Here is a 134,979-nt window from a genome sequence, read left to right on the forward strand (position 1 = left end):
TGGGCAACAGAGCGAGGCTCTTATCTCAAAAAAAAAAAAAAAAAAAAAAAAAAAAAAAAAATTAGCTGGGTGTGGCGCACACCTGTAATCCCAGCTACTCAGGAGGCTGAGGCAGGAGAATCACTTGTACCCAGGAGGTGGAGGTTGCAGTGAGCCGAAATCATGCCCCTGCACTCCAGCCTGGGTGACAGCGAGACTCTGTCTCAAAAAAAGAAAAAAAAAAATTAAATCCCCATCATACTCCCTGCCTGCTTCTCTGCTGGACTTTTCCCCTATTTTCCAACACACTGTTTTTTCTACCTACTATTTTGTTTATTATTGGTCTCCCCCTCCTCCTTCCACCTGAACACAAATTCTATGATATTGGGACTTTGTCCTTTTGTTTTCTGTATGGGTGGACATTTTTAAAATGTTTAACTTGATGAGAAAGGAAGAATGGGCTGGGCGCAGTGGCTTATGGCTGTCATGCCAGCACTCTGGGAGGCCGAGGCAGGCGGATCACGAGGTCAGGAGATCGAGACCATCCTGGCTAACACGATGAAACCCCATCTCTACTAAAAATACAAAAAAATTAGCCCGGCTTGGTGGCGGGCGCCTGTAGTCCCAGCTACTCGGGAGGCTGAGGCAGGAGAACGGCGTGAACCCAGGAGGTGAAGCTTGCAGTGAGCCGCGATTGCGCCACTGCACTCCAGCCTGGGCAACAGAGCGAGACTCCATCTCAAAAAAAAAAAAAAAGAAAAAAGAAAAAGGAAGAATGGTTTTGACAAGAGCGCTGATTCTTCCATCACTGGGAGTTGGTGGGCTGGCTGCAACCTCCAGGATGACCAGCAGAGAGCAGGGCTAGCCAGGCTCAAAGAGGGGGCAGATTCTCTCTGTAAAGATCCTGGCCTGGAGCCCTGAGCTCTGGCAGGAGATGGGGACATTTGTCATCAGTCCTAGCTCCAGCCCGAATCAGTTCCCTTGTCCCCAAATTATCTATCCTTTCATCCATCCTTCCACCTCCCCATCCACCCAGCCACATATCAAATCATCCATTCATACATACATACATCTACCCACCCATCATCTATCCATCCACCAACCCACTCATGCATCCATTCACCCACCCATCCATCTAACCATCCACCTACCTATCCATTCACCCATCCACCGATCCACTCACCCAGTAACCCATCCATCCACCCACCCACCCATCCATCCACCCACCAATCAACAACATTTATTGAAAAAAAACAAACAGGGCCGGGCACGGTGGCTCACGCCTGTAATCCCAGCACTTTGGGAGGCTGAGGCCGGTGGATCACGGGGTCAGGAGATCGAGACCATCCTGGCTAACACAGTGAAACCCCGTCTCTACTAAAAATACAAAAATTAGCTGGGCGTGGTGGCGTGTGCCTGTAATCCCAGTTACTCGGGAGGCTGAGGCAGGAGAATCGCTTGAGCCTGGAAGGCAGAGGTTGCAGTGAGCTGCGATTGCGCCATTGCACTCCAGCCTGGGCAACAGAGCAAGGTTCCGTCTCAAAAAATAAAAAAATAAAAAAATAAAAGCCGGGCATGGTGGCATGCGCCTGTAATCCCAATCCCAGCTACTCAGGAGGCTGAGGCAGGAGAATCTCTTGAACCTGGGAGTTGGAGGTTGCAGTGAGCCAAGATCGCACCACTGCACTCCAGCCTGATGACAGAGCGAGACTCCGTCTCAAAAAACAAATTAAATAAATAAAACAAAACAAAAAACAAACAGCCACCCACCCATCCACCCACCCACCTATCCACCCACCCACCTATCCATTCACCCATCCACCTATTCACCTATCCACTAATCCATCCATTTATCCATCATCTACCCATCTACCCATCAACAAGGTTTGTTGAAAAAAAAAACATACACCCATCTATCATTCATCCATCCACCCATCTATCATCCATCCATCCATCCATCCATCCATCCATCCATCCATCCACCCACCCACGCATCCACGTTTCTTGAAAAAACAAACATCTACCCACCCATCCAGCCAGCCATCCACCTATCCACCCATACAGTAATGCATCCATCCATCCATCCATCCATCCATCCATCCATCCATCTATCCATCCATCCATCCATCTACCCATCTACCCATCCACCCATCCACCCACCGACTCATCCATCCACCAACCCACTAACCCATCCACCCACCCACCCATCCACCCATCAACGTTAGTTGAAAAAAACAAACATCCACCCACCCAACCAACCCTATCCACCCATCCACCAACCCACCTATCCACCCATCCATCCATTCAACAACATACTGAGTATCTACTGTATGCCACTTTGGCAAGGAGCAGGAATGAAGAACAAAGCTGTAGACAGCAGCAGGATTGGGGAAAAGTGATCCAGGCAGATGTCAGGACAAATGGAAGAGCTTGCTCAAGTTTGTCATGTGGAGGAGCAGAGAGGAGACTGGCAAGGCTAGTGGCGATGGAGGAAATTGAGCTTGATGGGTTGATAAAGGACACATTAGACATCATTTTACATAAGCATTCATTTAGCAACTATGTTGTACCCTACATGTGTTCTTTTTTTTTCTTCCCTCCAGGGCTCAGCCTCTCCAGTAGCTGGGACTACAGGCGCCCGCCACCACGCCTGGCTAATTTTTTCGTATTTTTAGTAGAGATGGGGTTTCACCACGTTAGCCAGGATGGTCTCCATCTTCTGACCTTGTGATCCGCCCGCCTCGGCCTCCCAAAGTGCTGGGATTACAGGCATGAGCCACCGCGCCCAGCCTGTTTTGTTTTTTTTTTTTTTTTTTTTAGAGACAGGGTCTTGCTCTGTTCCCCATGTTGTAGTGGAGTGGCACCATCTGAGCTCACTGCAGCCTCAACTCCTGGGCTCAAGCAGGGGCCCAGCTACTTTTTGTGTATTTTTTGTAGATAATGGATCTCACTATATTGCCCAGGCTGATCTAGAACTCCTGGCCTCAAGTTATTCTCCCACCTTGGCCTCCCAAAGTGCTGGGATTACAAGCCTGAGCCACCGAGCCCGGCTCTTTTGTTTTTGAGATGGAGATTCGCTCTTGTCACCCAGGCTGGAGTGCAATGGCGCAATCTCCGCTTACTGCAACCTCTGCCTCCCAGGTTCAAGCGAGTCTCTTGCCTCAGCTTCCCTAGGAGCCACCACCACACCCGGCATGAACCATAATTTCTAATCTTGTTGCTAATCTGTTAGTCCTGCAAAGGCAGTCTAGTCCCCAGGCAAGAAAGGAGTTTGTTTGGGGAAAGCTGTTACCGTCTTTGTTTCAAAGTTAAACTATAAACTAAGTTACTCCCAAAATTAGTTTGGCCTGAGCCCAGGAAAGAACAAGGACAGTTTGGAGGTTACAAGCAAAATGGAGTTGGCTAGGTCAGATCTCTTTCACTGTCAACATTTTCTGTTATACTTTTTTTTTTTAATGGAGTCTAGATCTGTCACCAGGCTGGAGTGCAGTGGTGTGATCTTGGATCACTGCAACCTCCGCCTCCTGGCTCAAGTGATTCTCCTGCCTCAGACTCCCGAGTAGCTGGGATTACAGGCGTGCACCACCACGCCAGGCTAATTTTTGTATTTTTAGTGGAGACGGGGTTTCACCATGTTGGCCACGATGGTTTCCATCTCTCTTTTTTTTTTTTTGAGACAGAGTCTCCCTCTGTCACCCAGGCTGGAGTGCAATGGCGCGATCTCAGCTCACTACAACTTCCGCCTCCCAGGTTCAAGCAATTCTCCTGCCTCAGCCTCCCGAGTAGCCGGGATTACAGGCGTGTGCCACCATGCCTAGCTAATTTTTGTTTGTTTTTTTTTTTTTTTTGAGACGGAGTCTGGCTCTGTTGCCCAGGCTGGAGTGCCGTGGCGCTATGTCGGGTCACTGCAAGCTCTGCCTCCCGGGTTCATGCCATTCTCCTGCCTCAGCCTCCCGAGTAGCTGGGACTACGAGTAGCTGGGACTACAGGCGCCTGCCAACATGCCCAGCTAATTTTTTGTATTTTTAGTAGAGATGGGGTTTCACTGTGTTAGCCAGAATGGTCTCGATCTCCTGACCTCATGATCTGCCCCCCTCGGCCTCCCAAAGTGCTGGGATTACAGGCGTGAGCCACCACGCCTGGCCATTTTTGTATTTTTTTAGTAGAGACGGGGTTTCACCATGTTGGTCAGGCTGGTCTCGAACTCCTGACCTCGTGATCTTCCCACCTCAGCCTCCCAAAGTGCTGGAATTACAGGCATGAGCCACTGTGCCCAGTCTTCTAATTTTTGCAAAGGCGATTTCAAACCTGTAACAGGAACTATGTGAATGACCAGAGGAAATGGCTCAGGAAAGAGATGTACAAAAGTGGGAGGAGGCCAGGCGTGGTGGCTCAAGCCTGTAATATCAGCACTTTGGGAGACCAAGGCAGGGTGGATCGCCTGAGGTCAGGAGTTCGAGACCAGCCTAGCCAACATGGTGAAACCCCATCTCTACTAAAAATACAAAAATTAGCCGCGAGTGGTGGCGTATGCCTGTATTCCCAGCTACTCGGGAGGCTGAGGCAGGAGAATTGAATCGCTTGAAACCAGGAGGCGGGTGTTGCAGTAAGCCAAGATCACACCATTGCACTTTAGCCTAATGACAAAGTTAGACTCTGCCGTCTCAAAAAAAAAAGTGGGCGGAGATACAGGTTGCCACACCTGGAGTCCAGTCCATTCTCCACCAGCTCCCAGTAGCCTATGGGACGGGCACAGGCATTGGTCCATTCATCCCCAAAGTGTGTCTTAGCCCGGATAACCTGTGCTCAGTGATCCTGAGGATACAGAGGATAGAGTGCCTGCCCACACAGGATTCTGGAGAGATCAACTGCTCAGAATAATGTTAGACCAGGATCTCTCCCCTAGAGGACCACGGACATCAGGGCCAGATTGTTCTCTGGGGTGGGCTATGCTGGGCACTGCAGGGTGCTAAGCAGCGTCCGTGACCTCCACCCACTCCATGCCAGGAGCTTCCTTGCACCTTAGCTGTGACAACCACAAATGTTCTCAGACATCGCCCAGTGTTTCCTGGGTGCAGAATCACCCCTGGTTGAGACCACCTGGGTTAAGGGATTCCAAGAGCCCCCAAGAGACTCTGTATCCCATGATCCACCACCCTGCTGGGGTCCCAGGAGGCTGCCCACATTGAAATCCACACCCTGAGTGGGTAGGGAGAGAGAGGAGGTGAGCCCTAGGAGCTGGGGGTCCTCCTGGTTTACACTGTCTGCCCCATCAGGAGTTTCTCCTAGTTTTTTTTTTTTTTTTTTTTTTTGAGACAGAGTCTCGCTCTTGTTGCCCAGGCTGGAGTGCAGTGGCAGAATCTCTGCTCACTGCAACCTCTGCCTCCCAGGTTCAAGCCATTCTGTTGCCTCAGCCTCCTGAGTAGCTGGGATTACAGGTGCCTGCCACCATGCCCGGCTAATTTTTGCACTTTTAGTAGAGATGGGGTTTCATCATGTTGGCCAGGCTGGTCTCGAACTCCTGACCTCAGGTGATCCACCCACCTCGGCCTCCCAAAGTGCTGGGATTACAGGCGTGAGTCACCGCTCCTGGCTGTCTGGGCCTGATAATTAAAAACGACTTGCATTCCTCAGATAAAAGTTCTTTTTTTTTCCACAAGGAAAATAATGTCAAGGTCAAAATAAGTATGTAGAGATGAATCTCTAAAGTTAATGTTTTATTTGGCAAGAAAGAATTGGAATTTGAGGCATACATGCAGACCAAAGAGGAGTCTGGGGTTTTATAGAAAAAGATGAGTGTGGCTGGGCATGATGGTTTATGCCTGTAATCCCAGCACTTTGGAAGGCTGAGGTGGGAATATAACTTGAGATCAAGAGTTTGAGACCAGCCTGGCCAACATGGCGAGACCCTATCTCTACTAAAAATACAAAAATTAGCTGGGCACAGTAGTGGGCACCTATAATCCCAGCTACTCGGGAGGCTGAGGCGGGAGAATCGCTGGAACCTAGGAGGCGTTGGTTGTAGTGACTGGAGATGCCAGTCACTATTCCAGCCTGGGTGACAGAGTAAGACTATGTCAACAAATAAATAAATAAATAAAAAGACCAGCCTGGGTTACATAGCAGGACCCCATCTTTCCAGCAACAAAGAAAAAGCCCATTGAGTTTTTTTTTTTTTTTTTTTTGAGACGGAGTCTTGCTCTGTCGCCCAGGCTGGAGTGCTGTGGCACGATCTCAGGTCACTGCAGCCTCTGCCTCCCACGCTCAAGTGATTTCTCCTGCCTCAGCTTCCCGAGTAGCTGGGACTACAGGTGCCCACCACCACGCCCGGCTAATTTTTTGTATTTTTAGTAGAGACGGGGTTTCACCGTGTTAGCCAGGATGGTCTCGATCTCCTGACCTTGTGATCCGCCCGCCTCGGCCTCCCAAAGTGTTGGGATTACAAGCGTGAGCCACCGCACCCTGCCCCCATTGAGATCTTGATCAACACTAAAGGGGCCGGGTGCGGTGGCTGACGCCTATAAATCTCAGAACTTCGGGAGGCTGAGGCGGGCGATCACTTGAGTTTGAGATTAGGAGTTTGAGACCAGCCTGGCCAACATGGCGGAAATACATCTCTACTAAAACTAGAAAAATTAGCCGGGCGTGGTGACTCCTGCCTGTAATCCCAGCTACTCGGGAGGCTGAGGGAGGAGAAATCACTTGAGCCGGGAGGCAGAGGCTGCAGTGACCGGAGATCGTGCCACTGCACTCCAGCCTGGGCGACAGAGCGAGACCGTGTCTCAAGAAACAAACAAACCAAAAAAAAAAAACAAAAAAAAGAAAACCCAAAAAACAGTACAAGGCACTTGTACTTGACACTGAAAGGCTTTAATCACCAGGCGCTGTGGCAGTGACTGCGGGACTCCATTGCTGAGAGGAGGAAAGCATCAGAGGTCAAGTGACTCTCCCAAGGTCACCCAGCAGGGAAGGGGTGGGGCAGGGCTGGAATCTGGCTGGGCAGGGAGGGTGTTGGTGTCCCCCGGGGACTTGGGGAGGTGCTGGTAGTGAAACCGCCTTTGCAAAATTATGACTGAGACAGTTAAAGAGATCTAACTTCCCCGACTCCCTCTTCCTTCTAATCTGCAAGCTGTCCTTGTTCATCTCTGGGCATAAGCTGAACTAACTTTGGGCAAAACTTACAGTTTAATTAATTAATTAATTAATTAATTTTTTTGAGAAGGAGTCTTGCTCTGTCGCCCAGGCTGGAGTGCAGTGGTGCAATATCGGCTCACTGCAACCTCGGCCTCTCCAGGTTCAAGCGATTCTCCTGCCTCAGCCTGCGCAGTAGCTGGGATTACAGGCGCGCCCCACCACGCCCAGCTAATTTTTGGATTTTTAGTAGAGACGGGGTTTCACCATGTTGGCCAGGCTGGTCTCGAACTCCTGACCTCAGGTGATCTGCCCACCTCAGCCTCACAAAGTGCTAGGATTACAGGCATGAGCCAGGGCGCCTGGCCATGAGAGGGGGTTTCTCCATGTTGGTCAGGCTGGTCTCGAACTCCTGACCTCAGGTGATCTGCCCACCTTGGCCTCCCAAAGTGCTGGGATTACAGGGGTGAATCACTGCGCCTGGCCTTTTATTTTTTTTTTGTACCCAATAAACAGCATTGTTGTCGAATGAGTACTGGACTTGGAGCTACAAGTCCTGGGCCTTGACTCTTACGGGGGGAAATTCGGATTTTTGGTTTTACTAAGCCGTGTGTGGGGAGGTGTCCGGCGTCCTCCTCCTGGGACGGGATTCGAACTCGCCATCCGACGGGCCCGCCCACAGGGTCTCCCCGGGTCCCCGCTTCGGGCCGGCGAGTGGGGGAAGGGGTCGGCCGAGGGCAACCGAGGACGTGCGTGCGTACGTGGATTCGGGCGGGCGGGCGAGTCCACGGGGCGGGGCGCCGAGGGGGTGGCGCGCGCGGGTCGGCCCGCTGGGCGGCGGGCACGCGCCGGCGTCTTCGCTCCGGGCCCCCCTCGCGCGCGCGGCGAGTGGTTCCGCCCGGCCCCCGGCTCATTGTGCTCGCCTCACGCCGGCCCAAGATGGCGGAGGCGCTGGAGGCCCCGGGCCTGTGACTACAAAGAGGGAGCCGGGGGCCGGGCCGGACCGGAGCGCGGCGGCGGCGGCGGCGGCGGCCGAGGCCGAGGCCAGGCCCCCTCCCCTCAGCCTCCCGCCCCTCCCTCCCGCCCGCCCTCCTCCGCCCACCGGCGGCCCCGCCCCTCCCCCAACCGCCCGCCTAGCATGGTGCGGCGGCCGCGCGCGCGGACATGGGGGAGAAGCTGGAGCTGAGACTAAAGTCGCCCGTGGGGGCTGAGCCCGCCGTCTACCCGTGGCCCCTGCCGGTCTACGTGAGTGCCGCCCCCCACCGTCCCTACCTCCCGGCCTCCCCTCCTCCGCCGCCCCTGGGGACACCCCAAACCCCCCCAAGCCGCGCTTGCCGGTCCCTCCTGCGGAACGGAGCCCCCGGACTCCACTGTCGCTGCTCCACCCCCGTTGCTTCCCAGCCGAGGGCCCCGCGGCTGTTTCCCGCAGGTTGGGAACCCCGCGCGCCTGGGGTGGGAGCGGGAGCCGGCGCCCCCGAGTCCTGCCGCGGTGCCGTTGCCCCCGCCGGGCTGTCCCGGGCGCGGAACGGGAGGGGTAGCTCGTGCCGGCCGCGTTTTGACGGGAAGCCCGCCCCGCTCGTTCCCGGCGCTGTCAGTGTGCTCCGCCGCCTTATTTCTCTTTTTGAGGGCACCCTTTCCTGTCTCTTCTCCTCTTCTTTTTAAAAATTAGGCGTTTGTCACGCTTTTCGTACTCGGGCACGGCGGGCCCTACCCTGCGAAGGTGGGAGTTAACGTCCCCTTGAGTGGGCGGGAGCGGTCTGACCTTTGGAAATGGGGAATTTTTGTCCCCATAATTTTCAGTGGGTATGGGCTGCCCTGGTCCTGGGAAATTAGGAATCTTTGACCTGTTAATCGTAGTTGGGGGGGACAGGCTTTACCCTTGGAAATTGGGACTTCTGCTCCCCGATCTTGAGTGGGCAGGATTGGGCTCACCCCGGGAGTTAGTAAATTTTGTCTTCTTCATCTTGGTGACCGTTGGAAAATGACAGGCTGGGTGGAATGTTACAGAGGCACCCCACGGGGTGGTTCCAGAAACCCGCGTGCGGCTCCCGGGGTGCGAGTCCCGGCGTGGCCCCTGGGGAGGCGGGGCTCGTGCGTCCGCGCTTGGGATCCTCTGGCCACGCTCCGGGCCGGGCAGGGCGCGTTTTCGGGGAAAAGTGAAGCAGGCGCTGTCGGCGAGCGTGTCCGGGGCGCGAGTTTTGGGGGGCGCGCCTGCAGGGCCCGGCCGGGCATCCCCGCGCGCCCTGGGACTCCCGCGCGCGCGCTGGGCTTGTGTCAGTTTTTGGAAACGTGCTCGCTGGGGGCGGGGTCAGGACGCGGAGAGCGCTGGGGAGCCCGGGCTGGCTCACTGCCCCGGGTCGGTGCGAGTGGACGGGAGAGGGAGCGCAGCTTCCAGCTCGGCCACACGTCCCGCGCGCGGGGCTGGCAGGGTCGGGCCCTGGGGCTCTGGCTTCTCTGGTTGGGCAGCTCCGGGTGTGCGCCTGGGCGGCCTGAGCCGGGACCCGGCCGGGAGAGGTCCTAGGACAAAAACTGAAAGCAGAGGCCGCGCTTTAGCGCCCGGACCGGTTTCCTCCCTCGAACGTTCAAACTTCAGAACCCTTCCAGCCTCCACTTCTCTCTGTTGGGCTCTCATCATTTTAGGTGGTAGAAGGTATATGACCATAAGAGTTCTATCTGACTGAAAATCAATTGAGGTGGCTTACCCCACCGTCTGACCAGCCCCAGTACATGGCTTCACATTTTTTTTTTTTTTTTTGAGACGGAGTCTGGCTCTGTTGCCTAGGCAGGAGTGCGGTGGCGCGATCTCGGCTCACTGCAAGCTCCGCCTCCTGGGTTCACGTCATTCTCCTGCCTCAGCCTCCCTAGTAGCTAGGACTATAGGCGCCCGCCACCACGCCCGGCTAATTTTTTTTGTATTTTTAGTAGAGACGGGGTTTCACCGTGTTAGCCAGGATGGTCTCGATGTCCTGACCTCGTGATCCACCCGCCTCGGCCTCCCAGAGTGCTGGGATTACAAGTGTGAGCCACCGCACCCGGCCCACATTTATTTTTTATTTTATTTTATTTTTTGAGTCGGAGTTTTGCTCTTGTTGCCCAGGCTGGAGTGCAATGGTGCGATCTCGGCTCACTGAAACCTCGGCCTCCCGGGTTCAAGCGATTCTCCTGCCTCGGCCTCCCTGGTAGGTGGGATTACAGGCATGCGCCACCACACCCTGCTAATGTTGTATTTTTAGTAGAAACGGGGTTTTTCCATGTTGGTCAGGCTGCTCTTGAACTCCTGACCTCTGGTGATCCGCCTGCCTCGGCCTCCCAAAGTGCTGGGATTACAGGCATGAGCCACCGCGCCCGGCCTCACATTTATTTTTATTTATTTATTTATTTATTTATTTTTTGAGAGGGAGTGTTGCTCTTGTTGCCCAGGCTGGAGTGCAGTGGTGCCATCTCTGCTCACTGCATCCTCTGCCTCCCGGGTTCAAGCGGTTCTCTTGCCTCAGCCTCCTGAGTAGCTGGGATTACTGGCATGAGCCACCACGTCCGGCTAATTTTGTATTTTTAGTAGATACTGGGTTTCTTCATGTTGGCCAGGCTGGTCTGGAACTCCCAACCTCAGGTGATCCGCCCGCCTTGGCTTCCCAAAGTGCCGGGATTACAGGGGTGAGCCACCGCACCTGGCCTCACATTTATTTGTATATCTTCCTCTTTCAGTTCACCTGGGGCGTAGTTCACTGTTTGCAGGGTACAGTTCTACACGTTTTGACAAACTCATTGGGTGGTGCCCTGACCAGTGCCGTCGTCCAGGTGCAGAACCCCCAGCTTCCCTGCGGCGCCCCTGTCCTCAGTTTGCCTGGGAGCTCCTGGCTGCTCCCCATCTGGCCTTACCTGTAGTTCTGCTATTCTCAGAAAGTTGGCTGAATGGAATCAACAGGACGTTGCCTTTTGGTCCTGGTGGCTTTCAGGCGGCCAAATCCGTGTTGCTGCAGGTTTCAAAAGTTACCCCGTTTTTTTGCTGACTGTAAATCCTTTGGACAGTTGGACCACAGATTGTTTATCTGTTTGCCTGTGGGTCACAGGACTGTGGGCTATTTCCAATTTTTGGTGATTAGAATAAAGCCACACTAAACACTACTGGCAGGATTTTTGGTGAAAGTCAGTGTTCACATGGCGAGGTTCTCAGGAGTGGACTGCACGGCCTGTGCCAAGCGTCTGTTTAACATCTGCATCCCAACAGTTGCCATTTGTCAGGGCTAAGAAACCCACTGGAACCCGGCATCAGGGTCTGGGGTAGGGGTCTTGCCAGGGACTCTTTGCCTTTTCCCTGATACCGAAGTGAACATTCACGTGAAGGCAGCCCCGGTGTCCCCGCCCGCATGCCTGCTGCCCTGCCTGGCCAGTGCCCCATTGTAAATAGTAAGGGCGAGGGCTGGCGGGAGCGGGCTTTCTAGTGGTGGGCGGGTCTGGGCCGCATCTTTCCCTCCCTGGCCAGGCCCTGGCTTGGCAGGGTGTGCTGGTCCTGGCGCCGTCTGCGGCCTGTTCCTGCTCTGGTTGGCCCACTGCCGGGCCCAGCATCTTCATTTGCCCAAGTGCCAGAGGCAGCCTTCCGACAACCTCGCCGTGACATTTGTCATTTTCTGTGTTCCCGTTGAGGAATTTTGCTTTCTCACAAGAAGTGAGGGTGGTTCTGATTTTCTTTTCTTTTTTTTTTTTGAGACAGAGTCTTGCTCTATCACCCAGGCTGGAGTGCAGTGGCGCAATCTCTGCTCACTGCAAGCTCCGCCTCCCGGGTTCCAGTGATTCTCCTGCCTCAGCCTCCCCAGTAGCTGGGATTACAGGCATGCGCCACTACGCCTGGCTTATTTTGTATTTTTAGTAGAGACAGGGTTTCACCATATTGGCCAGGCTGGTCTCAAACTCCTGACCTCAGGTGATCCGCTCACCTCGGCCTCCCAAAGTGCTGGGATGATAGACGTGAGCCACCGCACCCGGCCGCGGCTGCAGCAGCACATTTATTCATGATTAATTCCAACAGCAGCTACTGAATACTCAGTGTTGTGGGGGCACAGAGGACAACAGGACAATATTCTCCCCCCGCCACTGCTCCAGCATTCTTAGTCTGAAGAAACCTGTCAAATGAAGACAGGCCGGGCACAAGGGCTCATGTCGGTAGTCCCTGCGCTTTGGGAAGCCCTGGTGGGAGGATTGCTTGAGCCCAGGAGTTTGAGACAAGCCAGGACAGCATAGTGAGACTCCATCTCTACCAAAAAATTTAAAACAGTGAAGTTAAGTAGATTATAAATAGAAGTTCAGTAGAGATACTGTGCTGAGTACAAGGTCAGCTGAGGTCCCCAGGGAGGGGCTGCCACTTCTGCCCTGGGGGACCTGTGGGTGGCTGCTTGGAGGAGGGGCCATGCGGAGGAGGAAGCAGAAATAGCCACAACTGTCCACACTCGGAAATGAGCAGTTCAGAAGGGGTTTGCCCAATTGGCAAACGCAGGGGGGAGGAAGGGCGATTTTTCTTATATGACCTGTGAGTTCCTGGATAACCGCTTTTCTCAAGCCCCGCGTGGCATTTCTTATTTTTTTGAGAGGGAATCTCGTACTGTTGCCTGGGCTGGAGTACAACGGTGTGATCTCGGTTCACTGCAACACCTGCCTCCTGGGTTCAAGTGATTCTCCTGTCTCAGCCTCCCCAGTAGGTGGGACTTCAGGCACCCGCCACCACGCCCAGCTAATTTTTTGTATTTTTAGTAGAGACGCGGTTTCTCTATGTTGGCCAGGATAGTCTCGAACTCCTGACCTTGTCATCCACCTGCCTGGGCCTCCCAGAGTGCTAGGGTTACAGGCGTGAGCCACTGCGCCTGACCCTGCGTGGCATTTCTAGGGCAGGATGGCCCTGCCCTTCTTCTAGTGGGAAGGGCACAAGTGGCATTATTGGTTGTTTGCTCAGAAAGAACCTTCAAAGGCCACAGAACGGGACCTTCCCCCGGTGACTCACGGGCTGTGGGCGGGCAGGGGCGGCCTCCACTGGCCAAGGGTCCCGACTCTCTGACTCTCATTAATGAGTGAGTACATGTTCCGCCTGACAGCCTGGCCTGGAGCCCGGCTGTGGGCGGCGGTGAGTGGGCAGCCAGCAGTGAGTAGCAGCTGGGGCGGGGTGAGCCATCCCCACCATGAGTCAGAAGGTATTTTCTGCTGCTGACCTCTGAGCTTGAGTGTCCTGAGTAATCCCAGCTCCCCCGGAGGCAGATTAACCTTTAGGCAGCTTTGTGTGAGTAAAGGAGTCACTTTAAATAGTAAAGAATAATAGAAAAAACCCAAGTGTCCCATTTTATAGCAAAGGCACACTGCTTTGTTCCTGGTGGCCCTGAAAGAGGTCGCAGGGGGCACGGGGCGGGGGGAGGGGATTGTCCAGAAACTCTGCAGATGATACAGGGACACTCCAGCCTAGCTTCTAAGGAGAGTTTTGTTTTTTTTTTTTTTTTGAAACGGACTCGCTCTGTCTCCCAGGCTGAAGTGCAGTGGCCCAATCTCAGCTCACTGCAACCTCCGCCTCCTGGGTTCAAGTGATTCTCCTGCCTCAGCCTCCCAAGTAGCTGGGATTACAGGTGTGAGCCACCATGCCCAGCTCTTTTTTTCCTTTAAAAATCCGCTTGTTAACTGCTGCTCATCAGAGTGTATATTTGGGGTAATTCGAGTCTGTGCTCTCAGGTTGCAGTCCTCAAATGTGGCCCAAATAAACGCTCCACTTATATTAATTTTGCTCCAGTTCCTTTCCTTTAGCTCGACAGTGTGAATCTACAATTTTTTTTTTTTTTTTTTTTGAGATGGAGGCTCGCTCTGTCGCCCAGGCTGGAGTGCAGTGGCGCGATCTCCGCTCACTGCAAGCTCCGCCTCCCGGGTTCAGGCCATTCTCCTGGCTCAGCCTCCCGAGTAGCTGGGACTTACAGGCACCTGCAACCACGCCAGGCTAATTTTTTGTATTTTTAGTAGAGACGGGGTTTCACCATGTTAACCAGGACGATCTCTATCTCCCGACCTTGTGATACGCCCACCTCGGCCTCCCAAAGTGCTGGGATTACAGGCGTGAGCCACCGCACCCGGCCTACAATTATCTTAAAATAAAAAGTTTGATTAAAAAAAACACATGGTTGCCCAGGCACGGTGGCTCATGCCTGTAATCCCGGCACTTTGGGGGGCCAAGGCGGGCAGATCACCTCCGGTCAGGAGTTCAAGACCAGCTTGGCCAACATGACGAAACCCCGTCTTTACTAAAAATACAAAAATTAGCTGGGCGTGGTGGTGGTTGTCTGTAATCCGGAGAATCGCTTGAACCCGAGACGGGGGAGGCTGCAGTGAGCCGAGATCATGCCATTACACTCCAGACTGGGCGACAGAGCAAGATTCTGTCTCAAACAAACAAAATTAGATAAAGGAAAAAAGAATTTGTGTTCAAGTAATATTGGCCATTGATGGCTGCACATCGCTCTTGGTGTTAACAGATTCCAGGAACAGGAAGATAGTGGCCGAGACCAGGAGGCAGGAACAGATAGATGCCTTTCCACGCTTGCCCCTGGTGTGGTTGGGAGGCATGACTGAAATCCTTGCTCTTGTCTCTCTGGACCTGATGCATTTTGCATGCCTCACTGGGCACGGACTGCTTGGAGCTGTTTTTATCTTCCAGCACTGTGGGGTATAGGAAGGACCCAACACAGTTTCTCCTGTGCTCTCCAGCAGTCAATACAGAGGAGTTCCGGAACCAGATACGTGTACCCAGGGATTCATCAGTTCTGTGTTTCCAACTGGGTAGCCCCGATTCAACTCACTTCCAACATGTCTACCTCGACACAGGCTCAGATCCCACGGGGTAAGGGCTCAGTCCCCAAGACTCCCCCACTTTCCATGCCAATTAGAGGCCCCACGTTGTGACCTGTGCTTCTGAGTGACCGGCTATAAATCCAGGTTCCCATCACCCTTACCTCGGCTTGATTACATTGCCTCAGTGGCTCACAGAACTCCAGAAACACTTAGGTCATCTGGTTAATGATAAAGGACAATCCATAGGATGCCCATGAATACTGAGAAATGGACCCTCAGGGCAAGGCATGGGGGAAGGGCCCACCCCCTCCAGGAGTCTCCCGGAACCTGTCCCCTTCCAGGAGTCTCCCGGAACCTGTGTCTCCCGGAACCTGTCCCCTTCCAGGAGTCTCCCGGAACCTGTCCCCTTCCAGGAGTCTCCCGGAACCTGTCCCCTTCCAGGAGTCTCCCGGAACCTGTCCCCTTCCAGGAGTCTCCCGGAACCTGTGTCTCCCGGAAGCTGTCCCCCTCCAGGAGTCTCCCGGAACCTGTCCCCCTCCAGGAGTCTCCCGGAACCTGTCCCCCTCCAGGAGTCTCCCGGAACCTGTCCCCCTCCAGGAATCTCCCGGAACCTGTGTCTCCCGGAACCTGTCCTTTTGGGTGTTGTTTCTCTCATTATTTTTGAGATAGGGTCTTGCTTTGTCACCCAGGCTGGAGTGCAGTGGCTCAACCTCTGCTGACTGCATTCTCCGCCTCCTAGGCTGAAAGGATTCTCCTGCTTCAGCCTCCTGAGTAGCTGGGATTACAGGCGTGAGCCACCACGCCTGGCTAAATTTTGTATTTTTTGGTGGGGCCCTGCTGTGTTGCCTCAGGCTGGTGGTAACTTTGATAAGCTTTGGGCCTCAGCCTCAGGCTGTGTGGTGGGGCCTGAGGTACAGCAGGGGCCCCAGAGGAGTCCTCCAGGGGAGGACTGTGAGAATGGTGTGGCACTGGTGGAGCCTTTTACCTGGAGGATCCTTGCATTGAGCCCTTCTGGTCCCGATTTGTACTGCGCCCTCCTCTTCTTGCCTGTAGGCTGAAAGAATGAATTCCTGGCCCTGGAAGGTTCAAACAGCAGTTCTCAGGGGTGGAGGTGGCTCTGCCCCCAGGGGACACCTGGTGGCGTCTAGAGACCTTTGCGGTTGTCACCACCAGGGTGGGGGAAGCCCAAGGATGCTGCTCAGCACTCACAGAGCTTGGGGCAGCCCCACCACCGAGGGCGGGCAGGAGACGCCGAGAGCTGTGCCTTTCATCGCCTGGGGTCCTGGGCACAGACCGCCGCCGGGTGTCGCTCGGTGTTCGTGTAGATGCCTTCTCCTGGGGGCAGCCCTGCCTTTATTTCCTGAGTGCTTCCTGGGACCGTGCGGGTCCGGCAGGCCCTGGCCAAGATCCAGGCTTGCTCCGTGCAGTCCCCGCCCACTGTGTCTCCCTGAGGAAAGGACCTGAGGTGAAGTTAGCGTAATGGGAGTGTATTTGGGCCACGTTTGTGGACTGCAGCTCTGGAGACACAGACTCAAGTGCCCAGAATGTATGCGCAGCAGTTAACAAGTGGGGCTTCCTGGAGAAAAGAAGGGGGCGGCTTTTGCATTGGAATCACAGGAGTGATTGCGGGGCTCCACATCCTTCCTGGTATCTCAGACTCCAGGGACGTGAAGACAACAGACGGGTCACGGTGTGCAAACAGTGCTAACCTTGTAGGTAATTCATCAGCTAGTGAAGATAACAGACGGGTCACGCTGTGCAAACAGTGATAACCTTGTAGGTAATTCATCAGCTAGTGTGGAAACCCCAGGGGAGGAAAGAAGGCCCTGGGAGGGCGCGACCGAAACTCACTTGGAGGCTCTCTGGGCCTGTGGAGTTAGGCACAGCACGCAGCTCCCGCTCCTTGGACGCACTTTTCTTTTTTGTTTTCTTTTCTTTCCTTTTTTTTTTTTTTTTTTTTGAGACGGAGTCTCGCTCTGTGGCCCAGGCTGGAGTGCAGTGGCGCGATCTCTGCTCACTGCAAGCTCCGCCTCCTGGGTTCAAGCGATTCTCCTGCCTCAGCCTCCCGAGTAGCTGGGACTACAGGCTCCCGCCACCACGCCCAGCTAATTTTTTGTATTTTTAGCAGAGACGGGGTTTCACCATGTTAGCCAGGATGGTCTCAATCTCCTGACCTCATGATCCACCCACCTCGGGCTCCCAAAGTGCTGGGATCACAGGTGTGAGCCACCGTGCCCGGCCTGCCACTTTTCTTTCTCTCTCTCTCTTTTTTTTTTTTTGGAGACAGAGTCTCACTCTTTTTACTCAGGCTCAGTGGCGCCATCTCGGCTTACTGAAACCTCCGCCTCCCGGGTTCAAGCCATTCTCCTGCCTCAGCCTCCCGAATAGCTGGGATTATAGATGTGCGCCACCACGCCCAGCTAATTTTTGTATTTTTAGAGATGGGGTTTCACCATGTTAATAAGGCTGGTGTCAAACTCCTGACCTCGTGGTCTGCCTGCCCCGCCTCCCAAAGTGCTGGGATTACAGGCGTGAGCCACCGTGTCTGGCAATATTTTTCCTCTTTTTTTTTTTGAAATAACAGCCTTGTTGTGACAGTTTACGTATCATAAAGTTCACCTGTTTTAGGCTGGGCATGAGAATGGCATGAACCCAGGAGGCGGAGCTTGCAGTGAGCTGAGATCGTGCCACTGCACTCCAGCTGGGCGACTGAGTGAGACTCCATCTCAAAAAAAAAAAAAAATAGTTCACCCGTTTTAAGTGTACATTTCAGTGTTTTTTAGTATATTCACAGATTGTGCAGTCATCACCATTGTCTAATTCCAGAACATTCTCATCACCCCAAAAGGAAACGCTACCGCCTCAGCAGTCAGTGCTGGTCTCCCCTAGCGTCCTGGGGCATTTTTCCGTGCGTGGAGGCTCACGAGTCCCGTGCTTTCCTCCTTCCCTGTCACACTGTGGCTTTGGCCTCAGGCTAGAGGGTCGGTGGCTGTCAGCCTGTGCTCAGAAAGCCTGTGCTCAGAAAGCCTGTGCTCAGACAGCCTGTGCTCAGAAAGCCTGTGCTCAGACAGCCTGTGCTCAGAAAGCCTGTGCTCAGAAAGCCTGTGCTCAGACAGCCTGTGCTCAGAAAGCCTGTGCTCAGACAGCCTGTGCTCAGACAGCCTGTGCTCAGAAAGCCTGTGCTCAGACAGCCTGTGCTCAGACAGCCTGTGCTCAGACAGCCTGTGCTCAGACAGCCTGTGCTCAGAAAGCCTGTGCTCAGACAGCCTGTGCTCAGAAAGCCTGTGCTCAGAAAGCCTGTGCTCAGACAGCCTGTGCTCAGAAAGCCTGTGCTCAGACAGCCTGTGCTCAGACAGCCTGTGCTCAGACAGCCTGTGCTCAGAAAGCCTGTGCTCAGACAGCCTGTGCTCAGACAGCCTGTGCTCAGACAGCCTGTGCTCAGAAAGCCTGTGCTCAGACAGCCTGTGCTCAGACAAGGGTGAGGAGAGTTCTGGTCAGCGCATCCAGCCTCCCTCCTGTGTTGCTTTGCTGCTGGAAAAAGAGGGTCCTGATGCAGATCCCAAGAGAGGAGAGAACTCGAGGTGAGCCGCAGATCACAGTGAGAGCAGCCACGGAGCCGCTCCCTTACACAGCGGGGCTCCCTGACAGAGCACGGCGTCCTCGGGGAGCGGGCAGAGGGTGCCTGCTCTTCCTTAGCGCCTCTGTGTGTGAGAAACGGCTGGGGTTGCGAGTAAACCTGGAACGTGCAGACACTCACTGGAGGCCAGCTGGGTGGTGCCATCTGACCACCCTTCAACCCCAGCCTGCTCACCGGCCCTGTCAGTACAGCGGTCAGTACAGCGGGCATGGGTTCTGCGGGCTGCCCGGAAGACCTCCCCCAGACCCGTAGATGCTCTGTGTCCTTGGTGGTCAGCTCATAAGTGTGAACCTTCCCGGTACCTTGCGAGTGCCTCGCTATGCACTTTCAGATGAGGTCGCTCCGGTCGTGTTTTATGAAACCAGAGGCCTGGTGAGCCGAGCTTCCTCTCACAGCTTCACAGCAGCCTGTGTGGGTGGCCTCAGCCCTCCTGAGCCCCTCCAGTGTCGAGTTGCTTTGCATGGGTGGCCTCAGCCCTCCTGAGCCCCTCCAGTGTCGAGTTGCTTTGACTGTTTCCAGGGAGCTCCTTTGGTTGTTGGGTAGCTTGGGCTGTTTGTTTGAGACGAACTCTGTCACCCAGACTGGAGTATTGGAGTTTAGTGGCGTGATCATAACTCACTGCAACCTTGAACTCCTGGCTCAAGCGATCCTTCCACCTTAGCCTCCTAAAGTGCTGGCACTACAGGCGTGCACAGCTGTGCCCAGCCAGCTGGGGCTGTTGCAGATGGGCTAGTTATTATCAAGTCAGCTGAAGCCTTGTCAGCCATCCTTAGTCTGAGCTCTCCCTGGCTCTCGGGCAGCACCGTCTTCCTTCTGTGGAGGTCTGAGTCCCCTTTTCACACTGCCCTTGATCCTGCAGACAGATGCTCAGCCAGGAAGCAACACGCTCTGATATCCAGGCCCAGCTCTGCTGTGAATTAGCTGCGTGGACTTGGGCCAGAGCCTGTGTGGACCTTGGGTTCAGGGTCAAGTCTAAAAATGCTCTGTCAGGTTGGGCACAGTGGCTCACACCTGTAATCCCAGGACTTGGGGAGGCCGAGACAGGCAGATCAGATGAGGTTGGGAGTTTGAAACCAGCCTGACCAACGTGGAGAAACCCCGTCTCTATTAAACATACAAAATTAGCCGGGTGTGGTGGCGCATGCCTGTAATCCCAGCTACTTGGGAGGCTGAGGCAGGAGATCGCTTGAACCCAGGTGGCAGAGGTTGCAGTGAGCCAAGATTGTGCCATCACACTCCAGCCTGGGCAACAAGAGTGAAACTCCATCTCAAAAAAAAGAAAGAAAAGCTTTGTCAACTAGAGGAGTAGAATGAGGTCCCTTGGGGTAAGGCTGCAGAAACACCCCATAAGCTATGTGTGTGATTTCACTGTTCTAGTAGCCACATTTTTAAAAAGCTAAAATAAATTTTGTTTTTTTCTTTTTTTAGAGATAGGGTCTCACTGTTCACCCAGGCTGGAGTGCAGTGGTGTCATCGCAGCTCACTGCAGCCTTGAACTCCTTGGCTCAAGTGATCCTCCCACTTCAGTCTCCCAAATAGCTGAGACTACAGGTGTACCTGCCATGCCCAGCTAGTTAAAAAAAAAAAAGCAAAAACTTTGAAGAGATGAAGGTCTCAATATGTTGTCCACGCTGATCTCAAACTCCTAGCTTCAAGCAGTCCTCCTGCCTCAGCCTCCCAGAGTGCTGGGATTACAGGCATAAGCCACTGTGTCTGACCTCTTTTTAAATTTTTAAATATATTTTATCTTTTTTTTTTTTTTCTTTTTTTGAGATGGAGTCTTGCTCTGTTGCCCAGGCTGGAGTGCAGTGGCGTGATCTCGGCTCACTGCAAGCTCCGCCTCCCGGGTTCATGCCATTCTCCTGCCTCATCCTCCCAAGTAGCTGGGACTACAGGCGCCCACCACCACGCCCGGTTAATTTTTTATATTTTTACTAGAGACAGGGTTTCACTGTGTTAGCCAGGATGGTCTCCATCTCCTGACCTCATGATCCCGCCCGCCTTGGCCTCCCAAAGTGCTTGGGATTACAGGCATGAGCCGTCGCGCCCAGCCAATATTTTTTATCTTTGTAAGAGTTGAGATCTTGCTATGTTGCCCAGGTTAGAGTGCAGTGACGATCATGATTCACTGTGGCCTCAAACTCCTGGGCTCCAGTGATCCTCCTGCCTCAGCCTCCTAAGTTGCTGGGACCCCAGGCATGGGCCACTGCATCTGGCCAAGGAGATAAGTTTTCATAACTTATTTAACCAAGTATAACCGGAATATTATCATTTTATCATGTAATTAAAAAATTGTTCTGGCTGGGCGCAGTGGCTCATGCCTATAATCCCAGCACTTTGGGAGGCCGAGGCGGGTGGATCACCTGAGGTCAGGAGTTCAAGACCAGCCTGGCCAACATGATGAAACTCCATCTCTACTAAAAATACAAAAAATTAGCCGGGCGTGGTGGCTGACGCCTATAATCCCAGCTACTCAGGAGGCTGAGACAGGAAAATCGCTTGAACCCAGGAAGTGGAGGTTGCAGTGAGCCAAGACTGTGCCATTGAACCTGGGAGGTAGAGGTTGCAGTGAGTCGAGACCGCACCACTGCACTCCAGCCTCGGCAACAAGAGCAAAACTCCATCTCAAAAAAAGAAAGGAACTCCAACACGAGCTGGAAGCCAGCGCTGGGCTCTTCCGCACAGAGGCTCCCACCCATAGACCAGGAGTACGAACCCAACCGTGCTGCTCTAGACATGGGCCCTGGGATGATCACCCAACCTCTGTGTCCCGGCTCTGCCTGTCCCTTGGGCCCTCCAGGAACAGGTCTGTGCTGGAAACGCCTCTTGGCTGAGGCTCCTTTTACTAGACATCCACTCTCAGTTGGGGGTCCTCCAGGCCCCGCACACCCACCCACCATGAGAGGGAATGTCACCGCTTGGTCTTTGGAATTCAGAAAATCCTGGTGAAGTCTGCACAAAGCCCTGGCCCCCAGCCCTCGGTCCACACAGCATCCCACACCACAAGGCACCTCTGGACAGGAAGCAGCACGAGCAAGAGGAGATGGGGGCAGTAACTCGGGGTGCACTGCCTGGTGGGGACACTGTCTCCCTAGCTGTGAATGACAGGGAATGAGGCACCAGGACAAAACAGGCGTGGGGCAGAGGGCACGGCTCGCGGGAGTTGCAGAGCGAGTTCACCCTGCTACTGCTTCTGCGGGGCACTCATTTTTAGAACTACACTTACGTGGCCCCCAAAATAATGTCACGCTGCCAAGGAGAGCAGGCAAGGGCAGGTGACACCGCTGTAAATCAGAGCGTTTCCAGCCCTCACACCCGTGAGTCATCTGGCTCCCGGGAATGTTCTCTGCTCCAGTAAGGCCTGCGCCTGTGAGAAGCGCTTGGCTGAATCCCAGGAAGGGGAACTTGGGCGGACAGCCCCCTCCAACCTGCGCAGCCTCAGGACACTCAAACCACAGCCGCAAACACTCTGCCAGCCAGACATGCAGTTCCCGCGGCCACCACTTCGAGACAGCGACTCCCTGTGACAAGAAAACTCCGAAACCAGGCGAGGCAGGGCCCTCTGTCGGATGATCACCGGGGAAGACGCTGTGGAGAGACAGGAACCGCCGGGACCACAGCAGGCTGGAATTCCAGCTTGAGGAGGGAGAGGGGAACCCTGCCGTGGGCCCTGACTGTGAGCAGGAGGAAAGGAGTCTCACAGAAGCAGGACCCCGATATGAGGGAGCAGGCCCAGCACCCCTTCCTCCCACCTCCAGCCCCTGACCAGAGAGCAGGCCGGCCCTCTGGGTCTCGCTTCAGATGCGCAGAACCCAGCGCTTCCGGCTGCATCCTGCAACATTCCACAGCACTCCGTGGGGGTCCGCAGGAAGAAGACTCCCCCGTGAGGGGGAGCTGTATGGAGCGGCACCGTCCCGACAGCAGCCACTAGCCGCTCAGGGCTATGGGCACCCGACATGTGGCTGGCGGGACGGAGCTGTGCAGAGCACAGAATATACAGGGAACGACCAGGCGTGCCGCACTCGCCCCACACGCGCAGTCAAATCACGCAGGAACAATTTTTTTTTTTTTTGAAGAAAAAATTTTGCTCTTGTCGCCCAGGCTGGAGTGCAATGCCGCGATCTCGGCTCACTGCAACCTCCGCCTCACGGGTTCAAGCAAGTGTCCTCTCTCAGCCTCCCTAGTAGCTGGAATTACAGGCACCCGCCACCACACCCAGCTAATTTTTGTATTATTAGTACTACTAACAATTTTTATATTATTAGTACTAATAATGTTTGTATTACTAGTAGTAGAGTTAATATTTGTATTATTAGTATTCGCCATGTTGGCCACGCTGGCCTCGAATTCCTGACCTCATGATCTGCGCCCAGCTCGTGTTAAAGTTCTTTAGCCACCTTTGAGCAAGGGACCCTATTTTTGCTCTGTCCGGGGCCTGCAAGTTCTGCCTGCTCCCTCGCCACCCTCGCCAGCCCTGCTCTCCGCTGTGCCCAGCCCCAGCTCCTGCCTCCTCCTATTTCTTTTTCTTTTTTTTTTGAGCTGGAATCTCACTCTGCTGCCCAGATTGGAGTGCAGTGGTGCGATCTTGGCTCACTGCAAGCTCTGCTTCCTAGGTTCAAGAGATTCTCCTGCCTCAGCCACTGAGTAGCTTGGATTACAGGTGTGTGCCACCACACCTAGCTTTTTTTTTTTTTTTTTTTTTTTTTTGAGATGGATTCTCACTCTGTATCCCAGGCTGGAGTGCAGTGGTGCGGTCTCAGCTCACTGCAACCTCTGCCTCCTGGGTTCAAGTGAATCTCCTGCCTGGCTCAACCTCCTGAGCAGCTGGGATCACAGGCAGCATCACTGCGCCCAACTAATTTTTTTTTTGTATTTTTCATAGAGATGGGGTTTCACTGTGTTAGCCAGGCTGGTCTTGAACTCCTGGACCTCAAGTGATCTGCCCGCCTCGGCCTCCCAAAGTGCTGGGATTACAGGTGTGAACCACCATGCCTGGCCTTTTTTTTTTTTTTTTTTGGTTTTTTTTGTAGAGATGGCGTTTCACCATGTCTTTGGGAGGCCAAGGCAGACAGCTCACTTGAGGCCAGGAGTTTGAGACCAGCCTGGCCAACATGGTGAAACCTCGTCTCTACGAAAAAAAAACCAAAAAACAAAAAATCTCCAAAAAACACTTCACTTTGAAAATTTTTTTTTTTTTTTTTTGAGACGGAGTCTTGCTCTTTTGCCCAGGCTGGAGTGCAGTGGCGCGATCTCGGCTCACTGCAAGCTCCGCTTCCCGGGTTCATGCCATTCTCCTGCCTCAGCCTCCTGAGTAGCTGGGACTACAGGTGCCCGCCACTACGCCTGGCTAACTTTTTGTATTTTTTAGTAGAGATGGGGTTTCATTGTGTTAGCCAGGATGGTCTCGATCTCCTGACCTTGTGATCCACCCGCCTCAGCCGGCCTCCCAGAGTGCTGGGATTACAGGCATGAGCCACCGCGCCTGGCCACGCCCAGCTAATTTTTTGTATTTTTAGTAGAGACGGGGTTTTACCTTGTTAGCCAGGATGGTCTCGATCTCCTGACCTCGTGATCCACCCGCCTCAGCTTCCCAAAGTGCTGGGATTCCAGGCATGAGCCACCACGCCTGTCCCTAAAGTGGTTTTAGACTTAGAAGAAAGTTGCAAAGCACCGCACAGACTTTCCAATGTGGCTTTATTTCATCACAGTAGCCTGATCCGAACCAGGAGGCGGGCGGAGCTGTGGCCTCAGTGGTATATACGTCCTATCCCGTCATTGCCATGAGCCCTTGTGTCTCCTGTCTCCCCTATCTAGGCTGATCCCTCAGTGCATAAGGAAAGCTGGGGGTCTCCTATGGTCTGGCCTTTGGAGGAGAGCCAGCTGGGTTCTCTGTGTGGCACCCCTCAGTCAGGCTTGGCTGCTTCTCTCAGGGTTATGCTGAGGTTCTGCATCCTGGCAGGAGCCTCACAGATGGGGTTGCGTCCCGCTGGGCCTTGGGAGGCTCGTGGCAGCTGCGTGTTTCACTCTGGTGACGCTGGCCTTGTGTTTCGTCAGGTGGTGTCCCCAGGTGCCCCGTTGGTTGCTTTTTCTCTGTCCTGGGAGAAGCTCGCTGAGGCTGCACGGCTGCCTGGGCAGCCTCTGATGCGCCCTGTGGACTGCAGCATCCAGTGGATCGCGTCTGCAACTGTTATTGCTTTGACGTTTACCTAATGGGGATTAAAAAAAAAATTGTTCATTTTTATAAAAAAGACATGGGCTGGCCGGGCGTGGTGGCTCAGGCCTGTAATCCCAATACTCTGGGAGGCTGAGGTGGGCGGATCACCTGAGGTCAGGATTTAGAGACCAGCCTGATCAACATGGAGAAACCCTGTCTCTACTAAAAATACAAAATTAGCCGGGCGTGATGGCTCATGCCAGTAATCCCAGCTACTCGGGAGGCTGAGGCAGGAGAATCCCTTGAACCCGGGAGGTGGAGGTTGCAGTGAGCCGAGATCGCACCACTTCACTCCAGCCTGGGCGACAAACAAACAAACAAAAGACATGGGCTCTTGCTGTGTCCCAGGCTGGCCTCCAACTCCCGGCTCAAGTGATTCGCTCCCCGCACCCAGCCTGTTGTGGGTTTATATCAGCACGGTAGCACGCAGATGCGACGTGGAAAGTGCATGTGTCTTGGTGGCCTGCGCTTGGTCTCTGATTCTCGGTGATGGGTGTGGAGTCGGAGAGGCTTGGGTGGCCCTGCTGGATGTGAACCTGCCTTTGACGTTGGCCTTGTAGAGGGAGCGGAGCGCAGGGTGCTGGATGGGGAGAAGTCTGTGTCAGGCCAAGGACCTTGGTTTTAGTTGTGGCAGGTTCTGGGCTACGGCGAGGCCGCCCATGTGGGCTAGCCCAGTGGTTTTTTCCCATGGTACGGCTGGGGAAACAGGCCCCGTGGAGGCTCGGGATCACCTGCGGTCACACACCAGGCCTTTGCCGAAGCAGGACTCCCAGCCAGGCTGGAGCTCCCTGGCTGGAGCAGTGTCGGGAGAATTCCCGGTGGGCCTGCGGAGCGCGGTCTGAGGGGCTTGGGGTGTGTTGAGGGATCAACTGACCTCCAGGGAAAAAATGGGGAGACACGTGGAGCAGAGCTTGGGGCAGCTGTTTGCTTTAGGGTGGGAGAGGAGCAGGACCGGGGGCCATAGACTCCATCCCAGGCCTCTCCCTGCTCGCTGCCTGTGGTAGGACACAGCATGCCAGGAGTAGGCCCCTGGCAAGGTCTGTGTTCCCTTGGTGGTCCAGGGTCTGGGAGTGTCTCTGGCGGTCCCCGCTGGATGGGGGGCTTGGGAGCTGCACCAGTTGGGAGATGAAGAGATGGGAAGTTGACGGCATCGCTTGTCCGGGAAGAGAGCGATGGGCTCACGGGGTGGAGGATGGCTCTGCATCTCAACCTCTCTCTCTGTTTCAGGATAAACATCACGATGCTGCTCATGAAATCATCGAGACCATCCGGTGAGTGCACGGCCTGCAGCGTGCTGTCTTCACAGCCCTGGGCCGCTTCCGTGGACACCTGTGCCCTGCAGATTCTGTTGTGGGGATGGTTCCCGCAGGGGTGGACTCCTGGAGGTGTTGCGAAGTGGATCGGGGTGACCCAGGGACGGGTAGAGCTGCTTCTCCCAGCTCCATTCCTGGCCAGTGGCTGCAGAAGTCCTGAGCTGCTGGGGTGTCCAGTGGGTCCTCCAGGGGCGTTGCCCTGTCTTCCTCTGTGTCCTTGTCAGTCTCCCTGCTGTGGGTTTTGGGCTGACCTTCACCCTCACGCGCCCTTGACGGCCTCCTGTGTCTGTGCCCCATGGGTGCAGAGAGGAGCGTTCCGGGGGTGACTTGGATGGGCAGGAGGAGGAGGCCGTCCCGTCCTCGTGAGCTCCAGCCTGGGCTCTAGGATCTGCAGCAACAGTGCAGGGAGGCCCTCCGGGTGCCTCTCTGCTGCCCACTGGGAAGCTGCCCATGGTGGCCGGCATTCTGCATGTCTCAGGTGCTCAGGGTCAGAACTCTCATTGTGTGGCACCTGCAGGGAGGCCACATGTGTCCATGTGGCCCTGGCATCTTGCTGGGCTGTTCCTTAGTATTCTGGGCTGTGAGGACACCGCCCGTGCCCAAGCCCAGCATCTGCCCAGGCCTGCAGCTGCCACAAGGGCCACGCTGAGCTCCTCTTGGCCGGTTGGCTCTGTGCTAGGCCTCTGGCTCCTGAGGCCCTGTGGTTCACTGTTGGGGCCCAGAGGCACCTCCCTGGCCAGGTTGTTTGAGGATTAAGTGAAATCGTTTGTGTAGGTTGGCCAGGGTGGGCCTGACCCAGGGTCCGTGCTTAGAATGTGGGATCTGCTTTTTTTAATGTCATGATCCGTGGACCAGGCAGTGGAGTAGGGGCCCCTCTGTTCTTTGTAAAAGAAGCCTGGTGTTATGGTTGGAGGGAGGGCTCTGGATCAGGCAGCTGGACCCCAGCCCAGCCCCCGCCCATCCCCAGCTCCAGCCCCAGCCCAGCTGCAGCATGCTTCTGGCAGCCAGCCGCCTCTCTCTGCCTGGGTTCCTCCTGTTGCAGCTGGGGGCCAAGACTGTGCTGGCGTGGGCCTCTGTGGGTGCTCCTCACAGAGGGCCGAGCAGTCTTTTTAAGAATGCTCAAGCTGTGCACGGTGGCTCACGCCTGTAATCCCAGCACTTTGGAAGGCCGAGGCAGGGAGATCGCTTGAGGCCAGGAGTTCGAGACTGGCCTGGGCACCTTGGGGAAACCCTGTCTCTACTAAAAAAATACAAAAATTAGCCGGGCGAGGTGGCGGGTGCCTATAGTCCCAGCTACTTTGGAGGCTGAGGCAGGAGAATAGCTTGAACCCAGGAGGCGGGGGTTGCAGTGACCCAAGACGGTGCCATTGTGCTGCAGCCTGGGTGATAAGAGTGAGACTCCATCTCAAATAAATAAATAAATAAGTAAATAAATAAATAAATAAATAAGAATGCTCAGCTGGGCATGGTGGCTCACACCTGGAATCCCAGCGCTTTGAGAGGCTGGGAGGGTTGATCACTTGAATCCAGGAGCTGGAGATTGGCCGGCCAACATAGTGAGACCCCATGTCTACAAAAAAGTAAAAAAATTAGCTGGGCATGGTGGTGCGCACCTGTGGTCCCAGCTACTTGGGGGGCTGAGGTGGGAGGATCACTTGAGACCAGTGGCGCTGTGATTGTGCCACCGCCCTCCAGCCAGGCAACAGAGTGAGACCCTGTCTCAAAAAACAAAACCCAAACAAGAAAGAGTGCTCCAGGGCTGTGGCTTCCTGGGGCTGTGACTGGGCAGGTTCTGCCAGTGCTGCCCAGACGTGGTCTCTCTGGGTTAGGATCTTGGTACAGCAGGTGTGGAAGCCCCTCTCTGACCAGGCTCTTGCTAGTGTGTCTGGAGGTGCTCAGCAGCAGGGGAGCTGCACCTGCTCCCCATGGGAAGGGGCCCGCACAGGCTTCTGGGGTCAGAGGAGACCCCAGGCCCCCGGATCTCAGGCACTGACGGTGAGGGTGCCTGCCTGGCTGCATGCTCACCTTCTGCAGGGCTGGGAGCTGACTGTCTTGTTTGAACCTTGTGTGTTTTCTGGGGCGCGCATCTGGATCTGGAGCTTAAGCGTTGTAGGGAGCAGGGGTCCAGGCACAGGGGCATGCACCAACACCTGGGCATCTGCGACGTAGGCAGAGGCCTCGAAACTCGAACCCCCCGGAGAGGCTGCTTTCTCCTGTGCATCCCCAGCACGTGGCCAGGGTTCTCACGGTGTGAGGCTGCACAGACCTTTTCTGTCTCACTTCCTCCAGAAACACTGACGATGTTCTTACACAGCAAACACCATTCAGTCCCCATACGGCCAGTGTCCCAAGCACGTCCTCCCACAGTGTTGTTGCTTTTTGAGTCAGAGTCTCGCTCTGCTGCTCAGGCCGGGGTGCAGTGGCGCTGTCTCAGCTCACTGCAACTTCCACCTCCTGGGTTCAAGCAATTCTTCTGCCTCAGCCTCCCAAGTAGCAGGGATTACAGGTGCCTGCAACCACGCCCAGCTAATTTTTGTATTTTTAGTAGAGGCGAGGTTTTGCCACCTTGGCCAGGCTGGTCTCAAACTCCTGGCCTCAAGTGATCCACTCGCCTCGGCCTCCCGAAGTGCGGGGAGGGCTGTTGTTTAAAGATGATTGGGCTGTCTTAGGCTCTCCTCGTTTGGATGTCCAGTTGAGAATCAGCCTTTCCATTTCTCCAGAAAAGCCAACTGGGCTTTTTTAGAAGTTGGTTGGAGCCTGCAGTTCAGTTTGGGGAAAGGGGCGTTTAAACAGTGTCACTCCCAGGTATTCCTGCTTCAGTGCTTTCTTTTTTGAGGCGGAGTCTCACTCTGTTGCCCAGGCTGGAGTGTGGTGGCGCAACCTCGGCTCACAGCAACCTCCATCTCCCAGGTTCAAGCGATTCTTCTTCCTCAGTCTTCCGAGTAGCTGAGATTACAGGCGCCCGCCACCGTGCCCGTCAAATTTTTGTGTTTTTAGTAGAGACAGGGTTTCACCATGTTGATCAGGCTGGTCTCGAACTCCTGACCTCGTGATCCGCCTGCCTCGGCCTCCCAAAGCTCTGGGATTACAGGCATGAGCCACCACACCCGGCCTTCGGTGCTTTTTTATGTGGCATTTTGACAATCCTTTGCTGCTAGTATGTGTAAAGACTGCTCTCTTTTGCCTATCGGCCTTGCCCCTGCTGAGCTCTGGCGGTGTCCGCGCGTATTCCTCAGCGTGCTCTGTGGCGCAGAACCACGGGACTGAGTGAAGACTGTGCGGCCGCTCCTTTCAGGCTCCGTGCTGCTTGAGTGTTTTTCTTGCCAAGTTGCGCTGGCCAGGACCTCCTGGACGATGTGATGAGAAGTGACTGCAGACTGCCTTGCTTGCGTTGCTCTGGGGCCTCACTCGGTGCCTGGGGCTTTTGATGATCTGCATTGTGAGGTCCCCTGCTGGTGTTGGCCAGGTGTGCAGGCATTGACCATGCTGGGGAGGGGTGACGAGAGGCACCAATAATCACAGAGGGTGGGTGCCACAGCCCTTCTGACAGGATGCTGTGTCTTTCAGTGTGGAAGGGTCTTGGGGGGCACCCGGACCTGAGGTCAGGTCCTGGCCAGCTGGCTGGGGAGTCTGGGGACTTGGCGTGGGGTAGGGGGCAATGAAGCTGCTCTCGGAGTTCTGGGAAGCTGCCAGCTGGACTTAGCAGGTCGAGAGGAGTGGGGAGCAGAGGCCGAACCCCCATCCCTCCCTGACCCCTCCTACAGAGCCGCAGGCCAGGTGGCTGGGGAAAGTGGGCCTGCTGCTGTCACAGTGGCTCAGTGACTGGTCCCGTGCCCTTTTCAAGCGGAAGGCGTGTCCTTCCATTTCTGGCCCCTTGGGGGGTACTGTCCTGATGGCACCCAATGCCATCCTGTGCGCTTTCCGTACTCGCCAACACGGGGCTGCTCAGCTCTCCGTCCTGGTTCCTTCGGTGAATTGCAGTGACTAATTTTAGAGTGAAGCAGCTTTTCCTCCCCAGGAGGTGCTGTGCGTGGTTGTGAGGTGCCACTGCGCAGTTTCCTCACGTTTTTAAGGGATAGTGGGGTGTGTTGGTAAGGGATGTTGGTCTGCTGTTTCCTTTCTTGTCCTTTCTTTCCAGCCCTTTGCATCTCTATGGTTTCGGTGTCAGGATGACGCCGGTTGCATAAAACTCTGAAAAAGTTTCTGTAGGTTTAGTGTTATGTCTTGTCAGTGTTTGATGGAATTCACCAGTGTGTTTTTGTATTTTGTATTTTTAGTAGAGACGGGGTTTCTCCATGTTGGTCAGGCTGGTCTCCAACTCCTGACCTCGTGATCTGCCCACCTCGGCCTCCCAAAGTGGTGGGATTACAGGCGGGAGCCACCGCGCCCGGCACCAGTTGGCTTTAGTTTCTAGTCAGTTGGTTGCTTTTCGAGCTCTGATGTGGCCAGTGGGTCCCTAGACCAGCCCTGTAGCAGGTGAGTTCGCTTAGGTCCCCAGAGCCACTGGTGTGTGGCCTCAAAAGCCACGTAATATCTGTGTGATTCAGTAACAGCTTCATGGTAAATATCGTAGCCTTCGTTTTGAAGTCACGCCTCCCTTCTCTCTCCACTTTGAGGGGAGGGGTAAGGATGTTTGCTTTCTGTTGGAGAGAATGCAGTGTTTAAGAACATGTGTGGTAATACTCAAGATTGTTTTTGCCTGTCATCCCAGCACTGTGGGAGGCTGAGGTGGGCGGATCACTTCAGGTCAGGAGTTTGAGACCAGCCTTGCCAAAATGGCCTAACCCCATCTCTACTAAAAATACAAAAATTAGCCAGGCGTGGTGGTGTGCGCCTGTAATCCCAGCTACTTGGGAGGCTGAGGCAGGAGAATCGCTTGAACCTGGGAGGTGGAGCTTGCAGTGAGCCAAGATCACGTCACTGAACTCCAGCCTGGGCAACAGAGTGAGACTCTGTCTCAGAACAAAAACAAAACCAAAACATAAAACAAACAAAAAAAACCAAACCCCTCCTGATCGTTTCTGCTGCTGTGTTTCAGATGGGTCTGTGAAGAAATCCCGGATCTCAAGCTTGCTATGGAGAATTACGTTTTAATTGACTATGACACCAAAAGGTAAGCAGAGTCCTGCCCGGCCGCTCCGCTCCGAGGACAGACTCGGCTCTTGGGGAGGACAGGAGGACGCATCCTGTAATTAGTCTTCTTAGATGGTGCAAGCTGATCTGAAGTTTCCTTTTAGAGTTGGCCGTGGCCCCCATGAAGTTATTTTGGTAGGAAATGTTTATCAACTCTTGGCAAAGGCTGTCAGAGGCCGGACAGAATTGGAAACTCCGGTTGTGGAAAGTGGGATTGGCATGTGTGGAGTCAGCCTGCGCTAGTGATCGCTCTTTTTATAGCGGGCGGCTGACGGCCAGAAGTCCGCGTTCCTGCCTGAGGCTGCTGGGAGGGCCTGGGCGGCCTTAGGCTCCTTGGCAGCTCTGTTTAGGTCTCAGCTGGGTTTGGTTAGTCCCTCTGTCTCCAGCCCTGTGGCTGCGTTAGCAATTTCGCCCTGGCAGCTCCTGGGTCTGGGAGGAGGGTCTTGTGGGTGGAGAGGGGCAGGGCTGTCTCTGGAATGCTTGCTTGGAAGTGTTTTGTTTTTCTTTGAGAAGGAAGACATTCCAGACTCATGCCTTTTTCAGGTCTTGAGAGTCTAAAATCAACAGAGTAGTCCTCCGTCAAGGGCTGTGCTGTCGTGAGCTTAGATGAGTCCCTCTCCACAGAGAGTCAAGCCCAGAAGGCCACGCGGCTGCACTTTACCTGGCTCTCCGGCCTCACTGGCGTGTGGGAGGGACTCTTGTCTGGGGTCAGCGGTCTCAGCCTCAGTAAACCTCGAGATCCTGTGCCTCTCCCTCGAGCCCTGCCCATCCCCTGGTCAGCACCCTGGTGCCCCCCAAGCAGACAAGCGCGTTGCTGGCATGGGCCTCCATGCCGACCTGCTGCTGTGGATTTCACGCCACCTGCCCCGCACGCCGGGGCCTCTCGCCATGCCCCCTCATCGGGCATGATGGTGTGCTGGGCCCTTCCCTGGTTTAGTATGAAGGGTGTGATGCAGCGTGCAGATAAACAGCCGCATGGCAGGGTCCACAGGGAGGGGCCTGCAGGGCCCGGCACAGAGCTCTGTCTCCGTGGAGTTGGGGTGCACTAACCCCAAAGCTCTGCACCCTGTGCTTTCGGGTTTTCACGGAGGCTTCTCAGAGACTTGCTTGATGATTGCCTCCATCTCCAGTCCCGTCTTTCTGAGCTTCTTACCGCAGCTTGGGCTTTACCTCACCCAGGAGCCCCCCACAAGTTGCCTCCTTACAACAGAAGACGCTCCTGTCACCTGGAAGTTCCCAGGGATCAGGAGCTTTGTTAGGAACTAGAGTCCCCTCGGATGGGTGGGTGTTGTCGGGCTGAGCCCTTTCACATTAACCTGGGGCGGTTATGGCGCCTCACTTGTGTGTGGCAAGCTTCTGCCTTAGCTCTGAGCAGCGAGCGTGTCAGACGCTGTGCTCATGGCGCCCCTCCACGTGGGTGTGTGGTGTCCTTCCTCTTCGCGTGGGATGGGCTTAGCCAAGGCTGGAAGGACATCAGGGACAGGCTGGGCGAGGCGTCTTCGTTGGAGCTGGCAGGGCCACCTGAGGGACCGAGCCATTAGGGCTTCAGACCAAGGACAGCCCCAGCTCCTCTGAGCACCTGCATTTGCACATCCTGCCAGGGAAGAGTCTCTTCCCAAGAGCATGCAGAGGTGATTTTGGGAAGGTCTGGTTGTCAGGGTTGAAGGTGGCGTGTAGAAGTGAAAACACAGGGGCCGGGCGCCGTGGCTCACACCTGTAATCCCAGCACTTTGGGAGGCCAAGGCGGGTGGATCACGAGGTCAGGAGATCCAGACCATCCTGGCTAACACAGTGAAACCCCGTCTCTACTAAAAATACAAAACATTAGCCGGGCGTGGTGGCGGGTACCTGTAGTCCCAGCTACTCAGGAGGCTGAGGCAGGAGAATGGTGTGAACCCAGGAGGCGGAGCTTGCAGTGAGCCGAGATGGAGCCACTGCACTTCAGCCTGGCGACAGAGAGAGACTCCATCTCAGAAAAAAAAAAAAAAAAAAGAAGTGAAAACACATGAAGGGCCAGGGCTGCTCCCCTGGAGCTGCGGGGAAGGTGGGAGGCAGCAGGCCGGCTCTGTCGGTTCATCCGGCCCCGACCAGATGCTGCTCACGGACCCAGGCCCGCACGGTGCCTGCTGGCCCTTTGCACCACCTGGGCTCCTTCCACCCCGTGTCCTTCGTCCTCTGGAAGATCCAGGTCCTGTGTGGCCGTTCTCCCGGGGCTGTCGGCAGGCTCTTGTTCTTGGTGTTTGCTCCTCTTAAGTTCTCTTGCTTTATCCTGTGCAGCTGCTGCTTAAGGAAAACATGAACTTGGCCTGTGGAGCACGGGTTTTCCTATGAGGAAGGGGAAGTGTGACCCTCGGGCACATGCAGTGCCCAGGTGAATTCAGGGTGGCCAGGGCAAGGCAGGAAGAGCATGGGGCTGGGGCTGGGGTGGGAGCAGGGGTGCGATTGTTCAGCCACATCTCGGAGCATCTGCCAGGCTCTTGGGGTTGCCATTGGGAGGAAACTGCCTGCGTGCATGTGGAGGCGGTGGAGGAAGGAGGCGGAGGAAAGAGTCCCCAGCCGCACCCCCCCCCACCCCCCCCCCCCACACAGGTGCAGGCCCCCTCGGCGCTGGGGACGTGGAGGCCGGATTGGTCTCTGGGAGGGGCCGTCCTGGGCACTGTAGGGTGCCAAGCAGGGTCCCTGCCTCCATGCGTTGCTTGCCTCGCCACGTTCCTGGGGTCCCCGGTGAGAGCCACTGTGTGTGACAGTGTTCACTGGACAGGTCACCCCTCCTCCTCCTGTCTCATGCTCTGCTCTGGACACCTTCTGAGGTGGAGGGACAGACGCTGTCGTCCACATTTTGCCGGTGGGTCCAACAGACTTGGAAGATAAGCAAGTTATCCCAGGTGGCGACTGGACAGACTAGGCCAGGCAGACCCCGCAGCAGGCCTGCCCCCACCCCGGAAGCCCCTCTGAGCCCAGGCCTGGCTGGGCCGCGTGGCCTGTGTTTCTTGTGGCTCACGTGCCCCATAGACAGTGGGCACTCCCTGGAGCCCAGGTGCCCCCTGCTGCCTGGTGGGCTCTGCCCTGGGTGCTGTTGGGCGTGGGCACTTAGGTAATGAGGGATTGCCTTGCGGCTGGGGCTGAGGGGGGCAGAGCTGCTGCGGGGGGACTGAGTCTCACTGTGGACCCTGCTGTGCCATGTCTGACATGACACACTGCTGACGTGACACACTGCTGACGTGTGAGTGAGTCGGAGCTTTGGAAGGACACGCTCACAGAGCAGTGTGGGCGGGGGTGAGGCATCTTCCTTTCTGCAGTGCTCACTCCTCCTGCACCTGCCCAGGCAGAGGCCTGGTGGTCCCTGGGACCCCAGCCGTTCACCTGCCTCTGGTGATGATGGCTGTCCCCAGCCAGGGCAAGGAAGACCCTCTAAGGCCGGCCCCAGGGGTCCCCAGTTGGGGGGGCTGGCCTCGGTCCCCCTCGAGCCCTCTTTCTCTCCTCACGCCTCCAGCACACGTGGACCTCGGCTTTGCGCGGGAGCCTGGGCAGGTCCAGACTGCCTCAGGGCTCCGTGCTTCCCTGCACCGGACTCTCGGCCGGCCTCCTCGCTTGTGTGTCAAACCTGAAATCTCCTGCATCGGGGTGGAAAGTGAGGCTTCTGCCAGAAGGGTCTTGGCCAGCTGGCTGGGGGCTGTCCAGGCAGGGACCACACCTTGGAGCCTGCCCTGTCCACGTGCTGTCCCCTCCCATGCACGCGGCTGGCTCCAGCCCGCGTGACCAGGGCCTTCCCTTGCCTTTTTCAGCTTCGAGAGCATGCAGAGGCTCTGTGACAAGTACAACCGTGCCATCGACAGCATCCACCAGCTGGTAGGTGGTTTGCCCCTGCCCGGGGGGGCTAGTAGTGCCAGGCTCCCGGACCCTTCCAGACCCCTTATGTCACCACCTCGGGACACAGAGCTCCCCTTAGAGCCCCCGGGGATTGGAATGTGCAGCGTGGGGGGACCATGGGCTGTGGGTGAGTGGTGTGGGGGCTGCCGAGGCTGGGCTGTGTCCTCGCGGGCCAGGCCAGCTGCGTGCTGTGGCCGTGTGCCAATGCAGAGCCGTCCGTGGTTTGTGTGCTGAGGCAGGGCCCTGAGGGTTGTGGTGTCTGCACACGCCTCTGCAACCCTCGGTTGGTGTCCGCAGGTCCCAGCAGAGGCGGGGTCCCTGTCCTCCCCGGGCTGTGTGAATGCCGGCCTTCCCCCTTGGACCTCCCCCACACCGCCTGCCTTCATCAGGCTGGATGCTGGCCTGGGCTGCACCCTTGGGCACCCCGGTCCTGCCGTGTCTCGTGAGGCTTTCCTCACAAAGGACGGGGCACACAGTGAGCTGGGGTGTAGCAGGGAGGGGAACGTGCTGCTTCCCATGTTCTAAAAAGCGCCGGGGGCCCCTGGTGCATGGGGGCAGGGAAGCTCTTTCTTGAAGGTCTTGCTGTGGAGGGAGCCCTGGTGGGGGCGGCATGGGCTCACTCTGCCCTCCTGAGTGGGGCTGGGCTGGGCTGCCCCATCAGCCTGCCACCCGGCTCTGGCTTCCCCTCAACCTTGTGCATGCAGCTCTGTGGGCCCCTGAGAACTGAGCTGGCCTGGGCGAGAGGGGACCACCTCAGCCTGCTGCAGGCGGTGGGGAGGAAGGCGGGGTCCCAGGTAGTCGAGTCAGATGAGGTGTGGTAGGCTCAGGGCTTTCACGGGGCTCGTGGCACCTGACGGGGGTCCCTTGGTGTCAGCGCCCCACCCTGCTGCCTCGGCCCAGAGGAGGGGTGGTGGTCTTGGTGGCCTGTGTGGTTTTGGTGGTCTTGCCAGTGGGGAGAGAGGCCTGTGGCAGGAGGAGGAGCCTCCTGGGACCCCTCTGAGATGGGGCCTGTCCCTGGGGGTGCTGCTTTGCCGCTTGTAGGAAATGGGGCTGGGTTGGAAACTGACCTGGGAGCCTGGCAGCCACCCCGCAGGGGGACAAGAGACCATGCGGCTGGCTCCCTGCTTCTGCTGGGAAAGGTCCCGGGTCTCAGTGGTGGAGGGGCTGGGCTGTGAGGTTTATGTGACATGGCCGGGCCACCCTCCGTCCGCAGTGGAAGGGCACCACGCAGCCTATGAAGCTGAACACGCGGCCGTCCACCGGGCTCCTGCGCCACATCCTGCAGCAGGTCTACAACCACTCGGTGACCGACCCCGAGAAGCTCAACAACTACGAGCCCTTTTCCCCCGAGGTGTACGGGGAGACCTCCTTCGACCTGGTGGCCCAGATGATTGATGAGATCAAGATGACTGATGACGACCTGTTTGTGGACTTGGGGAGCGGTGAGTGTCGCCCGCCATGCCCGGCTCCTGTGCACTTCCAGGCCACACACTCTGTGCCTGCCCCATTCCTGCTTGGAGAAGAGTTTAACAGGGACTTGCGATGTTGGTATGGCTAGTGCTTCCTTTTCCCAGCGCCTCTGTCCCGCTGTGGGGCCGTTCCTTTCCCCAGCCCTGACCGGGCTCCACCCAGAGGGGAGAAATCGCCGGAACCCAGTGGTTCCCACACCAGGCCCATCCTTCCAGGTGCCTGGAGACTCTGCTTGTGTCCTGCTTCCTACCAGCTGGGGAGCTAGACCTGTGCACCCTCTGCCGCTCACTCCCAGAAGCTGCCACTTGCTAGCCTGGGCCCCAGCCCGGCCCCCACCCACGCCTGCAGCCTGCTGCGGGTCTTCGCTAGGCACACCTGCTCCCTCCGCAGCGGCTGGAAAGGTCCCATGTGGAGGAAAACCCCAGGTCCCTGGGCTCCCGGAGGCCCTTGTGCCCTCCCTGCATCCCCAGTCTCCCTCGGTACCCCTGCGTCTGGGCCGTGCCCTGCCCCTCCCAGGTTGGGGCTCCCACCTGCTGGCATTCTTTCAGCCTCTGCCTGCACTCAGACTGACAGGCTCTGCTTGTGAGGTGTCGTCCCCTCTCAACCACGGGCAGGGCTCCGTGAAACGAGGCCCCAGGTGTGTCTTCAGCACCAGTGTGGCCTGGCTGAAGCACAGATGAGCCGTCAGCACATGAACAGCCTCAGTAGCCTGACTAATTTCTGATAGGACCACCCCATCCAGGCTGCAGGGCTGACAGGGCCACCCAAGGGTCAGACAGTGAAGGCCCCTTCTCCGCAGTGTCTAGGCTGTCCCTGGGCTCCTTGGACCTCGATGGACATGTGAACCTTGTGCCTGCAGGCACGCGAGCCCCACATCTGCCCCCATTCCACAGTCCTGGCTTTGACGTGGGGGAGGGGCCCCAGGGGCAGGGACCAAGAGGACTTTGCACAGACCGGCTGTGGCAGCTCATGCCTGTCATCTTAGCACTTGGAAGGCTGAGATGGGAGGGTCGCTTGAGGCTGGGAGTTCAAGACCAGGCTGGTCAGCATAGCAAGACCTCGTCTCTGTTTATTTATTTAAATTTATTTTCAAATTTAAAAAATGCAATGAAAAGAATGTATATTGGTTGGGCGTGGTGGCTCACGCCTGTAATCCCAGCACTTTGGGAGGCCAAAGCAGGCGGATCTGAGCTCCTGAGGTCAGGAGTTTGAGACCAGCCTGGCCAACATGGTGAAACCTTCTCTCCACTAAGAGGACAAAAATCAGTTGGGTGTGGTGGCGCGTGCCTGTAATCCCAGCTACTTGGGAGGCTGAGGCAGGAGAATTGCTTGAACTTTGGAGGTGGAGGTTGTGGTGAGATGAGATCGCATCACTGCACTCTGGCCTGGGTGACAGAGTAAGACTCCGTCTCAAAAAAAAAAAAAAAAAAAAGGCATATCTGGCCGGGCTCGTTGGCTTCTGCCTGTAATCCCAATGCTTTGGGAGGCTGAGGTGGGAGGATCGCTTGAGCCCAAGAGGTTGAGGCTGCAGTGAGCCAGGATCACACCACTGCAGTCCAGCCTGGGTGACAGAATCAGACCCTGTCTCAAAGACAAAAAATTGAAAAGGCTTGTATGTTTTAGATGATGACGGCCTAGCACTTGTGGGCCCGGCCCTGGCCTCCTGTCTCTGTGTGCTTCTCTTCCCACTGGTGCGGTGGCGGCGGTCTGTGCCCGTCGTGGTCGCTCCGTGGTTCCTGCCTGTTCCCTGGAGCACAGAGCTGCCGAGCAGGGGAGGAGAGGCGGCTTGACACCCCTGGTGTGCGCCGCTGCCTCCACCCTCCTGGCGCTGGCATATCTGCAGCCCCTGTTCCCTCCTTCTCCCTTAGAGCCGGGTGTTGCTGGGTTGTGTGCTGATGCTGTGAAACCGCAGCGGCCGGGAGACTGTCCTGGCTGCAGGGGACTCCTCACTGCCTCTCCCACCCCACACTGAGCCTCAGTCAGATCCCGCTCATGAGCCTTCCTGGGGTGCCATGAGATTTTATCAGCCAGGTTGCTGTGTGTCTGTGTGCTGGTGATGTGGGGATAATTTGAGGTGGACGGCAGCCTTTCCAGACCTGCCAAGTCTCGGGCAGCCCTGTCTGAACAGTGAACATCACATGGGGCCCTGAGACTCCAAATGGATTCTGGTTTCGGGGGCCACCAAGTGATGTCCATGGATGACGCGTTGTGATGACCGTCCCCTCGTGGGGGCTCTGCCGGGGGCCCGGTCTCTGGGAAGGATCCTGAGTGGCCTCGGAGCATCAGATATGTGTGGAGACTGTGGCCTCCCCTGTGGGTCTTCATAGCCCCATTCTTGTGGCCTCTGTCCCCGAGCTGGGCATGGCCTCCCGGGTGGCCTCTGAGCGCCGTGTGGTATCTGATGGATCTGTCTGATCACAGGTGTGGGCCAGGTCGTGCTCCAGGTCGCCGCTGCCACCAACTGCAAACATCACTATGGCGTCGAGAAAGCAGACATCCCGGCCAAGTATGCGGAGGTGAGCGGATCTGGGGGCTGGGGTGTGTTGGAGGCAGGGGACCATCAGAGAAAGTGACGCCCTGGGTGCCTGCACCCCACTGCCGTGGGACTTCCGAGTCTGGGTGGCATTCTTTCCGGGCCCGAGACGTCTTGGCTGCCTGCAGGGTGTGCCTGTGAATAGGGCACCCGGTCGCCCTCACGGCCCATTACAGGCCGGCCCTCCAGGCCTGTCCAAGCGCTGCGGGGGAGTCTCCGAGCCTGTTTCATGGCACATGCCACAAGTGAGGCGGGAGGTGCTCAGCTCCACCTCGTGGCACAGCCCTCCGAGAAGCAGGGTGTTTGGGTGGCCTGCCCAGGCAGGCGCATGGAGGCCCTGTTGCCCTGAGAGTTTGTAACGGGCGTTTGGTTTCCTTCCTTCAGACCATGGACCGCGAGTTCAGGAAGTGGATGAAATGGTATGGAAAAAAGCATGCAGAATACACAGTGAGTGCCATCGCTCCGCCCCGCCCCCACCCTCCTCTCAGCCCCTCCTTTCTTGCTGATGTTGGCACATGGCTGTTGGCACATGGTGTGCCCCCTGGAGTCCCCTCTGGTTCTCGTAGGGCTGCTTGGGTGTGGCCTCCGAGCCAGCAGCAGGCGCCTCTCTTGGTGCCGTCCCTCCCGTCCTCTCTGACATGGCTTCTGTCCCTCGGCGGCATGCGGTGCACAGAGGCGGTGCAGGGAATGGGCTCAGGGCTCCACGGAGCGGAGGCCTGTGGGACGGGCTGGGTTCTGGGCCAGCTGCGGCATCCTTGGGGTGTCATCCCTCACTGGGGACAGCCTTGTTTGGACGGGTTCCTGGTCCTCAGCGCCGTGTTCTTCATGACAAGCCGGCAACCTCGGGGTGGGCAGTGTTTTCTCCCGCCCTGTTGTAATGCGGTCTGAGGCGCTCCTCCCATGGACCCTGTGGATGGCGCCGCGTGTGGCCATCCCTCCGCCCTGTCGTCATGCGGTCTGGGGCGCTCCTCCCATGGACCCTGTGGATGGCGCCGTGTGTGGCCCTCCCTGTGGGGTATGTGCTCTCCTGTCGATGGCTGAGTGGCAGTGGGATGGGTGTGGGGGTGGGAAGGGGATGCTCTTTAGGGAGCAGGAAGGACAGTTTTCCTGACCCAGGTTGGGTGATTACTGGGCCAGAGCTTCCAGGAGTAGCCACCGCTCCTGCATCCTCCTGGGAATTCCTTCCCACCCCATGCTGAGTCCTTAGACACCAGGCTCCGCCCTGGTCCTTTCCACACAGAGGCCTGCAGAGCTGGGTCCTTCCTTGACCTGTATGCTCCTCCTCACAGTCCCAGCTGCTCAGGCGCCCACCTGTGGTGGAGGCTGACGGCGCCCCGGGCCCATCGGCTCTGCCTCCCAGCGATGTCCCAGACCTGTCGACTCCATCCCCTCCCCGCCCTTGTGGGGTGTGGGTTTGGTGCTGGTGCAGCTGCTCCTGTGATGTGGATTGGAGGGTGGCTTGGGATCTGGGGACTGCAGGAGGGTGGATGCTTCCTGTTCTAGACCTGGAGCCCCTGGAGTACAGAGCCCACAGCCCCTCGAGCCCCAGAGCCCGCAGCCCCTTGAGTCCTGAGAAGCTTCCCTTACAAGGCAGAAGGAGTGCTGGGTGGGGTGGGCGCCAGGTCACCACCCTGGGAGGACGATGGCGCAGGGGTCGCTAAGCTGCCCAGCAGAGTGGCTCAGGACGGAACATGGCAAGGCCAACTCGTGATCCCAGGTGCCTGTGACGACCCAGTTCCTGGGTGGAATCCGCAAGTTTGCAGAAGCAACAGAAACAAAGTGTTCAGGGGTCCTGTTGTCATTCGACTGTCACAGTTCAGAGGGATGCATGAGGGACACAGGTGGCATACAGTTCCAGTCCCCTCCCAGGTGGTGCCCGCCCCTCACTGTCTCCTCAGCAGGATGCGTGGAGGTGTGGCCGGGGCTGTGTGCCCACCCGCCCGTCTGTCTGGAGCTCCCTGCTGAGGCGCCCTCTGTGGGCCTGTCAGCCAGGGCCTTCCTCGGATCTCTGTGAGGCCTCAACATTCCTGTCATTGCCACTAGTGGGCGTGCGTCCTGCCTAGCATGCGCCCCTGGCCCCCAGCTCAGACCCCTCCGCACTGTCCCACAGCACAAGTGAAGGCCAGTGTCAGGGTGCGGGGCCCCGATCCCTGGTGGCCCTGACCGGGGTCAGGAGCCCTTGCCAGCTGGTTCTGCCCTGGGTGTCCTGGCTATGGTGGTCTGGCAGATGAACCTTTTGGAGGAGCCCAGGAGTTTGGACGCATTGTGTGTGTGTGTGTGTGAAAGAAAGTCTTGCTCTATCGCCCAGGCTGGAGGGCAGTGGCGCGATCTCGGCTCACTGTAGCCTCCGCCCCCTGGGTTCAAGTGATTCTCCTGCCTTAGCCTCCTGAGTAGCTGGAATTAAAGGCACGTGCCACCACGCCCAGCTAATTTTTGTATTTTTAGTAGGGACGGGGTTTCACCATGTTGGTCAGGCTGGTCTCAAATTCCTGACCTTGTGATCCGCCTGCCTCTGCCTCCCAAAGTGCTGGGATGACAGGCATGAGCCACCGTGCCTGGCCTCCTTGGGGTTTTCTACGTTGACAGTTGTGTCGCCTGCAAACACGGAGCTTTGCCTTTTCCTTAGCAGTCCATGTCCCTTTCCTCTCCCTTTCCCGTCCCCTCGTGCTGGCTGGCGCTGGCATTTCCCAGCGATGTGAGTCGCGGGGGCAAGATGGTTACCCTTCCCTGCCCTGCTCTTGGCGGGCAGCTGAGCCCCTGGCCGCGGAGCACGGTGTTAGCGGCAGAGCACGGTGTTAGTGGCGGGCTTGTGTGGATGCTCTCCCTCGGGTGGAGGATAAGCCCGTGGTCCTGAGTATGCAGCGCCCGTTTTTTCGTTGCTGCTTTTGGTGTCAGCGCGGTGCTGTGGTTTCCATTCCTCATCCTGTTGCTGTGATGGGTTTCCAGTGTTGAATGCGTCCCCCTTGGTCGGCGTGCGATTCTGTTTATCCAAGGCGGGATTCTGCTGGCTGATGGGCTGCTGAGGGGTTTTCTGCCGTGGTGGGAGCCATGGCCTGTGGTGCTTCCTTGCGGCCATGCCTGTCTGGTTTGGTCTCTGGGTGGCGCTCCCTCGGCTTCTGTTCTGCTGTCTTTGACCAGGACTTGCGCACCCAGAGCTGCGGGCCTGGCTCTCCTTCCCTTTCTCATGGTGATTGTTCCCAAATGCCGTGCCCACAGGGGAAGCTGTGTGGTGTCCTGGGTTCTGGGTCCACCTGCACTCTGGCCGGAAGTTCCCACGTGGGTTCCTGGCTGTGGCAGGAGGGCCACACAGATCCCAGCACAGAGGATGGAAGCCCTCGCCATGGTTCCCAGTGATGGCCAGGAGGGCGCCATGGTGCCTTCCTCCGCGTGGTCTGGCTGGGCTGAGCCTTGCTCAGGAGAGGGTGGCTGTCGGGTGGTGGGGCTGCCCCAGCACTGCTCCCCCTTCTGCCTCATCTTGTCAGGGTTGGGGTCAGCACCCTGCCTCCTGGGGCCTGGGTCCATGACACGGCTGAGCAGCGTGGTGTCTAGTGTGGCGCAGGCGCTCCTGGCGTGGAACTGCATTCGTGGTCTGGATTCCGTGCAGGTTTAGGTGCTCATGGTCAGGCCAGTGGCTCCTGAGATGTGTCTGGGAGCATGATTTGGGGGAAAGGATGGCATTCTTCTCTCTTATGGCTTTGGCAACACCTGTCAGAAAGAACCCGGTGGTGGGGAAGGCAGGTGTCAGTACCAGCCTCTGCCTCTGGCATCCGTCCTGTTTACAGCCAGCCCTGCTGCAGAGGGTGGGTCAGAGGGGCTTCCACCTGACTGTTCCCTGCCCTTTCTGATGGAAACTTGCATTCTGATGTTGGAGGAAACCCTCGGAGCAACTCTCTGTGGCTTTGCCCGTGCTCCGCTTGGGAGGCTCCAAGTCCTCCTGCCTAAGCAGCGTCACCAAGGAGGCTCCTAGAGACTCAGACCCCCGCTTCCTATGGGGCCGGGATTCCAGACTCCAGAGGGAAGCAGGGTTGCGTATAAACCATGGTGTTTGTAGGAACAGTTTTGGCCCCAGAGCCTGTCCTGTCATGGAGTGTGGGGGACCCCAGGGAGGGTTCCCAGCCCCAGGCCTGCGGTACGAGCCCGGATCTGCTTAGTGCTGCTCAGGACTTGGGATTTGAGTCATTTCCTGGGTGGCTTGTCCACGGAGAATGAGGGATGTTCAGAGGGTCTGTCAGGTGTGGAGAGGGAGGAGATGGGTGTGGGGGGTGGCCCAGCACCTGCAGAGGCTCAGGATGGCTCGTCTACACACCTCCCATCCCGTCTCCTCCCCTCCTGGGGGCTGCCCCTGGCCTTGGAGAGCGGAGGATGTGCAGCTGCTCCTGGCCAGGGCGGGTGGCCCTGCCCTCTGGATCTGCGTCTGGGTGGACGAGTGGCCCTGTCCTCTGGGCCTGGGGGGGGGTGTCCCTGTCTCTCTGGGGCTGGGTGGGTGGGCCACCCTGTTGCTTGGGGCAGCGGCTTGCTTGTGTTACCCTCTCTGCTCAGGGACTCCCTCCCCATCCTGAGAGACACTGGGTGGGACACCAGGCCTGTGGCTGTTGTGCGAAAAGGAGTGTCACTGGTCCTCCCTCGGCTCTTGGGGTGCCGGTGTGGGCTTCTACCGTGACTCAGGTGCCCTCACCCCCAACTACTCCAGCCCCCAGCATGAATCCCCTTCCTGTCTCTGGATGGGCCTATCCTGGACATTTCACAGAAACAGGATCACACACTGCGTGGCCTTTTGTGTCCGGCGTCTCTCACTGAGCGTGACGTCCTCAAGGTGCATCTGCGCTGTGGCCTGGGTTGGAGCCTAGTGGGGTCCTGCTTCCATGTGTGCGCGACCTCACTGTGCTGTGTTGATCTTTCGTCTACTGATAGACACTGGCTGCTTCCACCTTTTGGCTGTGGTGAGTTGTGTTGGCTTTTGGAGGCATTTGTGTCCGGGCTTTTGTGTGGACATGTTTTTATTTCTCCTGGGAGTGGAGATGGTAGTATTTTTGAAGGATTTGAAAGGCAGTGTCTTGGTTGTCCAGATGCTACCGTGTTGGACAGCTGGGTTAATAAGAGGTGTTTTCTCCTGGACGGTGCCAGGTCTTGAGGTCTGGAGGTGGACTGGCGTCGGGCTGCAGCTGGCCTTGCTGTGAGTGTGGCGTGGAGCTGTGGGGACAGCGCTGCTCTTAGCAGGCTGTCAGCGGTGCTCAGGGCAGACACCCCCAGGGACTGGCGGCTCAGCTTCCCTGTGTGCATGTTGCTTGTGGTTGGTGAGGGAGGGACAGAGCTCGGTGCTAGGCTTTTCAGCCTGGCCAAGTGTCGCTGCCTGCCGTGGAGAGTGCCCCCCAGCTCCTCGCGGCCTCCCTCAGGCCCTGTCTGGAGCCCAGCATGGTGGGGACTGCAGGCCCTGCCTCGGGGTGCCCCTGCTGGCCGCCTCTGGTCCTGGGATTGGCTGCAGCCCCTGATTTTGAGCTTACGTTTCTAGGAGACTGCAGCGTGGCTTCCAGGTGTGTGTTGGTGTGGTCGCAGTCCCCTTGGCTGGGCCTGGCCTCCCCAAGCGGATGCTGGAGCACGAGGATCTGTCTCGGCTTCTCAGGAGGTCCTGCCCGTTCTCTGCGCATCCCTCTCACGGGCCCTTCTGCCTGCAGCTCCCAGGGCTGCAGCTGGTGGGGCCTGGGCCTCCTCCTGCTCCTTCACTGCAAGCGGAGCTGTGTTCATTCCATTCTTTCTTCACAGGGGCTGGGCGGGCTGGGGGTGCCAGGGAGGCCAGGGGTCCGCGCTCACGCCTGTTTCCTCTTTCAGTTGGAGAGAGGCGATTTCCTCTCAGAAGAGTGGAGGGAGCGAATCGCCAACACGAGGTATGGCCAGCGTGGGGCATGCAGGGCATGTGGGGTGTGCACTCACAGGCGGGTGGTGGCTGTGGCGCCGGGGACCGGGAGCAGTCACTCGGCTCCTGTGCTGGCTGTGGCAGGAAAGAGGCCGGTGGGGACAGGAAGGGTGCCTTCAGGAAGGGTGCCTTTCCCTCATGCTGGATCTCCCTCTGCGGGCGCGCAGAGCAGACGTGCCCAGCAGAGCCCCTGTCGGCCCTGCAGACCCTGCTGGCAGTGAGCCCGTTCCTGCTGCCTGCCCCCTTGACTTTGGGACACTGTGGGCCCCTCTCGCCTGGGTTCCTGGGCCTCCTCCCCGCCCAGGCTTGGTCTGGGGGTCTTCCTGTCTCCATCCATCCCTTCTGGAGTGGCTTACACCCACACAGCGCGATGAGGGCTGCTCGAGGGAGTGGCCCCTCCTGGTCCCAAAAGCCATCTCTGCACTGCCTGGGCTTGCCCTTCCGCGCCACCTCGCACCTGGGCCCGGGAGTTCAGGGCACTGTCCAGGTCCGTCCCCACAGCCACCTGTTTGTCCTGGTGGCCACCGGCTCTGTGTGGCTGGGCTGGGCCCCCGTGCTTTCCACTGCCCAGCCTGGGTGTGGCCACGGCGCTCCAGCGTCTGCCAGGGACCCTGGAGGCCCAAGGCGCTTGTGAGGGCAGCCAGGGAGGTGGGGTCAGCAGCTGGCTGGGCCCTGCTCCCCCAGTCCCGCCATCCTCCCTGCTCCCCTCATCCTCCCAGCATTCTTTGTCCTCCCTGCGCCCCTCGTCCTCCCCGCATTCCTCGTCCTCCCCGCGTTCCTCGTCCTCCCCGCGTTCCTCGTCCTCTCCGCGTTCCTCGTCCTCCCCCCGTTCCTCGTCCTCCCCGCGTTCCTCGTCCTGCCCGCGTTCCTCGTCCTCCCCGCATTCCTCGTCCTCCCCGCGCCCCTCGTCTTCCCCGTATTCCTCGTCCTCCCCATGCCTGTCATCTTCCCTGTATTCCTCATTCTCCCTGCATTCCTCGTCCTCCCTGCGCCTGTCGTCCTCCCCGCTCCCCTCATTCTCCCCGCGCCCCTCCTTCTCCCTGCATTCCTCATCCTCCCCATGCCCCTTGTCCTCCCCGCACCCCTCATCCTCCCCGCCCCCTCGCTCCTGCTGTCTTCCCTGTGCTTTTCTTCCTCGGGTGTGCTCGTGGCTTGTGGTTGAGTGTCCCCCACGGACAAGGTTTGGGGAACAAGTAGAAAATGGGGGTTTCTTTTCCCAAAAGGTTCCTAGGTTTGCTTTCCTGTGTGAACTTCCATTTGGGTTGGGGCGCTGTGCCCGCCGGCGGGTGTTCTGCCATCTGGAGGGAATCGTGCTGACCATGGGGTGGTGGTGGGAGCGCAGGGGCACCTGCAGCGGTCAGGCTGTGATTGCTGTCTTGTAACAAACTCTTAAGAAGCCGAGAGATTTCTGGCGTCCCGTTGACATCTGGGCTCGGCCCAGGCTCTCACAGTTCCTCTCCAGGAGCTGCCAGCCTCGCTGCCTTGTCAGGCAGACCCAGCCCTAGGCTCAGCCTGCTCTGGCTCTGGGCACAGCGTGCAGGTCTTGACCAGGAGGGACTCCTCCCACAGGCTACCCACTGGTTGTGGGACCTTGCACTCTTATCTGGCCTCATCCTCTTTTCCCTTTCCTGGGTCTGAACCACGATGGTGGTGGCTTTGGAGATGGGCATCATGGAGCTTCCTTCTCTGAACACCCAGTTACCCAGGTCTTTCTGGCTCACACCGCTCAGCCACCTTGGCCACCTGAGCTCAGCCGACCTCACGTCTAGCCTCCCTAAGTGCGGTCCTGAGTGGGGAACACAGGCAGCCCCGGGACCCTCATTTGAGGATGGGAAAGCTGTGCTGAGCCTGCAAGGGAGCCTCTGGTTCCCCTGTCCTTGCCAGGGTGTCTGAAACGCTGCCAGGGGCGCCTCACCTGGGGCCCGTTGTCTGCGGTCTCTGCAGCAGTTGAGCGGGAGCCTCTGCTTGGCGCCCCCTGTTGCAGTCCAGCCCCGTGCTGGGCCTCTGTTTTTGGCCACCCGCCTTCTTCCCTTGGCCTGTGGGTCCTTCACGGCTGCTCTTCCCACCTTGCGTGGGCTGCTCGTGAACCTTCCCAGATCACTGGACTCCAAGATTCACAATAAGAGACTTGGTCACGAATCCCGCCCCCTCTGTTTTTGGCCCCACTCAGAAGAGGCCGCAGTTGCCTTTTCCCTGCACCTGAAACCCACGGCGTGCGCTCGGCTGCGTGGGCTCAGCCCTGGAGGTGGCGGGCGGGTGTGGGCAGGGCCTAGCACCGACAGCAGCGGTTGGTGGCTGCGCCGGGTGGCTGTGCCCGTGAGAGGAGCCTTCATGGCACTGAACTGGAGTATTGTTTTGCAGTGTTATATTTGTGAATAATTTTGCCTTTGGTCCTGAGGTGGATCACCAGCTGAAGGAGCGGTTTGCAAACATGAAGGAAGGTAAGGCGCCCTCCTTGCCGGTCTGTGCTGGTGTGACATGATTGAGGAAGGGCGGCCAGGAGGTCCCCGCAGGGTGTCCTGCAGAAGGCAGCTCAGACTTGGGGTCTTTAGTCCCCTTGGAGCCAGGTGGTCTTCCTTCATGCTTTTTTTTTCTTTTTTTATTGAGACAGTTTTGCTCTGTCCCCCAGGCTGGAGTGTAGTGGCACAATCTCTGCTCACTGCAACCTCCGCCTCCTGGGTTCAAGCGATTCTTGTGCGCCAGTCTCCCGAGTAGCTGGGACTACGGGTCTGTGCCACCATACTCAGCTAATTTTTGTTTTTATTTTATTTACTTTTTGAGACGGAGTCTCACTGTGTCCCCCAGGCTGGAGTGCAGTGGCACGATCTCAGCTCACTGCAACCTGCCTCCCAGGTTCAAGCAATTCTCCTGCCTCAGCCTCCCAAGTAGCTGGGATTACAGGCACATGCCACCATGCCTGGCTAATTTTTGTACTTTTAGTAGAGACGGGGTTTCACCATGTTGACCACGCTGGTCTCGAACTCCCGACCTCAGGTGATCTGCCCGCGTCGGCCTCCCAAAATTTTGGGATTACAGGCGTGAGCCATTGTGCCCAGCCCTGGAACCTTCTTGAGTTGAGCCTGCAGCTTGCTTATGGCCAGCTGACCACCCAGGGGCAAGAGTCCCCTTTATTCTTGACCTAAGCACATGGAACTCGGTATCCGTACTGAGCAGGAGTGGGGCTCTCAGCTGTTTTGTTTTCTCCCTCCGGAGAAAGGTCACCAGGCCCATGCAGGGCCCTTCATGCTGTTTTCTGAACCCCAAGCCCTGGCGTAGTTTCAGGAGCAGAGAACTCAGCCCATGACATCGATTCCAGTCTTGCAGTTGAGGGTGGGACCCAGACCACACTCTGTGGATTGTCCCTTCCCTAAACATGGAGACTGAGCCTGCCATTGTCTCCCAACCCCCGCCAGCCCTCCAGCAGGACGTAGGGCAGGTTTGGGGTCTTCTTGAGGAGATTGTGCTGCCTGCCTTCCTAGGCTCTCCACCAACCCCTGCAGCAAGCACCACCTCCTCTGTGCCCTGGCGGACGTGGCTTCCAAAGCCACTGCTGGGCTCGAAGACAGGTGCTCTGGGGGTACCCCCTCTTCCTCCCAACTGCTCCCCACCTGTCCTCTCTAGGGAGGCCTCCAGAGGCTAGGGGAGAACTGTGGTGGGCTCCTCAGGCCTCCCAAACAAAACCCAGAGGGTCTGCAGCTGCCTTCAGCACCAATGCCCCACAACCTGGGGGTTTGAGGGGTGCTTGTGTGCCTGTGTCTGTGTGTGTGTGTCTGTGTCTCTGTGCATGCCTGTATCTCTGTGTGTGTGCCTGTGTGCCTGCGTGTCTGTGTGCGTGTCTCTGTGCGTGCCTGTGCGTGCGTGCCTGTGTCTGCATGTCTGTGCCTGTGTGCATGCCTGTGTGTGTGCCCGTGTGCCTCCGTGTCTATGTGTCTGCTTGTTTGTGTGTGTGCATGCATGCCTGCGTCTGTGTGCGTCTGTGTGCCTTGCGAGTTTGTTTGCATATCTGTGTGTGTGTGTGTGTGTGTGCGTGTGGCAGTGGTGTTTCTGACTTATCTTAGAACCACACGAGGACACCATGCTTTCCTGCCCAGTTGCCCCCACACCCCAGCAGCACTGCGGGCCTCCCTGCACCCTGCAGGCAGCTCCTGTCACCCCCTCCATGGTCCCCGTACCCGCTGCCCTAGAACGCCTCTTCTGGCTGTTTCTCGCCAGCTTTCTCTGCACGCTCAGATGTGGTGGCTGAGTCAGGGTACTGCAGTGGCGTCTTCTGTCCGGCCCCTCCCTGTTTTGAACATGTCCAGTGAAGGGCAGGTGGCCAGCAGCGCTGATTCTAGGGGCCCTGATGGTCCCAGACGTGCCCATGAGCATTTGTTAGCCTGGCTCTGCAACCATTAGACATGGCCCTGCTCATGTTTGAGGTCCTCTCGTAGGGATACTGGCCTAACCTGTGTGCCCAGCCTGGCCCTGGAACCGCCCTTCCTGCTCCTCCTGAGGGGAGTGGTGTGTCGAATGCCAGGCCTGGGCTGGCGCAGCATCCAGGGGAGGAGAGCTGGGATGGGGTGGGGTGTGCGTGTGTTTAAATGGATCCATTTTGACTTTTAATTTTTTTTTTTTTTTTGAGATGGAGTCTCGCTCTGTCGCCCAGGCTGGAGTGCAGTGGCGCAATTTCTGGTCACTGCAAGCTCCGCCTCCCAGGTTCATGCCATTCTCCTGCCTCAGCCTCCCGAGTAGCTGGGACTACAGGCGCCCACCACCACACCTGGCTAATTTTTTTGTATTTTTAGTAGAGACGGGGTTTCACCTTGTTAGCCAGGATGCTCTCAATCTCCTGAGCTCGTGATCTGCCTGCCTTGGCCTCCCAAAGTGCCGGGTTACAGGCGTGAGCCACTGCACCTGGCCCACATTTTGACTTTTATGATTACCTTCTTTATATATGTAAAAACAGAAGGCTCTGTTTCTCTCAGTCCTGCGAAGTTTGGCTCCTAAAAGCATTAACACGAAGTTCTTCCTGCAGCATACACAAAATGGCCCCATAGTGACTGTTGATAGTGATACTGACACTTAGCAGCAGCCTTGCAGGTGCCTGGCTAACATTTTTGTATTTTTAGTAGAGACGGGGTTTCACCGTGTCGGTCAGAGTGAGGCTGAAGGTGTCCATCCGGTCTGTTTGTCTTTGCATTTATCACTGACAGTCAGGTAGAATCCCAGGGTTCACAGGTATTTGAAATAATTCTTTTCGCATGACTCTTTCCAGTTTGCATCTACAGTTAGGTTTTGTTCCTGTTTGTGTACAGCTTGGGGGTTTGCTCTTTCTGCCTCTCAAACCTTAGTTTTTTGTGTTTTTGTTTTTTTTTGAGACAGGGTCTCTATCCTTGGCCCAGGCTGGAGTGCACTGGTGTGATCATAGCTCCCTGCAGCCTTGACCTCCTGGGCTCAAGTAATCCTCCTGCCCCAGCCTCCCGAGTAGCTGGGATCACAGGCATGCACATCATCATGCCCAGCTAATTTTTTATTTTAATTTTTTGTAGAGATGGGGTCTCCCTATGTCCCAGGCTGGTCTGGAACTTCTGGCCCATCTGCCCGTCCTGGCCTCCCACAATGCTGGGTTTACAGGCTGAGCCTCTGCGCCTGGCAGCGTAGTAGGTTTTTTTTTCTTTTGAGGCAGAGTCTCTCTCTATCGCCCAGGCTGGAGCGCAGTGGCGCGATCTCGACTCAACTGCAGCTTCCACCTCCCAGGTTCAAGTGATTCTCCTGCCTCAGCCTCCCGAGTTGCTGGGATTACAGGCACAAGCCACCACCCCTGGCTAATTTTTGTATTTTTAGTAGAGATGGGGTTTCACCATGTTGGCCAGGCTGGTGTGGATCTTTTGACCTTGTGATCTGCCCACCTTGGCCTCCCAAAATGCTGGGATTATAGGTGTGAGCCACCACGCCCGGCCAGCGTAGTGGGTTTTGAAGAAACTGCTGTACACACGTTGGCTGGCCTTGCCTTCCTCGTTTAACAGGAAATCCTGGGAATCACGTTGGACAGCGCAAGCTCCTTTCCTGGACACATCTCGTAGCAATGGCTGCCCAGGGCTCTTCCACAGCCGCGTCCCCAGCTGGGCTGAATTGCTCCTGTTTCGGGAGGTTCCTCTGCAGAGCCCATTTCACGTGGGGAAGCCCTGGCTCAGGGTCCAGGCTGCTGCAATTTTGTGAGGACCTGAGAACCCCCCCACCCTTTTTTTTTTTTTTGAGACAGAGTCTTGCGCTATCATCCAGGCTGGAGTGCAGTGGCGCCATCTCAGCTCACTGCAAGCTCCACCTCCCGGGTTCACGCTATTCTCCTGCCTCAGCCTCCCGAGTAGCTGGGACTACAGGTGCCCGCCACCACGCCCAGCTAATTTTTTGTATTTTTAGTAGAGACGGGGTTTCACGGTGTTAGCCAGGATGGTCCTGGTCTTCTGACCTTGTGATCCACTGGCCTTGGCCTCCCAAAGTGCTGGGATTACAGGCGTGAGCCACCGCACCCGGGGTTTTTTTTGGTGGGGGAGGATTGAGTCTCACTCTGTCATTCATGCTGGAGTGCAGTGGCGCTATCTCAGCTCACTGCAACCTCCGCCTCCCAGTTCAAGTAATTCTTCTGGCTCAGCCTCCCGAGTAGCTGGGATTATAGATGCGCGCCACCACACCTGGCTAATTTTTGTATTTTTTTAGTAGAGACAGGGTTTTACCCTGTTAGCCAGGCTGGCCTCGGGTGATCCACCTGCCTCAGCCTCCCAAAGTGCTGGGATTACAGGCATGAGCCACTGCATCCCGCCGAGAATGTTTTTTAAAGAAGCATTATTTGTAGGAGGTTGGGCGTGGTGGCTCACTTGAGGTCAGGAGTTCCAGAGAAGCCTGGCCAGCAGGGTGAAACCTGCTCTCTACTAAAAATACAAAAATTAGCCAGGTGTGGTGGTGCGCACCTGTAATCACAGCTACTCATGAGGCTGAGGCAGGAGAACCGCTTGAACCAGGGAGGTGGAGGTTGCAGTGAGCTGGGAGACTCTGTCTCAAAAAAAAAAAAAAAAAGAAAGTTATTTGTAGGATAGGCTTAAACTTGGAAGGTGTTTCCTAGTGTTGCTTGTAGGCAGGTGGACAGGACCCGGAGCCCAGCGTGTGTGTGTTCCGTGTAGTCGTTCCTTCTCTGTCACCTTGAGTGGTGTCTGCTCTTCTGTTTCCTCTCCCCTGTGTGGCAGTAAGCAGTATCTGTGTTTCAGGTGGCAGAATTGTGTCCTCGAAACCCTTTGCACCTCTGAACTTCAGAATAAACAGTAGAAACTTGAGTGGTAAGAAACTTTCATGTTGTTAATGATTAACACGGGTAATTTTAACCATCTGACATGCAGTATTCTTAGGTCCCTCTTCCTAGACCCTGTGGACACTGGGGCTGGATCCTTCTGTGGGGTGGGGCTGTCCTGGGCAGTGCAGGGTGCTGAACAGCGTCCCTGGCGTCCGCCCACTCCATGCCAGGAGCACTCCTGGTCGCGACAGCCACACACGTCCCCATAGAGCACTGCATGCCATGGGGATAGAATCACTCCTGGGGGAGACCCCAGCTTTGAGGGGAGGTGTGAAAGATTTACGGGACTTTTGTGGACAGAGACAGGCCCGCGGTGGGAAGGAGCCGGCCCCTCCCCTGCCCGCCTCGTTGTGCTGCGTGCTCTGTCAGCTCCTGGCCCTGCGGGGCAGCACAGCCTCCTCTGAGGGGCTTTCCTGAGGAGCGCCCACCCAGGAGGTGCCTGTGTTGCTGGGTGCTGGCCATTCTTGCAGCCATGATCTAAGTCGCTTCCAGATCTTCTCCCCCTCCTTTTCCATTCCACTCAGCTGGGTTTGTGGCTGTTTTTCTGAGGTTAGAGGGGCCCAGGCCGGGTGTTGTTGAATGGTGCACCTCCCTGGGCCGGCCTCTGTGGGCCACTGTGGCCTGACTCAGTGTGGGAGAAGAGGGAAGATGTGCAGCTCAGGCTTCTGTCCCCACGCCTGCCCTTGGGTGGGTGAGGTCTGCATGGAGGGGCTGTGGGCAGGCGCAGGCCCAGCCTCACCTGTGGCTTCCGCAGACATCGGCACCATCATGCGTGTGGTGGAGCTCTCGCCCCTGAAGGGCTCGGTGTCGTGGACGGGGAAGCCAGTCTCCTACTACCTGCACACTATCGACCGCACCATAGTGAGTATCTCGCTGTGCCCCAGCCGCAGGGCCGTCCTGGCCTTCACCCCGCCCACGTCACACCTCCCTCCTTTCTCATGTGGCCCCAGAGCCCTCAACGACCCCCGCCCCTGAGCTCAGGCCCAGCTCCTCAAGGCCCTTCAGTACTGCTCACACCGCAGGACCCACCAGCGTCCTCCCAGGCGCTGGGCGTGTCCTGGGTGAGGGCTGAATGCTGTCTCCCCTAGTCTATGCTCAGCTCCTGGGGTGGGGCGGGGCCATCAGAGTGATGCGTGACCATAAGGGTCCTGGCTGCCATATCCAGAGGCCCCTGTGAATAGGAGTCCCACGTCCCTGTTCCCAGCTCCCCTCCATGTGAGAGGGTCCTGAGCGGGGAGACACCAGGGTCCATGGGTGGGGTCTGGGATGCTTCTTCCCTCCCTGTGTTCCCCAGAGTCCTCTGACATGGCCCTGGGCCAGTGTGCAGCCTGCCTGCCTCCCACGATGGTTCCCCCCACGGCATGAGTATCCCGAGCCTCCTGGCATGTGGGCAGCGCCGGCCCTCCAGGGCTGGGAGGCGTCCTCTGGTCTCTTTCCCGTCCTTCGGTTGGGCACTCTGTTCCTGTTATTGGGGTAGCGGTGGTTTTCCTTACGGTGGTGCTGGTGTGTCTGGACCCTCACTGTCCAGTGCTCGGAGCCTCCACTAGAGCCTTCCTGGGGAGCGCTGGTGCCGTCTGGGGACCGACAGCCCCAGGCAGATGCACCCTGCCCTCCCACTGCTCCCCCAAGGGCCCTGGGACGAGAGGCATGGTGAGCTGAGGCTGAGGCTCTGGGGGCTTCGCCTACTGTGTGGCCCCCAGCCCCACGCAGTGCTGCTGCTTCAGCTGCCCTGGCGCTGATGCTCTCGGCGCGGCCCCTCGCCTTCTCCTCTGAGGCGGGCGCGGTGCTTTTGTGCAGAAAGCCCTCCCTCTTCCAGAAGCAGAGACACATCCCAGGGCCCTGTATCTGTTCTGAAGGCTTAAACCAGCCCCGCCCACCCGTCGCGTGCTGGTGAATTGAGGGTGACGCCTGGCCACAGCTGGGTTAGTCACATCCGCGTTTGCTGCTGGGGGGCTCCAGCTGCATGCCTGCTGTCCCCAGATACCAGAACAGCCTCCCCCTCCACTGTCCAGGGAGCTGATGTTACCTGGTTGTCCAGACAAATCCGAACAGAGATTGGGACTCCCTTCTAATAAGGGTTCTTTTTCTTCTTTTCAGCTTGAAAACTATTTTTCTAGTCTGAAAAACCCAAAACTCAGGGTAAGTTTGTGTGTTTTTTCTCTTGGGTTAATAACACGCACGCACTGATGTGGGGAAACGCAAAGCCGTGCGCAGCCGGGTTCAGGAGCCATGACTGGAGCACAGCCCTGCCGCCCTTCAGGGTCCGGCCCAGTGCCCTTTCCCGCCTCCTTCCTGCTCCTCCCCACTGTCACTCCTGGTCCTCTCCCTACCCTTTCCTCTCTGTCCTCCCCCTCTTCCTCTCCTCTCCCAGCCCTTTTCTCTCACCATTCGATCTCTCTCTCTCTCCCACCCTCCCTCTCTGTTTCTCTCTCTCTCCCACGCTCTCTCTCTTTCTCTCCATGCTTTGCCTTGTGTTTGATAGTTTGGTCTGGGCCATCCTTCTCCTTGTTAATACCTATTTTTGGGGAGGTGGCTTGGTTTAGGTTTGGTGGTGGGGTGAGTTGCACTGAAGGGCTGGGTGGGTGAAAAGCTTGTGTGTCACTGCTGGCTGCCCCCTCTTGAGGCGTGGGGTGCCACACATGTGCGCTTGTCCCACCCTCGGTGCAGAGTGCAGCTCCTGGGCCCCTGCGCCCTGCATGCGCTGCACCTTTGGAAGCAGGGCTGTCCCCTCCTCTCCCACCTTAAAGCAGCAGTGGGAAAGCCTGGCTCGGGAGCCACAGTGGCCACCCTGCCTGCTGGCGCTTCTGCAGCCTCAGATTTGCCTGCTTATTTGCCACCAAAGCTGAGAGGATGTTAGTCCAGGCGTCCTTTCGTTTTGGAGGGTCAGACAAGACCAGCGTGCAGAGAACCCCATACAGGAAGGGCTCTGTCACTGCCTGGATTTGTAGCCAGGGCTGGGCTCCGACCCGGCCTCAGAGCGTGGTACCCCTCGGGGGCCTTCTGTCCTTCCCACCATGCTTAGGGGGATGTGGGTCTTCCCTGGAGAGCAGGGAACAGCCCGAGGTGGCCGGCGCACCCTGTGTTCTCCTTCCCGTGGGTCACGCCCTCCACTAACTCTCACATCAGAGAACTTGTGCGCGGCGTCCCCCATGTGGGCCTCAGTGCCTTTCGAAGAGAGGAGAGGGCAGGGAGGCTGCGGGCTGTGGCTTCTAGGTCCTGCTGCCTGAGGGGCTTCTCGTCTCCTGTCTTGGATGTGGTTCTTTCTCTGGCTCACAGTCTGGCTTCTTACTGATGAGCCTCTGTGATTGTGGGAGTGGCTGTGAATGCCGTCATCCATGCCCACGGGTCACGTCCTGGCCTGCGGGGCCCCAAGCAGCCCACTGCTGTCTCTGGGCCTCAGTTTCCTGATTGCTGCCACAGAGGACTTGCAGTGGACAGAGTTGGGCCTGTGGCCCCCTCGAGTCTGAGCTCCACGTGCCTCTCGGTGCAGGAGGGCTGTGGGCAGCGCTGGGGCTTCCTGTGGCTCAACCTGCTCTCCTTCCAGGAGGAACAGGAGGCAGCCCGGCGCCGCCAGCAGCGTGAGAGCAAGAGCAACGCGGCCACGCCCACTAAGGGCCCAGAGGGCAAGGTGGCCGGCCCCGCCGACGCCCCCATGGTAAGGCCCCAGCCTGGCTCCTGCTGCTGGAGGGCACCCGCCCCCTGCCCGGGAGACCCCATTGGCAGAAGGCTCTGCGCCCACCCCTGTTCTTCCCTTGTGTCCTCCAGGACTCTGGTGCTGAGGAAGAGAAGGCGGGAGCAGCCACCGTGAAGAAGCCGTCTCCCTCCAAAGCCCGCAAGAAGAAGCTAAACAAGAAGGGGAGGAAGATGGCCGGCCGCAAGCGCGGGCGCCCCAAGAAGATGAACACTGCGAACCCCGAGCGGAAGCCCAAGAAGAACCAAACTGCACTGGATGCCCTGCACGCTCAGACCGTGTCTCAGACGGCGGCTTCCTCGCCCCAGGGTGAGCCACCCCCGCGCCACGGCCCCCGCTCTCCCCGAGTGCAGATGCCTGGGGTCCCCTTTGCTGGGACGCCGCCCTCCTGAGCCCCGGCTGTTCAGGGTGTCCCTGGAGCCTTCCTGGTGTGGCTGTGCCTTCAGGGTGGCCCCATCCTAAGGGGTTGCTGGGCACCTGCCCCGTGCTGATGCCTCTGCCCTCCGCTCTCCTGACCCACCCCGTGCTGACGCCTGCCCTCTGCTCTCCCAACCTGCCCCGTGCTGACGCCTGCCCTCTGCTCTCCCGACCTGCCCCGTGCTGACGCCTGCCCTCTGCTCTCCCGACCTGCCCCGTGCTGACGCCTGCCCTCTGCTCTCCCGACCTGCCCCGTGCTGACGCCTGCCCTCTGCTCTCCCGACCTGCCCCGTGCTGACGCCTGCCCTCTGCTCTCCCGACCTGCCCCGTGCTGACGCCTGCCCTCTGCTCTCCCGACCTGCCCCGTGCTGACGCCTGCCCTCTGCTCTCCCGACCTGCCCCGTGCTGACGCCTGCCCTCTGCTCTCCCGACCTGCCCCGTGCTGACGCCTGCCCTCTGCTCTCCCGACCTGCCCCGTGCTGACGCCTGCCCTCTGCTCTCCCGACCTGCCCCGTGCTGACGCCTGCCCTCTGCTCTCCCGACCTGCCCCGTGCTGACGCCTGCCCTCTGCTCTCCCGACCTGCCCCGTGCTGACGCCTGCCCTCTGCTCTCCCGACCTGCCCCGTGCTGACGCCTGCCCTCTGCTCTCCCGACCTGCCCCGTGCTGACGCCTGCCCTCTGCTCTCCCGACCTGCCCCGTGCTGACGCCTGCCCTCTGCTCTCCCGACCTGCCCCGTGCTGACGCCTGCCCTCTGCTCTCCTGACCCGCCCCGTGCTGACGCCTGCCCTCCGCTCTCCCAGATGCCTACAGATCCCCTCACAGCCCGTTCTACCAGCTACCTCCGAGCGTGCAGCGGCACTCCCCCAACCCGCTGCTGGTGGCGCCCACCCCGCCCGCGCTGCAGAAGCTGCTAGGTGAGCCCACGCGAGGCGTCTGGCAGAGGGTTCTGGGCTTGGGGTCATCCCAGGAGGACCGTGGGTTGTGACACTGACCTCGCAGCAGCCCCCGTGACCCCCATGCTGGACCGCACTGAAGTTCACCCAGGGTTGGGGTCTGCCTGCTGCAGGGGTCAGTAGAGGCTCAGATGCAGCCCGTGGGTTGTCTGAGGTCTTACCCAAGAGATGCTGGGTGACACTTGGGACATCTGCAGTTGTCATCACTTAGGAGTGCTGCTGGCACGGGGTGGGTGTAGGCCAGGGATGCTGCTCAGGGCCCTGTAGTGCCCAGGATGGCAGTGAACACTCAGCTGTGCAGGGGTCAGAGGGCCTGAGTGCTCTGCGAGCTTGGGGTGTGTGGCGTGGGCTCCGCTGGGCGCTGCTGAGCTCCTGCCTCATGAGCGCCCGACACTTGGTGAGGCCTGGGACTCATTCTCAAGGGCCGCTCCCCCCTGTTCCCTCTCAGTCTCACCTGCGTTCCGTCTCTCTTCCCAGAGTCCTTCAAGATCCAGTACCTGCAGTTCCTGGCGTACACAAAGACCCCCCAGTACAAGGCCAGCCTGCAGGAGCTGCTGGGACACGAGAAGGTGGGTCCAGGCCCCCTTGGCGTTCTGCCTTCCCGCACAGAGGTGGGTCGTTCCTGTTCCTGGGCATCCGTCCCCTGTGGCAGAGGCCCTGGAGCGCAGGCCTGAGTGGGCTCGCTCCTCTGCTCACCTGCTGCGAGAAACAGACCTACCTGTTTAAACCCAAAGAATGGACTGAGAGACCCGGAAAACAGCGAAAATGAGACTCTTATTCATGGTTTTGCAAGACCTGGTATCTGATAGGCACACCCAGCACAGTTTGAACAAGCAACTTTCCCCCTAGTGCACAGATCCCTCCCCCGGTTCCTCAAAGGCTGAGTACTGTGAGGTCACAGTCTTCCCGGATGTTGCCTGTTGGTTGTTCAGCAGGGGCTGGAGTGCAGTGGTGCAATCTGGGCTCACTGCAAGCTCCGCCTCCCGGGTTCATGCCATTCTCCTGCCTCAGCCTCCTGAGTAGCTGGGACTACAGACACCCACCACCACATCCGGCTAATTTTTTGTATTTTTAGTAGAGACGGGGTTTCACTGTGTTGGCCAGGATGGTCTTGATCTCCTGATCTCGTGATCCTCCCACCTCGGCCTCCTGAAGTGCTGGGATTACAGGCGTGAGCCACCCGCCCAGCTGTAGGTGTTTTCTTTAGGGTTGTCCTGCTGCATTTTGTGCATTGCAATCCCAGTCAGCTTAGGGGCTCTTCAGGTATTTGACTTATGATCTAAGTAGCTGGGCAGGCTGATAAGAACAGACAAAGCCAGCTCTTTTGCAGACTGGTAAACCTTCATCTTAGACTAAACTTCTTTGGTTCAGGTGAGGGCAACTAAGCGGGGGGACGTGGGGGGAGGGGAGGCTGACAAGCAGGCATCAGCGATCCAAGCAGGGGCCTAGTACATGTTGTCTCTTCTGTAGTTTGCTGACCTAAGCCAATTCAAGGCAGTTTGTCCTGGAAATGGACCACTGTATACATGATTTCCTTCACCTGAGGTCCCGGCTGTGGGGCCCCGCCCTGGGAGCCTCGGAGGACCTGCCTCAGTGGGGAGCTAGGGCCGGGCTATGGGGTGGAAGTTCTCGTGGCCCAGAGATAACTCCAGAAGCCATTGGAGCCACAAGGTCGGCTGTCACTGAGCCCTGGTTTGCATTTTGGACTTTGGTTTTGCTTTAAAAAAAATGCTTATAGCGTGCTTTCAGCATATATGCACATGCATTGCTCCCTGTGTAGCTGACAGCATGCCTGAGCCGGGGCCCTGTTCTCTGCTGGTGTCTGAAGGTTGTCCGGTGTCAGTGGCTCCTGGGGTCTTCCCTTGGAGGTGAGCCTCCGGACGCTGAGTTTTTGCTGTTACGCTGCAGAAGGCTTCCTTGCAGATCCACGTGAAAAGTCCATCCCCTGGTATTGCCTTAGGATAAACTCCTTGGCATTGGCTGGCCTCTGCGTGGCTGGGGGCGCTGCCCTGGCTGAGTCCGGGTGGGGTGGCAGGTGCCATCCCTCCAGCTGGCGAGAGTTCTTTGCAGTGAACCTGATGCAGAGCTGGTCCCCTCCCGCCGCGGCCTGAGTGTTTCTTGGCATCTCAGCCCGGTGTGGGTCCCCTCAGGCATGTCTGTCCTTGAGCGCGTCTGCGGGAAGCGTGAGAGGCAGGGCGTGGGCCCTCCCTGTGGGCCCTCAGTCACCTGCCCTGGCCCTTAGTCACCTGCCCTGTTTGTCCTACAGGAGAAGAACGCCCAGCTCCTGGGCGCGGCTCAGCAGCTCCTCAGCCACTGCCAAGCCCAGAAGGAGGAGATCAGGAGGCTGTTCCAGCAAAAATTGGATGAGGTAGTGGACCCCAGGGGGCAGGTGGCAGCCGGGGCACAGCCTGGGGTGGCCCACGTCCGTCGGTATGGCTTCCTGTGGCTTCCTGTCTGTGCCTCTGTCCAGCTGTGTCCCAGGGGCTGGGCTGCAGGGGTGGTCATGCCTGGGGGCTTACTTCACCTTGGAGGCCACCAGCATGACCTCTACCCCACCCCGTGTCCCCAGCTGGGCGTGAAGGCGCTGACCTACAACGACCTGATTCAAGCGCAGAAGGAGATCTCCGCCCATAACCAGCAGCTGCGGGAGCAGTCAGAGCAGCTGGAACAGGACAACCGCGCGCTCCGCAGCCAGAGCTTGCAGCTGGTGGGTGCCGCAGCGCAGGAACAGGGACATGGAACCAGAGGGGCCCTGCCTGGGTGGGTGTGTCCTGTGTGCGGGCGGGAGGCCCTGGAAGGCTCGCCTCTGTCGTGGGGTTTGTTCCCAGACGAATCGCGCCACCTGTGAAAGCTTGTCGAGCGCGTCACAGCAGGCAGTCCTGGGCCCCTCGGCTGGATGGTTTCTCAGCAGCCCTGGGTGTCATGGAGCCACACTCTGGCAGGCTCGAGGTGTGGGGTCATGCGAGCATCCCCCATCGTGGTGTGGGTGCTGGAGCTGCGTCATCTGTCCGTGGGGGGCCCCAGTCTCCGCTTGTTCTGCATCCTCAGCCTGCTATTCCAGAAATGGGGTCTGTGCCCTAAGCACACAGGCTGTTGGCTGAGGCAGGCCCAGGGAACCCTGCCCTGAGAGTGTGGAGTGTGCTGGGCAGGCAGCCAGCCAGTCGCAACTGTCCCGTCCCTGTCCCCTCAGCTCAAGGCTCGCTGCGAGGAGCTGCAGCTGGACTGGGCCACACTGTCGCTGGAGAAGCTGCTGAAGGAGAAGCAGGCCCTGAAGAGCCAGATCTCGGAAAAGCAGAGGCACTGCCTGGAGCTGCAGGTGGGCTGCGCGCGAGGCTGCACTCCGTGGTGTCCGAGCCTCTCCCATCAGCCTCTCTGTGACGGCGTTGAGCCTAGGGTGGTTGCGGTTGCAGCAGCCTAGGAAGAAGGTGGAGGAGGACAGTTGGGTGGAGCCTTGTGGAACCTTCTGTCTTGGGCCGCAGGCTGGCCGTGTGGACAGCTCCGCCTCACTCTAGCCCTCAGCTCTCGGGGGCATCTCGGGATTGCTTGGCTGAATGCACAGCGCTAACGTAGGATTTCCTGATTTCCTGGCTGCCTCCTTGCAAATCATTTCTATAACAGTCATAGGGGAGAATTTGCTCCTTAGAAAAATAGCTGGATCGGTGCCCCTCGAGCCCCTGCAGGGGCTCAAGCCTGTAATCCCAGCACCTTGGGAGGCCGAGGCGGGCAGATCACCTGAGGCTAGGAGTTGGAGACCAGCCTGGCCAACACAGTGGGACCCTGTCTCTAGCAAAAATACAAAAATTAGCCGGGTGTGGTGGTGTGTGCCTGTAGTCCCAGCTCCCAGGGAGGTTGAGGCAGGAGTTCTGGCTCCCAGGATGGCATCCCCAAGGGCCATATTGAGGCAAAAAGGGCCGTGTTTGAGTCCGGGAGGTGGAGGCTGCAGCAAGCTGAGATTGCACCACTGCACTCCAGCCTGGGCGACAGAGCCAGGCCCCATCTGAAAAATAAAATAGCTTGTACTTTCTGACACTGAGAAACGCATTCGTGGAGGACGAGTAGAGGAAGTGTGGAGGAGGATGTGCAGAGGGAAGGTGCTCTCCTCCCTGCTCCCAGGCAGGGGCAGGTGCTGGTGGGCGGTGCCCACAGCTGCCGTGCAGCCTAGAAAGCGGCAGGTCACGGGCTTTGTTCCCAGAGCCGCGTCCCATCGAGGCTGTGCCCACCTGCTCACCTTACATGTCCCCAGCGTGGTTTCACCGTCGATGGACCTGGTGCCCTTTCGCCGGACCTCTGCTGCCCTTTCAAATGACTGCACCAAACCCTTGCTGCAAGGCTGTCCCAGGAGGCGGGCTCTCACGGGCGGCTGACGGACGTCGGGAAGCGCCACCCACGTGCTCCCGAGCTGCTCCCTCACGTGTGTGGCCCAGGCGAGCCTCACCAGCATATGTTAGAGAAACGGAGGTCGCCGACCTCGTTACCACAGCCGGGCACTGCGGGTCTGCCTGGAGTAGCAGGGAAGAGCATATTTGGGTTCTGACCATTTTTGTCATAATTTTTTTTGTGTAATAAATAAACAAAATGTGTTTGTTAAAAGAAAGGAAAGCAGGTAAACAGAACAGATAAACTAAAAGAAAAAGCCCCTCTCAGACTCAGCGCCTGGGGAAGCTGCCACGCTCGAGTGGCGTGTCCCTCCACAGGTTTTACACTTAGTAAAACTGGATGTTTTACACTTAGAGTCTATTTTGAGAGACAAGAGTGCTCTGTATCTTCCTGTTGCTCTTTTTGGAGAAGGTGCTTTCATGTCAGCAAAAACTATCCTTGGCCCTCCACATTGCTTTATTTGACGCCCCCAGCTTCCCCACCCCACCTCTAGGTGGTCGGCAGCTTTGTCTTTTCCATCCCACATGAGCAGCGGGGGTCCTGGCCCTCCGGGTGTCCATCTGTAGCACAGTCTTGGGTCCCTGGTGTGGTCCCCAGGTGGGGTGGGCCTGACGCCATCTCTCCTCCTGCAGATCAGCATTGTGGAGCTAGAGAAGAGCCAGCGGCAGCAGGAGCTCCTGCAGCTCAAGTCCTGTGTGCCACCTGATGACGCCCTGTCCCTGCACCTGCGTGGGAAGAGCGCCCTGGGCCGCGAGCTGGAGCCTGACGCCAGCCGGCTGCACCTGGAGCTGGACTGCGCCAAGTTCTCGCTGCCTCACTTGAGCAGCATGAGCCCGGAGCTCTCCATGAACGGCCAGGCTGCTGGCTATGAGCTCTGTGGTGCGCTGAGCCGACCCTCATCCAAGCAGAACACGCCCCAGTACCTGGCCTCACCCCTGGACCAGGAGGTGGTGCCCTGCACCCCCAGCCACGGCGGCCGGCCGCGCCTGGAGAAGCTGTCTGGCCTAGCTGCACCCGACTACACTAGGCTGTCCCCGGCCAAGATTGTGCTGAGGCGGCACCTGAGCCAGGACCACGCGGTGCCCAGCAGGCCGGCCACCAGTGAGCTGCACTCGAGGTGAGTGCCCTGGCGGGGTTGGGGGTCTGCACCTGGTGCCTGCCGACTCTGCCTGGTGTGCTCAGGCTGTCAGGGGTTTCAGCAGGAGTGCGTCTGTTGAGGAGACTGAGATGGGGAGGTGCTGGGCCAGGCCGCTGCCTCTGAGCGCCAGCCCACGGCCCTCGAGAGTGACTGCAGCTTCTCATTCCAGAGCTGAGCACACCAAGGAGAACGGCCTTCCCTACCAGAGCCCCAGCGTGCCTGGCAGCATGAAGCTGAGCCCTCAGGACCCACGGCCCCTGTCCCCTGGGGCTTTGCAGCTTGCTGGAGAGAAGAGCAGTGAGAAGGTGCGGGCCACGACCCCTGCCCGGGGCTCAGAGAGGTGCTCAGCAGAGGCGGCCCGAGCGAGTTGCTAGCAGGAGGGGTTGTCCTAGTTGACCTTGGGGCACAGTGAGGGACTGGGGCTGACCTGGAGGAGGACGCTGTGGCTAAGTTGGGGGGCAGCCAGTAAGGACAGGTCACAGGTGACGATGGGCAGGTGCCATGGAGGACATGGGGTTTGTCAGGGTGTCCCTGGTGCCTCTTAGTTCTCAGTGACGGACAGCAAGTGCTGGTGGAGACGCAGAGCCCAGTTTGGGAGGCCGCTGCCCACAAGGACTGCCTGGGGGGCACTGGCCTGTGTGCACAGGGATGGAGAGGGAAGGACGGTGACGTTGCATGGACTTGGCAGTGATGGATGTGGGCCCTGGGAGGCTTGGTGGCGCCACGGGTGACTGCCCACCGAGCCGGGCGGGCAGGCTAGAAGGGACAGATGGGCATTGCTTTCAGATACCAGGAGCGTGCCATGCCTCTGGAGTGTCCCAAAGCCGGTGTCCAGGAGGGCCTGACTGCATAGGGAAGGTTGCAGGGCCTTGGCAGCCTGGGGGCCGCCTTGAGAGAGCTGTAGCAGGCCCCCGTCCTGTGGCTGTGGTCCCTGTGTCCTGGAGGGGTTTGTTGACCCGCGACTTGGGGTCGGGACTTCGTCTGCAGGGCCTGAGAGAGCGCGCCTACGGCAGCAGCGGGGAGCTCATCACCAGCCTGCCCATCAGCATCCCGCTCAGCACCGTGCAGCCCAACAAGCTCCCGGTCAGCATCCCTCTGGCCAGCGTGGTGCTGCCCAGCCGCGCCGAGAGGGCGGTGAGTGGCTCCCAGGAGGCCGTCCCCAAGGGCCACGTTGAGGCAAAACAGTTTGGGGTGCTCGAGACCCGGCTCGCTTTGCAAAGTCTCACGCTGTAGAATGTCGAGTGTGAGGCAATACAGTCAAGGTGGGCCGTCCAAAGCTGGGGCCTGTCCGGTGACCTGGGCCGTTGTTTTTGCCAGTCTTTTTCTTTTGGGTGAAAGGCAGGTGTGCAAGTGGAGAGGGCCTCACACCTTCTGGGTTGAGGAGGAGCTCAGAGGCCCACCCTGGCTCTCAGCCTTACTCCTCACGAGGCCACATTGGCTGCCCTGGCCCCTGTCCTCACAGATGCCTCTGGGTTCTCCCACCCAGCGCTGTGCGTGCAGAGAATCTCATCTTGTGTAGTATGGGTGGGATTTTTTGGGCATTGAACTATTTTTTAAAAATTGTGCGCTTCAAGTATATGCTTCAGTGGTTTTTAGCATTTTTGGTTTTTTTTATTTTTTATTTTTGAGACGGAGTCTCACTCTGTCACCCAGGCTGGAGTGCAGTGGCGTGATCTGGGCTCACTGCAAGCTCCGCCTCCCGGGTTCACACCATTCTCCTGCCTCAGCCTCCCGAGTAGCTGGGACTACAGGCGCCCACCACCACGCCTGGCTAATTTTTTGTATTTTTAGTAGAGATGGGGTTTCACTGTGTTAGCCAGGATGGTCTCGATCTCCTGACCTAGTGATCCGCCTGCCTCGGCCTCCCAAAGTGCTGGGATTACAGGCATGAGCCACCACGTCCGGCCTTTTTTTTTTTTTATTTTATTTTTCGAGATGGAGACTCATTCTGTCCCCCAGGCTGGAGTGCAATTGTGTGATCTTGGCTCACTGCAATCTCTGCCTTCCAGGTTCATGCCATTCTCCTGCCTCAGCCTCCCGAGTAGCTGGGATTACAGGTGCCCACCACCACGCCTGGTTAATCCCCGCCCCCACCAGCCGAGACGGAGTCTTGCTCTGTTGCCCAGGCTGGAGTGCAGTGGCAAGATCTTGTGATCTTGACTCACTGCAGCCACCGCTTCCTGGGTTCAAGCAGTTCTCCTGCCTCAGCCTCCCGAGTAGCTGGGATTACAGGCATGTGCCACCATGCCCAGCTGATTTTTGTATTTTTAGTAGAGACGGGGTTTCACCATCTTGGCCAAGCTGGTCTCAAACTCCTGACCTCGTGATCCACCCACCTCAGCCTCCGAAATTGCTGGGATGACAGGCATGAGCCACCGCACCTGGCCAATTTTTGTATTTTTAATAGAGGTAGAGGTTTTGCCATGTTGGCCAGGCTGGTCTCAAACTCCTGGCCTCAGTCGATCCACCCGCCTCGGCCTCCCACAGTGCTGGGATTCCAAGTGTGAGCCCCTGTGCCTGGCCAGTTTTTTGTATTTTTATACACCTCTGTCTAATTCAGGACATTTTCTTCACCCCGGAAAAAGTGTTGCCCGCCTCAGCAGTCACTCCCTAGCCATCCCCCAGCCCCCGGGCCCCCGAACACGCTCATGTCTGGGCCTGTCCGTCCTCTTGGCACGTGAGGGCATTCCCTGTGTGGATGGAGTGTGCCATCTTCATCCGTGCCCAGTTGATGGACCCCGGCTTGACTCCCCATTTTGGCGATTGTGAATCGTTCTGCTGTGAGTGCTGGGGTCCAGGTTTCCATGTGGATGTAGGTTTGCTCTTTGGCCCATGTGGGAGTGGAGCTACTGGGTTCTGCGGTCACTCTACTGACCTTTGTTGGACTTGGAGTGTGGTGTGGGGAAGTGCAGGGGGTGGTGGCCGGTGGGTGTGTTCTCGCGAGCGCCCTCCTCACCCCACCCGACTGCTGGCATTTGTCCGTGCTACTCGGAGAACACAGCCGCTTTCCCGGTGAGGGCGGGCCGTGGGTTGCTTGGGTTGCGCCCAGCACCCCCTCCCAACAGCCGGACCCCGGGACTCCCGCCTCCTGACCTCCCTGCCTCAGGCCCGCTGCCCCATTCACTCGCAGGCACGGCGCACCCTTGCTGCGCCACTCGCCTGGGGCCCCGCTCAAGTTCCCCCACTGCCCTCTTCCCACGCGGTACTGGATGGTGACCCCGGCGGCCTCCCCCAGCCAGCTGCAGGCCTCCACACTCACTGTTTCCAGCTGGGTTCTGGGTCTCCTGGGGCACCTGCTGCCCCTGACACACGGGGTTTTCTCTCTGCAGAGGAGCACCCCCAGTCCCGTGCTGCAGCCCCGTGACCCCTCGTCCACACTTGAAAAGCAGATTGGTGCTAATGCCCACGGTGCTGGGAGCAGAAGCCTTGCCCTGGCCCCCGCAGGTAACGCCCCTCCTGTGCCCTACCCTCAGGACTCTGCTGCTGCTGCTGCTGCTCTTCAGGCAGGAGGGCCGGGTTGCTGGGAGTGGAACAGGGCTTCCTGGGGTGATCATGGGGGCTGCTGCCCCAAACCGCCACGCCTCGTTACTGACACCCTTTCCTGCATCCCACGAGCTGGGATGCGGATCGGGCTCAGCTGCAGCCATCGTGGCCTCATACCTGGGTCTCCAGACACTGACACCTCCTGCTTGGGTGTATTAATTCAGCCCATGGGGTCGGCCCCAGCGCTCTCGGGGGCTCCTGTACTCACAGCTGGGAGGCCCCTGACTCAGGATTGGCTCCACACACAGCAGTGCCCAATGGCACACGACTGTGGGCCTCCGTGCTGGTAGCAGCATGGTTTCTGGTTCCCTGAGAAGGTGCCGCCTGAGCAGTCTCTGCTGTTAGCCCAGTTTCTGCAAAGAGCCAGAGAGGATGCCGCTTTGGCTTTTGTTGACACTGCAGGCCTGTCTGTCTGTTGTGGAAGCTGCAGGGACAGCATGTCAGCGGGCATGGCCGTGTGCCAGCAAAACTGTACTTAAAACAGCGGAGGACACCAGACCGCCAGGCTGGTTTGCTGGCCCCAGGTTGAGATGCGGTATGATGTGGCAGCTACTTTTTTAGGAGTAAAAAGTAAAATGTGGCCGGGCATGGTGGCTCACGCCTGTAATCCCAGCACCTTGGGAGGCTGAGGTGGGCGGATCACCTGAGGACAGGAGTTTGAGACCAGCGTGGCCAACATGGTGAAACCCCCATCTGTACTAAAAATACAAAAATTAGCCGGGTGTGGTGGCAGACGCCTGTAATCCCAGCCACCCGGGAGGCTGAGGCAGGAGAATCGTTTGATCCTGGGAGGTGGAGGTTGCAGTGAGCTGAGATCGCACCACTGCACTCCTGCCTGGGCAAAAAGAGTAAAACTCCATCTCAAAAACAAAACAACAACAAAACAAGTAAAATGTACACGGCCGCTATTGAGACAGGAGGCTCTAGGGAGGCTGGGCGGGCTTCACAGTTGGCCATGTGAGGGCCCTGGAGAGGCCACCGAAGCCTGGGCAGTTCTGCCCTCGCAGGGCTGGGTTGTGCCCTTGGGGTGAGGTCTGCTCTGCGAGAGGCAGTGACAGTTTCAGGAGATTTTCAACTGGGTGGCAAACAGACAGCCAACTCCAGAAGCGCCTTGCAGCGCCCCTGCACGGAGGCCTCATTGGCAGAAGCAGGCAGGCCGCCCTTTGTCCCCGGGTGGTCATGGAAGTGCACCACTCATCGTGGGCTGGGAGGCGTGGCCGCAGCCTTCAGGGCGGCCAGAGCTTGGAGTATCCAAGCTGAGTTGTCTTCTGAGAACAGGAGGGAGGGAGGCTGCTCAGCCATGGGCTTTCCTCATGGTGTCTCTGAGATCATGGGGCCAGAGGGCAACTTACTCAGGGGAAGCCCAGCTCAGCGGGGAGCCCGCACCAGGAGGCTTCTTGGGAGGCAGCATCTCAGCCGGGACCTGCAGGGCACAGGCAGCCCAGATGGGCGGGAGGAGGCACAGGGTCAGCCCTGAGCCCTGAGCTTGCCCACAGAGCCTTCTGGTTCCACCCTAGAGGGGCCGTTTTCAGACTCCCAACCCCTTCCCCACTTCCCCACCTGTCCTGGAGCCCACAGAGCTCCTGGGGGGAGGTGCGCCCACAGCAAGGCTTTCTCTTTGGCCATCCTGTGTCCCCTGAGACGCCCATGTCCTTCCCGGCAGGCTTCTCCTACGCTGGCTCGGTGGCCATCAGCGGGGCCTTGGTGGGCAGCCCAGCCTCTCTCACACCTGGAGCCGAGCCGGCCACCTTGGATGAGTCCTCCAGCTCTGGGAGCCTTTTTGCCACCGTGGGGTCCCGCAGCTCCACGCCACAGCACCCCCTGCTGCTGGCACAGCCCCGGAACTCGCTCCCGGCCTCTCCCGCCCACCAGCTCTCCTCCAGTCCCCGGCTTGGTGGGGCCACCCAGGGCCCGCTCCCCGAGGCCAGCAAGGGGGACCTGCCCTCCGATTCCGGCTTCTCAGATCCTGAGAGTGAAGCCAAGAGGAGGATTGTGTTCACCATCGCCACTGGTGTGGGCAGTGCCAAGCAGTCGCCCTCCAGCAAGCACAGCCCCCTGACCGCCAGCGCCCGTGGGGACTGTGTGCCGAGCCACGGGCAGGACAGCCGCAAGCGCGGCAGGCGGAAGCGAGCATCTACGGGGACGCCCAGCTTGAGCGCAGGCGTGTCCCCCAAGCGCCGAGCCCTGCCGTCCGTCGCTGGCCTTTTCACACAGCCTTCGGGGTCTCCCCTCAACCTCAACTCCATGGTAAGGACAGGGACCGGCAGGGCTGGGGAGCATGGCCTGTGAAAGAAAGACCAGAGGGAGACCGGGTGTGGTGGCTCACGCCTGTAATCCCAGCACTTTGGGAGGCTGAGGCGGGCAGATCACGAGGTCAGGAGATCAAGACCATCCTGGCTAACACGGTGAAACTCCGTCTCTACCAGAAATACAAAAAATTAGCCAGGCATGGTGGCGGGTGCCTGGAAGGCTGAGGCAGGAGAATGGTGTGAACCCGGGAGGCGGAGCTTGCAGTGAACTGAGATCGGCCACTGCCTGGGCCACAGAGCAAGACTCCGTCTCGGGGGGCAAAAAAAAAATAACAGGTGGAGGTGGGGGGCCATGACTGAGCCCGGCCTTCCTCCACCATGTGCGGCCTGGCAGCCTGGGAAGACGTGGCCGACAGCTGTCTCTGGGGTTCAGAGTGCGACACGCTGCTTGCGAGCTTCTTCATTCTCGGCTGTGGGGCCTTAGTGGTGGTGGGCATATCAGGAGGGGGCGTGGGGGGCTCTGGGATTGCGGGGTGGTGTGTGAGGACCAGGAGGAACCAGGATGGGGGCTGCACTGGCCACTGGGCAGGGTGTCAGTTTCCTCAGGAAACCCTGGGGTGCACACAGGAGCCCCCTGGGGCAGTGGGGCTCTCCTGCCTTGGGGTCCCGGGTCTGTGGTATGTGCATCCATTGTGTCTCTCCACTCTCAGGTCAGTAACATCAACCAGCCCCTGGAGATTACAGCCATCTCGTCCCCCGAGACGTCCCTGAAGAGCTCCCCTGTGCCCTACCAGGACCACGACCAGCCCCCCGTGCTCAAGAAGGAGCGGCCTCTGAGCCAGACCAATGGGGCACACTACTCCCCACTCACCTCAGACGAGGAGCCAGGCTCTGAGGACGAGCCCAGCAGTGCCCGGCGAGTCCAGGGGCCCGGAGGGGGGCAGGGCCTGGCAGCAGCGGCAGGCGGTGTCTGCTCACCGTGTGTGGGTGGGTGGGTGGGGAGGACCGGCAGGCTCTGAGGGAGTGCCCTGGACGGGAGGGAGGCGTCTGTTTTGTGAGGGGCCTCCCCACAGGTCCTGGGCCCTGTTCCGGGCAGGGCCGGCCTCCTGGGCCGTGTGGGGTGGGACACGAGCAGGGCCACCTGTTAGAAGAGGCAAGCTGAGGAGGAGCTGAGCGCAGCAGGAGAGAAGTTTCAGCAGTGAGGCATTTGGAGGTCTCATCCACACGTCTTGCCGAGTGTATTACAGTAGCTTTATTAGATAAAATTCACATATCATATTCTCCATTTAAAGTGTGCAATTCAGAGGTCTTTGGTATATCCACATTACCACTGCCTAAATCCAGAACCTTCCATCATGTCCTGAGAAAATCTCATCATCCCCTTGAGACACTCACTCCCCTTCTCCTCCCCGGAGCCCCTGGCACCCCCCGCCCCCATCCTACTTTCTGTCTCTGTGAATCTGAGGGCTCTAGGGACCTCCTAGGAGCGGAGTCACACAGGATGTGGCCTTTTGTGTCTGGCATCTGTCACTGAGCATGACGTCCTCAAGGGTGCATCCTCGGTCCCTTTCATGGCTGGGCGGTGCTCCGCCATCCATCCGCCCGTTGTGCTGGGCTTGCTTACCCTTGGCGGTTGTGAGCAGCGCTGCTGTGGCCACGGGTGTGCATGTTTGTGTTTGGGAGCGAGTTTCCCGTTTCCTGGTGCCTGGGCGGAGGTGCCGAGTGGCCCGGCCCCCTGTGCTCTCCAGTAGCCACATCGTTCCACCCTGCCACCATGGGTGCACGAGGGTCTGAGGTCCCCAGTCCCCACATCCTCACCACACTGGATTTCTTGTTTTGATTCTAGCCATCTGAGTCATTGTGAAGTGATATAACATGGTAGGGTTTTTTGCCTTTTTTTTTTTTTTTTTTTTGAGACACAGAGTCTTGGTCTGTCGTCCAGGCTGGAGTACAGTGGTGCGATCTCGGCTCACTGCACCCTCCGCCTCCTGAGTTCAAGTGATTCTCCTGCCTCAGCCTCCTGAGTAGTTGTGGCTACAGGCGCATGCTACCACCGTGCCTCGTTCGTTTTTTTGTTTTATAGAGATCGGGTTTTGCCATGTTGCCCAGGCTGGTCGCAAACTCCTGGCCTCAAGCATTCCGCCTCCCACTGCCTCCCAGCGTGCTGGGATTATAGGCGTGCACCATCACAGCCGGCCCTAAGTGTGCTTTTGGTGGTGTTCTGTGTTAGTTCATTCTGTTTCTTTCCCACGTGGACGTGCACGTGTTACATACGAAACATTCTAGCACTTGGGTGCTCTGTTTTGCATTGGGATTGCTCAGCTTAGTGGTTTCCAGGATCTTGAGGAATTTGTGTGTCCCTGGTGTGTTCTTGGGACATTGGATCAAAGCGACCCCGTGCAGTGTGTGGTTGGGCGTGGCTTCATGTGCTAGCCTGCAATGCTGTGGCATTGTTTGCCACCTGAGGCACCGAGGTCTGAGAGGGGCCAGGAGAGGGAGGTCGGAAGAGAGCTCTGTCTGGGATTCTCACACTTTGTGTGCTGGGAAGTTGCTTCTCCCATTCAGCTGCTGTGCCTGATCTCTTGGCTGCTTGTCCCAGCAGAGGCCCTGGAGTCCCTGCCAGGACAGTGCCCTTGTGGCACAACAGGGGTGGATCCCAGGGCCCAGCCGTCCAGTCCAGGCCTCCCCCAGGGTGGCTGCACGGATCCCCTGTCTGGGCCGAGTGCTTCTCGTTTACCGCCTCCGGAGCTCCCTGGGCTGTTGGCTGTCAGCATTTGTGTCATTCTTAGCATGCAGCTGGGTTTCAAGCATTAATGACCTTTTTTTCTTAACAGAATTGAGAGAAAAATTGCAACAATCTCCTTAGAAAGCAAATCTCCCCCGAAAACCTTGGAAAATGGTGAGTAACAAGTGTTTTGCGGTGTGGCCAGGCCTGTCCGTGCGGCCGTGGTGCCCAGTCAGTGCTGCTGACCCACCTGCTGGCCCGCTGCGTTGTGTCCTGCGTGGGCGCCGACACTGGGGGCGCTGGGCTTCCAGAACTGCCTCTGGGAGGCCCTCACTGCAGCCCAGGGCCTCCGCGCACGTGCCGTGCTCTCACAGTGGGTGGCTGACCTGCGGGGATCGTCACCTTGGGTCCCCTGTTTGCTTTGCACCCTGGCCTTCCCCCCGAGTGGTGCCTGCGTCCTCCGTGAGGACCCTGACCTGCTCTGGGGCAGCCCCACCTTCCCTCCTGGAGGCCTGCTGGCCTCGGCATTTTCCCCAGAGCTCATCCTGCATGGCCTTCTGCGAGACCCGCTTCAGCTGCCTCTGTCCTGTCCTTTGCCCTCCTGTCCCATCCAGTCGCGTCCCCTGCCATCTCATCCTGTGCTGTACTCCTCCTGTCCCATCCCATCTTGTCCCCTCCCATCCCCTTCTCTCCTGTCCTCTCCCATCCTGTCCTGCTTGGCATCTTGAGTGTCTGTGACCAGCCTGCAGAGTTGCCCCGGCTGTGGCAGCAGCCCCGGTTAGCCTCATGGGTAGCCCGGACAGGTGCTCGGGGCTCACGGCCTCTGCCTTTCCTCTTTGCCAGGTGGTGGCTTGGCGGGAAGGAAGCCCACGCCCGCCGGCGAGCCAGTCAATAGCAGCAAGTGGAAGTCCACCTTCTCGCCCATCTCCGACATCGGCCTGGCCAAGTCTGCAGACAGCCCGCTGCAGGCCAGCTCCGCCCTCGGCCAGAACTCCCTGTTCACGTTCCGGCCCGCCCTGGAGGAGCCCTCTGCCGATGCCAAGCTGGCCGCTCACCCCAGGAAAGGCTTTCCCGGCTCCCTGTCGGGGGCTGACGGACTCAGCCCGGGCACCAACCCTGCCAACGGCTGCACCTTCGGCGGGGGCCTGGCCGCGGACCTGAGTTTACACAGCTTCAGTGATGGTGCTTCTCTTCCCCACAAGGGCCCCGAGGCGGCCGGCCTGAGCTCCCCGCTGAGCTTCCCCTCGCAGCGCGGCAAGGAGGGGTCGGACGCCAACCCTTTCCTGAGCAAGAGGCAGCTGGACGGCCTGGCTGGGCTGAAGGGCGAGGGCAGCCGCGGCAAGGAGGCAGGGGAGGGTGGCCTGCCGCTGTGCGGGCCCACGGACAAGACGCCGCTGCTGACCGGCAAGGCCGCCAAGGCCCGGGACCGCGAGCTCGACCTCAAGAATGGCCACAACCTCTTCATCTCTGCGGCGGCGGTGCCTCCCGGAAGCCTCCTCAGCGGCCCCGGCCTGGCCCCGGCGGCGTCCTCCGCAGGCGGCGCGGCGTCCTCCGCCCAGACGCACCGGTCCTTCCTGGGCCCCTTCCCGCCGGGACCGCAGTTCGCGCTCGGCCCCATGTCCCTGCAGGCCAACCTCGGCTCCGTGGCCGGCTCCTCCGTGCTGCAGTCGCTGTTCAGCTCTGTGCCGGCCGCCGCAGGCCTGGTGCACGTGTCGTCCGCTGCCACCAGACTGACCAACTCGCACGCCATGGGCAGCTTTTCCGGGGTGGCAGGCGGCACAGTTGGAGGTAGGCAGGGCGGCCCCCGTCCGCCTCCCCGGCCCCTGCCGGAGGCCCCTTCCTTTGCAGGTTTCCTTCCGCACTCTCTTGCGTCAGGAGCTGAGCTGCAGGTCCCCTGGTGCTGGCTGGTCCCCGCCATCCATGCACGGTCGCGAACTCCAGTCCTGTGGGGAGAGGGCTCACGCTGAGTCCGTGTGTCTTGGGTTCTCTGGTTGTAACCGCGTCCCTCTTGTTTTCAGAAGGCCACGGTGCGCAGGGCCACCAGAGCATTACTTTCTCCCGTGGAGGTCACCTGCTAAGTGTGGCCGCCCGGGCTCTGGCAAGGCTCTGGGAGCTGGTGTTGGGTAAGAGCGAGTCCTTGCAGTGCCTGCCCAGACAGGGCGGAGAGGAGCCGCCGGGGGGAGCGGCCTGGCCTTGGGGCTGCTGCGGGGCGGGTGGCCGGAGGGCGGAGGGCGGGCCACCACGAGCCTGGCCGAGCCGCTGCTTGTGCTTGGTGCCCGCACACGCCTGGCGGCGCCGTTTCGCTTCCCTTTTTGTGAGCCTGCGGCTCCTTCTCTGCGCTTGCCTGGATGCTGCCGCCTGTTGAAGCTGCGTTTTTCTCTCCTGTTTGCAGGTGTCTTTAACCACGCGGTGCCTTCCGCCTCTGCTCATCCGTTTGGAGCCCGTGTCGGCCGCGGGGCTGCATGTGGCAGCGCCACACTGGGCCCGAGCCCGCTGCAGGCGGCGGCCAGCGCCTCGGCCTCTTCCTTTCAGGCCCCGGCCTCGGTTGAGACCCGGCCGCCCCCTCCGCCTCCGCCTCCGCCTCCCCCGCTGCCCCCGCCAGCGCATCTGGGCCGGCCCCCCGCGGGGCCGCCCGTCCTTCACGCCCCCGCTCCACCTAACGCCGCCTTGCCTCCTCCCCCAACGCTGCTGGCCTCTAATCCTGAGCCCGCGCTTCTGCAGAGCCTCGCGTCCCTCCCGCCTAACCAAGCTTTCTTGCCCCCCGCCTCTGCTGCCTCTCTGCCGCCTGCTAACGCCTCTTTGTCTATCAAGCTCACCTCCCTCCCGCACAAGGGCGCCCGCCCCTCCTTCACGGTGCACCACCAGCCCCTGCCCCGGCTGGCCCTGGCCCAGGCCGCGCCCGGGATCCCACAGGCCAGCGCCACGGGGCCGTCCGCGGTGTGGGTGTCCCTCGGCATGCCGCCTCCCTATGCCGCGCACCTTTCGGGGGTTAAGCCGCGATAAAGACCTTGCTTAGCTAGCAGTGCGTATTGTGTAAGGTAAGGCCAGAGCCCCGCACGGTGGCTTACTCCAGACACTGAACTGTCCTTCCTTTGGCAGAGAAGACGGCCACAGGGCTCGGCAGAAGTCCCGGGGGTCCTGAGGAGGGAAGAGGGAGAGAGCCAGGGAGACCAGGGAGACGGTCGCGAGAGGAGGGACTGCAGGACGGGCACCAGCCGTGGAGTGGCCTGAGTGTGTTGGGTTCCAGCTGCCCACAGCTGGGTCCCTGCGGTGATGCCGCAGGACTGAGGCCAGCCTTGGGGGCAGCTGTGCCAGCTCCTGTGGGTGAGGCTCATGGGGTGCCAGGCCAGGGGGCTGGGAGCTCTAGCTCCTGGAGCAGCCTCCAGGGCTCCATCCGCACCAGGCCCAGGTCACTCATGACAGGGGGCGTGGCTTGGTGCTGTTCCCCAGGCTCCCAGCATGTAGCAGGCACGGTGCTGGCTGCAGAGGTCCTGGGGAGCCAGGGTGGCTGGGTTGATGCCTCTGGTCGGGGCTGTCTGGCTAGTAGCCTCAGATACCCCTCATAGGGAGCCAGTGAGGCCCCTAGTGCCCTGCCTGCCTGGGAGCTGATGGGTTCCTGGTGGGGTCCAGAGGCAAGCTCTGTGCCCTGCGTGTTGGGGCCTCCTTGCTGGACATGGCTGATGGCCACACTGCTCTGTGGTTGTGGCCCACAGCCGAGGGGCTTTCAGCTGCTCAGATGTCAGCACCAAGCTGGGCAGGTTAGTGTAGACAGTGCCCACCTTTGAGACCAGGAGGAAGTTGGAGGCAGGAGTGATTTTGATGACGTGAGGCCTTCAGGGAATGTCCTGTCCGCTCCTCCCCCCGAGAGGCTGTGGAGACTGTGGCCGCTGACCCCCGAGGGCAGTTGGCCACCCGTGCCCTCCAGGGACATGGCGTGCCTGGCAGCGCAGTGTGAAGGTGCCCTCTGCTCGCCCCTGGCTTTCTGCCTCAGGGGCCCCTGGGACACAGGCCTTCCTGGGCGAGTCCAAAGCCCACCGGGCAAGGAGAGGAGGACTGGGAGCCAGGAGCCAAGGCGGATGCTGTGGCCGGGGCTGGTCAGCCTGGCGGGTCAATGTGGGCACCTGCGGGCTGGACAAGCTATGCTGGGTCTTTTAGGAGATGAGCTGCAGGTAGGGTGGCTTTAGCTGGACTCGGCTGTGTGTCTCCTTTGGAGGAAGGCTGGAGCTTGGCCGGCGTGTCCAGGTGTCAGGCTCCCTGGTCTGCCACAGGGCACGCCCGTCGTCTGTTGTGGTTAGAGGGAGCCAGCACCATGCCTGTCATGGTGCTGGCCCCAGGTGGCGTGTGTGCTCGTGGGAGGCCTCAGTCCCCAGCCTGGGTGAGTGTTGGGCTCCCCCAGGCGCGATGGTAACCTCAAGCTGCTCTTCCCGCTGTGTCCTTCTGCAGGTAACTAGGATTTCTACCTCAACCGCGAGACCTATGCAAGGACGGTGTGGACCAACTCGCGCCCGCGGCATGGTGCCCGCCGGCCTGCCGGGCTCCCACCCCTGGACGGCAGAGGCGAGGACGGACGGGAGCTCCACTGTGAATCGGCGGCACGCGCCGCAGGAGGCTGGGACTGGTCCAGTTTGTACTGTCGATAGTTTTAGATAAAGTATTTATCATTTTTTAAAAAGTATAAACAATTCTGACTTATTTTATTCCATCTAAGTGGTAAAAGGCAACCTATTGAGAAATATAAATATCTATATATGAGAGCTCTATATAAAGACACGTGTCTGCAGGGCAGGCCCGCCAGCGGATTCGCCACAGCCTGCCCCGGTGCTATCTCGTCCCCAGGCCCGCGCCTGCCTCCACCCGCTTGGTGCTGACTAGACGCTGACAACGCCGAACCCCGTTCTCGGAAACGCCGCCCGGCCGGCTCCCCCGACGCACTGCTCCCGTACCAAAGGCAGGCCCGTCGCCACCACATTCCTTGGAGGCCTCCCCGCGGCCTGAGCCCCTTCCTGAGCCCCTGGCGCCTGCCCTGAGCTCTTCACCTTTACCCCGGCACTGTGAACCCCCAGACTGTTCACCCTCCGGGGCTTGGGTTGCGCCCTTGCATGTGAAGGGGCCTGCGCGGTGACACAGCTGGCCGTGTGCTGCGCGATGGTGCTGTGAGGACGGCGCAGGCACATTTAACAAGTGCATTTACTTTTGTATTTCTCGGCTGTCCATGGCTCGCAGCATGCCCTGCGATGCGGGGCAGGCCTGTCGTGGGTCCCTTGGTGTTTCTGTACAGGAGAGTGTCACACTAATGAGTGGCAGTATTTTATAGAGATGTGACGAGAATTTATAAATTTCATAGATTTGACAGCTTTTATTTTTAGATGGTATAATGCACAGTGAAGAGGAAAGAAAAGCGAGGGGAAGAAACCGTATTTATTCACACAGTGCACAAAAGGGCCCCAGCGTCAGCCCCCACCCTAAACCCCTCAGTTGCAGCTCCCAGCAGCCCAGACAGAGCTCCCGGCACCCCTGCCTGCCCCACATCCCTTCCTGTCAGGGCCACGCCTGGCACCCATCCCTTGGAGCCTGTGCTGGTTCTCCCAGCTGCTGTGGCTGTGCTGGGGCCAGGGTGCACTGCTGAAGCCTGGCCTCTCTGGCCCTAGGCCCTAGGGTGATGGCCCCCCACTCCGCAGCCTTGCGGGGGTGCCTGGGACTGGGTGTGGAAGGAGAGGAGCCGAGGCCGGGGTGTAGCAGGCAGGCAGGGCCACTCGTGTTTCTGGAGCCCTGAGCAGTCAGGGCCTGGGTTGTCTGGGCAGTGGTGGCTCTGTGCCCTCCCTGGAGGATGGGATCTGGGAGTCCGAGCTCCCCACACCTGGCCCCGGGCTGTGTGGCACTTGCTGAGCCCACCTTCTCAAGTGCTTGCTCCTGTGAGGTGGCATCAGGGAGCCCCTTCCCCAAGGTGCCACAGATCCACCCTCCAGGGAGCTGCCAGCCCTGCGTTCTGGTTCCCAAGAGCAGGATGGACACACGTCACGTCCCTACCATGTGGCCTCCAGAGAGGGAGCCACGGAGGAAAGGCTTCTGTGGTTGCTAGGTGGGGGAGTCCTGTGTGGGAGGGCCTGGAAGACCCCTGCTTGTGCCTGGTGAGGGGGTGCTGCCTCCCCCTGGCTCCCAACAACCTCTCAGACCCCCACCCCCCAACATAGCTGAGTTCTGAAGATGGTGCTCCGGACCTGTCCTCTTAAGTGGTGCCCAGTGCCCTCCCCGCCCTGCGTTGGTGCTCTCAGCTCGAAGGTGCTGTGCCTCTGCCTGAGCCCCAAGCCCCGAGCCTGGCCTTGAGGACAGGCAGCCTGCTCTGTGTCGCCACAGGCTGGATATGCTGCAGGCTTGATGGCAGAGAAGGCATGGAGTCCCTGGTCTAGAACAAGACACATTCTTTAAACACTGTATCACTTCTGCCTCCCTCTAGGGGACAGTGGCAGTTCAGGTGCCACCACGGGTCCTGCAGATGGGCCATGCAGGGCTCCTGCCCACGCAGCCCATATCCACACGCAGACCACCGTATGTTCAGGACACGCGCTGGGTCTCAGAGCCACTGGCCCAGGCAGAAGTCTCCTTGAGCCCACTGGGTCTTATGCGTGTTACCACACGTGAACTAGTGTGGTGGCTGCCTGCGGACACCCTCCTGTTCTGAGCCCTGGGCCTGTGTTCTTCTCAGACACTCCCAGACTGAGGTGTGGTGTGTGGCGGGTGGCAGTGGAGCCTGGTGATCTGGAGCCTGGTGCTGGCACCTGGCCTGAGTTTCCGTGGGCAGCTGGCGGGGACCTGTGCTGCTGCTGCTGACTGTGGGTGGGCGGGCGGCGCCTGGGAGTGGCTCTTGCTCAGGAATTGATAGGAACCCTAATGACTAGGACACCCCCTCCTTGGCCCATGAGGCACGCACAGTGACTTATTTAAGACTTCCCCCTTAATTTATCTGCCCCCAGGATGCGTCAGTCTGTTCAGTGGTCAGCAGGCCCCCCACCCCCCGCCGACTGCCTTCGTCATCGTGGTCAGACCCCCTCCCAACACAACACGCTGCTGGTCTGTGTCAGCCTTTGTAACATGCGGGAGGCTTTGCCGTGTCTTCCTGGTGCACGGTATTTGGATTGCGCGCATTGTCACGGTCCGCCCCCGGGCTGCGGGCGCCCCTTCCTCTGGGCACCCCTGCATTCTGCATCCCCACCTCTAGACGCTGTAATAAACAGACCGTTTTCACTCAGACCTGGTGTGAATGGCAGTCTTTCTTCCAGGTGGCATGAGGTGTCTCCTGGCGGCCAGTGAGAGGACCCGGCTAGTGTGTCATCGCCGAAACGGGGAGTGGAGGGCCTAGGGGCGCTCCTAGTAGAAGCTCCGGGGGCTGACACCAGGACACCCTGGCCTTAGGGAGGCTTACGAGGGCACCAGGCCACGGGCAAAGTGCCTTTTGATGAACGAAAAACCAGATCTGCGACCCCAATGACATCGGCAAAGTCCTTTTCACATCAGATGGACCAAAGCCGGCCCAGGCCCCAGCCACACTCCGGGAGGGCCCGTGAATGCCAGAGGCGGGACCCCACGACACCACAGGATTCCTGATACCACACAGCAGCCCCGTTCTCCCCAGGCCTGGGTCCCAGCCTCCACTTGTCCTGGCTGGGGGTTCTAGCTCTCCCCTCAGTGCAGGAGGTCCAGCCATTGCCTCTCAGGACCCTGAGCCTTACTTCCCTTGGGTGGGGGCTCCCCGGCTGCCCCTCCCCTCTCCTTCACTTCACCGCCATCCAGTGTGGAGAAGAGGTACCTTTATTTGAACAGAACAAGCACCCCGGCCCCAGGGCAGCCACTTCCCCAGGTGCACAGACAGCCAGGGCCCTCCTGTTTGCAGAATTCACAGCTGGTGGGGGACTCAGCCCCTATGCCATTCACAGCTTTGTCTGGCTCCGTACATTCATTCAGCACGGGGCAGGGGAGCCATGCCACCAGCCCAGGGGCTCGCCAGGTCCTGGATGCACACAACTCAGGCGGGGCACCTGTGGGAGGGCGCATATCCTGGCAGCAGCATGTGGCACCAGGTGCCAGGCCAGTTAGGTGGATCCTGGGGCCTCAGGGAGGGCAGCTTGCTGGGCAGTTTCATAAAATGCAGCCCCTGCCCACACCCATCTGGCTTCAGGCTTTGGATGTCTCCAAACCAAAAACCTCCCACTGAAAATCCAGGTGTGATGGCCGGGTGTGGCGGCTCATGCCTGTGACCCCCACTACTTGGGAAGCTGAGGCAGGAGGATCACTTGAGTCCAGAAGGTCAAGGTCACAGTGAGCTGTGGCACCACTGTGCCTGGGCAACACAGTGACACCCTGACCCAAAAACCAAAACAAAACAAATCCAGGCATCGCCAAGCGATTCACGGCTGGGCAGGACAGTCCTGTCCAGCTGCACGCTGACCGCCATGCCCTGCGCTCATGCCTGCAAGCCACTCAGCTGGAACCTGGCCTCCTCGGATATGCCGAACTGTTCCAGGGGGTCCTGTGGGGTGGACGGGTGGCCATGAGCCAGGGCCGGAGGACTGCTTCTGCCACCTGCAGCCCCACCCCAGCCACCTGCAGCCCCACCCTGGCCACCTGCAGCCCCACCCCGGCCCTCTGCAGCCCTGCACACACCTTGCCCGTCACCTTCCGTATTTCATTCCTGTAGAAGATGAGGCTTCTCCGCATGAACTCGTAGCTGGGGAAAAGGGTGGCATGTGGTCAGATGCCTGCTCTGCATGGCTGCTGTGCCCACCCCAGCAGTGCCCACCACTGCCTGGCCCCACCTGGCCTGACGCAGAGCCTCCATCCACTCTTGACACTGCTCCTCGCTGCTGCACTCAAAGTGATACTTCCTCTCAGGGTCCTCGATGAAGCCTGGGGAGGGAACACCTGCGGTCGGTCCTACCCACAGCCACAAGCAGCTTCCTCTTGCCACTGCCCATAACTGTCCCTCCTCTGGCCCCCACAAAGATGCGTTCATGTCCTGACCCCCAGAACCCATGAGTGTGACCCTGTATGGAAATAGGGTCTTTGCAAATAAACTAGTTAAAATGAGGTGGTCGCCGGGCACGGTGGCTCACGCCTATAATCCCAGCGCTTTGAGAGGCCAACGTGGGAGGATTGCTTGAGCTCAGGAGTTCCAGACCACCCTGGGTGACATGGCAAAATCCCCATCTCTACAAAAACAAAAATTAGCCAGGTGTGGTGGTGGGGCCTTGTAGGCCCAGCCACTCCGGAGTCAGAAGTGGGAGGATCGCTTGAGCCAAGGGGGTTGAGGCTGCAGGGAGCTGTGATCACGCCACTGCACTCCAGCCTGGGAAACAAGAGATCCCGTCTCAAAAAGAAAGAGGGCCGGAGACGGTGGCTCAAGACCGTAATCCCAGCACTTTGGGAGGCCGAGGCGGGAGGATCACCTGAGGTCAGGAGTGCCAACATGGCGAAACCTCGTCTCTACTAAAAATACAAAAATTAGCTGGGCATGATGGCGCACGCCTGTAATCCCAGCTACTTGGGCGGCTGAGGCAGGAGAATCACTTGAAACCGGGAGGGAGAAGTTACAGGAAGCCGAGATTGCACCACTGCACTCCAGCCTGGGCAACATAGCAAGACCCCCGTCTAAAAAAATAAGTAAATAAAGTAAAAAGGGGTTGTCAGGGTAGGCCCTAAATTCTGCTTGGCGTCTGTGTGGAAGGGGAAAAGGGGAAATGTGGGCACAGACGTGATGCAGGGAGGACAAGGTGGCGCTTCCACAAGCCAAAGAACCTGGAGTATACTGGCCACCACTACGAACTGGGAGACTCCCCTCGGCCTCAGAAGCATTCGGCCCCGGCTGGGCGCGGTGGCTCACGCCTGTAATCCCAGCACTTTGCGAGGCCGAGGTGGGCGGATCACAAGGTCAGGAGATCGAGACCATCCTGGCTAACACGATGAAACCCTGTCTCTACTAAAAATACAAAAAATTAGCCGGGCTTGGTGGTGGGCGCCTGTAGTCTCAGCTACTCGGGAGGCTGAGGCAGGAGAATGGCGTGAACCCGGGAGGCGGACATTGCAGTGAGCCGAGATCATGCCACTGCACTCCAGCCTGGGCGACAGGGCAAGACTCCGTCTCAAAAAAAAAAAAAAAAAAAAAAAAAAAGGATTCGGCCCCACCAACACCTTCATCTAACATTTCTGGCCTCCAGAACTGTAGAGAATGTTTCTGATATTTAAGGCACCTGGCCTGTGGAATTTTGAAAGCCACTCTGGGCAAACTAGCAGGGACTCCATCTTTCCCCGCAGAAGGGAATCTCTTAAGACCCAGGAGAACACCCCCTTCTCACTCCTCCTACCCCCACCTGGGATTTCCAGCCCGGGGCCATATAACAATGCTAGCCCCATGCTAGTCTTGGCAGCTGGGGAAACGCTTTGGGTGGGGCTGGCCCATCTGCCCTGTGAGTACAGCCTGGCCCACAGGGAAGCAAGAGCAGAGTCTGGGAGGGACCCAAGCTTAAGTGGACTCGGCAGGTGAGAAGGGTGGTGCCCGCCAGGAGAACTTGACCTTGAGCTGCCCGTAGACAATGCACTCTTGTGTCTGGGGAGGGTGGCGCCAGGCTGGGGACACAGAGACCTTGGGCGCCTGGGGAGAGGACAGTGCGGCGCTGCGGGTGCCCCGAGCTGCGGGAGGCGCCGCTGGCCTCCCTGGCCCCACTCACTGATGGAGAAGGTGCCGGGTTCTTCCCGGATGACTCTGCAGCGCTCCAGCAGCAGGGCTCCGACGGGCTGGGGAAGACACGGGCGCCGGGACGGGGCGGTGAGCATCCGGCTTCCGCGGGGCCCAGCCTGGGACCCGCCCGCGCGCCCGGGACGCCCCTACCTCGGCCTCGTCTGTCCGAAAGTAGAAGAGAAAATTCACCACCAGCTTCACCAGACGCCGCTTCAGCACTGCGGGCACAGCGCGCACTCAGGGGCGCAGGCAGCCCTCGCCCGGACCCCGGCCTCCCGCCCCCGGCGCCCCGACCCGGACTCCGGCCTCCGGCACACCCCCGCCCAGACCCCGGCCCTAGCCCCGGCCTCCCGCCCCTGGCACTGTCTCGGTCTCCCGGGTCCCGCTCACCGCTGCCCTTTTTGGGGCCCCTCATGCCCAGCTCGGCCGCCATCTCGGCCGGCTGCCGGGACAGCGCCTGCAGCTCCTTCTCGTTGTACCGCATGGCTTCGCGGGGAACGGGAACCCGGGCCTCGCCCTCCCGGCCGCCGTCCCCGCTCACGCTGGGGCCGGCGCCAAAAATGTCTCACGGCGCAGACACGGAAGCACCGCCAGGGCTAGTGCGCCTGCGCACCTTGGGCCGGCCATGCTTCCCATCTCCGCTGCGTGGCGCTGGCGACCCGTGGCTGCTGGCCTGGGGGGGGGTGGGCGGTGTACCGGTTGGTAGGAGAGACGGACCGTTGTTACATAACCATTAAACTGAAATAAACCGGACCAAGGTGGAACTGAATCAAGGCACCCCAGCCATGGCTGGGACCCCTTCCTAGAGCGGCCAGGCGCAGGCGGAGGGAGCGATAACGTCTCCCGGCGAGTGTCAGCCGCCCCCTCGCGAAAGCTGGCCCCGCGCGGCCGCAGCGGACCGAGGGTTCGTTGAAAGCGTTGTGCGCACGCGCAGTTTGCCTTCCAGGCGGCGCTTTCAGCCCCGCCCCCTCCAGCCTTTTCCTTCGCGCCTCGGGACCCTCTGACTCACGCCGCTGGGTGGGCCGGGCATGCGCACATCAGAGGGCCCGCCCCATTTGCCCCGGAAGTGCTTTCTTTGCCCGCGATGCGCGTGCGCCGAACGAAGTCGTGGAGGTGGCGGATCGAGGAGGAAATAACGCGGCTTCGGGTTCTGGTGAGGAGTAGAGGCGGTTGAGGGCGGTGGCCAACGCGGACCGGGGGTTCCCTGGGGGACAGCGGACGTAGGAGAGAGGCACTTGCGACAGGCCGCGGGCCGAGGGGCGGGCGGCGGCGTCGCTCCCCTCCCTCCTCCCGTGAGCGTCCGGCCCTGTGCATCCTGAGGCCCCGCGCTGGGCGGGCCTGGAGTGTCGGGCCCGCTATGAACTCTATTTCCAAACTCCTGTTGGGAGGCCGCGCGCGGGGGATCACGACTGTAATCTCACTGCTCAGGGAGGCCTTGGCGGGAGGATCGCTTGATGCCAGGAGTTCGAGACCAGCCTGGACAACACACCGAGACCCCATCTCTACAAAAAATTTTAAAAAATTAGCCAGGAGTGGTGGTTGTGCCTGTAGGCCCAGCTACTCGAGAGGATTGCTTGAGCCCGGAATGTCGAGGCTGCAGTGAGCCATGATCCCACCACTGTACTCCAGCCTGGGCAACATAGCGAGACCCCATCGCTGCAAAAAAAAAAAATTAGCCAGGCGTGGTTGGTGACGCGCGCCTGTAGTCCCAGCTACTCTGGAGGCTGAAGCGGGAAGATGGCTTGAGTCCAGGAGGTCGAGGCTGCAGTGAGCTGTGATTGCGCCGTTGCACTCCAGCCTGGACAACAGAGCAAGACCCTGTTTCACAAAATAAAAAAGAAACAACCAAGACTCGTTGGGGTTGAATCGGGATCGCGGCTGAAATGGTTTTTGGGCCGCCTTCCTTGTAGCCGAGAACGCTTCTGCATGCTAATCTGTACCTGTTAGTTGACTGGGGCTCTGTGATGTAACTCCTGTGAGCCTCAGTTCCCTTAAAACGGGAGTGGTGGCTTCAACATCATGCCAAAGGCGACCAGAAAACGTTAGCTGGCCCCATTTTGCAGGTGCACCCCGCTATGACCGTTGTTCTTGTGTATCCTTGGACAACACCAAACAGCCAGGGGGAGCTCTGGAAAACAGGTTGTTTGCTAGGTTTAAGGAGAGAACGGTGTTGGCACCAAAAACTAATTTCTTCTCAATGGTCTAGTCCCAGGTGCCGGAGGCCACTTTTCCTCAATTCTTAAGCTCATTTCCCCTGGTCGTCATCGGTTTTTTGTTTGTTTTGAGACAGGGTCTTGCTCTGTCACCCAGGCTGCAGTGAGTGCAGTGGTGCAATCACAGATTACTGCAGCCTCAAACTCCCATGCTCAAGCCATCCTCCTGCCTCAACCTCTCGATCGAGCACCTGGTGGGATCACAAGTGCTCACCACCATGCCCGGCTAATTTTTGTATTTTTTGTAGAGACGAGGTTTCGCCATCTTGCCCAGGCTGGTCTCGAACTCCTGACCTCAGGTGATCCACCCACCACTGCCTCCCAAAGTGGTAGGATTACAGGCATGAGCCACTGCACCCGGCTAATTTTTGTATTTTTTGTAGAGATGAGGTTTTACCAGGTTGGCCAGGCTGTCCCCTGATCTTTACCTTAGTAAGTAACAGACTTCTTCGTGGATTTATCAATTTGTAGACATCATCTGCTGATTTCTTGTCACGACTTTTGAGATCTTCTCCCTTCCATGCACCCACTGCACCTTCACCTTCTATATCCTGAATGAGTTTATGTCATGAGCATAGTTGGTCATTGGTTGTGTTTTCTAAATAAGAGGCAAAATATTGTTGGCTGCTAAAACAAGTAATATGTTCAACTGGGCTTTTCTTGTACCATTCTATCTTCCCTTAAAGCTAATTAACTTTGTTTTTACCATTAGCCTGATTTTCTTTTACCTGCTGTTTGTTTTTTTCCCCACAAAGCTCCCACATCACACACCTATCAGTTGTATTTTGCACAGGTTTAAATAAATTGATCTCCCCTCACCACTTCCCTCCAAGACCCCCGTATTCTCCTCCAAATGGGACTGGTTGTGCTCTGACCTGAAAGTGGAGCTGTTGTCCCAAAGCTTCCTGTCCTTGCTCCCCTGTGCTGACCTCTGTGTCCAGTGTGGCCGTCTCTTCCTTTTCATGCTGTCAGAGCAGAAACTTATGGGAGCTTTTGAAGAAACAGATGATTTTTTTCGGGGGTGGGGGAAGTCCTTGATTGTCTGAAAATGAGTTTATTTACCCTCATAGTTAGAAGTTTGATGGGGTATAAAAATCTAGATTGAAAATCTGTATTTGTAGGCCAGGCGTGGTGGCTCACGCCTGTAATCCCAGCACTTTGGGAGGCCGAGGCGGGCGGATGACTTGAGTTTGGGAGTTCGAGACCAGCCTCGCCAACCTGGTGAAATCCCATCTCTACTAAATATAAAAATTAGCCAGGCATGTTGGCATGTGCCTGTAATCTCAGCTGCTCGGGGGGCTAAGGCAGGAGAATCGCTTGAACCTGGGAGGCGGAGGTTGCAGTGAGCCAAGATCGCTACTGCCTGGGCGACAGAGCTTGAATCCATCTCAAAAAAAAAAAAGAGAGAGAAAAAAAAATCTGTATTTGCTCAGAACTGTGAAAGCATTGTTTTCAGTGCTGTTCTCAAAAGATAGTTCCTACGCTGGTTTCTGATTTTTTCTGGTCAGTTGTGTTTCTGTCTCGTAGAAGGTTAACATTTTCCTTGGTGTCGTAAAATTTCCTGATTTCCCCGTTTACCGGGGATCTTTTTATTTGCTGATCCTGGTGCGTGCTTGGTATCTGGACTGTTTGGTTCCTTTAGTCCTGGGTTTTGTTTTTGTTTTTAATTTTCTTGTTAATGTTCTTTTGTTATTTTTGTGATAATATTTTTCCTGTTTTATTTTGTTGGGTGTTTTTTCAGTTCTCACTCTGGAATGTCCTCTAGGTTCTTGCTTTTCCTCCTGTTTTTTTAACTTTTGACTTTCCTTTATGAAAGATTTGTTTGGCTCAGCTTCCAACTCTGGTATGGAATTTTTTGTTTGGATCGTCCCGTCTGTATTTTTCAAGGGCTTTTTGTTTTAATTCAACTTATTATCATTCAGCGTCCTGTTCTGGGTTTGTGGTGCAATGGCTTCCCCCATAATGAAGGAGGGTGTCAGCGATCTCTTACTGGGATTCCCATCAGTCTCTTTGTTCTCCGACGCGTGTGTTTCTCTTTAAGAACGAAGCGGCCGGCAGCTCTGTGTGAGCGCCACTTCTCTTCCAGGGAGGCCAACTGCCCAGTGGCCTGGCGAGGAGCGGGCCTTTTCTTTGAGGTGTGGGGACCCTGAATGTTAGTATTTGAGAATTCTTCCTCTGGCGCTGTTTCCCCGGAAAAGACTCCTGGCCTACCCTTGGGTGGGGGGCATCCGTGCTGGGCCGCCAGACTTCCCGCTGCCCAGTCGGCAGGTGGTGATTCAGTCCCCTCTTTTCGGCCTGACCCTGGACCCCCTTGCTCTGCTGGGCCTGTCTCTCTAACTCCAGAGGCCCTTTTATATCAGTTCTTCTGGGAATAAAGTTCTGATCTACTGGAGGGTCATGGGTGATTGGAGCGTGGGACCTTCCCCGGGGTGCTGCCCCATTTCAGCTGCTGGGGAGGCTTGAGGGTCGTGGGAGGTCGGAGCGCGGGACCTTCCCCAGGGTGCTGCCCCATTTCAGCTGCTGGGGAGGCTTGAGGGTCGTGGGGGGTCGGAGCGCGGGACCTTCCCCGGGGTGCTGCCCCATTTCAGCTGCTTGGGGAGGCTTGAGGGTCGTGGGGGGTCGGAGCGCGGGACCTTCCCCGGGGTGCTGCCCCATTTCAGCTGCTGGGGAGGCTTGAGGGTCGTGGGGGGTCGGAGCGCGGGACCTTCCCCGGGGTGCTGCCCCATTTCAGCTGCTGGGGAGGCTTGAGGGTCGTGGGGGGTCGGAGCGCGGGACCTTCCCCGGGGTGCTGCCCCATTTCAGCTGCTGGGGAGGCTTGAGGGTCGTGGGGGGTCGGAGCGCGGGACCTTCCCCGGGGTGCTGCCCCATTTCAGCTGCTGGGGAGGGACAGTGTGGGTGTTCGGTGGCTGTGATGGCTTGGGTTTGGATGGTTTCTGGTTTTCAGATCAGAGTTTTACTTGGTGAGTGGTTGAGTATTGGTCTGGGTTTAGGTTTCCGTGGGCCAGACTCCACAGGTGCTCCCTGTGACAGCTGGAGCTTGTGTCCTGAGCCAGCCACTGGCCGCTGGGGCGTTCTGTCTGGCCAGTTTTAAGAAGTAACTTGGCTCGCCCTAGATAGATCTGAACTCTTGGCTTTGTTAGCATTTTGCCATCTAAGTTCCTTTTCCAAGTCCTCCCAGCCATTGGGTCATTAGAACGTTCTGGAAATGTCACTAAAATGTGACTGGAAATAAGTATATCAAGATAGATGGGTGGCTCTTGCTGTGGCCATCTGCACCTGTCCTGGCCCCAGAAGCTGCGCTGCCTCTTCCCGCATGGAGGAGCAAAGTGCGGGTTACTCCTGAGGCTGAGCTCCGCTCCTCCTGGGCCCTGGGTCGTCTGCAGACACGTCCCGCCCTCTGCTCTTCTCTCTGCCGGCCATGAGGACGCATGGGTGGGTGCTGTGGAGAGCGCAGGCTTGGGGGTAGAGACCAGTGATGGCAGAGCTCAGCCTCAGAATGGGGTGTGGTCCAGGAGAGGCCACGACGGGACAAGCAGGGCGTTCGCATGCTGTTGAATTCTTTCAAGACGAAAGGAACAGCTCGTCCTCCTAGGAGAGGGGAGCGCTTGATGACTCCCCGAGATCTGTGTGTGGGAGTGCCTGCCAGCACCAGGCCCCTCCTGGGTTCTTGGAGTGCATCCGTGAAAGAAGGCTGATTCCCTGCCTTCTCGCACGTTCCCCCCCGGCGAGGGCTCGGTTCGGTGCTGAGATGCGTGGAGGACTGTGGTTTCTGTGCTGCGTGGAGAGGCAAGTGCGGCTGTGGCCTGCTGGGAGGCTGCTCGCTGGGCTCCTCACGCACGTCCCCTGATGTGAGTTTCATGTCACTTGACCAGGAAATGCTTGAATGTCCTCCAGAGAAAAACAAGGCACTTCATGAACCTGTCCGGGTGGCACCCACACAATCCTGCCCGCCTGTGGGCCGTCCGGAGACAGAGCCTCCCAGGCAGCTGTAAGCTGTTGTGGCAGCAGGGACTGTAGGAGTTGGTGTGGCTGCGGCTGACGGCGCCAGCACAGAGAGGATGCAGTTTTCCCTGGTCCTGAAGAATGCGTGGCCAAGAAGCCCAAGGCGGGGAGGGTTCCTTGGGGCCAGAAGGTGGCGTTCCCGGCAAAGGACAGTCCTTCTGGTGTCACAGTCTCCTTTTTCACACTGAAATGTTCTTTGTTTTGTGAAGGGATGGCGATGGTCACGGTGGTGGTTTCTCAAAGTTTACGTGACAACATGTAAAAATGGGCATCTCTAGGTGGGCTTTTGTGACATCTGAACTTCTGCTGGGGCAGCCGTGATACTGCAGTGAGCTGGGAGGTCCACCTCACCAGTTACCATGCTTGATCATTTTCATAAACTTGCCCAGGGAATAAAAACTGGTTGGGGAGGGGTCCTGGGCCCCCATAGAGTAAGGGGTGACTTCAGGCCCCACCTCAAGTCAGCAGCACAGCTGGCCTGTCCCTCAGCATGCCCCTGCACACCTGCAGCCACTGTGGCCTGTCCCTCAGCGTGCCCCTGCACACCTGCAGCCACTGTGACACATCACTGCAGACGAAGTAGTTCAGATGACATGGCTGTATCAGCTTCTGGTTCTGGGGTCAGAGTCCAAACAGTCCACAGGGCTCCATTCCTTCTGGAGGCTCTGGGGGAAAACTCATTGCCTGCCTTTCCCAGCGTCCAGAGGCACCTGTGTCCCTTTCCTCAGGGCCCCTTCCTCCCCGTTCACAGCCACAGCGCAGCCTCTCTGACTCTCAGCCTCCCGCCTCCTCTCATGAGGTCACCCAGGATCACCTGCCGTTTTAAGATCCTCAAGCCCACCTGCACATCCCTTTTCTGCCATGAGGGGGCATGTTCACAGGTCCCAGGGATTAGGATGTGGATATCTTTGGGGGGCAATGATTCACTCAGTCTCATGGGCCCCATCTCTCTGAGCTCACCCAAGGCCCTTAAATCAGGGCCCAGGGCCAACGTTGAGCAGGCAAGGGGAAGACTATCAGGAGATGAGAGGAGGCTGCCTGGAACTCGGGTTTGCACAGAGCCTGAAAGGGCGTGGGAGACCGTGGCAGAGGCCTGCGTCAGGAAGAGGGTGGTGGGGACTCAGCAGGGCCCTCCTGCGCCACAAGCAGATGTGGCCGATCTCCCGGGTATTACCCAGTGAGGATGCGAAGATCAGTGTCCTCACCTCCTAACAAATTTACAGCGAGCCTAGGAGATTAGGTTGGGACAAGTAAGCGTAGCCAACCAGAGAGGGAGTTCAGAGGAAGGCGTGAACACTAGGGGCTTGGGCAGTCCGGGATGGCTTCCTGGAGCTGGTGACTCGTTTGTGAGATCTTGGTCTTGTCTTCCCGTTATGCCTTCTCTGGGCTCCCTGTTGCCATTTCAGGTCTCCAGGCCTTGGCACTCTGGGCTGGAGCACCTTCCTCTCCATCCCTCATGCACGGTCACTTGGAGACGGGCTCCAGCTTCCTCGTGTCTGTGCCTGTCCACAGTGGGCCTCGACCTCCTGGAAGAGACTGGGTGTGCTATGGGGTGGCCCCCTCAGGGCTGGTTAGACCCTGGCGCTGGGAGTGCAGGGTGAGGGGCAGTCTCGCAGGCTCCAGCCCAGCCCACCAAGGGAGGTCCCAGCAGCAGCCCCGAGTTCTGAGCCATCTTCCTCACTCTCCTCTTGGCCTCCACAGGTGTCTCCCGGTCTGCTAAAGCCCTAAGGCCATCACCATGGACTTCCAGCATCGCCCCGGGGGCAAGACCGGGAGCGGGGGCGTGGCCTCCTCCTCCGAGAGCAACCGTGACCGCAGGGAGCGCCTCCGGCAGCTGGCCCTGGAGACCATCGACATCAACAAGGTGGGCCAGCCACCATGCAGCCGCCTGTGGTGGGTGCTGGGCTTTCCAGGGCAGCCCTGGAGAGGGTGCCAGAGGCTCTTCCTGGGCCTCCGCCCAGGCTGGGCGATGCAGCCCCGTGTCTAGATGCTCCCGTTGCCCCCGAGCAGCCACAGCTCCCGTCTGTCCACCCCAGAGATCAGACCCTCTGTGGCTCTGAGTCCCATGTGGAAATGTTTTGTTCTGTCCAAAGCCTTCTGTTTTGCATCATTTAATTTTCTGGGAGTGGGGAGAGCTGATGTCAGTCCAGCTAGATGTGGTGAAGGGCACCCTTTGATTTTAGCTTGTGCAGAGGCAGGGGTGAGCGGGGTCCCCTCAGCACCATGGACATCGGGGCTGGAGCACTCTCTGTGTACCCTGACATGCCCCACGGGCCTGGCCTATGGCAAGGGCTCTGTTACTGTCCCTGTCTTCCAGATGAGGTCATGGGTAGAGGGGGTGCCACAGCCGCAGATGGTGGAGTTAGACTTTGAACTCCAGCGTCTTGAGACGAGAAGTGTGCGCCCAGCTGCCCCGGCTTAGGGCCTGCAGATGGGCGAGTCTCTGGGTCTTCAGTGTAGCCCATTTGCTTTTCTTGGGCCTGTGACTGCCTTGTGCCAACCCCTGGCGTGGTGGCGTGGGCAGCGGACGGCTCCATGCCTCGGGAGTGACCAGCGGTGCTGTCCTGGCTCTGCCTCCCTCTGACTCAGAACCACCAGGAAGGTGGTGCCGGGGGCTCCCTGTGGAACCCCCACTGCTCGAAGCCTGGGCCACAGCCCCAGCTGGTGACAGCCGTGCTCACAAAGGCCTCCCGCTGGATCCCCCGTTTTCAGAAACGCTTGACCACTGTCAGGGACAGCCATGCCTCTACAGAAAGGGGGTCCTGCCTCCATGCCTCTGCAGAAAGGGGGTTCTGCCTCCATGCCTCTACAGAAAGGGGGTCCTGCCTCCGTGCCTCTACAGAAAGGGGGTCCTGCCTCCGTGCCTCTACAGAAAGGGAATCCCACTTCTGAGGGCCCTGACCGCAGCAGGCTTCGATCTTCTGTCTAACGGGCACCTGTTCTTCCCCTCCAGGACCCGTACTTCATGAAGAACCACCTGGGCTCTTATGAATGCAAGCTCTGCCTGACGCTTCACAACAATGAGGTGCGGCCTCTGCCTGGCTCCGGATGGCTCATGGCGGGCTGAGTGGCTGACATCAGGGGGACCTGCCTGTGTCTGTCCCCCTGGCCTCGAGTCATGCGTGTTTCCTTTCCACTCCAGGGGAGCTACCTGGCACATACCCAGGGGAAGAAGCACCAGACCAACCTGTGAGTACCTCATGTCCCTTTGATGCCTGGTGCTCTAGCAGCCGTCGGCTCAAGTCTCTGTGAGCCTCACGGGCCACTGCTCCACAGCCGGGAAGCCAGCCTGGCCTGAGCGTCCCTGGGCGCTGGAGTATGCTTTCTGGGGAGCATTAGAGAACAGGCATGGATGGCTGAGGCGGGCAGATCACTTGAGGTCAGGAGTTCGAGACCAGCCTGGCCAACATTGTGAAACTCTTTCTCTACTAAAAATACAAAAATTAGGCCAGGCGTGGTGGCACACGCTGTAATTGCAGCTACTATGGAGGCTGAGGCAGAAGAATCTTGAATCTGGGAGGCAGAGGTTGCAGTGAACCAAGATGCTGCCACTGCACTCCAGCCTGGGCGACAGAGTGAGACTCTGTCTTATTTTAAAAAAAAAAAAAAAAAAAAAGGGAAAAGAGGCATGGAGTTGTTGGAAGGGCCCCAGCCAGGGACAGTGAGGAGCATGACAGGAAGAGAACATGCCTGTCCTATCCCTGTCCTCAGCCAAACCCCAGGGCCCCTCCCAGGCCCCTGGTCCTCCTCATCCCCCAGCTTGTAGTGAGCTCCAAGGTCAGGGGGCTCCTGGCACCTGGGCCCGTGGCTTTGGTGCCTGTGTGTGGAGGGGTCCCAGCACCACGTCCGCCCTGCCCGCAGGGCCCGGCGAGCAGCCAAGGAGGCCAAGGAGGCCCCTGCCCAGCCCGCGCCTGAGAAGGTCAAGGTGGAGGTGAAGAAGTTTGTGAAGATCGGCCGCCCAGGCTACAAAGGTGAGTCTGCCCGGAGCGCGGCCGGCCACAGCCGCTGCCGCCGCATGAATGGGTTATTTAGGCTCCAGTGCAGGAGGCGCAGCCCTGATACCCTCGTTCCTGAGCCACTGTTTTCTGGCCTTGGTGGCCGTCCCTCACCCACCTGCAGCCTCTGGCGTTGTGTCTGGGAGCTGTCAGGCTGTGCCCGATAAGCACCCGTCTCACCCAGCGGCCCATTTCCCAACTGAGCCACAGTCTGTGCCCTCCTGTCCGGGTGTTGTGGAAGCTTCTGGGAATTCTTGCCAAGCAAAAGAGTGGAAGTGGAGGTGTGATGAGCCCTGGCACATCCCTCCGGTTAACCTTGAAGCCTTTGAAGGAGGACAGGGAGAAGCGGCTGTTAGAGGCGGCTCCTCCCGGACCCTCAGCAGTGGGAATGGCTAGAGGTGACCTGGTTCAGAAAGCCGGGGAAGCGACCAGGGTGGAAGATAGAGACCTGTGTCCATAGGGGTCAGGAAGGCGGGCACGCTACCCAGCAAGTGTTCTTTATAGAAGGTGGGGACAGCCTGTGTGCCTGGCCTCTAGACAGAAGCCTGCAGGGCAGAGGTCCCGGGGCAGGTGCACCGGGTGGGCGAGGGCGGCTAGAGCTGCAGGCTCCTGGTGGGGAGGCCCTGACAGGTCCTGGGCTTGGGCTCAGGACAGTGAGGTGGTGGAGGGCTTGTGAGTGTGCATGCCTGAGGCTGCATGGAGAGTGGCTGGGCGGAAGGCTGCCCAGCAGCCATTCTCAGGGTCTAGGCTGCTGAGCTCTGGTGGGAAGGGCATTGTCTGTTGCTCACCGTATACATGGTGTCGGCCCTGTTCAGGTGGCCCCACTCGAATCCCAACGCCAGGGTGCTGAGGGCCCCTCCCTACCCAGTGGCCCTGACTCCTGCTGGGTGGTGTGCCAGCACCCCTGGTGAAGGGCTCTGGGGATTGGGACAAAGGAGCACCACCCTCGGTCCCTGCCTGAGTGACTCCTCAGGTAGCTCAGTTCTGACGCACCTGTGCCTTCACCTATACCAGAATCCCATAGCCTGGGCGGAGATTGTCTGGCAGTTGCCAGAGCTGCAGGGCCTCCCCTGGGGTCCCGCCCTCGTTCAGTGGGTGGCATTAGCCCGCCCCAGGTCCCTCAGCTTCGGAGAGGACAAGCAGCCGGGACCTGAGAGCCTTCTGTGTTGCAGTGACCAAGCAGAGAGACTCGGAGATGGGCCAGCAGAGCCTCCTCTTCCAGGTGAGATCAGGGACTTGGGCGTGGGGGGCGGCCAAAGGCACCCGAGAGGCGGCACTGCCACCTGGCTGTGTCCCTGCAGATTGACTACCCTGAGATCGCCGAGGGCATCATGCCGCGCCACCGCTTCATGTCTGCGTACGAGCAGAGGATCGAGCCTCCGGACCGGCGCTGGCAGTACCTGCTCATGGCCGCCGAGCCCTATGAGACCATTGCCTTCAAGGTAGCATGGCTGCGGGGTTCCCCGGGCCCCCTGAGATGTGCAAGCCGGAAGGATCTGCACAGGCCGGGCAGGGCACCTATCGGGCTGCGGGGTCCCCTGGCCCCTGCCCTGAGTCGGAGCCAGAAGGGTCTGCACAGACCGGGCAGGGCACCTCTGCCATTGGGCTCTGCGGGAGGGGCCAGCTCCACTGGGCCAACGAGAAGGGAGGCCAGCAGGGCTGAGCGCCAGGCCTATGAGGCCTTCGCAAGTGACCTCCCTTCCCGGGCCCGGCTGCTGGAGGGCTTCCTACAACCTGTGCCCATGCCTGGGCTGGAGGGCTTCCTACAACCTGTGCCCATGCCTGGGCTGGAGGGCTTCCTACAACCTGTGCCCATGCCTGGGCTGGAGGGCTTCCTACAACCTGTGCCCATGCCTGGGCTGGAGGGCTTCCTACAACCTGTGCCCATGCCTGGGCTGGAGGGCTTCCTACAACCTGTGCCCATGCCTGGACAGGGCAGCCATCAGGAAACCAATAATACAAACAGTGACTGCCCAGGGAGGGGGCCGGCAGCATGCTAGCATTGAGGCCAGGTCTGTTTCACTCCAGAACTGAAGCCTGTGCCCCACGGAAGTCTTACCAGCCTTCTCCTGGGCTCCCAGGGTAGAGTCCGGGCTGAGGAGGCTAGTGCCTCGGGCTCGCTGCCTGATGGTGGCCCTGAGGTCACAGGGACCAGGAGCCCTCTTTCTCCCCCGCCCTCCCAGGTGCCGAGCAGAGAGATCGACAAGGCGGAAGGCAAGTTCTGGACACACTGGAACCGGGAGACCAAGCAGGTGAGTGGCTCGTCCTGAGCTTGGCTCCTTCCCACCCAGCCCTGGCGGCCCTATCCCTGCCCTAGCCCCACCCGTGCCTGCTGAACCTTTCTCCGTCTCTCTAGTTCTTTCTCCAGTTCCACTTTAAGATGGAGAAGCCCCCGGCTCCACCCAGCCTCCCCGCCGGCCCCCCTGGGGTGAAGCGGCCTCCACCCCCGCTGATGAACGGTCTGCCCCCTCGGCCACCGCTGCCTGAGTCTTTGCCACCGCCCCCGCCAGGAGGCCTGCCTCTGCCACCCATGCCCCCCACGGGGCCTGCGCCCTCAGGGCCCCCGGGACCACCCCAGCTACCCCTGCCAGCTCCAGGGGTCCACCCCCCGGCCCCAGTGGTGCATCCCCCTGCATCTGGGGTCCACCCCCCAGCTCCTGGCGTCCATCCCCCAGCCCCTGGGGTCCACCCCCCAACCTCTGGGGTCCACCCCCCAGCTCCCGGAGTCCACCCTCCAGCCCCCGGGGTTCACCCTCCAGCCCCTGGAGTCCACCCACCAGCCCCTGGGGTTCACCCACCAGCCCCTGGGGTCCATCCTCCCCCATCAGCAGGGGTTCACCCCCAGGCCCCGGGGGTGCACCCAGCAGCCCCCGCCGTTCACCCTCAGGCCCCAGGGGTGCACCCACCAGCCCCAGGGATGCACCCTCAGGCCCCGGGGGTTCACCCCCAACCTCCCGGAGTCCATCCGTCGGCTCCTGGGGTCCACCCTCAGCCTCCTGGAGTTCACCCCTCAAATCCTGGGGTACACCCCCCAACTCCCATGCCCCCAATGCTGAGGCCCCCACTCCCCTCCGAAGGCCCAGGGAACATACCTCCCCCTCCCCCAACCAACTGAGAAGCTGCTCCCTCCCCCAGCAAGCCCAGCGCCAGGTGCTCTTGCCTTTTCCCACTGAGAGAAGGCTGCTCTTTTGTACTGCCCCCCCGCTCATTAAACAGCCTCCCCCAACCCTGAGCGCACTGATGTCTGCAGCGCCCGCCCTCTTGTGTCAGTGTGTGTGGGAGTGCCGGGCACAGCACCATCCCCGAGTTTGGGCCGACTGGGGAGGGCCTGGGGCCGGCCAGGAGACACCTGTGGGAGGCCTGAGAGACGGCTGTACCTTGGAGATGGCCTGGTGGAGGACAGACCCCACCAGCCAGCTAGGAGGGGGTCTGGGGTCCTGTTCTGGGGAGGGAAGAGCAGACTCCATGATATCCTTGGGGTCTCCAGATAGCCCACCAGGAGTGGGGAGGGTGAGCAGGGACGCGGCGCCCCTACTGACTTGGGACCCTCCTCCAGGCCCACACCTCAGCACCCAGGACATCTGGGCCCCCCGCCCCCAGCGCTGTCTAGTCTGGCTGCCTGACCATCACTCCCAGCCTGCTTCCCACTCCTGTGTCTTCTGGGGATGGCCCTCAAGGACAGCATGTTGACACATCAGGCCCAGCTCTATCACTGAGGAGGGAGATAGGCTGCCAGGGACAGAAAGGACTCTCTAAGAAGGCCACTCTGCCTGGAGTGGGGGCGCCGGGCACTGTCCCCCAAGGTCGTGGCAGAGGAGATAGGGGTCTGTCCTGCACAAACACCCCACCTTCCACTCGGCTTACTTAAGGCGGGCATCCCAGCCCCTGGCAGCACCCACGATGCGGGACCTGCCTCTCACCGGCCTGGCCCTAGTGCTGTCCGCCCTGGGGGCTCTGCTAGGCACTGAGGCCTTCAGAGCAGAGGAGCCAGCTGTGGGCACCGGTGGCCTCATCTTCCCAGAAGACTTGGACTGGCCGCCAGGCAGCCCACAAGAGCCTCTGTGCCTGGTGGCGCTGGGCGGGGACAGCAATGGCAGCGGCTCCCCCTTGCGGGTGGTGGGGGCTCTGAGCACCTATGAGCAGGCCTTCCTGGGGGCTGTGCAGCGGGCCCGCTGGGGCCCCCGAGACCTGGCCACCTTCGGGGTCTGCAGCACCGGCGACAGGCAGGCTGCCTTGCCCTCTCTACGGCGGCTGGGGGCCTGGCTGCGGGACCCTGGGGGGCAGCGCCTGGTGGTCCTGCACCTGGAGGAAGGTATGTGGGGCCCAGCCCCAAGCTTGGCACCGCCTGCTTCCTTCAGGTGGGCCGGGTCCTCCTAGGGAAGATCAGGGGCTGGCAGAGCCCCCACCCTGGGCAGGGAGGCTGTGGTCTTGTTCCTAGGACTGGGTTGCGGGTCCGTGGCCCGGAAGGTGGGCACCGCGCTCTGTCCTGTCCCCGAAGCCCAGCTCTTAGACCTGCCCCTGCCGCAGTGCGGGGGAGAGAGCTGCTGCCTTCTCGCCACGCCTGAAGACGACGCAGGGCTTGGGGCCAGTGGAACCCTCCTTCCCACAGCCCCAGCCTGTTCTCGGGGCCACTGGCCTGGGAGACTCCCTGCGGGGAAGGGGCTTCATCGGGCACCCCAACCCAGAGACCCCAGGGCGGCAGCCCCACCCACAGCCTCAGACGCAGCCCCTGCCTGCCCCGGCCGTCACCGCTCCCTGGCTGCAGAAAGGCAGCGAAGAGGGGCACCCTCGTCCCCCGCTCGAGGTCCCCTGCACAGTGGCCAGAGCGGCAGGGATGGATCCCAAAGACTCCCGGGGGGTGTGGCCTTCAATGGCTCAGGCGTCCCCTGCTGTCCCCGCTGCAGTGACCTGGGAGCCGACACCCTCGCTGAGGTTCCAGGAGCCCCCGCCTGGAGGAGCTGCCCCCCCAGAGCTGGCGCTGCTGGTGCTGTACCCTGGGCCTGGCCCTGAGGTCACTGTGACGAGGGCTGGGCTGCCGGGTGCCCAGGTACCAGGGAGTTGCATGGGGCAGTGCCCGGGCCGCGGCGGGGGGCATGGATTTGTTGCAGGGTCTGCAGTACTGAGAACAGCGTAGAACCAGTGAAGATGGAAGGGGACCGGTAGAGCGGGGCTGGTAGAGCGGGGCTGGTAGAGCGGGGCTGGGTAAGCCTTCATCCAGCCGGGCTGAGCCCTGGTCTCCGCAGAGCCTCTGCCCGTCCCGGGACACCCGCTACCTGGCGTTGGCGGTGGACCGCCCTGCGGGGGCCTGGCGCGGCTCCGGGCTGGCTTTGACCCTGCAACCCCGCGGAGAGGGTAGGTCCGCGTGGAGAGGGACGGGGCGCCGGGTCGACTGCCCTCGGGCCCCCAGCCCCTGAGCCAGCCGCGCGCCCACCCACCGCAGGCTCCCCGCTGAGTACGGCCCGGCTGCAGGCACTGCTGTTCGGCGACGACCACCGCTGCTTCACACGGATGACCCCGGCCCTGCTCCTGCTGCCGCAGTCCGAGCCCGCGCCGCTGCCCGCGCAAGGCCAGCTGGACACCGTGCCCCTCCCGCCGCCCAGGTGCGCGCAGGCACCGGGGCACGGGGCAGGAGCGGGCGGGGGCGGCGTGGCCTCGTGGCCGCTCTCAACTCCCCCAACTGCGGGTTCCAGGCCATCTGCGGAACTCGAGGAGTCGCCACCCAGGGCAGACCCCTTCCTGGAGACGCTCACACGCCTGGTGCGGGCGCTGCGGGGCCCCCCGGCCCGGGCCTCCGCGCTGCGCCTGGCCCTGGACCCCGACGCGCTGGCCGGCTTCCCGCAGGGTCTGGTCAACCTGTCGGACCCCGCGGCGCTGGAGCGCCTGCTCGACGGCGAGGAGCCGCTGCTGCTGCTGCTGAGGCCCACTGCGGCCACCACCGGGGATCCTGCGCCCCTGCACGACCCCCCGTCGGCGCCGTGGGCCACAGCCCTGGCGCGCCGCGTGGCTGCCGAGCTGCAAGCGGCAGCTGCTGAGCTGCGCAGCCTCCCCGGTCTGCCTCCGGACGCAGCCCCGCTGCTGGCGCGCCTGCTCGCGCTCTGCCCAGGCGGCCCCGGCGGCCCCGGCGATCCCCTGCGAGCGCTGCTGCTCCTGAAGGCGCTGCAGGGCCTGCGCGTGGAGTGGCGCGGGCGGGATCCGCGCGGCCCGGGTCGGGCACAGCGCAGCGCGGGGGCCACCGCCGCCGACGGGCCGTGCGCGCTGCGCGAGCTCAGCGTAGACCTCCGCGCCGAGCGCTCCGTACTCATCCCCGAGACCTACCAGGCCAACAATTGCCAGGGAGTGTGCGGCTGGCCTCAGTCAGACCGCAACCCGCGCTACGGCAACCACGTGGTGCTGCTGCTGAAGATGCAGGCCCGTGGGGCCGCCCTGGCGCGCCCACCCTGCTGCGTGCCCACCGCCTACGCGGGCAAGCTGCTCATCAGCCTGTCGGAGGAGCGCATCAGCGCGCACCACGTGCCCAACATGGTGGCCACCGAGTGTGGCTGCCGGTGACCCCTGCGCCGCGCGGACTCCTGCCCCGAGGGTCCGGACGCGCCCCAGCTCGCACCCCTTCCCATATTTATGCGGACCCCAAGCATCGCCCCAATAAAGACCAGCAAGCAACCGGGTGGGGTGTCCGTGCGTGTTAGGGGGCCCGTGGGACCTCCCTTGCCATCTCTTCTCGCGCACGGTTCGGGTCCGCCCTGTAGAGCTCGCGGTCTCTCCCCTGCCTGAAACGCCCCACCACCGTCTTTCAGGCCCCGGACTCGGTGCCGGGTCCAGGCGTAAAGGAGCAGGTGACTCTGCGGCCGCAGCACTCGCTTTATTTCGCCAGAGTCGCGGGGCGTCCAGAAGGGGTCCCTGGACTCGGGCGCGGGGCCGGCTCAGTCCCGCCCCTTGCCTGCGCGGAGCTTCTGGCGACTCCCAGGCTGCTGCTCCTCGTCGGGACGCCTCGGGGACACCCAGGCCTGCCTCTTCCTGGGCTCGGCGTCCCTGGAGTCCCGTGCCCACGGCCGGTGGCCCCCTTCGCGTGACTCCCAGCGTCGGGGTAGGGCTTCCCGGGGCTCCCTGGCGGTCCGTGGCTTCTCCTTCCGCGGCCTCTCTTTCTTCGGCCTCTCCTTCTCCTTCCGCGGCTTCCCCTCTCTCCGAGGCCTCTCCTTGGGTCCCCGGTCTGCGAGGGGCACACGGTCCTCCCGGACGGCCTCTCCGGTGGCCTCGCCGGGCTCCTCTTCGTCCTTCTCTGCAGCCTCCCGACTCCCGGGAATCTTGGGTCTGACCTCTGCCTCGGCCCGGGGCGCAGGCGGCGCTGATGGAGGCGCCTGGGCCTCGAACTTAGGCTGCCAAGACAGAGTGGGGTCCTGGGGTAAGCGCCCACCTTCCCCCCGGCCCGGGCTCCTTCTTTCCCTGGGGATGAAGGTCCCACTGCCCGCGGTCAGTGGAAGGAAGCGCTTACCAGGGGCGACGATGGCTCCCTCGGGGCTGAGCTTGGCGGGACCCAGGGCTCGGGCGCACGTGCTTGGAGTGCTGCCTCCCCAGCCACGGCGTCTGCAGCGACAGGGTCGGGACCCGAGTCAGCTGGGCCGAGGCGCGGACCACACTGTCCATCCCTCCCTCACCCCTAGAGCCCCCCTCCCTGGACAGTTGGAGTGGGGCTCCCCCGGTACGGCTGAGGCTAAGGATGCCCCCGAGCCGTGGGAAGGGACTCCGGGACTCCGCTGCTGCGGCGCCCCTCCTCCGAACCTCGCTCCTTCAATTGGTCATTCTTCCCCCCGACCACGGGCTGTAGGAGGCCCCAGGCAAGGGAGGGGTCGCAGGAGTGCCCCCGGGGGGCGCTCACGAGCTGAGCGGTCCCCAGAGAGGGCGCAAGAGGAAGGCCGCAGAACGCTACGCGGGAGGAGGGGTTGCACAAGGTCCATCCGGAAGCCAGAACCTACTCGCGGCGAGGGGAATGGGCCCCGCAAAAGGTCCACACGGGGTGAGAGGGGCGCGCAAGGCCCGTCACTTAAGGGGAGATGCACAAACCAACTCTGGGGGCATGCAAGACCCAGCCCTGGAGAGGAGGCTCCCAGACCCCACCCTTGCGGCACAGGGCCTTTCCTTGGAGGAACAGGCGCACAGGTGGACCCCAGCCTCGCCCCACCTCTGGGGAGCCTGCGCTCACCGCGGCACAGCTGGAAAGCCGAGCCCAGCAGCGCCACCAGCGAGGCGAGCACCAGGCACTTGTTGAGCGACAGGTCTCCCCAGGGCAGCTCCTCGCTCAGGGCCGGGGGCGGTGGCGGCGGCTGCGGGGGCGGCGCGGTCTGCGCCTTCTTGCGCGCGGGGACGCTCCGAGGGCCTGCGGGGGCAAGTGCGCGCTGCGCTGTGTCCACTGGCTCTGCGCCACCCCCTTCCCCGGGCGCAGGGGACAAGAGAGAGGCCTGTGCCCTGAACTCGGCTCTCCCTGCCTGCCTGTGCGGCTTCGGGCGCAGGTGAACCCAGCCCCGGGTGCCCCGCAGCTGCACGGGGATGCCTAGAGTTTCTGGAAGGTAAGTTCCCGGAGCTGAGTGGCTTAGCTGGTATTATTACGCATTACTAGAGGCTCCCCGCCCGTTGACTCGCTGCCTGCCACACTTCGACGCCACTCAACCAGGACACCACCCTCCAAGATCCAAGGACCCAGCTCCGGGACCTAAGCCTCACACCAGTCCGTTCCCACTCCACACTTCACCCATGCCTCCTGCAAACCCACTCGCTCCGGCTTTCAGCCTCTCCTTCCCCGTTCCTGGGGTCCCCTTGGCGGCAGGCTCTTTTTCCATCTTCTTGGGCCTGGTATCCACACTGCGGCCTTCAGCCACCGGCTCCTGAGAGTCCTGTGGTTATCATGAGACATTCCACATGTTTCCTTCCAGTGCCAAACCCTTCCCGTGGGCTGTCACACCTGCCTCCCTTGGTCGGCTTGTCCCCAACTCCCCAGGCGTCCTGGGTTAAAGACTGAGGGTCCCAGCTACTCACGTGGGGCGGGCTGCCGGAGTCGGCCAGCCTGGGTGTTGCTGTGGGAACAGAGAGAGAGTCAAGGTTGTGGGGACCCCCAGGCCAATCCCACCCTCTCCCCTGGCACTGCTGGGTGATGTGCGGGTGACTAACCCCATCTTATAGATAAGAAAGTAGGTGGAGGCCAGCACAGTGGTTCACACCTGGAATCCCAGCATTTTTGGGGAGACTGAGGTGGGAGGATCACCTGAGCCCAGGAGTTTGAGACCAGCATGGGCAACATAGTGAGACCCCACCTCTAAAAAAAAAAAAAAACTAGCGAGGCGTGGTGGCCTGCACCTGTGGCCCCAGCTACTTGGGAGGCCGAGGCAGGAGGATCACTTGAGCCTGGGAGGTCGAGGCTGCAGTGGCTTATGATCATGTCACTGTACTCTAGCATGGAAGACAGAACGAGGCTCTGTCTCAAAAAAATAATAAAAATAAATAAAAATATAAAGAAAGCAGACAGGCTTGGAAAGAGCTTTGCCCGAAGACACACCGCATTTCAGTGGCAACGTGGGATTTGAACCTAGATCTGTGTGGCCCAGCGCCTGTCTTCCTTGGGGGCTCCTTACAGACCCTTGAGGCAGAAATGAGGGCCAGGGGTTGAACACGGGGAGCACAGTATAAGCCAGTCCAGTGTGGGAGGCTAAGAAGCTCTAGTCTCTGAAGATGGGCCCCCTGGCTCAAGGGGACCGTCAGGGAAGGGCTTCCTCCCGCCAGCGCCACAAGGGTACCTGGAGCCCTGTCCTCCTGGGTCTCGGCCAGCGCGGAGTGGTCCTCCAGGGCCTGGCAGCTGCCCAGGCCGCCATCCAGCTCCTCCCAGGCTCTGGTTGTCATGGAGATGGCTGGAGCAGCAGCAGGTCCCAGGCCGGGCTGGGAGGGGTGGGGAAAAAGGTCTTGCATTTACTGAGTCCCTGCCATGGGCCTGGGCCTGACTTGGAGGTTCTGCGGACACCAACTAACAGGCCCCGTCCTCCCACCCCTCGCTCGGCAAATTCACACTCATGCCAGGCATGGCCCGGCGCCCACTCCAGGCATCTCCCTGACCCCGCATGCCTGCCCTGGTTCCCCTCCTTATAGCCCAGCCTCGCTGGGTCCAGTATCCATCAGCACAGTAGCCAAGGCTGCTCTGGCCCAGAGAGGGCGGGAGCCCCTGCAGGACAACACAGCAATGAGTCCCAGACGCACCCCAAACCGAAACTCTTGGCCCCAGAGTCAGCTCATATTCTCTGAGACCAGGGACTATTTTTATCTGGTGCCTGAGGCCAGCGGGACAGGCTAACAGGTGCCCCAGCCCCTCCCAGGCCTGTGCTCTCATGGGGTCTCCCTCTGGGCCACCCTGACCTGCCATTCTGGGCACCCACATCCCGCTGCGTGACCCTGTGAGTCTACAGGCTCGGGCCCGAGCAGCAGAACCATCCTGACTCTGGTCATGACAGGCCAGGGCAGGGGAGGAGGGTCCCGGTTGGTGGGGGGGAGTCTTCTGATCCTGACACCGAGTACTCTGCCTTGTCCCACTAACTCTGTTCCCATATGACAGATGAGGAAACTGAGGCTAGAGACAGCGCCATTGGCTGGAGGTCGCAAGGAGCTTCAAGTCAGACCCAAAGCTGTACTCTTCAGGGTCCCCATGGCCTCTGGCTGCTGGGATTAGGGTGTCCCTGTATCTAGGCTGAAAAACCACCCAGTCCTGGGGCTCCAAGACCTGGAAGGGGCCTATCGCGTGGCAGTGGGGGAGGGGCCCAAGAAGCATGGGAGGCTGGTGTGTGGCCCCTGGGTGTGCGTGGGGGCAGCTCCAGGAACTGGGGACCCTTACAGTCCTCTGCAACACCCCTTCACACCATGGGAGCCCACACCTCTGCCTGGGACTCCCCCAGCCTCACTTCCTTACCCCCGAGCCTCGCTTACCCGCCAGCCGCTTTGCTGAGCCTTGTGGACAGGATGGAGGATGGGGAGGGTGGCCCCGTGATGGATGGCAACAGGTGGCCGGAGACCGCGGGTGGGCCAATCAGCATGCCCGCTGGAGTGAGGTCACAGCCCGAGAGTCCCCCACCCTTCCCTGCCATTGCAGTGGGGCAGGGCATTGCTCCTACTCAGCACTCGCCACTGCCACCCAGGGAGACATAGCGCCTGCAGCTGGGACTACAGGCGTGCACCATCACACCCGGTAAATCTTTTATTTTTTTTGAGATGGAGTCTCGCTCTGTTGCCCAGGCTGGAGTGCAGTGGCGCAATCTCGGCTCACTGCAAGCTCCGCCTCCCGGGTTCATGCCATTCTCCTGCCTCAGCCTCCCGAGTAGCTGGGACTACAGGCGCCCGCCACCACACCTGGCTAATTTTTTTGTATTTTTAGTAGAGACGGGGTTTCATCGTGTTAGCCAGGATGGTCTCGATCTCCTGACCTCGTGATCCGCCCACCTCGGCCTCCCAAAGTGCTGGAATTACAGGCATGAGCCACTGCACCGGGACTAATTTTTGTATTTTTTTTTCAGTAGAGACGGGGTTTCCCCATGTTGGCCAGGCTGCTCTTGAACTCCTGACCACAAGTGATCCGTGTGATCCGCTCGCCTTGGCCACCCAAAGTGCTGGGATCCCAGGCGGGAGCCCCTGCAATGCATTCATTCCTGGTGTTTAAAGCCACCCTATTTGGGGTCATTTGTTACTGCAGCTCTGGCAGGCTTATACACTCGAACTGCCTGCTCCCACACCATCATGCAGAGAAACCTGACGTCTCTGCTCTGGGGAGAGCACCCGGGCTCTCTCAGCCCCCAAAGGCACATTCTAAGGCCTGCATGCAGATGTTTGAGCCCTACCCGCAAAGCATGGTGACTTTGGGAGTCCTGAGGAAAGAGGGGAAGTGGATTTTGGTGGTGAGGCCTGTGTGTTAAAAATCCTGAGTGAATGGCCGGGCACGGTGGCTCACGTCTGTAATCCCAGCAGCACTTTAGGAGGCCGAGGTGGGCGGATTGCCTGAGGTCAGGAGTTTGAGACCAGCCTGGCCAACATGGTGAAATCCCGTGTCTAATAAAAATACAAAAATTAGCGAGGCGTGGTGGCGCATGCCTGTAATCCCAGCTACTGGGGAGGCTGAGGCAGGAGAATCGCTTGAACCCGGGAGGCAGAGGTTGCAGTGAGCTGAGATCACATCATTGCACTCCAGCCTGGGCGACAGAGTGAGACTCCGTCTCAAATAATAATAATAATTCTGAGTGAATAGGGCCTCCCCAGGAACTATCAAGAGACCCAGAAGGCCACCCCACCTGCAGCAAAGCAAGGGCTGGGGCTCCCTAGTCCCCACTTCCCTCTGCTTTAGAAATGGCTCTTGGCCGGGCACGGTGACTCACGCCTGTAATCCCAGCACTTTGGGAGGCCAAGGCGGGTGGATCACGAGGTCAGGAGGTCAAGACCATCCTGGCTAACACGGTGAAACCCCCCATCTCTACTAAAAATACAAAAAATTAGCTGGGTGTCGTGGCGGGCGCCTGTAGTCCCAGCTACTCGGGAGGCTGAAGCAGGAGACTGGTGTGAACCCGGGAGGTGGAGCTTGCAGTGAGCCGAGATTGCGCCACTGCACTCCAGCCTGGGTGACAGAGCAAGACTCTGTCTCAAAAAAAAAAAAAAAAAGAAACACTTCTCATTTTTTTCTGTATGATACAAGGCAGACACAAACAGGAAACCAAGAGAAGCTCAAAGCAAAAACTGTAAAGCACCTGTCATCTTCCCACCCCCAAACAGACACTGTTTAATAGTTTCACGTGTTCTTTCTGCTGTTTGTAACTTGTGATTTTATTATTAGTTCCATATTTATTTTTATAAAGCTGGCATAATTAGCGAAGGGCTGAACATCTTGTTTGTAACCTAGATTTATTTTTTCCTCCTAAAAGTTTTTTTTTTTTTTGAGATGGAGTCTCTCTCTCTCACCCAGGCTGGAGAGCAGTGGCGCAATCTTGGCTCACTGCAATCTCCGCCTCCTGGGTTCAAGCGATTCTCCTGCCTCAGCCTCCTGAGGACCCAGGATTACAGGCATGCGCAACTGCGCCTGGTTAATTTTCATATTTTTAGCAGAGATGGGGTTTCACCATGTTAATCAGGCTGGTCTCAAACTCCTGACCTCAGGCGATCTGCCCGCTTCGGCCTCCTGAAGTGTTGGGATTACAGGCGTGAGCCACAGTGCCTGGCCCCTCCTAAAAGTATGTTACAGCTTGGCAGTTCCTCAAAAAGCTAAAATAGAACGACCATAAGATGCAGAAACTCTACTCCTAGGTATCTACGAAAAGGAATCCGAAGCTGGGACTCAGATATTTGCACACCCAAGTTCAGGGCACCACGATTCTCTGCAGCCACATGGTGTAGGCAGCTCTAGCGTTCCATCCTCAGATACACGGATCAGCACAGCGTGGCACTTCCACACAATGAAGTACCACACAGCCGTGAACAGGAATGGGGCTCTGACTGCGGCCATGGCGTGAATGCACTTTAAGGATGTCATGCTCGGTGAGAGATGCCAGGCACAGAAGGCCACACTGTATGTGATCCCATTTCTATGAAATGTCCAGGACAGGGCCGGGTACAGTGGCTCACGCCTGTAATCCCAGCACTTTGAGAGGCCAAGCTGGGTGGATCACGAGGTCAGGAGATTGAGACTATCCTGGCTAACTACTAAAAGATACAAAAAATTAGCCAAGCATAGTGGCGGGTGCCTGTAGTCCCAGCTACTTGGGAGGCTGAGGCAGGAGAATGTCATGAACCCGGGAGGCAGAGCTTGCAGTGAGCCGAGATGGCACCACTGCACTCCAGCCCGGGCGACAGAGCGAGACTCCGTCTCAAAAAAAAAAAAAAGAAATGTCCAGGACAGGCCAATTCACAGAGACAGGAAGGGGATGTGTGTGGGTGCTGGGGTTGGGAAGGGGATGGGGAGTGATGGCTGATGGGGGTGGAGCTTCATTTTAGGGTGACGAGAATGTTCTGGAATAAGACGGGTGGTGGTTGCTGAGTCATTTCACTTAGGATAATGATCTCCAGCTCCATCCATGTTGCTGCAAAATATATGATTTCATTTGTTTGTTTGTTTTTTGAGACAGGGTCTCATCTCCGTCACCCAGGCTGGCATGCAGTGGCACAATCGGGGCTCACTACAGCCTCGGCCTCTTGAGCTCAGATGGTCATCCCACCTCAGCCTCCTGAGTAGCTGGGACCACAGGTGCCTGACACCACACGCAGCTAATTTTTTTATTTTCTATTTATGAGACAGGGTCTCACTCTGTCGCCCAGGCTACAGTGCAGTGGCACCATCTCTGCTCATTGCAACCTCTGCCTCCCAGGCTCAAGTGATTCTCCTGCGTCAGTCTCCTGAGGAGCTGGGATTACAGGCATGTGCCACCATGCCCAGCTAATTTTTTTTTTTTTTTTTTTTTGAGATGGAGTTTCGCTCTTGTTGCCCAGATTGGAGTGCAGTGGCACAATCTCGGCTCACTGCAACCTCTGCCCCCGGGTTCAAGTGATTCTCCTGCCCCAGCCTCCCAAGTAGCTGGGATTACAGGCGTGTGCCACCACACCCAGCTAATTTTTGTATTTTTAGTAGTGACAGGGTTTTGCCATGTCGACTAGACTGGTCTCAAACTCCTGACCTCAGGTGATCCACCTGCCTCGGCCTCCCAAAGTGCTGAGATTACAGGCATGAGCCACTGTGCCCAGCTGCTAATTTTTGTATTTTTAGTAGAGATGGTGTTTCACCATGTTGCCTGGGCTGGTCTCGAACTCCTGGGCTCAAGTGATCCAGCAGCCTTGGCCTCCTGAAATGCTGGGATTACAGGTGTGAGGCACCACGCCCTGTCTCTATGCTTAACTTTTTGAAGAGCCACCAGTCTCTTTTCCAAAGTGACTGAACTGTTTTACCTGCCCAGCAGCCATACAGGAGCGTTCCAACTTCTCCACGTCCAACTCATTTTCCAGTTTGTTTGTGTTTTTATTGCCAGCCTAGTGGGTGTGAACGGCATGATCTCATTGTGGTTTCGATTTGCATTTCCCTGGTCAAAATAAATAACTTTTTTTTTTTTTTTAAGAGACTAGGTCTCCCTATGTTGGCGAGGGTAGTCTGAAACCCTTGGCCTCAAGCAATCCTCCTGCCTTGGCCTCCCAAAGTGCTGGGATCACAGGCGTGAGCCACCCCGGCCTCAACAGCATTTTCACCTTCTTATTCTCCCTTTGCATTCCTTTCCTGGAAGGCTCAGCTTTTCCAGAAGCAAAGCCTGGACGCAGGGCCTCTGTGGGACTTTCTTTTTTTATCTTTTTTTTTTTGAGACAGAGTCCAGCCCTGTTGCCCAGGCTAGAGTGCAATGGCGCAATCTCGGCTCACTACAACCTCTGCCTCCTGGGTACAAGCAATTCTCCTGCCTCAGCCTCCCGAGTAGCTGGGATTATAGGTGTGCACCACCACGCCCAGCTAATTTGTTGTATCTTTAGTAGAGATGGGGTTTCACCATGTTGGCCAGGCTGATTTTGAACTCCTGACCTAGTGATCTGCCTGCCTCGGCCTCCCAAAGTGCTGGGGTTACAAGCGTGAGCCACTGAGCCCGGCCCGGACTTTTTTTTTTTTTAAGACTTAGTCTTCCCAGGCTGGAGTGCAGTGGCACAATCTCGGCTCACTGCAAGCTCTGCCTCCCGGGTTCAAGTGATTCTCCTGCCCCAGCCTCCCAAGTAGCTGGGATTACAGGTGCCCACCACCACACCCAGCTAATTTTTGTATTTTCAGTAGTGACAGGGTTTTGCCATGTCGACCAGGCTGGTCTGGAGTTCCTGACCTCGGGTGATCCTCCTGCCTCGGCCTCTCAAAGGGCTGGGATTACAGGTGTGAGCTACCGTGCCCGGCCCAGTTTTGCTAATTTTGTGAGGAACAGTGTCATCTGAGGGCATTGACTCTGGATGGAGACGACTCAGATTCTGACCCTGACTCCACTGCTGCCTGGCTGTGCCACAGTTTCTTTTCCTGTAAAATGGAAATAAAATGGAGACCCCACCTCCTGGGGTCCTTGTGAGCATTAAGCCAAGCACGGGGGCAGGTGCTTGGCTCCTGTACACAGCTTGAGCTGTGTACTCATATTGTTAACGCTGCCATGACAAAGGTGAGGAAGCCACTGAGACCGTGAGATTCCGCACCCCGTGGAAGCCCAATTGTGACACCCCCCCAAAGCAGGGTCCTTCCAGCCTCTGGAACACAAAACACCTTAGTGGGAAACCCCCAGGGGACTCTCAGCATGGGCCACTGAGGCAGGAGGTTGAGAACTGTGGGGAGTGCTGGGCGGTGGCCAACTTCCTGCCTCTGCCAGGGCAGCACACCAATTTCATTTGTGTGTCCACCCTACTTGTTCTCAGGGAGAGGTGGTTCCTTTCCTGGGGTGACTTCTAGGCTGGGGCATTTAATTGCTAGTGTGAGATCTTCCAGGGTCTTCCTCTCTTGGCCATAGTGACGTTCAAGATGGCAGGGGAGGTGAGCAGCGCCCCCTAGGGCCTGAGAAGCTCACAGAGCAAGAACAAGAAATAAACCTTTCATGGTTTGCAGGTGTGTTTACAATTTTTTGTTTTGTTTTTATTTATTTGTTTATTTTAAAAATTTTATTCATCTATTTATTTTTGAATGGGGGTCTTGCTATATTGCCCAGGCAGGTCTTGAACTCCTAGGCTCAAGCTATCCTCCTGACTCTGCCTCTCTAAGAGCTGGGATTATAGGTGTGAGCCACCATGCCTGGCCAGTTTTGTTTTGTTTTTTAAAGAGATAGGGCCGGGCACAGTGTTTCACACCTGGGAGGCCGAGGCAAGTGGATTACTTGAGGTTCGGAGTTCAAGAGCAGCCTGGGCAACATAGCAAGACCCTGTCTGTACAAGAAAAAGAAAAAAAAGAAAAGAAAAACAATAAAAAACAATTTTATGGCTGGGCGCGGTGGCTCACGCCAGTAATCTCAGCACTTTGGGAGGCCAAGGCGGGTGGATCATGAGGTCAGGAGTTCAAAACCAGCCTGGCCAAGATGGTGAAACCCCATCTCTACTAAAAAATACAAAAGAAATTAGCCAGGCGTGGTGGCGGGTGTCTGTCATCCCAGCTACTTTGGAGGCCGAGGCAGAGAATTGCTTGAACTCGGGAGGCAGAGGTTGCAGTGAGCCAAGATTGTGCTACTGCACTCCAGCCTGGGCGACTCCGTCTCAAAAAAAAAAAAAAAAAAAAAAAAATTTACAAAAGTAAAGGTCAAACTCCATGAAAATAGAGACATGGACAATGTGGGGCAGGAAATACTGAAGAGCTGCAGAGAATGATGTTCAGATGCTCTGCCCGTAAAGCTTTCTTCCTTTTTCTATAACGAAAGCTTTGTGAAAACATTAGGCCAAGCATGGTGGCACACACGTGTAATCCCAGCACTTTGGGAGGCTGAGGCGGGAGGATCACCTGAGCCCAGGAGTTTGAGACCAGCCTGGGCAACATGGCGAAAACCCATCTCTACAAAAATACAATAAATGAACATTATAAATACTGCAAAATAAAATCCTGAAAATTATAGCAAGGGGCAAAACCATAAGAAATATAGGCTGGGCGCGGTGGCTCACGCCTGTAATCCCAGAATTTTGGGAGGCCGAGGTGGGCGGATCACCTGAGGTTGGGAGTTCCAGACCACCCTGGACAACATGATGAAACCCCATCTCTACTAAAAATACAAAAATTAGCCGGGCGCGGTGGTGCATGCCTGTAATCCCAGCTAATGGGGAGGCTGAGACACGATAACCCCTTGGACCTGGCAGGTGGAGGTTGCAGTAAGCCGAGATGGTGCCACTGCACTCCAGCCTGGGGAACAGAGTGAAACTCCATCTCAAAACAAAAAAAAAAAAAAAAGAAAAAGAGGCCGGGCGCAGTGGCTCACACCTGTAATCCCAGCACTTTGGAAGGGCAAGGCGGGCAGATCACGAGGTCAGGAGATTGAGACCATTCTGGCTAACACAGTGAAACCCCGTCCCTACTAAAAATACAAAAAAATGGCCAGGCGCAGTGGCTCATGCCTGTAATCCCAGCACTTTGGGAGGCCAAGGCGGATGGAACACGAGGTCGGGAGATCGAGACCATCCTGGCTAACACAGTGAAACCCCGTCCCTACTAAAAATACAAAAAAATGGCCAGGCGCAGTGGCTCATGCCTGTAATCCCAGCACTTTGGGAGGCCAAGGCGGATGGAACACGAGGTCGGGAGATCGAGACCATCCTGGCTAACACAGTGAAACCCCGTCTCTACTAAAAATACAAAAAATTAGCCGGGCATGGTTGCAGGTGCCTGTAGTACCAGCTACTCGGGAGGCTGAGGCAGGAGAATGGCCTGAACCCGGGAGGCAGAGCTTGCAGTGAGCCGAGATCGTGCCACTGCACTCCAGCCTGGGTGACAGAACGAGACTCCGTCTCAAAAAAAAAAAAAAAAAAAAAAAAAAAAAAAAAAAAAAATTAGCCAGGCATGGTGGTGGGCGCCTCTAGTCCCAGCTACTCGGGAGACTGAGGCAGGAGAATGGCATGAACCTAGGAGGCAGAGCTTGCAGTGAGCTGAGATCATGACACTGCACTCCAGCCTGGGAGACAGAGGGTCTGTCTCAAAAAAAAAAAAAAAAAAAAAAAAGAAATATAAGTACAGTAAAGGGAAAAACAGCAACTTGCTCGAGATAAGCCCTGTTTACTTGGGGGCCTTGCTTTTCCACGTGTGTTTGCCCAGCTCATCCCAAGGCTGCCCACACGGCTGTGGGTCCTGCTTTATCACTCAGCAGCAGATGCCTCTGCGGCTTTGTGGCCAAACCCCGGCCCTGCGCAGCCTCCTTGTGGCCTGAGCTTATCACAGGCCTCATGGTACACATTAAAAATGGTCAGTTCGAGGCCGGGCGCAGTGGCTCGCGCCTGTAATCCCAGCACTTTGGGAGGCCGAGGCGGGCGGATCATGGGGTCAAGAGATCGAGACCATCCTGGCTAATATGGTGAAACCCCGTCTGTACTAAAAATACAAAAAATTAGCCAGGTGTGGTGGGGGGCGCCTGTAGTCCCAGCTACTTGGGAGGCTGAGACAGGACAATGGCGTGAACCCATGAGGCGGAGGTTGCAGTGAGCTGAGATCGCGCCACTGTACTCCAGCCTGGGTGACAGAGCGAGACTCCGTCTCAAAAAAAAAAAAAAAAAAAAAAAAAAAGTCGGTTCAGCCTGGCGCGATGGCTCATGCCTGTAATCCCAGCACTTTGGGAGCCCGAGGCAGGCAGACCACGAGATCAAGAGATCGAGACCATCCTGGCCAACATGGTGAAATCCCATCTCTACTAAAAATACAAAAATTAGTCGGGTGTGGTGGCCTGTGCCTGTAATCCCAGCTACTCGAGAGGCTGAGGCAGGAGAATCGCTTGAACCTGGGAAGTGGAGGTTGCAATGAGCCGAGATCGCGCCTCTGCACTCCAGCCTGGGTGACAGAGCAAGACTCCGTCTCAAAAAAAATGGTCGGTTCTCCAGGAGGCAGAGGTTGCAGTGAGTGGCCACTGCACTCCAGCCTGGGCAACATGTAAAAAAAAAAAAAGGCCGGTTCTTGTTTACTTCCCTTTTTCTTCCCCACACTGTTTGCTCAAAAGAGTTCAAGGGCCTTCTGAGTTTTTCTTTAGGAGACAGAGCCAGGCTTGAATATAATGCCAGGCAGGAACATATGGAGAAAAGGAGGCCCAGATTCTTCCTTATTTTCCTGATTTTTCTTTTTTTTTTTTTTTGAGACGGAGCCTCGCTCTGTCGCCCAGGCTGGAGTGCAGTGGCGCGATCTCGGCTCACTGCAAGCTCTGCCTCCTGGGTTCAGGCCATTCTCCTGCCTCAACCTCCCGATTAGCTGGGACTATAGGCGCCCGCCACAATGCCCGGCTAATTTTTGTTGTATTTTTCAGTAGAGACGGGGTTTCACCATGTTAGCCAGGATGGTCTCGATCTCCTGACCTCGTGATCCGCCCGCCTTGGCCTCCGAAAGTGCTGGGATTACAGGCATGAGCCACCGCGCTCTGTCATTTTCCTGCTTTCTTTCATTTTTTTTTTCTTTTTTTTTTTTTTTTTTTTTTTTTTTTTTTTGAGACAGTGTCTTGCTCTGTTCCCCCAGGCTGGAGTGCAGTGGTGTGATCACAGCTCACTGCAGCCTCGACCTCCTGGGCTCAAGTGATCCTCTTGGTTCAGCCTCCCAAGTAGCCGGGATCACAGATGCCCACCCCAATCTCAGCTAATTAAAAATTTTTTTAAATTTTTTAAAATTTCTAGAAGTTTTTAAAATTCTCAACAAAGTGAGAACCTAGAGATAGGGTCTTGCTATGTTGGCCAGGCTGGTCTCCAACTCCTGGGCTCAAGTGCTCTTCTTGCTTCAACCTCCCAAAGTGCTGGGATTACAGGCATGAGCCACCGTGCCCGGCCCCAATCCTTCTTTATTTTTACCTGTTTATATTTTATTTTATTTAACTCATTATTATAATTCTTTTAGAGACAAGGTCTCCCTCTGTCACCCAGGCTGCAGTGCAGTCGAGAGACCATAGCTCACTGCAGCCTTGACCTCCCTGGCTCAGGTGATCCTCCTGCCTCAGCCGCTGGAGTAGCTGGAACTACAGGTGTGCACCAGCATGTCCCTAATTTTTAAATTTGCTGTAGAGATGGGGTCTGGCTATGTAGCCCTGGCTGGTCTTGAACTCCTGAGCTCAAGTGATCCTCTTGCCTCTGCCTCCCAAAGTGCACACCGGGCCCACATACCCTTTTTTAAATCAGAGTCAGCCGGGCGCAGTGGCTCACGCCTGTAATCCCAGCACTTTGGAAGGGTGAGATGGGTGGATCACCTGAGGTCAGGAGTTCGAGACCAGCCTGACCAATATGGTGAAATCCCGTCTCTACTAAAAATACTAAAAATACCAAAATTAACCAGGCATGGTGGCGTGAGCCTGTAATTCCCAACTACTTGGGAGGCCGAGGGAGGAGAATCACTTGAACCTGGGAAGGGGAGGTTGCAGTGAGCTGCCGAGATCATGCCCCTGAACTCCAGCCTGGGTGACAAAGTGAGACTCTGTCTCAAAAATCAATCAGCCAGGTGCGGTGGCACACCTGGAATCCCAGCACTTTGGGAGGCAGGCAGATCATGAGGTCAGGAGTTTGAGACCAGCCTGGCTAATATGGTGAAACCCTGTCTCTATTAAAAATACAAAAATTAGCTGGGAATGGTGGTGCATGCCTGTAGTCCCAGCTTCTCGGGAGGCTGAGGCAGGAGAATCGCTTGAACCCTGTAGGTGGAAGTTGCAGTGAGCCAAGGTTACACCACTGCACTCCAGCCTGGGCTACAGAGTGAGAGTCTGTCTCAAAAAAAAAAAAAAAAAATCAGTCAATCAGTCAATCAAACAGAGTCATACTCTCTGCCTCGTCTGCCAGCATCCCTATCCCCTCAACCTTGATTTCAGAGGAAAACCCAGGCATGGGCCCTCTATCCTTGACCACCCCACATCCTCTGCTGTCTCTTTCAGACAGTTCAAGCCTCATCACCTCCAGCGAAAGATATGCCTCTTTCTCTCCCTGCTGTTTGGGGGCCCCTCACCCAGTCACAGACTCCCCAGCTCCCAGCAAAGCACCTCCCACACTGGGGAGTTCCTGGGGAGCCCGGCCAGGTGGGCCAGCAGGGCACAGTTGCTGATCCTAGCGCTCATCCCACGTGGCCTGGCCAGTGTGGGGGTGGCTCTTCTAGAAGCCTCACAGCATTGGCAGGCGGCCATCAGAGCTAGAGGCGGGCAGGAGGAGGAAGTGAGAGCTGCTGCAGTCAGGACGGAGGGACAGGGCTCCCTGGTCATGGCTGTTCTGGAAATTGCACCCGTGACCTGTTCATTTCAAGCAGGCTCTTGCCTCCGTTCCCAGAGGAGGTCATCAACTAAGGGGCGTCATTCTGCCCTAAAGGGACATCGGGTGATGTTTGGGACATTTCTGATTGTCATGACTTGGGGTGCTCCTGGCATGGAGTGGGTGGAGGCCAGGGACGCTGCTCGGTACCCTGCAGTGCCCAGGACACTGCAGTCCAGCCTGGCGACAGAGCGAGACTCCGTCTCAAAAAACAAAAAACAAAAAAAAGCAATCCACACCCTGAGTGGGGAAGGAGAGAGGAGCAGCATCCCAGGAGCTGGGGCCCTCCTGGTTCACACCGTTTGCCCAGGACGCCCTACCCCAGAGAACAATCCAAGCCCGATGTCCACAGGGCCGAGGGAGGAGACCCTGAGTTAATTATTTGAAACAGAGTCTGTTCTCTGCTCACACCAGACACCAGAATAAACTCCTTTTTTTTTTTTTTTTTTGAGATGGAGTCTGGCTCTGTAGCCCAAGCTGGAGTGCAGTGGTGCAATCTTGGCTCACTGCAACCTCCACCTCCCGGGTGCCAGTTCAAGCAATTCTCCTGCCTCAGCCCCCTGAGTAGCTGGGATTACAGGCACGCGCAACCATGCCCAGCTAATTTTTGTATTTTTAGTAGAGACGGGGTTTCACCACCTTGGCCAGACTGGTCTTGAACTGCTGACCTCGTGATCCACCCGCCTCGGCCTCCCAAAGTGCTGGGATTACAGGCGTGAGCCACCGTGCCCAGCCTCACGATAAACTCCTAATGGGGCAAACGGTATAAACCAGGAGGGCCCCAGCTCCTGCGATGCTTCTCCTCTCTCCTTCCCCACTCAGGGTGTGGATTGCTTTTTTTTTGTTTTTTTTGTGACGGAGTCACGCTCTGTCACCAGGCTGGAGTGCATCGGCGCCATCTCAGCTCACTGCAACCTCTGCCTCACGGTGTGGATTTCAACGTGCGCAGTCTCCTGGGACCTCAGCAGGGCAGAGGATCATGGGACGCGGAGTCTCTTGGGGGGGGTCCATGGAATCCCCTAACTCGGGGGTCTCACCCAGGGTGATTCTGCCCCCAACAAGGGACACTGGGTGATGTCTGCGGATACTTGTGGTCGTCACGACTGGGGGTGCTCCTGGCATGGAGCGGGGGGAGGCCAGGGAAGCTGCTCAGTGCCCTGCAGTGCCCAGGGCGGCCCCAAATGTCAACAGCAGGAGTTAATTTCTGCCTCAACACCCGGATAGCGAATGCTCATAGCAGAGATGCAACAACAGCCTTCTGGTGCAGTACAAAATCTTGAAAGACGGCCAGGCGCGGTGGCTCACGCCTGTAATCCCCAAACTTTGGGAGGCCGAGGCAGGCGGATCACCTGAGGACAGGAGTTCCAGACCAGCCTGGCCAACATGGTGAAGCCCCATCTCTACTAAAAATACAAAAATTAGCCGGGCGTGGTGGCAGGCACCTGTAATCCCGGCTCCTCAGGAGGCTGAAGCAGGAGAATCGCTTGAACCTGGGAGGCGGAGGTTGCAGCGAGCCGAGATTGCGCCACTGCACTCCAGCCTGGGTGAGAGCCAGGCCCGGTCGCAAACAAAACAAAATTAAAACCATGAAAGGAATCAGGATTTGCCAGGAGTCGCATTTTTGCTTGGTAAGAACAAAATTTTGTTTATACATGAAATATAAAATATTTTATTAAACCTCACTGCAAAGTGGCAACTTTTTGCTAAATTCGTAATTTAGTCTACACACAAGCTATGTACCCGTATGTAACTGCCAAGAGTTATATCTTTGCTTATTAAATGCAAACTGCAGTTCATACCTGATATTTTTTTTCTGGATTTAACCAGGAGGGGAAATATTTTTGCTGGATAAGTCCATCCACATTTTACCTCACAGGCGAACAGTTTACCGAACTTAACCACCAAAGAAATCGTTTTTTCCTTGGGAGATCCACATTTTAGTTCACACATGAGATGTGTTTCTGAATTTTAACTGCCAGGAGTAGTGTTTTTCCTTAGGGTAAGTTTCAGTTTCCACAGGAAAAATCTGAATTTATCTGCAAGGAGTAAAATGTTTGCTTAAGTCCAAATTGTACACTAAATATTTTACTAAATTTGAATATCTTCAACATTGGAAGTTCTTTTTTTTTAAACACTGGAAACATTTTAAGAACTGCAAGACCAAATTAAAAAAAATAAAACCAGTAATATCATCGATGATTACCAGGCGTTACTGGAAATAATTTTGTCCTATGGGAGTATGGGCGCGGTTGGACACCCCCGTAATACCCGGGGGCCTACCCAGGGGAGGGGTCCCGCTGCGTGAAGGGACCCTAGGGAGGGCGACGTGGACCACGACAGACAAACGGGCACTCGAAGACCCCCGAAAATCGGCCCCAGCGAGCCGCCCCCGCCCCAAGGCACGATTGTGGGGGCGGGGACGGCTCGGGGCGCGCGCAGCGCGTACCCGGCGCCACGGCAGCCCCGCCCCCAGGCACCCGGAGAAGGACGCGCGCGGGAGGGGGCGTGGCCCCAGGCTCACCAACCAATCTCCAGAGCGCCTCTTCCTTTCCCTTTCCCTTCCACCAATCAGGCGCTGGGAGGGGGCGGGCGCGACTTTTTTTTCCCGGCGGCCCCGCGGCTCTGCCCCTGGTGCGGCCGCGTTCCCGGCGGCGCGGGGGGCGTGGCCTGGGCGCGGCGTCTATAAAGGCGGGCGGTGGCAGCGGCGCCATTTTGCGAACGGCGAGCAGCGGCGGCGGCGCGGAGAGGGGCAGCGGAGGTTTTCCTGGTTTCGGACCCCAGCGGCCGGATGGTGAAATCCTCCCTGCAGCGGATCCTCAATAGCCACTGCTTCGCCAGAGAGAAGGAAGGGAATAAACCCAGCGCCACCATCCACGCCAGCCGCACCATGCCGCTCCTAAGCCTGCACAGCCGCGGCGGCAGCAGCAGTGAGAGGTAAGTGCCCCGCCCCCGTCCGAAGCTTCCAGAAGCGCCGGCCGCGCAGGCCTGCGGGGGGCCGTCCTCGGGGCGCCAGATAGGTCTCCGGCGCGCGAGATCCTCCCCTTTGTCAAGGCCAGAATCGCGCCGGGGACGAGGTAGGAGCAGGGCAGGCCTGGAGGTCCCCCCCGGCCTTGGCAGTGCTCTCGGGGGAGTCGGGTTTGGGGGGCAAGAGTACGGAGTTGGATTTGGGGGGCGCCGTCTGGGGCGCCTGATTGGGGGAGGGGCATGGGTCGGAGGTCGGATTTGGGCGCAGGACGGGGAGTCTGGGGGAGGCGTGTGTCTTTTGCGGGGTTCGCGGGCTGGGACTCGGCTTTGGAGGAGGGGAGAGGCTTCGGGTCGAGGGTTGGATTTGGGGGACGCAGACTGGGAATTTGGTTTGGAGGAGGGCTGTGCGGTCGAGTCGGATTTGGGAGGCGCAGGATGGGGCAATCTGGTTGGGGGCGGGGTCGGCCTTGGGTTGGTCCGAGGCCAGGCAGGGCCTGCGGGGCCGGTGGATCTGCATTTTTCGGTCCCGGCCGTCGAGCGTGCGCTGCGGTAACGGGGAGCGCTTCGCGGCGGACGAGCTCCCGTGGGTCCCCCTCGCCTTGATGTGGCCCCTGCACGCGACCGACCTCGTGGGCCCCGTTTTTCGCCCCACAGCGAGTCGGTCTGGATGGCCCGGGACGCGCGGGGCGAGGCCGCGCACGTAGACGGCACCCAGGGCTTCTTCGCGGGGGCCGCCGGGGAGCTGGGGGTCGCGCATTCCGACAACCCGGCAGCGCCGTGGCAGGACCCCCGCCGCCTCCCGGGACGACGCGTCCCGCTTCCGGGGGCGCGGGTGCCAGCTGCGGTTGCGGGGGAGCCCGCGGGGTCTCGGTCGAGCTTTCCCGACTGCGTCCCCCGAGGTGGGCGTCGCTCAGCCCCGGGGATCGGGAAGTTGGGCCGTGATGCTGGCGGTGCCGCGGTTTGGGGGCCGTGCAAAATGGAGGCAACTTTGGGGCCTGTTTACACTGCGCAGCAAATGGCTGCTGGCGCTGCCGGCTGCGCGATTGTGAAAATCTCCCCCGGGGCGCGAGGCAGCGTCTGCCTGGATGACGCAACCGGGAGGGCCCGGGCCTGGAGCGGGGGCGGGGGGGCGGGGGGGCGGGCGGCCGGGAGCCGGAGCGGGGCGCGTCCTCCATGAGGTCAGGCTAGGCCCTCCCGGTCCTCGCGGGGACAAGCGAGGGTTCCAGATTCTGGCTGTAGTGCAGGGTGGAAAGGGGAAGGCGGGACAGAACTGAAAAGGGGAAGCGCTGGCTGGCGGGGGGGTGAGGCTCTGCCCCGGCGGGGCTGCGAGAGGGGAAGGGACCCTCCTCCCTGGGAGGGTTGGGCTATCCTGGGCGGCGCCGCCCAAGGAGCCGGGGCTCAGTGACCGCTGCCCTTGTAGGTGCTTGGGGCAGGTGTTGGAGCTGTCTTCGGGAAGCCTCGGGGGTATGGGGCCGGGTGGGCCCCAGCCTGGGCGGGGCGGGGTCCTCTGGCCGAGGCAGGGGTCGGGGGGTGCTGAAGGCCGCCCGGGCGCCCTGGAGGGGTCTCCGCCCGGAGCCTGGCGCCGCCTGGTGACCTACATCTTCTTCAGTTCCAGGGTCTCCCTCCGCTGCTGTAGTAACCCGGGTCCGGGGCCTCGGTGGTGCTCCTGATGCCCCTCACCCACCCCTGAAGATCCCAGGTGGGCGAGGGAATAGTCAGAGGGATCACAATCTTTCAGCTAACTTATTCTACTCCGTGAGTATGGGGCCGGGCCTGCGGTGGGGTGGGTGGGGCCAGGCTTGCTGGGGCTGCTCTGGGGCCACAGGCACTTCTTGTGCATCTTGCTGCCCGTACCTGTGATTGAATTTAACCCTGGGAACCCTGAGTTTCGTCAGAGCCGGCGCACAGTCTCCTGCAGCCCAGGCCTTTCCTGAGCTCAACACGGCCTAGGCCCAAGCCTTAGCGCTGCCGGGTTCTTGGAGTCCTGTGGGGTGAGTCGGGGTTCTGAATTGGGCTGCACCCCCTGGACAGGATGATCGGCTGAATGTAACAGAGGAACTAACATCCAACGACAAGACGAGGATTCTCAACGTCCAGTCCAGGCTCACAGACGCCAAACGCATTAACTGGCGAACAGTGCTGAGTGGCGGCAGCCTCTACATCGAGATCCCGGGTGGCGCGCTGCCCGAGGGGAGCAAGGACAGGTGAGGGGCAAGGACAGGCGGGGAGTGCTTACCCAGGGGAGCAGGGACAGATGAGGGAGGGCACTGCCTTCAGGCAGCACATACGGGGGCCACCATCGCTTTGTGGGTGGGGACCGGGTCCCTTTTTTTTTCTGAGATGGAGTCTTGCTTTTGTCGCCCAGGCTGGAGTGCAGTGGCATGATCTCGGCTCACTGCAACCTCTGCCTTCCGGGTTCAAGCGATTCTCCTGCCTCAGCCTCCCGAGTAGCTGGGCTTACAGGCGCCCGCCACCGATGCCCAGCTAATTTTTGTGTTTTTGGTAGAGACGAGGTTTCGCTATGTTGGCCAGGCTGGTCTCGAACTCCTGACCTCCTGATTCGCCCACCTCGGCCTCCCAAAGTGCTGGGATTACAGGCGTGAGCCATCGCTCCCGGCCTGGGGTCTGTTTTTAAAAAGTGCACTCCAAATTCGTACCCTGGGATTCCAACCTCCAGGGGACGCCAGGCGGTGTCTGAGAGCTTTTCTGTCATGGGGCGTGCACGTGGGTGGGTGCAGCGGTGCTGCTCAACACTGTGGTGTCAGGACGGCCCCACCCAGAGGACAATCTGGGCCCCAGGGGGACCCCTGGAGTGGAGCGGGTCTCGGGGTAGTTGCTAAGGCCCAGGAGGTAGGCGGGCGTGTCAGGCCAGCCAAGACGCTAACACCCGCTGCAGCTTTGCAGTTCTCCTGGAGTTCGCTGAGGAGCAGCTGCGAGCCGACCATGTCTTCATTTGCTTCCACAAGAACCGCGAGGACAGAGGTAGGTGACCCGCATCGCTTGCAGTAGGGTGCGTGGGGGTGCCTGTCCTGCCCCTTCATTCTCAGCCCGCAGGCGCGGTCTCCCAGCGGGAGTGGGGGGTGCGGGCCGGGGGTTTCTGGTCGGCAGGGGTTCTGACGGCTTCTCTCCCGCAGCCGCCTTGCTCCGAACCTTCAGCTTTTTGGGCTTTGAGATTGTGAGACCGGGGCATCCCCTTGTCCCCAAGAGACCCGACGCTTGCTTCATGGCCTACACGTTCGAGAGAGAGTCTTCGGGAGAGGAGGAGGAGTAGGGCCGCCTCGGGGCTGGGCATCCGGCCCCTGCGGCCACCCCTTGTCAGCCGGGTGGGTAGGAACCGTAGACTCGCTCATCTCGCCTGGGTTTGTCCGCATGTTGTAATTGTGCAAATAAATGCTCACTCCAAATTAGCGGTATATTTCTTGAAGTTTAATATTGTGTTTGTGATACTGAAGTATTTGCTTTAATTCTAAATAAAAATTTATATTTTACTTTTTTATTGCTGGTTTAAGATGATTCAGATTATCCTTGTACTTTGAGGAGAAGTTTCTTATTTGGAGTCTTTTGGAAACAGTCTTAGTCTTTTAACTTGGAAAGATGAGGTATTAATCCCCTCCATTGCTCTCCAAAAGCCAATAAAGTGATTACACCCGATGCACCTGGCTCCGTGGTGGTGACGCTGGGGACTGGTGGGAGGAGTGCCTGGGACCGCAGAGGGCACTGGGTGGAGGGGTCCCAGGGGACTTGTCACCCAGGCAGCTGCGGGACCCCTCCCACGGAGGAGACCCCCTGGGCTGTGAGGACGGGCCCTCAGCTTGGCGCCGGTGTTGCCACTGCTTCCTTGAAGCCCCTTCCTGCCTCGCGTCCCCTTCCGCCCCAGCGTGGGCCTGCGCATGGGGATGTCCGTGTTCCTAACTGCTTTGGGTTCGCCATGTTACTGGCTCCCCTAGGGACCTGCAGCGCTGTTCAGGGCAGCAGCACTTCCGGCGGGGTCGTGGCCTGGAGGGCTTCCGGGTCTGCAACCCCGCCGTCTGCGCGGCCCCAGCGCCACCTGCCGGCCGCATCTGGGAGCACCACCCGGAAAGTCAGGGCCAGGCCTGGCCGGGAAACCTGGTGGAAAGAGGAAGAAAGGAGGAACTCGAAAAGACTGTAGACTTGGCGAGCGGGGGCGGGGGGATATTCAGCTGTCTGAGCGATGGTGGGGTCGGCCGGGAGGACAGACCTGGACACAGATACTCCCAGCTCATTTGGGCAGCGCAAATGCAGAGAAGGGGCATTAGAGCTGAGGCCTTGCAGGATGAATAGGAGTCTGAAGCAGAGTAGAGGGGGCTGTTTCTGGTGTAAAAAACAACTTGGGCAAAGGTGTGGAGGCTGGAAAGTAACCTCCAGGGATGAACGACATGGGGTTGGAGACTCTGAGGAGACTTTGGAAGAGCCCTGTATGTATTCTGAGGCACTGGGGAGCCATGGGAGGTGTTTGAGCTGGAGAGGGACCTCATATCTGGGGTTGGAAAGATCCTCCCAGGACTGCCATGGGGAATGGCATGGAGGGGCAACTCTGAGTCTCCAGGAAGGAGGCCACAGGCAAGGGCAGTGCAGTGTGTCAGAGGCATAAAGGAAGACTCCATTTCCCTCCAGTGAGTCTCCTCTGTGCCTGTATATTCCATCATCCTGTGGTATTAAGTGAGCACCTACTGTGTGCCAAGCCTGGCCTTTGCCCCCAGGGAACTCACAGCCTTGCGGACAGTGACAGAGGAATAAATGCTCCTGGGAGTGGGCGGAGAACACAGGGTAAGGAGCTAGCGATGGCCCAGACTGGGCACCTTTATTTGTTTAGAGAAAAGTGGAACTGTGGCTGGGCGTGGTAGCTCACGCCTGTAATCCCAGCACTTTGGGAGGCCGAGGCGGACAGATCACGAGGTCAGGAGATCGAGATCATCCTGGCTAACACGGTGAAACCCCGTCTTTACTAAAAATACAAAAAATTAGCTGGGCGTGGTGGCGGGCGCCTGTAGTCCCAGCTACTCGGGAGGCTGAGGCAGGAGAATGGCGTGAACCCGGGAGGCGGAGCTTGCAGTGAGCCGAGATCGGTCTGGAACAGTATGGCAGAGGGAACAGCCTACACAAACGCTTGGGGGTGTGAAAGAAGTTAGTGTGTCACCGAGGAACAGGGAGGCAGGCAGGGTGGGCGCAGAGGGATTGGGGGGAGGTGGCAGGGAACCGCGAGGACTGTTGTAGGGACGGTGAGTCCAGACCCCGCTGAGATGAGCTGGGTGTCTAAGGTCTCAGGGAGCCTTCCCTTCCCGTGACACCACCAAGCAGTTCTCCACCAGGGACAGGAACATTCACATGCCCAAAATCACTGGCCATCTTCAGCACAAGGGGGTGCTCCAGGGCCAGGAATGCCTCTGGTCCCGGCATTGGCCTCTCATGGAGACAATGACAGAACCCACGCGGAAGAGCGCCCTGGCTGCTGGGGAAGGCAGAACACAGACATTGATCAGCGGGGTTGTCCACACCTGGAAGTGGCGTGGGGGCCCTGGCTTCAGAGAGCTGCTGCCCAACACAGGAGGCGCTGGCCAGCCCCCAGCCCTGGAGGGGCAGCTGCACTCCTGGGAAGCCCTTGACCCACATCCCCAGCACGGGAGGGGAGGCTCTGGAGCCGGGGCACTGCTCTCTCTGCTGCGCCCCTGGACTCTGCAGGAAGAGGGTGTCTTGGCTATCATGGAGATGCTGACCTCAGCCCCAGCCCTGCCTCCTGGGCAGGCCTGGACCAGGTGTGTTCGCCCTGGGTTGGGGTCAGTCCCACAGCAGCGCCAGGGCCTGGCCCATCGAGGACTCAGTGGCCTCGGCCAGGTATTCGCAACACAGCCAGTCCTCGAGGCTGGGAGCTTCCCCACCTGCGGCCCGCTCTGCCAGGCGCAGGACCAGCAGCCCGCGGCGCACCCGCAGCCAGGGCCCGAGCGCTCGGAGCCAGGGACCAAGCGGTGCTCCGCGGCCGCGCAGCTCAGGCCCGGGCCCCCAGAGCAGCGCCTGCAGCGCGCCCCGCGTCCGGGACGCCGAGGGCCGTAAGCGGGTCAACTGTGCTGCCAGGAGCTCCAGGCCCGCGGCCAAAGGCGTGGTTGAGGGCGCAGCAAGGCTCAGCAGCGCTCGGAGGAGGCTGCCCAGCTGCGACGCGTGGGGGCCCGGGGAGCCCAGGGGTCCAGGGGGCTGCAGACAGACGCGGCCAAAGTCAGCGAGGAGCAGGCGTGGGGGCCCCGTCGCCGCACAGCCCCGAGGTGCCGCCAGCAGCAAGTTCTCCGGCCGCAACTCGACTAGGGCCGCGCCCCACGCCTCCAGGAACTCCAGGGCCGCGCTCAGCTGCAGCAGCAGCAGGGCCACGGCCCACACGAATTCCTCCGGCGGCTGCGTGCAGGCCTCCGCCAGCCACTGCGCCACCGTGCGCTCCGGCACCTCGGCTGCCAGCGCCACTGCGCCTCTCCAGGGCGCCCCGGGCAGTGTGCCTTCAGGCACCAGGCCACACAGCCCCTGCAGATTGAAGTGTGGCGACAGGGAGGCCTGCAGCTCCAGGCCCCACGGGTGGGGCACGTCCGCCCCGGGCTTGGGCACCTGCAAGGCAGAGGGGGTGTCGGGGCCTGGATCACTGGGCCCCCCACCAGCACCGCCTGCCCCAGTGCTGCCTGCCCCGAAGCCTCCTCCGCACACCCCCAAACTGCCCCCACTACGGCTGGAGGCTGCCTGCATCCCTCCAGCAACAGGAGGTCAGTGTTAATTTGGAAGTTAGTCACCAGTAAGGACTTTCGGGAAAATTAAGCCAGGGAAGAAGACGGTGGCAGAGTGTCCCTGGGCAATGAGTTAGAAAGCAGATTCCTGGGCCGGGCATGGTGGCTCACGCCTGTAATCCCAGCACTTTGAGAGGCAGGGGGATCGCTGAGGTCAGGAGTTCGAGACTAGCCTGGCCAACGCAGGGAAGGCTCGTCTCAACTAAAAAATATAAAACTAGCTGGGAGTGGTGGCGCGCCTGTAATCCCAGCTACTTCGGAGGCTGAAGTGAGAGAATCACTTGAGCCCGGGAGGCGGAGGTTGCAGTGAGCCGAGAACACGCTGCTGCACTCCAGCCTGGGCAACAGAGTGAGACTCTGTCTCAAAAACAAAACAAAACAAAACAAAACAAAAAACACAAAAGCAGATCCCCGGCCAGAGAGGTGTGGGAGGGGTTTTGACAAGGGCTCCAAGGCCATACCCGTGGCCCCACACTTTAGAAACATGGTTTCCTGGGTTAACTGCGTTGATTCACGTGTTAGTTGCAAAATAAACAAGTCTAATGTGGTCTGGATCTGTGTCCCCACCAAATCTCATGGCCAATTGTAATCACCAGTGTTGGAGGTGGGGTCTGGTGGGAGGTGACTGGATCTTGGGGGTGGTTTATCATGAATGGCTCAGCACCATCCCCCTTGGCCATGTCGTTGGGATAACCAGTGAGTTCTCGTGAGATCTGGCTGTGTAAAGGTGAGTGGCACCTCCTCCCTCCCTTCCTCCTGCTCCCACTGTGTGAGATGCCTGCTCCCGCTTCACCTTCCACTATGATTGGAAGCTTCCTGAGGCCTCCCCAGAAGCAGAAGCCACCAGAACCATGAGCCAATTAAGGCTCTTTTCTCTATAAATTACCCAGTCTCCAGTATTCCTTTTTCTTTTATTTTCTTTCTTTCTTTCTTTTTCTTTTTTTTTTTTTTTGAGACAGAGTCTTACTGTGTCGCCCAGGCTGGAGTGCAATAGCCCAATTTTCGAATCTCAGCTCACTGCAACCTCTGCCTCCCGGGTTCAAATGAGTCTCCTGCCTCAGCCTCCAAGTAGCTGGGACTACAGGTGCGCACCACCACGCCCAGCTGATTTTTGTATTTTTAGTAGAGATGGGGTTTCACTATGTTGGCCAGGCTGGTCTCGAACTCCTGACCTCATGATCTGCCCGCCTTGGCCTCCCAAAGTGCTGAGATTACAGGCGTCAGCCACTGTGCTGCCCAGCCTTTTTTTTTTGAAACGGAGTCTCACTCTGTCACCCAGGCTGGAGTGCAGTGGTGCGTTCTTGGCTCACTGCAAGCTCTGCCCCCTGGGTTCATGCCATTCTCCTGCTTCAGCCTCCCAAGTAGCTGGGACTACAGGCGCCCGCCACCCTGCCCGGCTAATTTTTTGTATTTTTAGTAGAAACAGGGTTTCACCGTGTTAGCCAGGAAGGTCTCGATCTCCTGACCTCATGATCCGCCCCCCTCGGCCTCCCAAAGTGCTGGGATTACAGGCGTGAGCCACCGCACCCGGCCTTTTTCTTTCTTTTTTTTTTTTTTGAGACAGAGTCTCACTCTGTTGCCGAGGCTGGAGTGCAATGGCCCAATTTTGGCTTACTACAACCTCTGCCTCCCGGGTTCAAGCAATTCTCCTGCCTCAGTCTCCCAAGTAGCTGGGTTTACAGGTGCCTGCCACCATGCCTAACTAATTTTTGTATTTTTAGTAGAGACTGGGTTTCACCATGTTGGCCAGGCTGGTCTTGAACTCCTGACCTCAGGTAATCCTCCCGCCTTGGCCTCCCAAAGTGCTGGGATAACAGGCGTGAGCCACCCTGCCGGGCTCCAGTATTTCTTCACAGCAGTGTGAGAACTGACTCACAGAAAGGCCAAGCGAAACAAGCCCTGGGTTATGTCTAAGATGGGACACTGGGGACACCTCAGAGAGGGTGGGGCCGTGGGGCTCACCTTGGCGACCAGGATGTGCCAGGCGTCCCCGTGCACGCGCACCACGCGGTAGTACAGGGTGTCCCCGCTCTCTGCGCAGGGTGAGCTGTCTAGGAGGCGGAAGCCATGGCCGGGGCGGCAGGGCCCGGGGTGGCCCCCCATGAGCCGGGCACGGAGCCGGGCATAGATGGTACGGAGGCCCTGCAGCTGCCGCGCAGCCAGTGCAGCGTGCACAGCCTCCGGGCTGTGCAGATCGCGGAGGGAGAGGCCCAGCGGGGCGTCGGCCAGGCCAAAGGTCAGCTCTGCAGGGAGACAGGCTGGTCCCACTGCAGCCTGGCTCTCATCCACACTGTGGGACCCCAGAAAGGGCCTCCGAGGCGGGTGTACTTGGATGGAGCTGGGATGGAGGGTCCTGCGGGTGGGTAGTGACTGGGTCCGGGTTAGGACCTTCTTGGGCAGGGGTGGGGGCAGGGGCTGTGGGTCCGTGGAGAGGGACCCAGGGGTCCGGGGGCGGCAGGCCTTGGAGGGCAGCAGGTGGACACGGATCTCACCTGCAGGGAGAGACAGTGGGGAGGGTTGAGGACAGGCAGAGTAGGAACGGGACACGTACCTCCACCTCTCAGCCTCGGTTTCCCCATCTCTAACATGGAAGTAATGAGGCTGGGCAATGGTGGCTCATGCTTGTAATCCCAGCACTTAGGAAGGTGGACGCCGAGGCAGGAGGATCACTGGAGCCTAGGGTTTGAGACCAGCCTGGGCAACATAGTGAGACCCTGTCTCTGCAAAAATTTTTTTAAAATTTGCCGGATGCGGCCGTGCACAATGGCTCATGCCTGTAATCCCAGCACTTTGGGAGGCTGAGGCGGGCGAATCACGAAGTCAGGAGATTGAGACCATCCTGGCTAACACGGTGAAACCCCGTCTTTACTAAAAATACAAAAAATTAGCCGGGCGTGGTGGCGGGCACCTGTAGTCCCAGCTACTCGGGAGGCTGAGGCAGGAAAATGGTGTGAACCTGGGAGGCGGAGCTTGCAGTGAGCCGAGATCGCGCCACTACACTCCAGTCTGGGCGACAGAGCTTACAGAAGGGGAAACTGAGGCTCACAGGAGGATGGATCAGTTTCAGAGAATGGTGCCACCCAGCACTCAGCAACTCCTACTTACCTCCGTGGCTTTGCGCAAGTGTCTGTCTTGCTTTTTTTTTTTTTTTTTTGAAGTCTTGCTCTGTCGCCCAGCCTGGAGTGCAGCGGCACGATCTTGGCTCTCTGCAACCTCCACCTCCTAGGTTCAAGTGATTCTCCCACCTCAGCCTCCCAAGTAGCTGGGACTACAGGCGCCCGCCACTATGCCCAGATAATTTTTGTATTTTTAGTAGAGATGGGGTTTCACCATGTTGGCCAGGCTGGTTTCAAACTCCTGACCTCAGGTGATCTGCCTGACTTGGCCTCCCAAAGTGCTGGGATTACAGGCTTGAACCATTGCACCCGGACTTTTTTTTTTTTTTTTTTTTTGAGATGGAGTCTCCCTCTGTCACCCAGGCTGGAGTGCAGTGGCTCAGTCTTGGCTCACTGAAACCTCTGCCTCCCAGGTTCAAGCGATTCTCCCGCCTCAGCCTCCCGAGCAGCTGGGACTGCAGGCTCTTGACACCATGTCCATCTCATTTTTTTTTTTTTTAGAGATGGGAGGCGGGTCTCATTATGTTGCCCAGGCCGGTGTTGAACTCCTGGCCTCAAGGGATCCACCTGCCTCGGCCTCCCACGGTGCTGGGATTACCGGCGTGAGCCACCACGCTCCGCCCACCAACCCACAGGTTATTTTTCAGCCCTCGCCCACTCTGGGCCTTCCTGAGGTCACTCATTTTACCAGCTGCTGCTGTTCCCAGAGGCCGTGGTGCCCTGCAGCCCCCTGCCGCTCCCTGCACCCCCCAGCCCAGGGCTCCCTGAGGAGCTGCTCACCGAGGTTGCTATACGTGGGCTGAGTCGACCAGGTGGGGTCGTCGGGCTCGGGGGGCTCTCTGGGGGGCTCCGGGCTGCTCATGTTGCTGGGGGAAGGTCAGACAGGGGGCCTGTGCGGGGTGACCGTGTGCACGCACAGGGCGACATGGGGAGGGGTCCGTGAGTGCTGGGGCCTGGGAGTCCATTGAGGCCCCCTGCTCCAGGGCCCTTGGTGAGAACAGGCACACCCACACTCCACTCCCTTGTCCAGTTCTGACCCTGCTGTGTGATCCCGAGTGGGTTTCCTGCCCTCTCTGGGCCCCTGCTGTGTGATCCCGAGTGGGTTTTCTGCCCTCTCTGGGCCCCTGCTGTGTGATCCCGAGTGGGTTTCCTGCCCTCTCTGGGCCCCTGCTGTGTGATCCCGAGTGGGTTTCCTGCCCTCTCTGGGCCCCTGCTGTGTGATCCCGAGTGGGTTTCCTGCGCTCTCTGGGCCCACTTCCTCAATCATGAGGCAGGTCTGTCACCCATCAGTTTTCCAGGCAGTGGGAAGGACCCCCCTCTGCACATTTGGGGTGGGGATAGAATGTTCAGCCTGAGGACAGGTCTTTGGGGGTCAGTTGCGGGGCAGACAGTGTCCAGGGACCCAGGGATCCACGCTCAGGCCTCATCCCCGAGGGCTCAGCCCTGCGGTTGCTGCCGGCAGCCAGGCCTCGACCCACCCCCGCCCAGATCCCAACCTCAAAAAGTGGCCGCTTCTGTCCAGCTCCCCGCTCCAGGAGCCCCCTACCTTCAAGACTGGCGTGCCCTCTGGGGGAGGAGGGGTCCGTGGGGACAAACTCCCAATGGCCACAGCCCCCTGGCCTCGCAGGAGGGGTCTGACCTGGCGCCGGCAGCTGACAGGAAAACGTCCGGCCAACTGTCAGACCGCAGCCTGGGTGGGGCGGGGGCATTTCTGCAACACTTCCCCACCAACCGAGGCCGCCCCCTCCCCTACCCGCCTGCAGAGGACAGGATGTAACCGGGAACAGCATCCCGGGCGGAGGGAACAGCCTGGACGCAGACCAGGAGGTGGGATCTGAAAGTCAATAGTGCCAGGGCTGACAGCCGGGTGGGGGCAGCGGAAGGCCCCCCACAGCCTCAGAGGCCAGGCTGGGGTGGGGAGCAGTGGGAAGCCCTGTGAGATGGGGAGAGGGGCAGAGCTGGCCCTCCGTAGGGGAGGGCACGGAACGCGGTGGCGGCTGTCCGTGGAGAAGGTGGAAGTGGGGTCTGTGGGTTTCACTTCCCCGGGAACCACCTTCCCTCTTGCGGCAGCATCTGAGGAGCCCCCAGCGGCCCCCTGCCCCATCCCAGGGCCCCCGAATGTGGAGTGAGGGCGAGGACCCACCCGGCTCTGCCGCGCCTCGCTGTGTGACTGCGAGCAAATCCCCACCCCTCTCTGTGCTCCGGCGAAGAAAGAAAAGTGTCTCCCACATCCCGCCTGCTAACAGCCACGCCTGCTGGATTTTTCTTTGAAAAAATGGAATCGGCTCACTTTCCTCCTTCCCCCTTCCTCACTGCCTCGATGCATTTATTTAGAAAAGACGTTTTAGATAAAATCGCCATAAATGGAAAAATCAAGAATGGAAAAAACCCAAGGAAAAGCAGACGCGGGGTGAAATTCCAGCTGAAGTGTGTGCCTGTCAAAACTGTCTTTTTTTTTGGAGACAGGGTCTCACACTGTTGCCCAGGCTGGAGCGCAGTGGTGCAATCCCAGCTCACTGCAGCCTGGAACGAGCTCCTGGGGCGATCCTCCTGCCTCGGCCTCCCAAAGTGCTAGGATCACAGGTGTGAGCCACCCTGCCCGGCCCCAAAGATGTTCTTGTGGCAAGGATTGGGTGTATTTTATGTGGGATCTCCGATCCCATTTCCCTTAGGGAAAATGGGCCCAGAAAGAGTAGGGGCTCCATCCAGGGTCACACAGCAGCTCGAGGCTGGGAGCAGAGGTCCACAGAGCCACTGCTGAGTCCCCCTGGCCTCCCCCAATCCCCTGAGAAGGGGGAGGAGGCGAAGGAGACTACATTTTTCTTACGAACTTCCCTTGAGTGGGTCCCATGCCACACTTTTCTTCCTTTGAGGCAGAGTCTAGCTCCGTCACCTAGGCTGGAGTGCAGTTGTGTGATCATAGCTCACTGCAGCCTTTGCCTCCTGGGCTCAAGTGATTCTCCCACCTCAGCCTCCTGAGTAGCTGGGACCACTGGCGTGCACCACCATGCCTGGTTAATTTTTATTTTAATTATTTATTTTTGAGATGGAGTCACTCTGTCGCCCAGGCTGGAGTGCAATGGCGCAATCTTGGCTGACTGCAACCTCTGCCTCCCAGGTTCAAGCAATTCTCCTGCCTCAGGCTCCCGAGTAGCTGGTACTACAGGCACGCACCACCACACCTGGCTAATTTTTGTATTATTATTATTATTTTTTTAGTAGAGTTGGGGTTTCACCATGTTGGCCAGGCTGGTCTCGATTTCTTGACCTCAGGTGACCTGCCCGCCTCAGCCTCCCAAAATGCTGGGATTACAGGTGTGAGCCACCGCGCCCGGCCAGGGCACAGAGTTTAAAATGATGCAAAGGCTGGGCACATGCCTGTAATCCCAGCACTTTGAGAGGCTGAGGTGGGTGGATCACTTGAGCCCAAGAGTTCGGTACCATCCTGGGCAACACAGTGACACCCCATCTCTACAAAAAATAAAACATGAGCCTGGCACAGTGGCGTGTGCCTATGGTCCCAGCTACTCAGAAGGCTGAGGTGGAGGGATTGCTTGAGTCCAGGAGGTTGAGGCTGCAGTGAACTATGATCATAACACTGAACTCCAGCCTGGGCAACAGAGTGAGACTCTATCACAAAAATAAATCAATAATAAATAATAAAACAATGCAAAACCAGACAAACATGCACCTCAGTAATCAAGATAAACATCATTTTACTGAATGTTTCACAAAACCTAATCAGCAAACTATGGGCCGAGCCTCTGTTTTTGTCAATAAAGTTTTATTGGAACCAGGGTGGAGGAGCAGGGTAAGGCAAAGAGAGGCAGGGTTGAGCAAATGCAGATCAGATCCTGTCTTTATTTAAAATGTTGATAGGCCAGGTGTGGTGGCTCACGCCTGTAATCCCAGCCCTTTGGGAGGCTGAGGCTGGTGGATCACCTGAGGTCAGGAGTTCGAGACCAGCCTGGCCAACATGGTGAAACCCCATCTCTACTAAAAATAGAAAACAAAACAAAACAAAACAAAACAAAATTAGTCGGGCATGGAGGTGGGTGCCTGTAATCCCAGCTACTCTGGAGGCTGAGGCAGGAGAATCGCTTGAACCCGGGAAGCGGAGGTTGCAGTGAGCTGAGATTGCACCACTGCACTCCAGTCTAGGTGACAGAGCAAGACTCCATTTAAAAAAAAAAAAAAAAAAAGAAGGCGGGGCGTAGTGGCTCACACCTGTAATCCCAGCACTTTGGGAGGCCGAGGCAGGTGGATCACCTGAGGTCGGGAGATCGAGACCATCCTAGCCAAGATGGTGAAACCCCGTCTCTACTAAAAATACAAAATTAGCCAGGCATGGTAGCCTGCGCCTGTAATCTCAGCTACTCGGGAGGCTGAGGCAGGAGAATCGCTTGAACCCGGGAGGCAGAGGTTGCAGTGAGCCGAGATCGTGCCACTGCACTCCAGCCTGGGCGAAACTCTGTCTCAAAAAAAAAATGTTGATAGTGTGGTGTGGCCTCTGGATCAGGCCCCTCCAGATCCTACAGCTGTCCTTTCAGTTGAGAAGCCCTTATTGAGCCATGGGAGCTGGGACCACATTTTCTCTGGATCCCCAGCGTCACCCAGTACAGGGCAGGGATGCTGTATGCTGATGGATTTTACATGACATTGGCCTTTTGGAGAAAAATGCCTGTGTTTTGTTTGTTTGAGACAGGGTCTCACTCTGTTGCCAGGCTGGAGTTCAGTGGTGCGATCTCGGCTCACTGCAACCTCTGCCTCCCTGGTTCAAGCGATTCTCCTGCCTCAGCCCCCTGAGTAGCTGAGATTACAGGTGCCCGCCACCATGCCCAGGTCACTTTTGTATTTTTAGTAGAGATGGGCTTTCACCATGTTGGTCAGGCTGGTCTCGAACTCCTGACCTTAAGTGATCCCCGCACCTCGGCCTCCCAAAGTGCTGGGATTACAGGCAGGAGCCACTGCGCCTGGCCCTCTGCGTTTTTTGTTTTTTTTTTTGAGATAGAGTCTCGCTCTGCCGCCCAGGCTGGAGTTCGGTGGCGGTGGCGCGATCTCCGCTCACTGCAAGCTCCGCCTCCTGGGTTCATGCCGCCGTTCTTCTGCCTAAGCCTCCTGAGGAGCTGGGACTACAGGCTCCTGCCACCACGCCCGGCTAATTTTCTGTATTTTTAGTAGAGACGGGGGTTTCACCATGTTAGCCAGGATGGTCTCGATCTCCTGACCTTGTGATCCACCCACCTCGGCCTCCCAAAGTGCTGGGATTACAGGCGTGAGCCACTGCGCCCGGCCTATTTTTTTTTTTTTTTTTCAGTAAGCAGAATAATAGCCTCAAAAGGCTCCTGTGTCCTTTTCTCTGGAATCTGACGAGGCAGGTGTCTGGTGAGGCGGATCAAAGTCGCAGATGGAATTGGGATTTTCATCAGCTGCCCTTTCATCAGATAGGGAGATCTTCATTTTTGGGGGGCCCGATGTCCACACAGGGGTCCTTGTAAGGAGGAAGGCAGGAGGCTCAGGGTTAGAGAAGGAGATATGATGACCGAAACAGAGGTCAGAATGATGCGGCCACGAGCCCACAGATGCGGCCGCTCTAGAGCCAGAAAAGGCAGAGAGTAGATTCTCCCCTGGAGCTTCTGGAGGAGCCAGCCCTGCTGACTGAGTTTCGACTTTGCGGCTCCAGAACGGTCAGATAATAATTTTAAGTTGTTTTAAGCCAGCAGGTTTGTGGCCATTTGTAGCTGCAGTGGTGGGAAAGTCATGCGGTTTTTATCCTGCGTCCCGCAGGACTATTGCAGGATTATTATTATTATTATTATTATTTGAGGTAATTTCACTCTTGTTGCTTAGGCTGGAGTGCAGTGGCACGATCTTGGCTCACTGCAATCTCCGCCTCCTGGATTCAGGCGATTCTCCTGTCTCAGCCTCCCGAGTAGCTGGGATTATAGGTGGCCGCCACCACGCCCAGCAAGTTTTTGTATTTTTCGTAAAGATGGGGTTTCGCCATGTCAGCGAGGCTGGTCTCGAACTCCTGACCACAGGTGATCCACCCGCCTTGGCCTCCCAAAGTGCTGGGATTACAGACATGAGCCACCATGCCCAGCCTATTGCAGAACTATTAGCTTCCAAATTACAGACAAACAAACTGAGGCACAGAGAGGGGCAGTGACTTGCCCCAGGCCACACAGCAATGGAAGCTGGAGACCTGAGCCTCCAGCTTCCCTTGGCCCCATGAGCAAAAGCTCGCATGTGGGAATTGTGCCTCTGTCTCGCCGAGGAAAACAGGAGGGAAGTTAATATGCAGGGCTCAGGAATCACCTGGAAAAGATGCCGGCTTGTGGGGGGATGTGGGAAAGAGAGAGACACCCCAAACGCATGTCCATGTCCAGAAGATGGGGGTGAGAGACCCACGAGGGTGCAGGCGTGGGCTGGGGCACCCCGAGTGCTGTCCTAGCTCCGTCTGGGATGGGAAGTCAAGGCAGGCTTGGTCAGAAGCCACCCAGACATGGGGCGTGAGGATGGCTTGGTCCGGTCCTGGTTTTAGGGGTCCCCTCTTAGGTTTCCAGCCACCAAGGAGATGGGTGTTACTTTAGCTGGGTCTTGGCTGCCTGAGCAGGGAGGGCCTCTCAGCTGGGGTCTCCCCTGCCCGCCCCCGAATGTACCCCATAAATGAGACAGGGTTCATGGAAACCTTGGAGGTTGTACCTGGTTCATGTCAGGCACTCAGAGCATTGCACAGGGAACGGGCGGCTCTCCTGGACGGGGACTCTGAGGCCCACAGGACAATAGTTTCACCTGCCTTTTCTGCAGGAGAGAACGGGAAATCAGTCCCCATGGGAGAGTCCCACAGCCTAGAGCCCCCCTCACCCTCCAGCTGCCTTGAAACCAGGCATGGAGAGAGGGCCGCCTCACAGTCCCTGACGGGCCTCTGTTCTGCCCCCGAAGGGCAGGGAAATAAAGGAACCTTAGTCCCAGGTTCAAATGGGGGAACCCAGGCCCAGAGAGCGACACTGGGCTGTGGCGAGTGGGAGGCTGCTCTTGGCCGGGTCTTCTGCATCCTAGTTTCATCCACTTCCATCCTGAAAAAGCACAAGCTTCTCCCTGTGCCTTCCTGGGCGGGTGGGGTTTGAGACTTCACGCCCACTGTGCCTCAGTTTCCCCACCTGTCGCCTCTCTGTGCCTCGGTTTCCCCATCTGTTGCCGCTCTGTGCCTCAATTTCCCCATCTGTCAGTGAGGATTGGCATGGGGCTAAAGCACTTTATTAGTCTCACTTCCAAAGCCAACACTCCCTGGCTTTTCTCGGAGCCCTCAGAGACAGGCAGGGCAGACATGGGACCCTATCAGCAGCACCCAGACTCCCCGACAGGCCAATTCCAGGAGGCACAGCGGGGACCCTTGTCTTCTTTCTTCCCTGGCCTGAGTTTGGGGCAGGAGTTTCCCAACGGCCCAGCTTTGCCCACTCTTCTCAGCCCCCACCTGTCCCTAGCTGGGGTCTCAGAGCGGCTTCCCTCCGCCCTCTGCCCCTTGCTCGACCCCCTCTGTAAAATGGGTTCGTTAGCAGGACCCACCCAGCTCACAGGGCTGGCCTCAGCGTGAAAGGAGGGAACACACACAGCGCCTGGAACAGCGCCGGGAACAGCATGGGTGCTGCAGAAGTGGGGCCTATCACATGTCACTAGTGGCGTGGAATTCCCTGAGGGTTGGCTTCCCCTGGGGACCCCAGCAGCCCCTCATCCCTCAGCCCTGCCCCCTGTTGCTCCCATGGGAGTAAGAACAAAATCTGAAGTTTGTTATTAAATCGGTTCCATTTTTATTGG

General features: G+C 58.5%; 7 protein-coding genes across 10 annotated transcripts; 4 read left to right on the forward strand and 3 right to left on the reverse strand.

Annotated features, from left to right (window-relative positions):
* Window positions 1–8,021: 8,021 nt before the first annotated feature.
* Window positions 8,022–78,669, forward strand: DOT1L (DOT1 like histone lysine methyltransferase). 2 transcript variants are annotated; one of them, XM_054465452.2, is made up of 28 exons: window positions 8,022–8,355; window positions 26,001–26,044; window positions 31,125–31,199; window positions 35,005–35,068; window positions 36,303–36,531; window positions 38,981–39,075; window positions 39,477–39,539; window positions 44,919–44,974; window positions 47,365–47,444; window positions 52,245–52,313; window positions 53,082–53,188; window positions 54,425–54,466; window positions 55,872–55,982; window positions 56,093–56,327; window positions 57,237–57,350; window positions 57,867–57,958; window positions 59,656–59,757; window positions 59,959–60,096; window positions 60,580–60,705; window positions 62,399–62,883; window positions 63,074–63,209; window positions 63,892–64,038; window positions 66,234–66,348; window positions 68,111–68,694; window positions 69,407–69,612; window positions 71,531–71,595; window positions 72,265–73,209; window positions 75,865–78,669. In XM_054465452.2, exons 1-28 carry the CDS (start codon window positions 8,275–8,277, stop codon window positions 75,870–75,872), a joined length of 4,614 nt encoding a protein of 1,537 aa, XP_054321427.1. In that variant the 5' UTR covers window positions 8,022–8,274; the 3' UTR covers window positions 75,873–78,669. The 2 variants fall into 2 exon arrangements, with proteins under 2 accessions (XP_054321427.1, XP_054321426.2); XM_054465451.2 differs by lacking the exon at window positions 75,865–78,669 and adding an exon at window positions 73,814–74,459.
* A 540-nt stretch (window positions 78,670–79,209) lies between these two features.
* On the reverse strand, window positions 79,210–82,758 carry PLEKHJ1 (pleckstrin homology domain containing J1). 3 transcript variants are annotated; one of them, XM_063658303.1, is made up of 6 exons: window positions 82,541–82,758; window positions 82,301–82,311; window positions 82,140–82,206; window positions 80,232–80,322; window positions 80,080–80,143; window positions 79,210–79,945 (listed from the first exon to the last, which is right to left on the reverse strand). In XM_063658303.1, the coding sequence occupies exons 1-6, from the start codon at window positions 82,632–82,634 to the stop codon at window positions 79,880–79,882; spliced, it is 393 nt and encodes a 130-aa protein (XP_063514373.1). In that variant the 5' UTR covers window positions 82,635–82,758; the 3' UTR covers window positions 79,210–79,879. The 3 variants fall into 3 exon arrangements, with proteins under 3 accessions (XP_063514373.1, XP_054321442.1, XP_063514372.1); XM_054465467.2 differs by having other exon boundaries at window positions 82,301–82,368; XM_063658302.1 differs by having other exon boundaries at window positions 79,210–80,143; window positions 82,301–82,368.
* Window positions 82,727–95,586, forward strand: SF3A2 (splicing factor 3a subunit 2). The gene is made up of 9 exons (XM_054465458.2): window positions 82,727–83,303; window positions 90,067–90,229; window positions 91,319–91,390; window positions 91,508–91,554; window positions 92,227–92,336; window positions 93,533–93,582; window positions 93,662–93,802; window positions 94,544–94,612; window positions 94,717–95,586. Exons 2-9 carry the CDS (start codon window positions 90,104–90,106, stop codon window positions 95,473–95,475), a joined length of 1,374 nt encoding a protein of 457 aa, XP_054321433.1. The 5' UTR covers window positions 82,727–83,303; window positions 90,067–90,103; the 3' UTR covers window positions 95,476–95,586.
* Window positions 95,587–95,660: 74 nt separating this feature from the next.
* AMH (anti-Mullerian hormone) lies at window positions 95,661–99,024 on the forward strand. Its single transcript, XM_054465457.2, has 5 exons — window positions 95,661–96,672; window positions 97,265–97,407; window positions 97,604–97,712; window positions 97,801–97,960; window positions 98,051–99,024. The coding sequence occupies exons 1-5, from the start codon at window positions 96,261–96,263 to the stop codon at window positions 98,907–98,909; spliced, it is 1,683 nt and encodes a 560-aa protein (XP_054321432.1). The 5' UTR covers window positions 95,661–96,260; the 3' UTR covers window positions 98,910–99,024.
* Window positions 99,025–99,200: 176 nt separating this feature from the next.
* JSRP1 (junctional sarcoplasmic reticulum protein 1) lies at window positions 99,201–103,367 on the reverse strand. Its single transcript, XM_054465468.2, has 7 exons — window positions 103,317–103,367; window positions 102,143–102,281; window positions 101,388–101,425; window positions 101,125–101,245; window positions 100,558–100,731; window positions 99,850–99,941; window positions 99,201–99,733 (listed from the first exon to the last, which is right to left on the reverse strand). The coding sequence occupies exons 2-7, from the start codon at window positions 102,243–102,245 to the stop codon at window positions 99,281–99,283; spliced, it is 981 nt and encodes a 326-aa protein (XP_054321443.1). The 5' UTR covers window positions 102,246–102,281; window positions 103,317–103,367; the 3' UTR covers window positions 99,201–99,280.
* Window positions 103,368–116,992: 13,625 nt separating this feature from the next.
* OAZ1 (ornithine decarboxylase antizyme 1) lies at window positions 116,993–120,917 on the forward strand. Its single transcript, XM_054465469.2, is given in 6 exon segments — window positions 116,993–117,236; window positions 118,876–118,933; window positions 118,935–119,021; window positions 119,298–119,470; window positions 120,163–120,248; window positions 120,401–120,917. Coding segments are annotated over 6 exon segments (687 nt in total). The 5' UTR covers window positions 116,993–117,090; the 3' UTR covers window positions 120,538–120,917.
* A 2,145-nt stretch (window positions 120,918–123,062) lies between these two features.
* On the reverse strand, window positions 123,063–128,052 carry PEAK3 (PEAK family member 3). The gene is made up of 3 exons (XM_054465470.2): window positions 127,942–128,052; window positions 126,008–126,537; window positions 123,063–123,872 (listed from the first exon to the last, which is right to left on the reverse strand). The coding sequence occupies exons 1-3, from the start codon at window positions 128,021–128,023 to the stop codon at window positions 123,063–123,065; spliced, it is 1,422 nt and encodes a 473-aa protein (XP_054321445.2). The 5' UTR covers window positions 128,024–128,052.
* Window positions 128,053–134,979: the final 6,927 nt, after the last annotated feature.

The sequence above is a fragment of the Pongo pygmaeus genome, chromosome 20, assembly GCF_028885625.2.
Source record: "Pongo pygmaeus isolate AG05252 chromosome 20, NHGRI_mPonPyg2-v2.0_pri, whole genome shotgun sequence".
Lineage (NCBI taxonomy): Eukaryota > Metazoa > Chordata > Mammalia > Primates > Hominidae > Pongo > Pongo pygmaeus.

Coding starts and splice junctions, on each gene's coding strand:
- JSRP1 (XM_054465468.2), bottom strand. CDS start 102,245: ATGACAACCAGAGCCTGGGAGGAGCTGGATGGCGGCCTGGGCAGCTGC. Junction 100,732..101,124: donor GAGGCTGAAAGCCGGAGCGA/GTGGGTTTGCAG, acceptor TTGCCCCCGCAG/GCCCTCGGAGCGTCCCCGCG. Junction 99,942..100,557: donor GGCTTTCCAGCTGTGCCGCG/GTGAGCGCAGGC, acceptor CTGTCGCTGCAG/ACGCCGTGGCTGGGGAGGCA.
- SF3A2 (XM_054465458.2), top strand. CDS start 90,104: ATGGACTTCCAGCATCGCCCCGGGGGCAAGACCGGGAGCGGGGGCGTG. Junction 90,230..91,318: donor AGACCATCGACATCAACAAG/GTGGGCCAGCCA, acceptor CTTCCCCTCCAG/GACCCGTACTTCATGAAGAA. Junction 93,803..94,543: donor ATGAGACCATTGCCTTCAAG/GTAGCATGGCTG, acceptor CCGCCCTCCCAG/GTGCCGAGCAGAGAGATCGA.
- AMH (XM_054465457.2), top strand. CDS start 96,261: ATGCGGGACCTGCCTCTCACCGGCCTGGCCCTAGTGCTGTCCGCCCTG. Junction 96,673..97,264: donor GGTCCTGCACCTGGAGGAAG/GTATGTGGGGCC, acceptor TCCCCGCTGCAG/TGACCTGGGAGCCGACACCC. Junction 97,961..98,050: donor GTGCCCCTCCCGCCGCCCAG/GTGCGCGCAGGC, acceptor TGCGGGTTCCAG/GCCATCTGCGGAACTCGAGG.
- PEAK3 (XM_054465470.2), bottom strand. CDS start 128,023: ATGAGCAGCCCGGAGCCCCCCAGAGAGCCCCCCGAGCCCGACGACCCC. Junction 126,538..127,941: donor GCCCACGTATAGCAACCTCG/GTGAGCAGCTCC, acceptor CTCTCCCTGCAG/GTGAGATCCGTGTCCACCTG. Junction 123,873..126,007: donor GGCACATCCTGGTCGCCAAG/GTGAGCCCCACG, acceptor TCTGCCTTGCAG/GTGCCCAAGCCCGGGGCGGA.
- DOT1L (XM_054465451.2), top strand. CDS start 8,275: ATGGGGGAGAAGCTGGAGCTGAGACTAAAGTCGCCCGTGGGGGCTGAG. Junction 8,356..26,000: donor CGTGGCCCCTGCCGGTCTAC/GTGAGTGCCGCC, acceptor TCTCTGTTTCAG/GATAAACATCACGATGCTGC. Junction 57,351..57,866: donor CGCGCTGCAGAAGCTGCTAG/GTGAGCCCACGC, acceptor CTCTCTTCCCAG/AGTCCTTCAAGATCCAGTAC.
- PLEKHJ1 (XM_063658302.1), bottom strand. CDS start 82,634: ATGCGGTACAACGAGAAGGAGCTGCAGGCGCTGTCCCGGCAGCCGGCC. Junction 82,207..82,300: donor TTCGGACAGACGAGGCCGAG/GTAGGGGCGTCC, acceptor TGTCTTCCCCAG/CCCGTCGGAGCCCTGCTGCT. Junction 80,144..80,231: donor GAGGCTCTGCGTCAGGCCAG/GTGGGGCCAGGC, acceptor CCTTTTCCCCAG/CTACGAGTTCATGCGGAGAA.